Genomic DNA, 144,179 nt, shown 5'->3' with positions numbered 1-144,179 from the left:
GTCACTGCACTCTCAGATATTGAAGTTTGGGATTTAAAGAGTCCTAAGCATATAACACCAACCTCCTCAGGTCGCAATTGTAGCAAATGATGCATGAGAAGCTGCTCCAGAGGACGGATCAAGTCTTTTGGACACTGCCTACCCTCTCCCAATATATACAACAGTTGGACCAGCTCGGGCACGCCCAATTGTCCCAGATGCAGACGAACAGAGTCATAGAGGTGCAGTAGGAACTGAGGTGCCTGCTTCCCTATACAGCGCCACAAATCAGCAGCTAAAATCAACTGATGCAAAGTCATCTGACTGGACCGGCGACTCAGCTCAGTCTCGTACAGTTCGAGTACAGTGTGGGCAGAGGGCATGCCCAGCCACACAAACGACTGCAGCACCTCCAGCAGCTGAAGTTGAGTAAAGTAGCGAAGGTGTTCCACGGAATATCGGAGGAGCATGATGAAGCGCTGGTCACTCCTCACTAACGGCATCTTGTCTGGGTGCAATCGACTGAGCTCCATAAGAAACTGAGACACATCAGATGCTTTCATGCTGCCCTTTAAAACAGCCACTTTTTGGAGCAGCTGCATTGCCTCCTCCCATTTGAGTGGGTGAGGTCTTTGGTTAAGGTCTAGGCTCATTGAGGCATACTCTGGTCTGCATTTGTGGAAGGCACGCGTCTCTACTTTAACATCTGGTAGTACAGGCTTTCTCTGGTAAGAGGACGCTGAGGGGATCTCCGGTTCAGAGCTTTTATTGAAAGCCAAGTCCAGAAGAGTGTTCTTTGAGCTGGAGAGGTGTCGTGAGCAACTCACACTGTAGCGATTGCTCCGTTGCCAGAAAGAAGGTGCGAGAGTGGGTAGACACTGCTCATCTTCATCGTTGTCTGTTTGGCTATGGGAGGCTGCAGAGTTCAATGCAGAGTGATGATATGAAGAAGGGCTGTAACGGAGCCTGTAACCTTCTAAACATACTTCATTGTGCTGCGACAAGATTCTCTTTTCCTCCTGATCATCAGCTTCATCCTCTGGTTTGATATACGCATGCTGAGCCCTGGCAAAGCCTTTTCTCAGGCCTGGGAGGTGGCGTAGCCTGGGCATCCAGCGACACACCACACAGGTAGCCATGGGTGTACCACACTAGAAAACATAGCAAAATACAGCAAAACAAAAGTCATGTGCCAAGTCAAGTAATGTGCCAAGCAAAAACATATCTTACAAATGAATAAATTATACATTGTTTGTATTAAAACCACAATTAAAAAGATACAGATTCATACAGATGAGCTTCCTTGTTAGTTTTTAAAGGTTGAAACTTTAGACACAAACATAAAGCTGCTTGTCAATAGTGACATACACTATTTTTTTGTTATGGTGGCTATAATAATGCACTTTGTAGCTCTTTCCGAGACTGACTACAATACATGATATTTCTCTCTTAAAATTACAGTTTAAACTAAACGATAAACCTAAATTATTTAGAGATTTACATGTTAAAGTAGTCTGTCCATCTGTAAACCAACAGAGGTCGGACACGTTTTAGAATGAGACAGCAGGAAACACGATGCTAATTTAAACTACACTAAACTAAAAGTGCACAAATCTGTATGTATTTTAACCAGATCGTTGAACTGACCTTTTACGATCCAAAAGCAACACGTGCAACGGTGAGAAACCTCAAGAAATCATGGCAGGAACACACAGCATTAGTCTGTTAGAACGACTCTTCTGACAGACCTACGGCAACCCCACCGGAACTCGTGAATTTGATTTTCAAAATAAAATAAACTTTACATTATCAGCTACATTGTTATACGCATACATATTCTAAAACAAATTAATACATCAATTTGAAATATAGAGCACTGTATTAGCACGCCGCATTTTAATTTAATCCTTAGATTTAATAATAATTGCCTGTAAAAGTACCGTGTCTGACTGTATGATATTATTATGGCAGGTTGATCTAACTTCCGTGGAGAGCAGCGTGTGACCTATGGCAGCTGGGTAGGTTCAAAACTACTCATTCAACGAGCCGCAATGAGAACACATCAGCAATAACACAAGTTGTGTTAACTGAAACTAATTAATAATAATTATTACATTTGATTAAAACAAAAAAAACACCCTACCTGACCTAAGATGTTCGCATACCATAAAAACCATTCATGTTTAAATCTTATTTTACATCAGTACCCAGTAGTACATAAATAAATGTGATTCTGGAACTAAGAAACAATATAGATATACAACAATTTTTGTGATAATTACTTTTATATTTTATGTTGATTCAATGGTTACAGTACTGTGCAAAGGTCTTGAGCTACCTTGTTTTTTAATTCGTTGCTAGGAAATGGGAAAGAGCTTGAAAGTCAGTATTTGGTAAGACTAACTTTATGCGTCAACATAACTTGGACTATTTTTTTTTTTCTTATTTGTTAATTACATAACTTTCATGTACTGTTCATCTGCTCTAACATTTTTAAGGCCTGCCACTTCTTCTTTTGTGTTCCAAGCTCTTTGGGAGTCAACTTGTTAGTGCAAAAATACTATTTTATATTTTATGTTTTTATATGGCAGATATTATTTATAGATTTTTTTCATATTTATAATTCAACAAAAAAAATGGGAACACATTCTGTGTTTTTTGACAGGCTTCTAGTAAAGAAGATGCAGAAAAACAATTTAAAAGTTCTTTGCTAAGTTGTCTGTTTTTTGTAGATACAAAACTGCTTCAGCCTTAGAGTTTGGTAACTTTTTTTTTTATGTTGGAACGATTCAGGACGGAACTGAAAATGAATAAAAACATCCAATGTTCAAAGAAAAATTTTAGCATATCTTCAGAAAACCTGGCATTTAATTCATTGGAAGCAAAATATTAAGAAAAAAGGGGTAACTCTTTTTCGTATTTGTTGTGTGAGAAGCTGAGCTATCAAACTAGGTTATACTGTAAAACATGTTTTATTTTTAAAATCTATCAATTTTTTTCTTTTCTTTTTCCCTTTCTGTTCATTTAGGTATGACCCACGTTAATTATTATTGCCCTGTTTAGATGTTCCATATTTTATTCAAGTGTGTTTATTCTAATATTTCTACACATAATAATTTCTTAATTCCAAAATGTACTGCCCAAGTCTAAAACAAGTTGTATATCAGAAGATATGTAAGGGCCCAGACACTTGCTGCCATTTGAAGTCTTTAAGTTTTTTCACTCTATAGATCCTGTCTTGCTCCTCCTTACTGTTGTTTCAAATTTTTATTCTTTTATTAATAAATTTGTTAATTTATTTTAAAACAGCAAACAATTCATGTTCAGTTAACTTGAATTGTTTGCGTTTTACAGATAATGAAAATGACCAATCTAATCAATTTGATTTAAAAAAAACAAAAACATAAAAGTTGGTTGAATAGAAAAATATCTGGTTTTGATGTTTTTCTTTCTCTTAAATGCAACACAACTTGTTTCTGTGAAAGATTCATTCCTAACACTAAAACTGTCTAAGATTCAGTTTAATTATAAAATTGTGGTGAGTAAATTCTAAGTGTTTTAGTTTAGTTTTATCACACTTAGGCAAGCTCACTGTCACATTTTTACCACATGAGATTCTACATATTCTCTTCAAACACCTCGACTTTAAACAACAGTTGTTGCTGTTGTTAGTTTTTGAAGATTTCCACTATATGCTGTATCCATTCTATGCCTGCAAAAAAACACTGTTAGCAAAATAAAAGATTGATTTGTAATGTTGCCACCCCCATGTTTTTGTTTGCTTGTTTGTTTTTTGAATCCTCAAAGTGAATTTTAGGAAATGTTAAATATGTCACAGAAATAACAGTTGAAGTGAGACTTCTTTGAAATAGTTATTGTATCTATTTTATTTGTTGTTGTTTTTTTCATTAAAGTGCAACATCATAATCGTTCATATGTTTTCAATGCAATGCTTTCTGTCACTGAAATTAACATTTGCATTTCTCTTCTGTTTGAGCAGAAAAGGCAACTTCAAAATCTGTGCCTCCATTGTGTGACTTCACACATGAATGAATCCAGGGGTTAGAGGTGAACTACACTGACCTATGTGCAAGACAATTCTCTCATTTCTGCTGGGAACACTTCTTATGTCCTTTGAGAAGGTATAGCCCCAGCAAAAGACACTGAGCCATGTAGGTGGCCTTTGGATTCCCTTTGTAAAACTTGTTGCTGACATTAGTGAATATTTTTATGTTACTAAATGTTACAGTTCAATTGTATACAGAAGCATGGTGGTATAGTCTTTCATTAAACTAAAGATAAAAATCTATTATAATATTTTTTTAATTTATCTAATATTGTAAATAATGGCAAATAAAAAACAAAACAAAAAAAAACTAAAACATAGAAAGTCGAAAAATTGTATCATCATTATTATTCGTTTAATTTCTAAGGTTCTGTTTTGGTTACACTGCGTCAAATTCTGGTCAGCTACAAATCTGAAAAGCCATCCCAGAAAATTCCCCAAATAATACGTTTTATGTAGTAAACAGATTTAGCACACAGACGTATACTATCATCCAGTTTAAACAAATAGAAAACATTTATTTTTCGTTAGATCGAATTATTTTAAGAATGTATTAAATTTCATAAAACATTTTTATTCCACGTGTAAACATCACCAAAATCAACTTAGAGAGCCTTAAGGCGTCCCGTCCAGTGATTATAATGGGAGGCAATTTGATATATTTTCCCCTATTGAAACGGCTTATCTATGTGACCACCTTTGTATGTATAGCTACAATATATGAATTAAGTGAGGAAACTTCAGAGTCCCACTTGGAGAGGAAGTAGAGGATTTATGCTAATGAAGGAGTTGAGGCTCCGCTACGCTGGCTGGGAACCGCCCTTCATTCACCACATGGTTAAAAGGAGAGTCTACTCGCGCCACTTTCGCAATCTTACTACGATTCCCAAAATCCTAGCAAATCATAATAGTAGCACATGGTTGTGCACTTTTTGGAGGGGGTTACACGTCTTAGCCGATGTTTAATCTGTGAAGTCTGTGTTCTTTTTTTTAAATTTTGCAGATGTCCAAGAAACTGGGTAAACGGTAAGTCTGAACAAGTGAGTGAAGATGGTGGATTTTTTTAGTGTCTTATAAGGCGCGTGTTGTTGGCAAGAAACCTGTTGTTAGCCTTTTTTTGGGAGATGCGGTAAACGTCGGGAAAGTGAAATTCGCTGGGTTGACTTCGGTACGTGTGTGCGCTCTAACGTATATGCGAGGAGGGGAGAAGAAAGCGTTTTAATGGTCAAGTTTCCGCATTTTTAAAAACAAATGTTGTAGGAGCGCATGGCAACCTCTCCTCCATGGCAGGAGAATGAGGGAGATTTGAAAAGCATGTGTTGCCGCTGCTGTTGCACCTCTTGTCGGTACCTCGGAAGTGGTCCACACTCGTAAAACGATAAAATTAAATAACCGCTACAAATTTTGGCAAAAGCCCCAAGTTGTAGACTCACGTGCCCGCGCTGTCAGCCGTCTGTTTGTAGAATTTTTAAGTTTTCAGTCATTTCGGGTTGCAGTGGTGTACATTTAAAAGTGCCTCCAGAACAAAGCAGCAGCAGCACATGGGGTTCTAGCAGGCCGCGCGCCTTTGCTATCCCGCGAGCTGCCGAGTTAGCGGCTAACGCTAATATGCCAACAAAAACATTGTGATTTTATAATAATAACATAATTGTCACTAGCTGCGCGGGCTCTCTTATGTTTATTCAAATGCCGCTGTCGGCGTTTACAAGCACCTGGGAGCACGTGTACTGATCTCTAATTAGCATGTGTGAGTTAGCCATACTGAAACAACTAAGTTGGCTAAGACAAGGGGCAATACAATGCTTAGAAGTGGATGGGGAGTGGAAGCTAATATCCAAACATTACCAGCATACTTCATGAGATTACTAGGGTATTGGATTAAGTGTTGTCTTTAAGGAATACTGATAGGTGAACAAACTTTAATTGGATAATTATCTAAACAACTAAACACACTGTAGCAAGCTGCACGCGTTAGCCTGTTTGGCTAGCGCATGCTTACAGCAGACTGTTTTGATGGAGCCCTCGCGTAACTACTAGCTTGTGTGGTGGATTCTGCGTTTTAAGTTTGGAGCAGTTGCGGTCTCACGCGTGGTCCACAGACTAGTCATTATAAGCGAACGCCTCACGTGCGGCCAGTTTTAGCTGCGTGTGTGTGCACGGACACTGTAACATCGTCGATGTAGTCCCATGTGCTGTTCTTGCAGTGGCTATTAGGGTTTTTTTTTTTTTTTTTTTTTTAAACTGTGGACTCCTGGGCGCCATGTTAGCGGGTGGGGGAGGGGTACAGAAATGTGGCTGGAGTACAAGTGTTGGTATCCATGAACAGTCCCGGTTCAGACTCCTGGTTTATCATTTAGCTTTAAGGTGTTCGAGGTTATTGGCGTCTCTGACGCTATCATCTCGATTGCCATGCGGGAAGCTTGGCTGCTTGAGATTAATTGGAACAGAGTTTTGGGTTTGGGGGGGGGTTGTAAACGGACGCATGGTGTATAGCTACTCTTGAATAACAGTTTTTGCAGAATGTCCTGAACGTTATATGAATGCAACGATTGAAAGTGAGTGGGGTGTGCATACAGAGGGGGAAAGTCTTTCATGGAACCTCAAAATATGTGCAGAGATGGCAAATAATTGTCCAGGATTTGCAAGGACAATTTAAGCACTCAATAAATGTGCATGTATTTGTGTAATTAAATTAATGATTTCTCCAGCAACTTAAAAAAACTTGATGCCTAAAAGGGTTTATAATATCTTGACCACTAAAAATCGTCATGAAGTTTAGCCTTACAAGGACCATTCTAGTTGGGAGGGAAATGGTCTTTTCTGAGTGAGTTCATACACCACACTAATCACAGTACTCTTTGCCCGTTCAACTTTGTCAAGACTCTGCAGATGTATGAGATCGTTACTGTATACTGAGTTTGATCTTTTGAATTTTTATTAGAGAAAATTACCTACGTCAAAACTTGTCAAACTGCAGCTAACCTCTAACATTTGGTAAACCACAAACTGATAAATGTTAGGCTTGAGTTGGGTATAAACTTTCTTGTACAATGTCTTTGTGTATCTTTTTTGTTATTCCTACTGTTAATGCTACATCTTATTTATCCCTACAGAACCCCATTCACATCTGTCTCCTGGGCAGTCGTCACTGTGGCTTTAAAGGCACAGTAATGCAGTCTGTGAGGAGAACGTCACACGAGCAGTTTACAGTCACTGTAGTGCCAAAGTGCTTACAGTGCAGGTAGTTTTGTTCAATTCTACTGCAGTGAAGGCACTTTCAGCACTCTTCTGATAATATTAACTGAAGGAAGCTGACTTGTTCATAAACACAGCCTTTATGTTGCAAGTCCTAAGTAGACTGAATCCACATACACTTGTAAATAGACATCTGGCAAGACCTTGTCGTCTTGCTGTGAGGCTCAGCCCCCTGATGTTCTGGAGCAAAGCAGCTGTGTAAGAAGCAAACATGCTAAATGGTTGTTAGATGTTGTATATCCTGTCACTGTGGAAAAGTGCACAGAATTGGAGCAGCTGCTGATTTGTTTTTGTATTTTTATTTGACTTTATGTATGAGGAGAGGAGTCTTAAAAAATTGTTACCTGGCAAAATGTGACTACTACTAGTACTTATGCTAAGGTGCATCTAGTGCAGATAGTGAAGTAGACTAGCACCTACTGCCCTAAGTGCTCCTTCTGGCATAAGGGGCTGGGACTCTCATCTGCCATGTATCTCTGTATGCATACATGTGAGAGTGAGAGTTTGGGTTTTTTGAAGTATATTTGCATGGACACTCTTAATCTTAATTGTGGCTGTCCTCCGTTAGTTTTGCGTAGTTGCGCTGCAAGAAGAAATAAGTTGTGCAAATCTATGCAAAACTGACGGTGGCCTGCGTTTCCATCCAAATCCTCTTTGCGCATCGTCTATGAAAGAACAGTCACAGTCTGGTTTCCAGTGCACCTCTGTCAATAATGTAAAGACAAGGTTTCAGTAGTATTAAAGTGCTTATAGTGCAGGTAGTCTTCTTACTGTTTAAATTCTACTGCAATGTGAGCACTTCAAGTACTCCTAGACTACGTCGTCTTGGGAAAACTGCAGGGGTAGCTTATGCACGTGGGTCTCTGGTTAGTTTTGCTGGTTTGCTTTCAGCTTTTAAATGTACTGCTGTGCAAATCCATGCAAAACTGATCATAGAACTGAAAATAATCTATCAGAAGTGATCCCTTTCTGTGCAGGTTGGGAGAGGTGGCAATGCTCTGTGCTTGTGTGGTATTGCACTTGTCCCGGCCTGTTGAGGACACTGGGAATTGTTCTGCAAGTTCTCCCAGGATACTTTCTTAAAATCTGAATTTGATTATAATCTGTTTTTTTTGTTTTGTTTTTTATGCGCACCTATTCCTAACAAGCTTTTAAATGTAGGTCACTTGAGAGTTGAGGAAATTTCTTGCTTAGAGCACCTTGTCATATATCTAAGGAAATATTTACTGTATGCAATGTAAATACAATACTTTATGAATAAATACTTAAATGACTCCTTTGTTCAAGTTTTTCTTCAAATATGTAATTCATTGTTAGTTTGAAAACTTGCCTTCAAAATGAGTTTTTGCTTCATGGCACGTCTTAACTGCAGGGTGTACCAATTTCAAAGTGATTTAATCCCACAAGGGTCCTCCGGTGATGATCGCTACACACACTGTCAGGAAAAAGGGGTTTCATGTGTTTCACGCAGTTGCCAGTAGGTTGTATAACAGGAGCAGCTGCATTAACTCCAGACATGCTTGCAAAAGCATGGAGCAAGTTTGTCTATATGTACACTTACCATGCATACAGAGGGGTACACACAAAGTAGTTTTAGATGCCTACTTGTTTGGACAAATATGTAAATAGATGTAAAATTGCATTGCCTTACAAACTTCCCAAAACTTGAACTTAATATTTGTCCTTTGCCCACTGATTTGTGGTCGTTATGCAATCTGTTTTATATGAAGTAAAACAATCAAGTCAGCCCTGTAATGACATGCTTATCACGCTTGCGTTCTTGAGATTCTTAAGTTAAAAAAAAATTAAAAAAAAAAATTATATATATATATATATATAATTTTTATTTATTTTTTTTTAAACAGTCTTGAGTAATTGCGCGAACATGCCATGCAGCAAAAGTATGTATACTTATAATTGCCAGAAGCTTCCACAAATCCTAAAGTTTCTCAATAAAAAGAAAAAATGCAATTCTGGCAATTACTTCATGGTTCAGGCGTTTAAGGGTTCATGCAAATCCAGAGTACGTAGTTGTATCTACCTTATTAAATGGAAAACTAGGTGAAACCAGTAACCTCTTTAATAAAAATTGGACACTTAAGAGACAAACTTTACAACTTTTAAATAATCTTCCTCGTTTTGCTGAGTCTTAACATGGAAGTGGTGTCTGCTGTCATAGTGTTTTGATATTTGTTGGATTTTTATTATTTGGGGAGTTAAAGTAGAGTTTGCAGTTTTACCATCCTCCAGCAGAGGGAGGTAGCTGTGCATTTAAGTGTTTGCTGGTCAGTGTAAGTGGCCCTGTACTGTACAAATGTAACACATTTAAACTGGAGACATGCAAATTAATGACTCCAAATCTGAAGAAGCATGCACCCCTTAATGTTCTTAGTTTTCACAAAATTAAGACAATATTGGGTTTTATTTATTTTTTTTGGTGTCTTGTTCTGCAACGTTTTCTTTTACCTAAACCCCATTGCTATAAATAAGTACTGTGTTAACTGATATCAACTGAGTGAGCGCTCCACTTGTCCTAGGGTTCCAAGATCTAGCAGACTTCTGGTCATTGAGCAGAGTTTCCATTATTTGGCATTGTATGGTAGGCTGGCAGAGGGAGCCATTCACTGGAGTGTTCATCTTTCATTATCATGTCCTCTCTACTTGACAGACAAGATAAATGGGAAGCATCCAGAGAGGACATGAACTCAAAGATGCATTTCTGCTTGTCAGTCCGTGCAGATTGCTCTAGCAACCTCTATTTAAGTTGATGTCGAGAAAGTCCTATACCTTTATTAGACACAGAATGCTGTGTGACTGTGGACTGTTGGGTAAAAAGCAACCAGTGCATTTAAGTTTTTGTCCAGACTTTGAGATCCAACTATAGCTATGGAAATTAAAATAAAACACCAGAAAGAGTACTCACAATAAAGTCGTATAACTATTTTTTTTTTCTTTTTGTCATACAAGCATGTTGGCTTGTTCCTCGTATAGACTGAAATATCTAGCCTAAAAATTACTAGATGTTAATACATTTTGACAGTAGCCATTTCCAGAGGATGAATCCCATGACCTTGGTGGGTTTTGACTCTTCTTTTGAATGCTATCACTCGTTTTATAACTTTGACATTTGCACAACTTGTCAGAAACTATCTTGGATGAAAAATGGCTCTGTGGTTTTCTTTGGTAAGCATTAATAACAGTGTTTTTAACTTCATTGTAAAACTATGATTCCAAAGGACTTTTGCTAATTTGCATTGTGCCTGGAAAGGAAGTTTCCTTATTTCTACAAATGCAAATGTGATTTTAATATAGTATGACATAGTTATAGTATGGCAATAGCATGATTTGATTATTCGAGGATGGCATTCAAGTTATCAAATGTTGTTACTATTAGAATGGGAAATGAGTGAATACCTGCTGTTTGTGAAATAAAGCAATTGGAAATTAACATATCGCTTTGCAGTTTGCACCTAATCCCCGCAGTACAAAAGCTCTCTCTCCTGGATATACCAGGCTTTTTGTCTTCTTGCTTGATTGCGTTGTTCATCTTGTAGACCTTCTTAATCTGTATTCAGAGTTCAGCCCCTCTTTTTTTCCCTATCGCCTCATTTATGGAAAGAAATGATAGAATTTTTTACTAGCCCCTTAACCCATTAAAGAGGTATTTTTCAGTCCAGGTTTATTGCATTTTATTGTGAACGGTCTTGCCCTCACTGTCCGCTGCATGAGTAGAGATGACACAGAACCCAATACTCAGGAAGACATTCATTCACTCTTCCATTGTGCCCTCCTTGTGCTTGAATGCCAAATTAAATTGAAGACAAGACAAAAAATAATAATGATAATAATTAAAAATTCCAAATGCCATGTTTCCTTGAGGGTCAAAATGGGATGGGAGCCTTTTTGTACCCACTTAAATTATTTTAGTTCCCTGGTGAAATTTTTGTAGTAAATTTGTCAAGGATTACAGACAAAGAGAATGTGAGCACTTGAGTATGAGTCATTTTTCATGGAGGTGGGTTTTTCCCTTCTTTTTTATTTTTATTTTTTATCAGTGTTTAATACCCCCCAGCTCACTATCCTGAGCACAAACTCTTGTCCTGATAGCAGTTCCTAACCCGGAGCCATGTGTGGCTCTCATGAAGGCCACAATTTAGCAGATACCAATGTGATTTATGTCTAAATCCTAACCTGAACAGGTCTGTAGAGGTACTGCTTTCATGGTTATCAGTCTGAATTATTTTAGAGAAACCTAGCTGGCTCCTCTTAGTACCTATAGGGCTAATTGAATATTCAGAAGGGACCCTGTGTGTGTGTGTGTGTTGATGTTATGTCTCCGGGGATTGTTTAATTCTGCTAACAGACACAAAAAAGCCAGTGTGAGCCATGCTGCTGAGGCTGCAGTTCACTGCTGACATTCACTCCAGTCGGGGTCTGTTCCTTCAGCTGACCTCTGCCTGTTAACTATGGCTCTATCTCAAGGATCATGCCCGACCGGAGTATGAACTCCAATTTTACGCATGCATATTGCACACCACAGCTGTCAATTTATGCTAATGCACTTTTGAATCAGCCATGAAAAACAATTAATTTTCTGAGCAGGTTGAGGAGGAGTTTTCTCAATCAGCTTGATCACAATCTTTAGTGCTGGAACACTTGCTGACTATGTGGCTTGTGAAGTGAGACATCGACTGAATTCAGTGTCTTTTTAAGATTGCAAAACAATATCTAGTTTGCTTGATATACTGTACTGTTTATTTTTAGACCTGAAACGATCTTAGCTTATTTACGGCCATATTATAGATATGTTATTTTAGCGCTGAAAACAAACAGATGTGGGTCCAACAGTATTGTGTTTTACAGACACTGCTTGGTCTATTGCTTTGTGTTTAAAAGTAAAGACATAATCATAAAAACCTTTAACATAAAGTTGATATTATGTTTTACTTTAATTGTCCTTTTATGACCAATCATGAATATTTGGAGCAATGAAAATGATTTGAAACATGGATTTTATTTAATTAAAGAACACATACAGGGCGGTTTAAGGATGAATATGGGAAGCTGTGTGTAAAGTAGAGGGCACAGAATGCAGTGTGTGCAAGAGAGAGCATAACTGTGGCTATTCGGTGAATTGCTAAAGCACACAAAATGTCTTTAACCAAACTGCTTTCATGCTACCAATCTCTGACCTATTTTCACTCACTCTTGCTGTCACCTGTCTCTCATTTCCTGTCCTTAGGGAGTCAAAGTTCCCTTTGGCTTGAAAGCCTCTCCAATCTTTTTTCATCTGCCCAACTAATTTCCAGTAGGTCAGCCAGTAAGATGAACTGGCAGAGGTTTCAGTGCTGCAGATGTTAAAGCATCAACTGCTCCACAGTTTTCTGGCCCCGAAGTGTGAGAGGCAATTTCAGGGTTATTAGTGAAGTGACAGCGGTTTTACTGTATTTCATATGTACATCTCCGTGGACACACAAAATCTGAAGTTGCATCAAATGATGTAATGTTTTTATGTGTTTATGAATACAAATGAAAATCAAAAAATTTAAAGATGCTTTTTATGGTGCCAACGCAGTGTGGGAGCTTTATCTTGTCAGGATTATTTTATTATTATGTATTTAAAGAGGCTAAACTAAACTAAAGAACAAATAAAGTGAACGCTTCGGTTTTGGTCATAAAGGGAGAAATGGTCTGATGTTCAGTGTTATTTATTAGTAGAAAACTTAAATTTTTGTGTTTGCAAAGCCTATTAGCAGTTTTGTTTTTTGCAGGCTGGAGCTTTTTTGATTCTAAACAACTGCTTGCTGCGTTTGGAAAGAGATTGATGAAAGCAGTGAGACTTAACAGTAACACTGTGGGTTGTAAACCTAAGACACTGAGCTAAGCAACACTAAAAGACCACTGAATTAAGGAGAACCACAGAGTTTGGTGGGAAATATCCACATACAAATACTGTTTGACTTCACTAAGAACATTATGCATTCCTATAGCAAATATGTGTTTGGTATTTTCTAATTCTTATGTATTTATTTAGCTAAAGGTTGCACATTAGTATTAGCAGGATGAATGAGAGTGATATACTTCCATGATGGTTGAAGCTGCGTACAGTGCATCCAAAAAGTATTTACGGAGCTTTACTTGTTCGACATTTTGTCAGGTTACAGACTTATTCCAAATTGATTAACTTTTTTTTAATTCTCCACATAATCCCCCATAATGACAAAGTGAAAATGTTTGCTTGATATTTTTGCAAATTTATTAAAAGTAAAAAAAATATATATATATAAAAAAAAAACCAAAACATTTACATAAGCATTCACAGCCTTTGCCATGACACTCAAAATTTTGCTCCCACTAACCATCTGTCAGATGTTTCTATAACTAAGTCCACTTGTGGTAACTTCGTTTGATTGGACATGATTTTTAAAGGCACACACCTGTCTATATAAGGTCCCATAGTTGACAGTGCATATCAGCAAAGTCCAGGAAATAGTCTGTAGATATCTGAGACTGTATTTTATCAAGGCACAGATCTGGGGGTGTATATAAAAATTTCCGTAGTAGAATGAAGATTCCAATGAGCACAGTGGCCTCCACCATCCGTAAACGTATCATCCATAAATGCATACATGTACATATATAAATTTGCAAGGAAACCTTTTTCACTTTTTCATTATGGAGTATATAGTGTGTAGAATTTTGGGTTGAAAAATGAATTCAGTCCATTTTGGAATAAGGCTATAACATGACAAAATATGGAACAAGTGAAGTGCTGTGAATACTTTCCTACACTGTAGGTAGTTATTATAAGTAGTCCTGAAATTTCATTTTCCACAAGAGAGCAAGAAAAGGAAGACCGGTACTGGTTTAGCAGTTACAGATCGGAGCCCTTACAGTGACATTTAGACAGTATGGTTCAATATTTTTATAGTATTTTGTAAAAACTCTGGGTTTTATGTGGTGAATGATTGTATGACACAAAACAGGAAGCAGACTGTTTTCCCAAAAAAATACAGCAATTGTTTTTGGAAGGTTTCTCAATGGCATATGGTGCATCAAGTGAAAGCTAACAGATAAATCCATTCAGAGTTTTTCTTCTATGAACTCTGAAGTAAAAATTCTAATTAAAACAAAATTGTTTAATGGCAAATGCAGTTTTACATTTATTACACCATTCCACTGATGAGATTGAAGCAACCTAAAACACTGTCACATGTTTATTTGTGATTGAAACATTAGATTTATTAGCACAGGATTACACAGGAGTAAATCACATTTTCTGTTCTGTTTTCTGTTTACTGCATGAGCCAAAAGCATATCCATCTTTTAGAGACAAATAACACTAGGCTTGCACATCCTTGTGCAGGGTGTCTCATGGATTTATAATATTTTAGCATACTATTTGTTCTAATCTACACCATTACTTTTGGCCAACAGCACTGATATAAAAGGCAGAACACCTGGTGGCTCAGACAACTGTGCCTAGAGACATACGTTTTTATTTATTTATTAAAATCTATTTTCAGTCAAAGAATATTAAAAGGACGCAGTTAAGTCATTTCAGCCCATTGCTATCTTGTATAACAAAAACATGAAACACAGCATCTCGATTAAGGTACACAACCATTTGTTCTTTAAAGCTCTTTGACACATATGCCCCAGTCTTGTGTGTTCTGCATGTTGATTTGCCACGATGTCTTATCTACTGACATTTGTCATCCTTTGTGTTTATGCATGCTATATAAAATCTTTGATACAGAGATATCTAGGAAATACAACCTTTTGGTCTAAGAAGTGTCTTGTTTTTTGGTTGTTGTTAGGGTTTTTGTTTTTTTTGTTTTTTTGGCGGCTCAGAAGACATATTGCTTTTTTTCTTCCTCTGTCTTCTTAGCAGCGTCTCATTAATTAACAAGTGATGTCAAGGAGGATGAGAAGTGGTCGATAGCAGGAGGAGAAATGGCAACACTTCATCTTGTACTCTTGCCAGGACCATGGATAAAGAACAAAGTGTTTGGCATTAGTTCTATTAGCATTAGTTTTAGTATAATGATAATGGGTTTTTAGTTTATTTCCACTCTTTTATAGAAGTGATCAAAAAAGTGAATTTCTATATTTGGTATTATGCAGTATACTTCTAACTGTACACTGGTTCATCTCATCGTGTAAACAACAGTAACTTACTTACAGACATTTAAATGTAACCTAAAACTGTCACTGATGTGATTTCTACATGTAAATGCATATTGCTGAAGACAGGTTTGATCATTTCCAGTAATCCTCCCACTTCACTTGCACTGAAAAGATACATTTACAGTTCCTCTGTGGCCAATGAATCATATAATTTGTCATCACTGAGTGATTCCCCTCTGAGCTAGTATTAGATTACTACGTCTCCTAATTACTCAGTCTGAATTTGCATAATATTTCACTTCTATCGTCTGAAAGTTTACAAAGTAAAGCTGCAAGCAATTATCTGTCACCATCTTCAGTCAGGAGAATTGACTGTTTGACCCTGCTTGTACAAAAATCACACTTGACACTCGTACTCCTGCAGGCAATGTCAAATGAGACAGCTGGGGCTAACTCAGGATGACACACATCACTGACTACTGCTAAAGATGTTCCATTTGTCAGAAATAAACTAATATTTCCTTTCAGCAAAAGCTCCCTGCTCCACTACATTTCATATTTGCTGCAAGGCAGTGCTGAATCTATACTAGGTATGAAAGACCTCCTGTGGTGCGCAGGAGGACAACCAGGGTATTGGCATGCCCTTTGTCCTAGATGTAAGAACCAGTCTTCTCGCTAATGTTCTACAAAGAGTGTGAAAGAGATTTAGAGCTTCTTGACAGTTTTAATAAGAAACTGGCAATGTTGCCAGACTGAATTCTGACAGGATTTATCACTACTGAGATAACCATCAAAATTCATTTACACAGAAATTGCGATTTTAGAAAAGTTGATCGCGTCTCGCCTTAGCGGCACAGTGCTCTTTGCACAACATATGAAAATGCAGTACATTGCTATACAAAGACCTCTACCCTGTAATGATGCATCACTGTAAATAATTGAATTTGTCTCATGCATTTCATTGTAATGAAAGAACAGAGGAAATCAAAAAGGAGTGTGTGGGATTACACAAAAACAGAGGTATGGAGGTACTATTGGTGAATTAGTGGGTGGATTGCAGGCATATCTAAACCAGCCGTGCATCAACAATAATCTGTTTTGGGTGGCTGAGTTCAAATTAAAAACAAAACATGTTGTTACTATTAAGGAGGATTTTCGTCCCTAATAATACCTGCCCATTCAACAGATGAGCATCACATTAGTGTACAATCACAAATACTAATATCAATATTTTTTTTCACATTTGAAAAAAAATTCTTTTTTTTCTGAAGTTCTGCAAATAAAGAGTCCGTATCTTAGCCTCCAGCATCCCAGCATAGGTTAAACTGGCTTTGAATTAATGAGCTGGAACAACTACAGCAGCGTCATTTTGGTAATGGAGTGTGGACAGAGAGCTTTCACATTGTCTCAGTGTAACAAAGCAAAAAACCAAAGAAACCAAATCAGTTTGCAATACATTGGCACATAAAGGTACAAGAAGCCACTGCATTGCATGATTGAATACTTCTGCTTTATTTTAAAGGGTTGTTTTTTACCGTGGTAACAAAATCAATTATTAATGGAATAAAAAATATACTATTAGTGAGCCCTAAAATTACAAATATTGATAACTTAGTTCATATTACAGTGCTGCTTTTAAATTCACAGTCATTTGTTTGTTTGTCTAAGTGAGGATTTAAGTTACCTGATATTTTTATTTCTATGCCATGCTTTTTTAGAACCCTTTATTTTATACAACAGCTTCATTTGCAGTCTCAAAGTAATAGTAAAGTTAAGATTATTTCTGCCTCCTAACCTAAAATGATCTTAATAGGCAATAATATCCACCATTTTGCTTTAAACCCCACTTTAAAACACTACCAAGCACAATATTGTAAGAAATTTTCATTAGGATGTACATGACTTCCTCAGTAGATGTCTGCTCAGATGCATTGATTTGCTTCCTTAATTAGCTAGTTTACTAACTGGCTCATTCATTTCAATTACTGTCAACAACAAACTTCCAGAAATATTGATAATACCCAATCTTAGCTACAACTGGAAGTCAATTAATGGATGTTTTACGTCTTAATTCTATTATTTTCCTCTCACTGAGTTACATTCTTTTCTTTGACCACACAAACATGGGTTTCATCTTTTCATGATCTAGCCTTTGGTTTACATTTACTCCACAATCCACAAAGTGCAAGATACAGGAAGTAAAATTTAAAAGTAAAATGTGGGCCATTTTATTTTGGCTGATTCAAAATCCACAAACTAAAATAAAATCCCAAACAAAGTCCAAAAGGCAATCAAACATAAAATCCAACAGAGTATCAAAAATATCAGAAAGGAATAGTGGTTTAAAAATTGAATTCCACAGGGCAGAAAAGTTAGCATAAGACACTGGGTGGCTATAGGACAAAGCTAAACACAATCAAGACAATCAACAGATGCTAAGTAAAACTCAAAACATGACACAAGGGGCACCGACTAACAGAGAAAAACAAGAAATACCAAGAAAACCAACTAAATGCAGACACACGGAAACACAGTTTAACTAGAATGGTTAATTCAAAACAAAAAAGAAAACTCAAGGTAGTACATAACTGAAAGTCTTCAATAGATTGGAATCAAGTAGAAACCAAAGATTCCAAAAAATGCAGAGTGTCAAATTCACTAAGGAATATCAGGAAATGGATTGGGACTCATGTAGCACCTTTCTATTCAATTTGAGCACTCAAAGCACTTTCTGCTAAGTCTTTCTCACCCATATAGCACTTTTTCTGACATTCACTCACACACATTGATGGCTGCATGCTTCAGTATCTTGCCCAAGGACACTTTGACGTGTGGACTGAAAGAGCCAGGATCAATCTATCGACCTTCTTATTGGTAGACAATCCACCCTACCACCTGAGTCACAGTTGCCCCCAGAACTGGATAAATACTTAACAGTGACTACAAATACAAATACAAAAACTAATACTCAAGACTACTACCACTATAGATACAAGAATCACCAGAAAATACAAGTTTAAAGCTGTTTATATAAGGGTATACCCATGTTTCCTGTAGTGCAGGGATTATGACAGCATAAAGTATCCAAAGTTATTTGTCTTGTATTTAAAGTAAGAATATCTTTGTGTCTCTAGCATAAGCTATAATTTGATTAAAATTTTGGACCACACTAAAACTTATAACATTGAGCTGATAGTGCTTCAAACTTGTCAAGTGTATCAAGGATCAATTCCCCCCCACCCAAAGCCCCATCCATTCAACTTTCATTCATTGAAAGGGTTTTTCATTTTTGTTGCAAGCAGTTTGATGTTTGAAATTGAATGTTTTCTTGATGAGGGAAGCTTGGCTGGCTGTCAGATCAGCACTATTATCTGCCTTTTAGGTTTGAAGCAAATTAGACTTGGAGTCCCTAAGGTGCCTGGACCCTTGCATGCTGGCAGTGTTGAATTCTCTGAGCGTGTCACTTCCTTGATGGAAATTCACTTTAATCAGAAGAAGATTCACAGCCCCACTGGACTTGTTCACAGCTTCTAGATTTGTTTTCAGGGCATGCCAGAAAGCATTTTTTTTTAACTTGAAACTAAGAAATGTATGAATGAGAAACATATCTGACCAGTAAGTAATCTCAAGCAGGTCGAAGAAACGTTTATTAACGAAAAATCAAACAAACCTGATAGGCCCAAAAATGACGCAGACATATTTTGATGCAACATGCGCCTACTTTATAACAGAAATGCCAAACTATGATTGTAAGAAAAGGGAGAATAAAAAAAAGATATATAATTTAAAGGAAGATGTGCACAATCAGTGTCTGACATAATAATAAATGTATGATAACACAGTTAATGGAGAACCATTTTTATGGACATATTTGGCAACACCAAATACTAGCACACAGGGGACTGGAAATGTCTACCCGGTAGTTTAAATTTTGTTTGTATTTTTTTTTAAAGTTTCAGAAAAATTCAGGCCATTTCCTGGATTGGAAGCTAAATTGTCTTGTTAGTACATCTGCAGCATATGTCACCAAGTTTTCTAAGCTGGTCTTTGATGAACCATATATGTTGCTGTTTTTCCTTTTCTGACCTCATTCAATGAAAAGGGACATGGTCATACAGTGCAAACACTCCTAGGGCGAAAGATTCAAAAGAGTAATCGTATTCAACCAAGTGAATTTGCCTCTGATATTAAATCACATAATTCAACATCAAAGTTAAAAAACAAAAACACAAAAAGCACAAACATGATGATAACATGATCACAATGACAGTTTGCACTTTGGCACTAAAAGCAAAGTACAGAACAGGCTGATTGGAATGAATTATTGAATTTGACCAGAAGCAAGGCAAAAGCTTTACAGTTTATTCTGTAATACCTTTGCTGTCCTGCTCCATCCTTGTCTTCAAGGAGGGTGGTGCAGCGTTTAGAACTGTCACATCACCACAAAAAGTTTCAAGGTTTGAACCTGCTGGCCAGTTTGGGGCCCTCCTGGTCGAGGTTGTTCTCCCTGTAGGTTTTCTGTATTCTGCCTAGAGTTCAAAGACATTCAAGTTAGGCTATTAGGTGATTCCAGCTGTAGTTGTTAATATATGTGCATGGATGATTGCTCATCCCTCTTTGTTCACCCTGTGACAGACTGGCAACATCTTCAGGGTCTTCTAAGGTATGCCTAGTATCAACTGCATCAACTCTAAAGTGGATAAAGCCGAAGATAAATTGATAATAATTATTGTCAAGGTTTATTTTTGGTTGATTTTGTAGTTGTTGTTTTGTTTTGTTTTGCTTTGTCCAGAGACCACGTTGGTTACTGTCAGGTTTGGATTACAGAAACCCAATGGCACTAACCGTGCAGTAGCGTTCTTAAATTGGTTAATGTGGTCATCTGCTGATTTTTATGTGGATAAATTCTTGAGAACCTGTCTGCTAATCAAGTTTCCCAGGAGGGACAAAAATAAATTAATGAAAAAAAAAAAAAACACAGTCCAACAGCAATTTTTATATAGTCACAAAGTTCAGTTATATATTTATGCTCATTGGCACAAATTCTCCAAATGTGTTTCTTCCATTCAATGTGCACTGCTCATTCACTTCAGAGACACACTTTTGACACACTTTTCTTTGGTGTTATTTTTTGCTGTTTCCTTACTTTTTTCACACACCTCTTGGTTAGGGGCAGGCAGGATTTGGGTAAAAATACTGCTATTACTTTAAAGCTCATCTTTTTAGGTTGCCTGGGTGATGGGAAAAAGCACATCCCCAAAAACATGGTGCCGGCATGAAACATACTTCCAATTAAAATACATTAGTTTCAAAGTCCTGCTGACTGTCACAAAAAAAGAAAAAAGAAAATAAAGACATTTTATGTCCATGCACAGTAAAAATAGATCACATTTCCTCCTGTTTTCATGACTTTGTGTGAGACCAGGCTGCAATAACAGTGGTAGAGAAAAGGCTGTGTCAGGCTGACATTGATTGCTGGGCTGCTTTAGTGTAAAATACATGATTTTTAAGTGCAGCGATTCGTTTTCTTCTTTTTTGGATTTTGCTTCTTGAAACCTTGGAGGCAAAAACAATCCCACCCACTTTTTTACACATGCTGTTTTCCACTTGTTCCTGTCTCTGTCACAATTCAAAATAAAGCACACACAATCAGTGTGCTAAGTTGGACATTTTATGATCACGGTTTGGATCTTGGTCTTTCTTTGCTTTCAATCATCTTGTCTTATCTGAAAGTCTAAGCCATCAGGTGTGTTGTGCCCCACAAATTCCCACAAGTAATTGAACTCTCAGTATATCTCAGTATATTTTCAGAACATCTTCCAGGCACCCAGAATAGGCCAAATCATTATGGTTTCTGGCAGATACAGAGCTAACAAAGGATTAAACCAGAGAGGAGCCAAGGAGTGTCGGGATTTGGTTTGTTTGTCCCAGCTGTGCTGTTTACAACCCCCTGTGCTATAGTCTACTTAAAGACAGCCCAACAGACATCAGAGAGGCGTTGGTGTCCAGGAGTTTTGTCAAGCCTGTCTCCCTCATACTCATCTGCAGGCTCAATGTGTTCGCCTTTGGAGAATGATTGACCACTAGCCTTAGATTGAAATTGATTGCATAAGGGCTATAACAATGAAACGCCTTTGGTATTCTGGCAGTAGCAGTGGAAGAGTGTCAGAGGATTGGGGTACTGCTGTCACTAGAACAACAGGGTTCTTTATTAGCGTATTGTCTAGTGGTCAGATTCCTAAGATCAGAGTGAGCCTTTGATCTTAGAGATACTGTGCTGCTAATTGGGTTGTATTGATCCATCCAGCGCCTGCCCATGTTGGCACAGTCATGATGAATGTCAGTCTGCTGTGCTGAATGAAAAACTGGACTAACCAGCTTTGAGTTCAGCTGGGTTGTCTGATGTGCGGTGCCAGGTTCTAGACAGAGAAGAATCAAACATAAGTGGCAGAAAAGACATCATTACCAGTCTGCTTTAAAGTTTTTTGTAAAACTTGTTGCAAGGTTTCAAACTTCTCGGGGTCCATATCAGTCTTGTTGTTCTATAATAAATCTTAAGCTATTCTTCTATGAATGTTCTTGAGAAATAGGCCTTGCATCAGAAGAAAAAGGTTAATTATTAAAATTATGTTATTTTCAAGCAACATTTTCTAATAGTTATAACAGTAATTTAAACAAAAATGTGGGGGGAGGATGTAAATATTTGTTATATTGCCAAGTCTGACAAATATTTATTCCTAGCAGATTTTTTTCTACTTGCCTCTGAAATACAAATCTATTTGCAAAACACTGAAATGATTGATGAGAAGATTAAAGAGTTCTAAGGGAACATTAACATAACCAAGTGTATTAATTTTAACAGACAGCACTTTATATTCTGCTCTTTTGCCAAAGTTGGTTGGTTTGCTGCTGTATTATTCTGACATTGGTGCACAGCTACAGAGTTGTACAACCCCAATTTTTATTGCACATTTCTTTTAGATGCTCTGAGAAATTTTCATTAGATAATAAGTCAGCAGGGTGCATGTTTTCAAAATTTCCAAGACATTCACTCCAGGAAAACTTAAATTACATAAATGTGCTACATACTTTGGATTATTTGTTAAAATGGTAGATCTATACCATTGAGGCTGACACAGCCTTCATCGAAGAGTATCTGATACTGATTCATTATGCTGCATTAAATGCCCATGGAGCAGGAAGGGGCAAAGCTTGAAGGATTGTACAGCATATTAAATTTATCTTGGTGAACCTCAGTAGAATGAAGATATCCCACGAAGTTCAAAATGAAGATATAAAATCACAGCTGAAAACAATGGTGTTTAAGTTCCATGCAAACCTGGGAAATAAATGGTAGAATACATTTCTGGCAGTGACACAGAAGATAAAAAACAAGTTAATGCACTGTAACTTACTACATGTAGTTTTATGACACACCTGCCCTTGTCTCTCTGCAGTCCCTAATTCAGTTTGAGCATCATTAAATTTAAATATTAGCACATGTTTTAGTAATGAATCTTTTGATATTTCTCATATATACAACAACACAGCAGTGTTGTTAAGTGTGGCCATATGTGTTTTTACTTGAATCCACCCACAGTCCTCCTAACTCTACTCCCATTAAAGAGGTCAACTATGCAATGGCTAGAGCATCCAAGGTGATCATGTAAAGACAACTCATTAAAATAGCCAGCCCTAGACGGTGCATCTATATATGTGCAAAACTACCTAGCTTGATTGCTTTACTCGTGCTGTCTGCTAGTGTTTTCAGGTTCTGTATGGTGGCAGTCCAGATAAAGATTAGACTGCAATCCAATGATACAAGAATGTCAATTAATTTCCTAAGTCTGCAGCCCCAAGGACAAAGTCATTTGCTCTTTGCTTTTTACAGAACTGGACGGGATTTTGTAATTGATGATAATTTAAAAATGTTAGCATTTTTGCTTAAGAGGTTTTCAAAGTATACCATATTGGGTACATAGTTATACTGTTGTAAGTTGTAGCAGACACAAGATTTGTTTTCTTCTGAGTTTTTTTGTACTTTAACTGTTGATAATTCTTCGTTGTATAATGGATTCATTTCTCATAGTCAACAAAGCACATGGCCCAGAGACATCGTTGTTTCTATTGCAATGAACAATAGCAAGGTGAACAAGGATGAATGATGAAAATCTGCTTGTGGTTTGAGTCTTTCTGTGCCCCAGGCTTGTTAAAAAAATACACAGGGCTTCTGTGGACATAAACTTTACATTGGAATCCTTAGTTGTAGATGCAAATATTCAAATAGCACAGTCAAGGATGTCTTCATATAATGAATAATGTAAAGTATATATAATGTCATTCCAGCCATGCTATAGCATTTAGTAGTAAGTTTCTGGTTCTACAAATCCACAACAGGTGAAAATATACAGCAATTTTCTCAATTTCACAGTATTTGGCAGATTTGTAGGTATTTCTAACTTTGTTATCAGTTGTGACAGCGTGCTTACTGTTATTAGTGTGACTGTCATTATTTCCCCAGGTGATTCTGTCTGTCTGTATGAGTGTCATCATAGCAAAATGTGGTCCTGGAGATAAAACCTTCTTCAGCAAGTACTACAAGAGAGGTGCTTTACTGTAAAAACACAATACCTTTCATAAACATCAGTCTCAGTTGCAGTTGGATCAAAATGTAGATGGTGTTTGATGAGTGTGGCCTAAATGAGGACTAAATAGTTTATATCTACCATTGTCTCCCATCTGGACACATTGTTCTGCCCTTTGATTTAATTCATTTCCAGCTGAGTATTTCCTGCTTAGTAACATTTAACTGTTTATATAACTTTCATTTTAAATAAAAATCAGGAGCTTAGATTTAGTCTTTGATTTATTTGTCTGACACTTACGCTGCATTTTCATCTTAAATGTCAGTTGCACTTGAACTGCTTTTCATTCTTCTGCAGAGACTTAATGTTCTTTAAGTATCACTTACATGTATTTTTAAATTACTGCTGCTTTCATCTCTTACTTTTCAATTGACAAGAGAAATGCTTCACTTACACACTTCACCTTGATTCAGTGCTTACAGTGAAACTCCTTTCATCACATCATTTCAGCTGCTTGCTGAGCTTTATTTAGGATCTGTATTTTGACTGTACCTTAAGCTGTCATATGATTTCACATGTTTTATGTGTCCACTGTAAAATGTCAGGAGCTGTGAGTTGCACAGATGACTCTGCATTTTTCTGATTAAACTCACAAGTAGGTTGGAATCTTTTGACACACACACTTTCCCTTCATTGTACATTATACCTGAAATTGTAGCTTTATTATGGTGGATGGTTAAGTTGACTTCAATAGCCTCCACTGTTGGAGAGTAAATGTATTAACTATAACTACTTATCTTCTCATCTAACTACCTAGTTGTATGTAATAGAGTTACATAATCCAAGCAGAAGAAAAGTCAGTGTGATCTGCTAGAGTTAGTAAGAAAGACATCTAAGATCATGTATTTTGATTTTCATTAAACATTTTCCACAAATTGGAAAATGAACAAAATCATAAACTACATGTGATCTGTTTGTCAGTTAAACATAAATAATAATAATAATAATAATACATTTTATTTAAATAGCGCCTTTCAAAGCACCCAAGGACACTGTACAACAGATAAAAACTGGAAATATACACAATGATAAAAATAGAAGATAAAAGTTAAAACATACAGAAATTTAAGAATAGGCAATTTTAAACAGATGAGTTTTGAGGGTGGACTTAAAAAGAGAGAATGAACTAATATTTCTGAGGTCCGGGGGTAGGGAATTCCAAAGTCGAGGGGCAGAGCAGCTAAAGGCCCTCCCTCCCATTGTGATCAGACGAGCAGAGGGAACAGAGAGAGAAAGAGAAGATGAAGATCTGAGGCAGCGGGATGGGAGCTTCATCTGTAATAAGTCAGAGAGGTACGGTGGAGAGAGAGATAAATGTAACAAGAATTTGTTTTAAAAATAGGAAATTAATTAAATATTAGCTTGAATCTAATGAAAAAAATTAGTAGTACAAACTGCTTTTTTTTTGGGGGGGGGGGGGGGGGGGGGATGTGCAGTGTTATTGTAGAACACAACTTTTATTTTACTGCCTTGCATTTTTTCATGCTAATCTCCAGTGACACACCTGAGGAAACATATGGAAACCTGTAGAAGATTTAATTGTTCAATCAAATAGTAATACAAACAAAGAATTCAAATACATATACTAGCTTAGTAGTTTAATTAGGCAATTCAAATATTTATCTTAGTTATTAAATTTTTAACAATTTGTAAGTTATTCCTAAATCTCAGTAACCCTGAGCTTTATGTCCCAATAAGACTGCTCAGAGTTTAGTGTTCTTCAGTGAATGTCCAAGCAAAAGTAATTTACAAAGAGCTCTGTGAGTGATAAAACTGAATCAATCTCACCTGGAATTGTGCCCGATTCCAGCGGAGAATCGAGAGTCATGTGCTGAATAGGTAGACCTAGATGAACTGTCTAATTATTTCAAATGCTAATTTAGCTGTGAAGCAGCCAGCATTTGTTTATCTTTCTCTCAGCGGGTGTCCTAGCAACCCCACTTACCCAAACACGGCAGCTTGTTTCACTGGGAGTGGATTAAAAGTTTCTGTCTTCTGAGCATCTGTTCAGTGCAGCAGGAGATGCCATGTCTCCCCATAGCTCCAGACAATTCATGCAAGAGACCATATTCACATCTCTGAGAAATATGAATAGGGACACAATGTTTGAAGGCACAGAGATTTCCAAACTGCGTATCCTATAAAACATTCCACATTTTCAGTGTTTAAAAAAAACATGCAGCTGGGAGATAGACACAAGAGGAAATGCCCAAAACACTTTGCTTTCTCATATGCACTTATTTCCCTGTAGGTTGTCCCAGTAAGGAGTATGGAGTGGTTTGGAAGGTTGAGATGTTCATTGCAGAAAATACTTGAAAGAAGGTGGTTTATAACTGACTCTTCAGAGGCACTCAGTTTGAAGTAAATTGGGTTTAGCTTGTGATTTTTTTTCTGTCACTGTGAAGAAAAAAATAGATTTTGAAATTTACTGTTTATTGTCCTCCAAAAGAGCATATAAAGTTTATTGTAAGATTGTAAGAATGACAGTTTTTAACACGTCATTCCGACAGTTGCGTTGCTTTGTTGTCACTTAATAATCATCTCTCAGAGATGAAAATGTCTCATTAGCTACATTATGTCTTCATCTCAAGAAACCACATATTTGTAATAATTGCGTTTATCATATGACATAAGTCCATTTTTCAGTTCAGAATTTAGCCTGGTATGAAAAATGCCAGGAAATGGAGTAAAAGAATGTGCAAGACAGTTTTTTTTAAAGAAAAAAAGAATTCATAACCCATCCTTTTTCACACCATTGTGTGAGAGGTCAATTCACTTAATGAGTTAAAATGACATCAATGAGTACACGACCTTCAATATACAAAAAAGAGAGGGAATTAATGAATAGCAGGAATGTCAGTGTGATAAATCAATATTAAACACACTTTTAAAGTAATAGCAATTTCACAATGCCATTGTGATTCACTGATAAAATGTCATAAGGTTGAAATTCAGCACTGAAAAACACCCCTTTATTTCAGTATTACTGCAGGACATATTGTGCTACTAGTGTCTGCTAATCAGAAATGTGCCAAAAATTATACTGGTATTTTTTTTCCTTAGTTGGGTTTTTTTGTTTGTTTGCTTGTTTGTTTTTAGTTATTATAGGCTACAATTAAGCTTCATGTCTTGGCTATGCAACCAAGCTGTAAATCTTTCTCTGGAAACCATCTCTGTTTATGCTCTATTGTCTGCTGTGTATGATAAGAGCAATTTATCTCAATATTTGCACTGTATTAGCTACAAGATGATTATACTGCTATAGCAGCCACATGGCAGTATGATTATATTAAACTGAATGCTGAACAGAAACTCTGAGTTTGAAATGTGAATGAGAGTTGTCAGCCATTAACCATGCTATGCATTACAGCATAAACAGTCGTTTATGTAACCTGTACAAACATCGCGAGTTTGACTTTGCTTTGACTACTGTTTCTGATGATGTTTTTTCTCTGGCTAAATGACATGTAGAAAAGAGTATAATTAGTTGGCTATTTGGTATTAACCCATGACAGCGTTATTATTCAATTAGCAAGTTCTGGTCTTTCTTTTAAATTTTCATAAAAAAATGGCTTGTGGCAAATTGTCACCAGTGTAATGCTTACTATTTTAATTCAGTCCGTGTTCAAATCAACAGTGGTACTGAAAGAAAGAGAGAAAATATTCATTTTAGCCACTATGCATTTTTTTTAAGTTTGAAATACACTTCTTGTACACAAAATTGTGGAAAATGTGACCTAACTATAAAGGCATGTGAAAAAGTCAACGAGAGAATGATTAAAAAAGCAAAGAATTAAGGTGTCGAAGTAGCCCGGTCCAAAAGCTCAACTCAAACAAGACACTTTCCAGTGAACATTGTTTCAGAATGTCATGAACTTAAACATTTAACATGCTAACTGAGGCCTGTATAGTCTGAGATGTAGCTCTTGGCAGTTTTTGCAGTTTCTCTCAGCACTGCATGTTCTGACCTTGAGGTGAATTTGCTGGGATGCCCTCTGATCGGGAGATAACTCACACCTGAATGGTCCAAATGACCAAGTCCAGACCTCAATCCAATTGAAATGCTGTGGCAAGACCTAAGGAGTGCTGCGCATAAATGAATGTACACAAACTGAAGCAACATTGTAAAGCTGAGAGACTAATGCAGTCATACAGAAAACGACTGCTTCTTGTTAGTGAAGCTAAAAGTGCTTCTTTAACTTCAGACAACTGAATCATGGCCCTGTACATTAATATTTCTTAATCATTTTTAGACTTTCTACCACTGATGGAAATTTAAATTACATGATTTAAACAAATATTTGAGTATACTCTTTTCAGAATAAGGACAGATGAGACACATGATTGTATTTTTAAAAGCTTTGTCTGGTAGTTTTCTACTTTGTGTTTGATTCAAATCTGAGGCCATATTTTTAGGTCTTCTACAGAAACTGATTGTAAGCTTATTCACATCAAACAGAAGGATGGTAAATAGTTCTGAAATCCTTGAACATGCATTTCATATTTCCTGATTGCATTATGTTGTAAAGTGACTTCTTGCTGTTATGTAATTTGTGGATATTTGTCCCAGAATTTTAAAACATAAACACATTTATTTATGACACAAAATCCTGTACCAGAGATTTTAGGGATGTAGCAATTAACATATTTCTTTGCTGTGTTTTGAGATGATTTTGGAACAAAGTCTTTATATTGCCAGAATAAAAAAAGGTTTCTGAATTACACTACACAGCCTATCAGGAAAGCCTACACTAAACATGCATGAAAGAAGATTTATATTGGTTGAACCTTGGACACGACAGCAAATTTCAGCACAATGCAGTGTTTTTATCCAACTAGAATAATTGAGGGATCATGGCGATATTGTTGTTTTTCCTCATGTATTGAGGATTTGGAGAAGATGTACATCTAGCTTGTACATTGTGGTCGTGCCAATGAGTCATTTAGTCCGACACACTGACAGAAATCTGCATTCATCTTCCTGAGATTAAGTGAAGCGTTCGCTTTGCTTGCCACATATTTGATATCAAATCCATATAAGCTGTTCCTTACCCCCTTTCACGTTTGTGAAAATTTGTGGACACAGCCAAAAACAACAGTCAGGCTGTTTTGATTCAAGGCATCAGCTCTGAGATCCCAGCACTTCTTATTGTACCGCCTTGTTTTTTTTGTTTTTTGTTTTTTACAGAGAATAAACATGGATTTTCTCATCTGTATGAGGAATGTGAACAGAGCCTGAGTCGATATTGGGGAGAAATCCGAGTGCATTAGGATGTAGGGCAGGTAGAACAATTTAACTCATATTAAAATACATATTTTTTTGTTGTCATGACTTGCAGTTAGGTCAAATATTATGTAATGTGCATTGGATAGTTTATCTGCATTCTCCATATCAATTTCCATTCAAAAACATAAACCCCTCAGTGCTTCTCTAGGGGGAAAAAAATCACTTGTCAGTTTCTAAACTTTTATTACAGTCAGACCCTTTTTGTTCCAGTCTTACCTTAGCTTATCTTCTTTACCTAATGGTGTTGATTTATTTCAGTTTTCTTATCTTAGAAACTGTGCAGTATTGACAGAGCTAATTAAAGATTGTAGCAAGTGAAAATAAAAAGTCAATTCACAGGTCTTAGCAATACTATCCCAGCTACCATAAAGTGAACAGAAAAGTACACAAAACATAATTAAACAATACACAAACTCACAAAAACCATCATCATCCCAGCCAGTCCCCACTGGTTACAAGAGCATCTTTATTACTTACCATTTTAACTGAAAGATTGATCATCAGTTGATTCACACTGTGCAGGTTAGAATGAATGTGTACTGGTGGAACAGATGGAGACAGGTGCACAATCTCTTCATTTGTTAGTTAATTGTTTATGAACGCTGCCTTAAAATAAATAAATAAAAGTTAATGCTTTTAAATAAAAGCTTTAATTTGGAGGTGGGATAGGACACGATGAAAAGTCCTGTAATAATGTTGTGTAATCGCCATATTAAAAGGCAAACAAATGTGATGGCCAAGGTAAGAGGTGAATATGTGGTGCTCTCCAAGGTGCTGTACGTGCAGCTGTCAGTGGCAGAGAAAATGTCTAAGCCTCTCACTTTAGCTTGCACCAGGTGTTAGTGTTACTTATTAGCAGCAGCTTATGAGACAATATCTTAGCTGCAGTTCAAACACTGAACTCACCTGTGTATGTGTGATGTGTGTTTTTGTCTCTTGGTTGCGAGACTTAAGAGGTTGTTACTATGCCTTTCTTCACCTTCTAATGTTCTCATAATAAGCACTGTCGGTGTCACAGCACTCAGTGTTTCTCTTCTATTAAGTTCTGTTTGTTTTGTTCTGAACTGTTTGTGTGACAGTATGCCAAAGTTATACTTTTGTCACCTTGACGGCTGAAGTGTTTATTGTTTCGACAAGTAGGTTCTGTGATTTTGACAAGATAATAAAGTTAAATGCTACTGCACTTCATGTTCTTGAGTCTCTGACCTAGTGTTTGGAGTTTTTTAAAGTTGTATTTTAGGTTAGCTTTTGTGGGGGGGTTTTCCATGAGTATATGTCCATGAGTTTTCAGTTCATCTGACCTCTCCTGTATCCCCGTTTACTGTTATCAAGTCTTAGTCTCTGTGGTAGGCGTTTTTCTGTGTCGGTACTTCTTGTTTGTTTTGGTAGCTCTTGTCCCATGTGCCTTGTATTTACTTTTGCTTCCCTTGTCTTGATAATGTCTGATTAGATTCAGCTCTGTACCTGGGTGTTTCCCATATTCTGGATTACCTCATGTTTCTATTTAAAGCAGAACTTTGGCTAACTTTATGCTTTGTTGTTTCCCCAGACAGTGTTTCACTTTGTTTTTACGTATGAACTCTGATTAGCCAGAATAAATGGCTCACTTTTTACTTGCAGTCTGCCTCGTCCCATGTCCAAGCTTTTGGGTCCACATTTTAATGCTTCTATGACATCATGTTTACTACTCTACATCACTGGCTGGTTTGGGAATGCCTTGAAATCCCAGAATAACTGTGGTAAGTTAGAGCAGCATATTACTATGTAGTTAGGAAACTTGAAAGCCATCTTGGCTGCGATTAATTCTTTATTGTATTAAAATTATTCATCTGGATGAAATCATCCCCTGGGTTTCAAAGTTGGATACATTAAAGTGTGACATGTCCAGGTCAAAATGTCTCACTATAAAAGTAGAGCACAGAATTCATGAAAGGAACCACTAAAGGATGAAGAGACTAACGACTAATTCTATCATCCCTTTACTGAATGTCAAAACAGGGGGACTACATTTGTTTTTGGGGAATAGTGTTTGACCAGTTGCAAACATAAAAGGGAGTACAAGTATATGTTGATGCTGTGATTAGCAGTGTTTTTATTATGCAATTTCTCGGAACCTCTCAAAGGACACGATCGACATGAACAAACATTAAGAATTCTAAAAAATAATGACCGTCTTTCATGTGGGGAACTGAATGTGGCCTCATAAAGCCAGAATACAGGCACTTTAATCAGTAAAGCAGAACATGCCTCAGTGTTGCCCTTAGACCTGAACCCCTTGGATTTGGATATTTAATTGAAGATCTTCCAGTGCTACCATCTGAAACAAGCCGGTGTCACTTTTAAAGAACTTTCGAAATGTGGTAACCCATCCCACTGGAATCCTTTGCATAGTGATGGGAGCCATGTTAATCCACTGTTGATCTACCCAGGGATTAAGCTCTTCCAAAATCAATAAAACTGTGAAAGCTTGCCTTCTGGTCTTAATCAAATCCTTTACATTCGTGACTTATACAGTTTGATACTACAGAACCTGATAATTTGCTTCTGTATCAGATGAATGTAGTGAAAAAATATCAACATTTGCATCTTCTAAGCTCAGCAGAATTTCCACCTCCCCAGTGGAGCATAAACGTGCAGGCCAAGTAAAGGTTTGTTAAATTGCAGATATTAGGAAAAAAAATCCAAGTGTAACAGACTGCATTCTATAATTCACACTCACGAAAAACAATGGGATATACCCACAGGCATTTATGGCAGCGATTCAATTTTAAAGTCGGCTCCATATCTTCCCATTTTTAATCCAATAGCACCTACAGGATGTTTTATGTATTTGTTACTTTCTACCAGGTTGTATCTCATATGCAGGTGCCGACCTGCTACACTGGATGAGGCTCGATTCCACTCCACGTTTTGTGTCCCGCTTTTGCCCTGCCGGTGCATCTGAACACACAGCGCTCTCCTCCACAGAGCATTTCCACTTCAACGCAGCTACAATGGGCTTTCTTTGCTGAGCGAAGTTGAGTCAACAAGCCGGGAAACGCGCTCCTTGGATTCATGTGGCACCTTTACGCTCACAGCTTTCTTTTCTACTGCGCCGAGGGACTTTCAACTGAACTCGGTGGCGATACAAACCCGTTGTGCTTTGGGGGATGTGTTAAGAGACTATAGTTGAGTTTCAACCACTAAAAACGACCAGTCATTAAATAGTCTACCTGCGAATCTGCTGCAGGAGGGGGGAGTTTTGCCAGCAAGCGGGACACTGCAGAGTACCTAAACAGTGAGGGATCTGTACAGAAGTGAACGATGCTCAGACTGGAGACCATCATTTGCACTTTTTCTGTGCTGTCTGTTGCGGCAAGAGCCGAATTTAAAGCGAGGAATTGCAGCGAGGTGAGGGAGGCTTCCATCGCGAAAGGCTTTGGCTTCTCACATGTTCCCCATCAGGAGATCCCAGGTAAGGGTGGACTGAGTTACTGGCTCACGACCTGCCGGTTACAGCATCCGAAATGATCGGGAATATGCAGCGACTTTTACAAAATAAAATAATAATAGTAAACGCGTCTGTGTTAAGTGTTTATATCTGAGAGGAAAAGTTAAAAATACTCAGCAGTCCTATTGCAACTCATTTAAGACGCTAAATCGTTTTAATGCTGCAGGGGTACGCTACTGCGACTGCACCACGTCCAACTAATCGGTTCCAGCTTTTCAACCACCTGTCACTCACAAAGTACCTGCTGTGATTTTCACTCACTGAAGTTAACTTTATACAAATGTGAGCTACTTGATTTCCAAAACGCTCCTGACTGACTACCTGGGGGTAGTGAGCTTCCCACAGCTGCTTGGAGAGATCTGCTCTAATCGGGAACCCACGCATGTAAACTGCCTGAACGCATAACTACAGGCTTATTTAGTTATATATATATATATATATATATATATATATATATATATATATATATATATATATATATATATATATATATATGTGTGTGTGTGTGTGTGTGTGTGTGTGTGTGTGTGTGTGTGTGTGTGTCATACCGGCTATCCTGCCCTATCAATGCCGAGTGTGAAATGTGTCTGCATGTCTCCAGTAGAGGTTTCTGACGGTGAAAACCAAGTAAGGGAGCCCAGTGAGTGGACAGCTGTACAGATTAACTCCTGTCCTGTGAAAATTGGGTGATTAGATAAAATGAGGCTCATGCAATGCTCAAGCAGTAGACCACAACCGCTGCTCACTTCATTTGGCATTGCATGGTTTCTGCCACAAGCCTAATAAGTAATTATCTTAAATATACCTTGTGTGAAATAAGGCAGGCCCGATGCATCCCTACTGGCATGTAAAACCAGATTTTATGATGTTTTGTTGAAATCTTTCTTGGTGTTCTCTGGCCTTGATTACACATTACACACATGATTTGAAAAATGACTTAAGGTTACAGCGTCAGTGTTTCGCTGCAGCGATACTTAAATTAAATTGGTCTGTTTTTCAGGCATAGTTTGGATATAAATATCATTATGTCATCAGAACAGGAGTATGGATGAGAGGCAGTCTCCCCTTTCCGCCTCTTTCATTGAATTGTCTCTCCAGGTCGTCATTGTTATGCTTCAAGGCCAATCAATTATTCTTTCTATAAATCAGGGAATCTGGCACAAGTAAAAGGCTGCATATTTGATAACAGGCACACCTGTTCAGAGACGGGTTGAATAACTAACTGATTAAATCCGTTGGATCTGTGTCTCTGACATCACAACTAATCTCTGGAATGAGTGGAAAAAATCCAATCTGTCTCTTTCCTGAATTATGTCACCCTGAATAAAAGTCTTTTGATCTTCTCTTTGAATGAGTCACAACCTTACATGTCTTCGGGAGAAACGCTTTATCAACAACTCAGCAAATTCGCACAGTGATAGACATGTCCTCTGGGCTCAAAGCTCATTGCCTCTTACTCATGCAAACAACTTTCAAGCCAAGCCAGATCTTGCCTAAAATAAATTTGCAAATTCCTTTTGATTAAAAGTTGATTAAAATCGTAACATTGTCCTATCAATAAATAAATAAATGAAAAAACATTCAAGTTGCTTCTTAGCAGAAATGTAGTAAATGCAGAGAGCTTTCTTTTTCGCTATGTAAGTTTATATTAGTCTGAACTGATTTAAAATTTAATCTCGTGGCTGGCACACAACTTGTTTGCACTATTTTACTTAATCTCCTGAAAATAGAGCCTTTGGTTTAATAGCTGATTTGGGGATAAATGACATCATTTGGACTATAATTGAGTAATATAGCTTATTAAAATATGTGTATTTTTTTTTAACATTATAGACAGTGGTGGTGCTGTGCACTGTTGCCTCACATCTAGGGTGTACTGGGTTTGAATCCACAAGCTTACTTTACTTTACTTTACTAAGCTACTTTGGGAAGGTTGCATGTTCTCCCTGCCTATGTATGGGCTGTCTCCGGGAACTCCGGCTTCCTCTCGCACTCCATGAATATGAGCGTTAATGGTTTTCTGTCTCCCTGCGTGTCAGCCTCACGACAGACTACCGATCTGTCCAGGGTGTACCCTTCCTTTAGCTCTAATGACAGCTGGGATAGATCCCAGCTTCCCTGGGGTTAAGAAAATGGATGGATGGATATATTTTTATGAAATTCACTTGGCAGATGTTGTTAATAATGCAGCATTATCTGCTTTTAGCTTCGGCCCCTTTTTAGTTATTTAGTTTTTTCACTGAAATGTCATTCATTTATATTACACACATGATGTAGAGGTAGTGGTGTAGTCAATGAGTGTGTCATGGGCACGTTACTGTTCACATTTTATGATTTGTGGAGTTTACAGACAGATTGCAAATGACATTAACACCAATTCACAGATTAATGCGAACTTAAATACTGTTTTTGTGCAGTTCGTGATGACTTGAAGAGCTGTTTAGGACGGACGACTTGATCATTAAAGTTACAAAAAATTTTAAGTTACTTTAGAGCTTCAAAAGCTTCCTGTTTTGCTGTTTGTGCCAGTCTCACAACTGCCATCACACTCTATTAAAATCACTGACGATTTAGGGGAAATCTCAAACTTATTACTGGTCCACCTCCACAAATGGTGCTTTCACTGCTGCTGCATGCTGTGCATTTTTTGTTGAATGGTCTCACTTGGCGGTTTGATTTCTTGAAGTCTGTGACAGACGGATGTGTGTGTGGTTTTGCTGCTTTTGATGTGATGCCGTTAGAGACTGGAAAACATATTTGGGAAACTCTGTATTTGTAAAGTTGTGTTTTTATTAAATTAGATTGTACTTATATTTAAATGAATCAAATTAGAATACTATTGAAATATATATCTATTACTTTTTTATATTACCCAAACTTTTTCTATAAGATTGGCCAATATGAGTAATTCACTGCAACCACTGCAATTTTAATAGAGTGAAAATAATAACCGTGAAACATCAGGGTGCTATTGTGAGAGTATTTCTGTACTACTTAAAATGTTGAAATAACTACCACGTCTTCTCCTGGAGTTGAAATGAAAAGCTTAGTACCCCAGATTTTCTGTGTGTGTGTTTTCGTATGTGTGTGTTTGTGTTTGGGCTCAATAGAGGAACCAGGTCAGGGGGAATGACAGCACTGGAGATGGTGTTATTGACAAAAATGTTGTTATGATCCAAAGCCTGAAGGCTCAGCGAGTACAGTAATTCCACAAGACTTAACTGATGATTCTTTCTGCTGACCAGACCGGGCTGGAAGCTCGTATACTGTGAAGATATTTAAAATAGGAATGAACTTATGAATTGCAAAGTCTTTGGAGTGTTTGCACATCTTAAAATATGAACCACCCTCTCAGAAGACTTTAATTATATCTGTTTAATTTAATTGTAAGAAAATTAATTATATTTTGCCTCTAAAATCCACTTTTTTATTGCTTGTTAAAGTTAAGACCTGCACTCAGTCTTATCTGCTGTCTCCGTTTCCACTCAGTCGATTACCCGATGTCTGAGACGTGGAGAGTGAGTCATATGGCAGACTGCGGGATTCAATGGAACTTCTTAGGATGTCATATACCAGAGGTGTGGACTCGAGTCACATGACTTGGACTCGAGTCAGACTCGAGTCATTAATTTTATGACTTTAGACTTGACTTGAAAAAATGTTCTAAGACTTGTGACTTGACTTGGACTTTTACACCAATGACTTGGGACTTGAATTGGACTTGAACCGGTTTATTTGAAAAGACTTGATATTTTACCCCAAATATAAAATTTAACATGCATATTATATAGAGATTGAAAATGTGACGTCATTCACGGGTAGAACCGCAAAGGATTCTGGGAACTCGTGGCAAGCGGTACTAGCGCACGCAGGCTTTCAATTAAAATCAGTCACACAGCGATAAAAAGAAACACAAAAATGTCAAGAAGCTGTTGTATTATTAACTGCAATAGCCGGTCGCATGACAGCCACGGGAAGCCGACGGGTAAAGAGATCGGTTGTTATCGGATTACGTCGTTGAAGAGAAATTCAAGCCATGTTTCCGAAGTAACAAAGAGGTGACGGATGGACTGGATAGCAGCCATTCAAAGATCAAATATAACGTCCCAGAACACTCCAGCTCACAGGTTAGTCTGCTCCAAGCATTTACACGAAGGTCAGTGTTTTTTAGTAGTTAATACGTCATTTTCATACGTCATTAGTGATATAGGTTACAAGCAAGTCTGGCGCTGAACAGAAATTGTCGCGCTATGCTCCTTTATTTATTGTGCATAAATAGTGAATTGTCCTGACACAATATTGCGTTTCGCTTCTGTTATTATGGTACATTGACAAAAACATATACTTTTATTCACAGGATAAAACAGGTTTTTTGTATCACTAATTGCCCAGTACGATTACAGCATACAATATTGTTGTCACTGCTACATTTCTGTGATGGGTACCAGAAATTATTTCCACTACTAATTAATTACCGTTGAGCTCAAAGGTCCTATTAATAAACGGTTAACGAATGTGTATTTATGACGACAATTTGTGAGACTGGTAAACTTATGATACGTACGATGGTCTTTCGTTCTACACGGTGCATTTCAAGGTCCTGTACCCATCCGTCGGTAAACTGTACCTGGGCTTGTTGCAGTGACCTGAAGTTACTAAACTTCATGAGTGTATGCACTCACTCCAAGAACCGTATGATTATAAATATGCATATAAATATGCTAAGATGAGATAGCTGACTTCATCTAACTAGCAAATGTTGTCCAGGCTACGTTGGTGATGCAGTTTTTTTTTTTAATGTGTATGATATTTTTGTCATGCGATTTTAAAGCTGGTCCTACAACCGCATCCAAGAATAACATGCAGCTTATCTCAGAACTGTCGGTGAAAATTATTCTTGGAGCTAGGTTTAATTGAGCTGCATTTTAAAGAGGTGCAATTTCACAATTTGTGTATATTTTCTAAGTTCACTATTTTGTCATGTGTTGAGAAAAACACAGATTTTAAAATTACATGGTCTAATATTTACATTTAGCATAACTGCAACATTATTTTTTCGTTTTTTTTTTTTTAAAGACTCGAAAGGACTTGAAATTCAAAGTTTCAGACTTGTGACTTGACTCGGACTTTTACACCAGTGACTTGAGACTCGACTCTGACTTGCCTGACATTACTTGAGACTTGACTTGAGACTTGAGGATAAAGACTTGAGACTTACTTGAGACTTGCAAAACAATGACTTGGTCCCACCTCTGTCATATACTATGCTATCATTTGACGTCCAGCTCTGTTTACTGCCAGTCAGGAGATGGAGGTGGGACAGAAATAACGGGTGGTAATATTTTATGTGATCTTTGGCTGCCTGCGCGAGGCAAATGATCTCTACTGAAGCATGTAATGTGCACAGGTCTTCTACTGTCATGTAATGGGATGGAGGGGATTAAAAAGGGCTAAATGGCAGTGCCTGCAAAGGGAATGGCCAGGTGACTTTGTTAGCCCCTGCAGCACACTCCACTGTTGCTGTGATGTATTGTGAAATTATTGCGACCTTCCTGCCAGTCACACATGTTGAAATAGATTTGGGGGTGAGGTCCTGAAAGGGATAATGGCTTCCGATGGCATGTTTTACCTTTTTTACATTTTACTCTACAAACATCGAAGTATTTGTGATAAAAATTGTGGATAAATGGACTTTTGAGATCCACGGGAGTTGTTTTGTTTGTATTTGGTAGCCCCAGGCTTTGAGTGTATATGTTGCTAACGTAATGTAAATGTGTCCCACTGAGAAGCAGAGGGGGGCACTAACAGGGAAATAAAAAAAAAAAAAAAATCCAAACAATCATCATTTTTCTCATGGCAGAGGGGAATTCTCGCTGTCTGCATCCCTATGTCATCAATCATACTTATGGATGCCAAAATGGCCTCATGATGGGCTCTCTCTGCGGGTGTTTCCTGTGAGAGCTGCAAGAAACTGTGTCCTGCAAGTCTTTTAGGGTTGCAGCGCTAAAAGCATAACACCACCAGAATCAAAGTACATCAAAATAAATTTAAGAAATGGAAATTTCTAAAAGTTTTTTATGCAGAATGCACAAAAGTACAAACTCCTGGCCCTGAAGTGGATTAACACACAGTTGTTGTTTTTAAGTGTTAGCCTTATACATAAGTTTTAATACTTTATAAGCTTAACACTTAAAACAGACAAAACATACTCCAAGTGCAACTTAATCGGTTACACAAATGTGCTGTAAATGTAAATGTGGAGACAAAAAAAAGTGATGAGCAATGTTGCAGTAGACTAAAAATGTTTCTGCTTATTTTCCACAGCAACTTCAAAATTCATAAAGCACTGAACAACAGCAAGTAGCGCAAAAAATTACTTCAACATTTTCTGCCGGAAAACATTTCTAGGAGAAATACTCAGAAATGTCAGATGACCGTACCAGTTATGAGGCTGAGGTTGCTGTGGATGCACGGGTCAAAAAAAGGACTTTTATTTAAAAGGGTTTGTGTCCCCATCCATCCATCCATCCATCCATCCATCCATCCATCCATCCATCCATCCATCCATCCATCCATTTCTGTTGCTTAGTTGGGTCCAGACTGTGAGAGCAGTAGCCTAAACAGAGTCACCTAGAACTTTCAGCCACTTCCTTCAGCTCTTCCAGAGACACATTAAGTTGTTTCCAAGCTAACTGACAGGTGGAGTCTCTCCATGATGAGGCCCCAACCTAACCTGGAATGATCACTCATAAATCAGCACCGACCTATCGATTTTGGCGATCGTGGCTCAAGAGCTGGGAGTTCGCCTTGTAATCGGAAGGTTGCCGGTTCGAGCCCCGGCTTGGACAGTCTTGGTCATTGTGTCCTTGGGCAAGACACTTCACCCGTTGCCTACTGGTGGTGGTCAGAGGGCCCGGTGGCGCCAGTGTCCGGCAGCCTCGCCTCTGTCAGTGCGCCCCAGGGTGGCTGTGGCTACAATGTAGCTTGCCATCACCAGTGTGTGAATGTGTGGATGACTGGATGTGTAAAGCGGTTTGGCGTCCTTAGGGACTAGTAAAGCACTATACAAATACAGACCATTTACCATTTAAACTTGGTTGTTTTAGTTTACTGTCATGGACTAGACTTGTGTGCTGTCCAGGTTGCATACTGTCGCTTGTCCCATGACAGCTGGGATAAGTTTCAGCCCCTCCACAACATTAATTTGGATAAGCCATTAAGAAGCTACTTTCAGCTGCTCCCTTATTCACAAGGGGTTGCCACACTGGGCAGCTCTGCATATTTGATTTCGTAGATTTTTACACTGGATGTCCTTCCTGATGCATCCCCCAATGCATTTATACTAAGAAACTTGATGGACTGATTTTTGTTCTCCAAGAGCTAACTTAGTTGAATTTAGGGCAATAATATTTTATTAGTTAAATAGATCCTTTCACAGGTTTGCCTACATTTCATAAATCATTTCAGTCGGATACGAGAAAGAACTTCTGGCAGAAAGACTTGTTTCTTGCATGTGCACAAGCAAGTCCCAACCAGGTGTCCCATTGAAAAAAAAAAAAATCTTTGGTGTCTGTGCTTCTTGTCACATGTTTCTCTGTTTGCTTGCCTTGTGAGTATTTATAGCACATTTCTGTATATGCTTTTGATGAGTATTCTTGTAGCTTATGTCTTGTAAAATTGATAAGGATTATTTGTTTGTGCTTGCGTGGTTTATCTATTTGTGTATTGCTTATTTAAATGGAACTATTTGGATTTAAATTGGTACTGCATGTTTTATTGAACAGTTTTGTTTTCATGCATATAGTCTTTGTTTTAGCACCATCATCGTTTGATATACACAATATTTATTTAGTTGTGTGCAAGCCATTTTTTTTCTTCATATGCACTATTCAAGAGGGCTGCTTGCACAATCACCCTCATAAAGCCATGCACTGAGTTTATTGTATCTGACCAGCAGTCCAAGACCAAGTTATTTTATTCTGCCTGTCTGGAACCTACAGTTTATGCAACAATGCACTCCTCTCAGATTTTGATGAATTTTGATGTGTTTGTGTTTCTTCAGGAAGGAGGGGAACTGATGTCTTCAGGGTTACTGATATTTTTTTTAACAGCAAAAGTACTCTTTGGATAATATTTCTAAACCCTAATCCTGTTTGTGACCCAAACTTTCTGTTTATTTTGTTTGTGGCCTCCAGCAGGGTTTATGTCCAACTTTCTGCTGCTCATAACTCCAGTTGTTGAAATTTTAATACATCCTATACATTTAAAAACCAAACGGGGTTCAGGTGGCAGATATTAACAATGCTGTTTGTTTGACTAATTCACAGTCCATATTATGTGAATAAGTAAATTATTGAGATATTTCCAGGTACAAGTCACTTTTTATTACTATGTAGCAGAAACCTGTTCATTTTTTTTCCATTTGTTTTTGTTTTTTTTCCATCCATCCATCCATTCGCTACCGCTTATCCTTTTCAGGGTCACGGGGGGCGCTGGAGCCAATCCCAGCTGTCATAGGGCGAGCTTCTAGGCGGGGTACACCCTGGACAGGTCGCCAGTCTGTCGCAGGGCTAACACACAAGGACAGACAACCATTCATACTCACATTCACTCGCACATTCATACCTAGTGGCAATTTGGATTATCCAATTAACCTATCCCTATTTTTTTTTTGTTGCAAAAATTTAGTTTTAGTAAAATGTACTGGGTTATTGAAGCTTGTCCAAATGCTGTAAGGCTGGCATGCCTGGTTTATATTGCTGACACACAGCTATACATTACTAAAGGAATATGCTGCTGCCTCGGGGAATTAACATTTTCTAAACTTATTTACAATAAATATGTGAAAAACAATACACAGATTCTCGTGAAATGGCATTGCAATCATCGTTTAATGGTTTCAGAATCATTTGAAATGTGGACAAATGAGTTCTCCTGCAAGAAATGAATGGATGTTATTTTGATCTATTAGTTCCTGTCAACAACTGTCCAATTAAATTCTAACCTGGAGCCACAATGCAAGAGCCTTTTCATTTCTGTTTTAAGAAACTGACATAAACACATTTTCGCTTGTCACTCATGCTGTTTTGTTCTTTTTGACCATTATAGGCTACCATTTTGGAGATCTGTTTACACTGTTTCCTGTAGTTGACAATATTTCATTGTCTCTTTTTTAAGACATTCACAAAAACAATCCTCTGGATCAGTGTGTTTTTCACTGACATTAGTATCAAAATTCTGGCGTTGGACTGCGGCGTATACCCAGTACTTTTTCCCAACATCACATCTAACAGTCAAAACTTAGCCATCATGAAACAAAGCTAACTCGAATGCCTTGTTGCTGCTGTTGGATCTATCTTTAGCAACTTCTGTCTTGTTGACAGCGTCTGACTAGACATGATGCGTAACTGGAGTCTATACTTGCCTTTACACTGCTCTTGAGGATAGTTCAGTGTGGTGTGTAGCAAGCCACCAATGGAAGCTATGTACTTGTGCAGCAGAGCTGTATCCTTTCCCTCTCAGGCAACAAGGCCACTGGCTTGAGGACACTTACACTGTAGCAAGGTATAATGACCGGTGCCTGTATTCTAAACTGTAAACTGAGTGAAAGGTAACGATCAGTGCAGGTCTCAGGGCCTTGAGGGTCTCTAAACAGCCACCAGCTGCTACCTGTAGTGTGTTTATGTGCCATGCTCCACTTAGCAAACTGATGCAGATGAGAGAGGCTTGCCTCCTCACTTCTCATTCTCAGGGGCTTCTAGGCATGCATAGATCGAATATCCACACTGGATTCCTCCACTAGGCTTTTTATTATGCACTCCTCAATAAATGTCAAAGCTAGACATAGTGCTACATATGCTGATTATTTCTGCACTTGTCATTCCTAAATGTGCCGTACACGGTATTAGGGAAATCCATACATTAATTTTAACTGTAATGATATTGGTGTACTTTGCTGAAGGGTATATGGTACATAAATATCCCCCAGCTATTACCCTCAAGGTCAAACATATTTTTTTATTGCATATGTATATATGTATTCTTGTCAAAGATTTTTGTAAAGATGAGTCTAGTCCTTGTCATGATTTACTTGTATCGAATTTCCTTATTAATGCTTGTGTTTTTTTTGTTTTTTAAAATTATTATTATTTTGTAAAATTTCATAAAGTGGTTAAAAAATGCACACTACATTCCCCACTGAAAAGTCGGTACAGTTTTGAATTATATTTGAGAAATTCTCATGTCTAAAAAGCTGGAGGCACTTTTGCTTCATTCACTAAAATTTACTGAAAAAACCTTTAGTAGGCAACAGTTCAATTGTTAATCTGAAACTGTAGTCATCTCCAATCTTCCCAGAAACCTGATGAGCAGGAGTTTTATGTTAAGATGCAAACAATCTGTTAGAAAAAAATATTTATATAAATGTGGAAAACTCATCTCTTCACAAGTTTTCCAAAGCCTTTAAAGAAACAGGTTGTTTTTTCTCCACTCCTATATTTCTTTCCTGAAAAATATTTTTTATAGTACATTTAAAAACATTTCAATATGAAAAGCTATACCTTTGAGTCAACGTTTGACTGTTTTATCACGCACGCAGCCTTGCACATGGCATGTTGCAGAGGAATAGTTTGACATATTCAAAAAAAATATATATATATATACTGACACATTTGCTAGGAGTATGAAACCGCTCCAACATCTTTATTCCTGTCCTTTTTCCCTTCACGCTGACTCTCCTGAGGATGAAGAATACCATCATACCATTGTACTGTGCTGCTTTTATTGTAGACTGTTTTATGTCAGTGAGAATTCATTTCCTCTTGAACCTGTCCTCATTCACCCAAGGACATATACCCCTCTGTATCAGCATCCCCCAGTTATTTAAAACATGAACATGCCTTTCATAATAACTTCTGACATGACCCAAAATGTGATAGGAATAATTTCATTCAATTTTTGATTGATGCAAGTTCCAACTTGAGCAAGAAACTTGGCTATTGTGTACACAAAACCCTCTAGAGACGTTATTAAAAGTGTGAAGGTGTGTGGAATACAGCGATTTAAAGATCCATGATGATGTTCATATTCAATGAATATCTCTTGTTGTATAGTTCCTGACGATATGATCTTGTCTTGTCAAAGTCTGATTACCCATTGGTTAAGGGGCCTGTTTCGGTGTGCTGTAGAGAAAGTGGGATGAAGCAGAATGCATATTACATTGAAATTACCAGTATGCATGCCTTGGGTGTCTAGAAGCATAGGCCATCAGCTAACATTTGCTGACATTTAGCTAATGTCCTATTCTTTCAGACATCCAAGGCACTTAACATACATAGTTTGAGTGTAAGAGGCATTTGGTTTCTGCTTCATTGTTAGAATGGTGATTTACAGCAACCTTTAAGTCTAACCTATTGATTTACTTTTAATAAGAAGGTGAAACAAGTGAGCTAACTAGATTTGGTTGGGATCACATCTAATGAGCCCCTTACAACATATCTCTTCCATATATGATGCTCATGAGACAAGAAGATAACATATCACATTCATGTATTCATATGTTATCCACCCACTCACTTACTTTTTTCTTTTTATTCTTTTTTTTTTTTAACTCATTGTTGATTCATACCTCCTGAGACATCACAGTAATCAGGGTTATTAATTTGCAGCATCTTGTGCATTGAGTTTGTACTTTGCACTTAACATGATTGTAATAAAAAATGACCACATGGGCAGTCAAAATCTTTGGTCTAAATTTGCAAAAAGATACCTCAGATAAAACAGAATTGCTTAGGCTCGGAGGTGTGAAGAAGCAGTTTATTTAGATTAGGAGGGATGTTGGATTTTAAATGTCTTCAATATTTTAGTGCAGAATTGAATAGTTGACAGCTTTTCCAGTCTTGGATAGATTTTTGCTTGGATTAAACCACCTAAGGAAATGTCAGATCACAGTAAGTGGAGCAGAAATTTATGAAATTGAAAAGAATTTGCTTTATTCCATTTGTCTTATGCCCTGGTGAGTTGTATTTGCCTGAATTTAAACAAACTTACACACAATGATCACCTAATGGGTTTTTACCCAAATGGTGATCGAGGTCATATTTGTTGTTTTACTGATGCTTTTTTCTGTTTTCATAAAAATTGTTACTCTCAGAGCATTGGTCAGATTTCAGCAAATCTTGCAAGCAATGTTCACCAGAAGCTTCTTCACCATAACTGTTTTGTTTTTTTAACATAAACTCATGGCCACAATTGGCAGTTTTACAAAATTTAATTTCTGGTGTATTAAACAATATTTAATTTTAATTGTTTGGCAAAGTTGTTAACATAGGATTCTCAGTGTTGATAAATTTTGCACAAAATGATGAAAAACTTTGTTAAATACCAAATGACGGAATCAATGTGATTTAGCTCTGCCACATATGCTGCATATCACTTGCATTCGGTTAGATGGAAATGATCATTATCTTATTGGTTATGATCGTCACCACTGTTGGTCCCACATCTGAAATATGGACTTCGTTTCACTATTATGCTATCATCTGGTCAATGGTGTGACATACAGAATTTCATTTGTCTAATGGCTGGCTGCTACTGATCATATACTCGTGAACTCAAGCAGTTTCATTGATGAACAAGATTAATTTGCTGTGGATATATAAGCCTCCTTAACTTCTCAGTGGATTTTAATTCACACTTTGCAAAACATCCAACAAATGACAAGAATATCTATTGCTTCTCTCTGTATTTCAGTCATTAAACTAACCTGTGAATTATGATGGACTGTGAGCCAGATTAGCTACTGTGTCCTGTATCTGCAATAACGAAGTATATTAACTCCTTTTTTTTTTTTTAATGAAAACTTGCTTAACATGGGGGAATAGCAAATATCAGATAGGATTTTATATTAGCAACAATTGTTTTAAAAGAACTAAACATTTAAAGATAACTTGCCAGAAATTCAAACTTGTTTTAACTCTTAATTCCTGCTGGATGTTTTGATTTGACAAAGAAGAAGAAGTTGCAGTGACACAAGCATTCCTGATCTCATTAGGGCTGAGCGTGTCTTTGAGTGTGAATCCATTAAAAGTTTGTCAGGGGGAACCATGGGACACAGCAGATGGCAGAGCACATATGCTCTGGGTCTCTTTGGCCAGGTACACTGAGGAATACTTCAGAGAGTTGGCCTACCTTTGCTTGTGTAACAGGAACTTAGACACTTTAAAACAACATGAGTCATGCGTTGAATTGCGGCATTTCAGTTTGTGATGTCTAACTTTTCTAAAAGCACGTTCTCTTTTTGCTTAAAGCCATGTCAAACTGTAATTGTGTGATAATTGCATCTTCTTTATATCTTCTCTTGCCTGTGCCCTTCTTAGATAAATGATAAAGGAAGTAAACAATGTCATTGTATATGTTTGTACAAGGAAAAAAAAAACTAAATATTTGCAGGCAAAGTTTAATTGTGTGAGATGCTAGTGAGCTATATTTGGTACAAGGTTGAAGTGAGTTGAAACAGATCTTCAGTATGAAGAGTAATGTGTTAAAATGATAATTTGCTGCATCACTAGTCATTGTAAGGGGAACCATTTTGGACTTTTGATCTGAACACTACATAAAATTGGTCTTTATCAGAGACATAGAGCTTACGTAGGTGTGACTTGAGCAGCAATGATGGTTTTTGACAGGCACCTGTGGAGGTGTTCTGAACAGTAAACAAGGACAACAGGTGCCTTAAGGTATCGCTTTGCTTACCAGCAGAAAGTAAGTAAGCATACAACGTGTAAATATGTAAAACAGATTTAGATAAACAACTGCACTTCTGTCATGTAGGATTATCACACATTAAACCTGCTAAAGACTGCAAAATATATCATAAACATGTTGTACGTGCCTGGCAGAGAAGTTTTGTAAAATGGGAACCCATCTCAGCAGGACGAATGTAGAATTTGAATATCTTCATAGAGCTTCATTAGCACTGATAATAAGGTAGCTAAATTGACTGACACCCCATTTGGTTACAGACACTGAGTGACATGATATAATTATGACTTATGATGACAGCTTGAGTAGGTGTTAATAAATCTGTGTGCATGAATAAACCTATCTCATTATAACTCAGCTGTATATTTTTACCAGGTTTGATGTGTGGCGCAGCACAACTGACAGCCATGTACAGTGCTGTGAAAAAGGATTTGCCCCCTTTCTGATAACTTACGTTTTCAGTATTTGTTCATCTTAAATGTTTCAGATCATCAAGTGGATTTTAATATTAGACAAAGATAACCTGAATAAATACAAAATGCCATTTTTGATGATTACATTTATTAAGGATAAAAAAACAATTCAAACTTACCTATATAAATTCAGTACTCCTCCCCTAAACCGAATAACTGGTTGGGTCACCCTTGGCAGTAAGAACTGCAATCAAGCATTTGCAATAGCTGACAGTGAGTCTTTCACATCAGTGTGGAGGAATTTTGGTGCACTATCTTTGCCATATTGGAGGGTTTTTGAGAATAAACAGCCTTTTTAAGGTTATACCAAAGCAACACAATCTTGTTTGATACTGGACTTTGACTAATCCACTCCAAAAACTTAAATTATTATTTTATTTTATGTATTTAGCCATTCAGAGGTGGACTTACTGCCATGTTCAATCATTGTCCTGCCACATAGCTAGAGTGTGCTTGAGCTTCAGGTTAGAAATTGATGGTGGGACATTCTCCTACGGGATTTTCTGGTAGAAAGCAGAATTCATGGATTCATCAATTAGGTCCGGTCTTCCAGGTCTCGAAACACCAAAGCAGCCCCAGACCATCACACTACCACCAACATGTTCGATTGGTGTGATGTTCTTTTAATGAAATACTGTGTTAGTTTTATGCCCTTTTATATGGTGTAACGACACTCAAACCTTCCAAAAAGTTCAACCTTCGTCATTGTCTCACTTGTCTCATTAGTCTCAGAATATTTCTCCAAAAGTCTTGGAGATGTTTTTTGGGAAATGTGAGATGAGCCGTTTGGGGGAGGGGTTGGGGGGATGCTGACCTTAAGTAAGATAAGTGAGGCCTGCATTCCTTTGGGTGGTGTTTGAGGGTTTTTTTGTTATCTCCTGGATGGGTTGCCATTGCACTCTTGTATTAATTGGAGTGATTTCTGTAAGCGAGCCACAACTGTTCCAAATATTCTCCATTTGTGTATAATGGCTCTCAGCGTGGTTCACTGGAGTCTTAAACTCAAATAAATATGCATAGAAGTGAGAAATCAGGAATGGGGAAATACTTTTTCATGGCACTGTATGTATGTCTTGTATTTTCTGCTGTTCTTATGTTCGTGTGATTAGGATCTGCTTCTTGTTAATTAGCAAGAATTGTTCTTCTTGTCTGCACGCTAAATACAGTCTGGTCCCATGGCTAGATACAAAGTGAAGTACTGCATCCTCCCGTTAGCCCCAGAAAAACAGAGGTTAGGTGTTGAGCTTGTACAGCGAGGTTAGTCAGGGACAAGCCTCTTTGGTTCACCCACCCTGTCCACTTAATATTAACTGACTTGCCAAAGACCAGCTTTGGCTATTAGAGGGCAATAATTCTCCTTCAGCTGCTGAAGGATGGCTTCTTCAAAATTGTACACAGCTTTATTTGGAATTCATACTTGTTACCTTACCAGCCAAAAGTAAACAAAACCCCCCATCTGCATAAGATTTGGCTCAGTGCAGAGGCTGTCCCGAAGCTGTGCTAACATGTTTACTGGAAGAACATTTTCATTTTCACAGCTGTTTCCAAAAACAGCCCTCATGGGTCACAATAATATTCTATTTTTCTCTGTGAAATAAGGGACAAGGATTGATAGAAAAGCGGACAAAGAATGTGAAACTCCATTACAGCACACATCTAAATCTGAAGGACAGCGATGTTACAAAAATGAATTTAATGGCAAGTTTCTGCATGTTTCTGTATATGTGTGTGAGGGACTCGGAGAACCATAGATTTAACACAAAATATAACAATACGAAGTCAGTGAGTGGCTTCCACCTCACCGCCTCATACTAGTAACACCATATAATATTAGTAAACGTTTACATTAGTAAAGTGTTAATTCATCACTTATAAAGGATAAATCCTATATTAATAGACATTAGCATGTAATTCATAAACACAGATAAGAATGTTTCAGTCTTGATCTATAAGTTCACATAGAACATGTTTAATGACACTATTTTACATTTATAAATATGTATTGGTTAAAGTATGCTTAATTGTGTAAATGTGTTAATAGAGGTTTTATAAATACTTAATTTTTTATAATCCATAGTTAATGCAAGCAGTTTTAAGTAGGTTATTTTGTGTCACCTAAAGTGAAATAAGGGAAGTATGCCTTAAAATGCATTTACAAGTGAAACTGAAAGGACAGCAAGTAGTACCTTAAGATTCAAAAGTCTGTTATGTTAGCAGCAGAAAGTAAATGACACAGTTGTACACAGCGCAACAGAAACACGGGGCAAAGGTTGGCACAGAAAACTCAAAAGAGAACAAAACCTAAAAGTTTTATTTCAAATTTCAAGTCCTGTAATGCAGTAAATATAACATCAAGTTCTGTTATCATAATGTGAATAGAAAGGCTAATATAAAATGCAATGCAATGTAATTTACCCATTTACATTTTAACTGGATAAAATTTGCTTCATTTAGTCAATTAATGTCTCGCAGCAGACTGCAGACCAGCACCCGCCTCATCTGTAACACGACATGAGAGTCACTGGCATGCATGATGTAAGTTTCTGACTGATCTGATTTTGATGGGTGACAAAGAAAGAAAAAGATTTTCCCAATAACAGTTACTTCGTAACATTTGTTCATTTGTAGTATCTCTTGGGCAAATGGCTGTGACTGCAAGAGGAGCTCCGCTATTTGAAAAAAGCTGAGTGATTTTTCACACATTAATGCAAATTACCATTCAAAGTAATCTTGCAGTAAGTTTACTGTACATGCCACTGTCTGAAAGACAGAACTGTCAACTCACATCTACTGTAATGATTTCAGCTGAGGACAGGATTCTATTTTTCTAACCAGAGACCAACACATCTGCTAGAATCTAACAAGATATTAAGTTAACATCTTTTTTTCTTTAAACACAGATTTTAAAAGTGCAGCAGAGCATAGTGAAATCCAATTACAATGTCAAAGGGGACATCTTTCTTTTGTAAAGATCTTGTGATGCTGAAATTTTTATTTTATCCTGGTTTGTTCACTGCAGATGGAATGAAGTTTATTTTTTTAAAACACAGTATTTTGTATATCATTTTGGAAAGCATCCTAATTTTAGCTGCAGTGCCTAAAACTTTTTGAGTTTGCAGATATAAAATGGATAATGGGCTCAAATGAAAATCTAACCACTAGGCTCCGGAACTGAATTCTTACAATAATCTCTGGTATTTGTGTTCACAGTGATAGCTGTGTTCTGCTAACTGGCCCTTTTATTTGATTTAGGGAAGGAATGGAGAAAAAAAACTGCTGTATTGGTAAATTTAATGTGGAAATCGAGCTGATGTTTTAAGTACTTTGATGCTGTTGACAACGTATCTTAAAAAATAATAACGCATGTTTACATCACACAAGAGTGGGGTTTTTTCTGTTGTAAAAGAACTTTCTGGCCCATACTCCATCCTTTGTGTGGCTAATGTGTGTGTGGTCTGTGCTCCTGTAGATAGATTATCTGTGAAGCTACAGGGCTGTTTTAACCTTGACTAGGAAGGTCATGGCACTTTGCTGAGTGGTGAAGTCCCTTGAAAGCTCCTTCCCATATGTTGATGTACGACAGGTTTATTTTTAAGTGATGTTTCACTCTGTTGAGACTGCTGGAGCACACAGTAGGGTTGTTGTGTCAAGATGTATTTTTTCCCTCTTCTTGACATATCTGATAAGAAGGCTGCACTGGAAACACAGGACTCGGTTGTATGATGCTATTACCATCTATCTTCCAGGGTCTTTTTAACAATGGTGTGTAGTAATGAAGACTTTTGATCCATCTTTTGGTTATTTGTTGATATCACCTGCTATTTAGTCAATACAGGCCTGACAACTGAATGAAACAAGTAAAGTGAGTGAGGCATGCAAAGCTAAGAATGAATTTCACAAGTAAGGTTTGCATAAGTCTCTTTCCTTGCAGCTCTTAGACTGTTGTTTGATTACACCGTGTTCAAATATTTACATTCTGGCATTTATCGGTGCTGTTCTGTTATTTTCACAACATGTTCACAACGTGTTCTTTTTTTTATCAGTACCATAAAATAAAATGATCTTAAAATGGAGCAATTCAGTTGCTGATGTAATAATTACATGGAAGTTAAATATTCACCGTGGTGGTTATATTTTACGTGGGAGCTGAGTTCTGGGAGGTTACAAAGCTACTCCTTGCTTTAGCAAATACATGCCCACAAAAAAACACACACCCATGGTGAAACTGATGAAACACTTAAAAGTGAATTCTCATACCCTGTAGATAGTTTCTCTTTACACTATGTTTCTTGTGTGGCTATTTCATACAAACTAAGTAAAGTAATGTTGGTTTCTTGAGCATGGATGTTTATTCTTAACCTTGAGGTCATATGTGTAGCAATGTATACAGCTTGTAACTACATCTCCATGTGTATGCTTTAAAAAGAAACTGCCTCTGTTGTGATAGCAGCTACAGTGAATTACATTGTAATAATACTGTATCTACTTTCAAAAATAGTGGCTGTGAAACGCTGTGAAAGCGCCAGAAAAATGCAGCTTTTGTTGATTCTTACTTTGTCACACTCTGTTCTCACTAGATGCGGGAGTGGGCCTTAAAATGATATCACAATCTTTCAAGAAAATTTGGGATAACCTGTGGTTGTGATGTTTCATTATTGAATCATGACCGGTTTACATTGTTATAGCATTTAATGTGAATGGTTACGACATTGTTGGACAAACACCAGAAGCCACCAATTCTTTTTCTTTTCTTTTTTGTCTTTTTGATGAAAGTAGGTTCTGTCGTAATTTTACTGATGTGACTGAGCTACACAAGTAAAAGTTCCGAATTAGGAGGTAGCTTTGTCAAGCTAAGCTAATGTTGTCCTCTTGTTTGTAGTGTTCCCCAAGTATTTCAGTTTATTTGATAAAATAGGTGCAATACTTGTTTTCCCCTGTATCGATACAAGTGCAAACAAAATGAATACCCTTTTCAATCCTTCTTTTCCAATGAGCTAATGTCAAATGAGCTAATGAAAATCGTGGTTGGAGGCTGAGACGAAGCTCTTGCTGTCAGACATCTGGTCTTAAAGTATGCTTAAAATCCTAGTTATGAATGTTTCTATGAAACACGTTCTGTTCTAGACTGAATCTTTCATTATCTGTGTCTGTCTTAATATGGCTGCTTGGGGAAATGAAGTGATGTAGGTCATTAACGTGATATTCCACTCAGAATTTTTACAATTATGTAATGTGCAAAGGAATATTTTAAAACTATGGAGTATCTGATTTAACTTTAATTAGCCCTTGTCAATTAAAGCACTTAGTGTCTCTCAGACAAATGAGAAACCCCATAACCAACCAGTCAGACCTCGCCAGCAATGACAAAACATAGTAACAATAGTACTGGTTTATCCTTTAAATAGGTTAAAAAACAACTAATGTTTAAGCAGGGGAAATTTCGCATTAGAGCATGTGAAGTCTAAAGTTTTCTCATTGTTGGTCCTTTTAATTAGATGGGACTTGTTACTCTGGTAACCAAAAAAGCTTATTTTTACTTAATAGTTTTTGATGCAAAGGTGTGGCTTTGCTTCAAAAGTTGAACCACTTTAGCCTTACTGCTTTCTTGGCTAGTTTGTGGAGACAGAAGATTGTCCAGGTAGCCCTTCAGAGAATTTGACACCCTGTAGCTCCTCATCTGATTTTTAGGGGTAAGATGTAACATGTTAGAGAGGAACATTGTTCCAACCACCATGATTTTTTATTCATGTGCTTCAGTTGTCCTGTTTTTAACATTTAACTAAGCCAATGATGTTTTGGTCATTGAGTTTTTAAAAATATGGCTTCAGAAGATACATAAAAAAATGCTCCAACATTATTTAACCTAGTAACGCCGAGTTTATCATATGTGATACATGAGTTTTCTTGAATTTCTCAGACTTCTACAGCATCAATGTAATTTTTTTGTAACTAACTAAATTGCACAATACATTTTTAAGCAATAAATTACAAAAAAAAAAACCCAAACAAAATAACAATATTTACAAAATACAAATAATAATAATAATGATAGTAATAATAATAATTTGCAGGCAATTATTTCATGGTTCAGGCTTTAAAGGTTTAAGCTTTGGTCATTACATTGGTTTACAGTGCCTATATGTAGCCTACGTTTTGGTTTGGAGAGAAAAATATAGCTTTTTGTGTGTCATTTTTTGCAGGGACACATCTTCGTGTATGTCTTCAGGGAAACACATGTTGCACCGAGGAAATGGAGGACAGATTTGGCCAACAGAGTAAACAAGACTTTGAGAATCTGGTTGATGAAATGAGTCACACACTGAGAAGCACCTTTGTTTCGAGACATAAAAGATTTGATGGTAAGTCCTCTTTGCTTAATGCTTTAATTTAATTATTTTTTTCTTATTTTCTTTTCTTTTAAAATTTGTTTTAATGGTCAGTCACTAGAGAACAAGTGCTGCGAAAAGGCTTGGGACTGTACGTGTTAATTTGAAAGGGTTTACTCCAGTTCTTTAGCTCTCCTCCCTGAAGAGGAGACGAGATGTGAAAATCTCATTAATATGCCTTGGAGTGGAGAAACCTCTTGCTGGATTAGACAAACATGGCTACTTGCGCTGAAGATTGACAACTTCAACAGCAGCACAAAGCCAGCTTCTGCATTATTAAGGTTGTTTGGTGGTCTTGTGCTGTATGTGATCTTGTCCTAGTCCCATTGTGACTTTCTTGACCACTACACGTTTAATAAGTTTTTGTATGGGACGAGATGTGCTCATTACTGAACCAAGCCTCACTCTGCCTCTCTACATGTCCCTGTTGGTGTTCTTCTCTATGGGGTCAGCTCCTTCTAGTTACAATTTAATGAGAAATAATAATCCTTTCAACTCTCACAAGACCATGTGGTTAGCAACAGCTTATCACTGTGGACAATGGTGACAGGTAGAAGAGGTGGAGAAGTGTAGCCACCTGTCAACACTGTCATTAAAATAATAATAATTATTATTATTATTATTATCAAAATGCTAATATTAGTAAAATAGTTGTTATTATTTAGAAATCCAACAAAATGCCTTTCATTACATAGATATCTTTAAAGATTAAAGACTTCTTTTTATCTCCAATGTCATGGTCCTGGGCCGTGTTGGCCCAGTATTCTTAGTTCTCTTGTATTTTTGTGGGTGGCTGTAGCTCAGGTGGCAGAGCAGGTCAGCCACTAATCAGAAGGTCGGTGGTTCGATCCCAGGCTGCCTCCTGGCTGCATGCCAAATATCCTTGGGCAAGATACTAACCCTGTGTTTGCCTACTGGTGGTGGTCAGAGGGCCCGGTGGCGCCTGTGTCCGGCAGCCTCGCCTCTGTCAGTGCGCCCCAGGGCAGCTGTGGCTACAATGTAGCTTGCTATCGCCAGTGTGTGAATGTGTGTGTGAATGACTGAATGTAGTGTAAAGCGCTTTGGGGTCCTATGGACTAGAAAAGCGCTATACAAATGCAGGCCATTTGTATTCAGTTCCCTGTTTAGGTTCTGTTTCCTGAGTTGCCCTGTTATGTGGTTCCCTGTGTGCTTTCCCTTTGTGACTCTCACCCCCTGTGTGCCCCTCTATGTATTCATGAGCCCTTGTCCCCTTTCGTGTTTTATTCCATGTTTTCCCCAGCCTGTTATGTCTGTGTTCTCCCCGTGCTCTCTCCTCCTGTCTGAACCTCTGTACTTCCTGTTTTACTTTGACAGTCTCTCGTCAGTATGCGTCATGTTGTGTTCACTCCTGCCCTGTCTCGTTATGATTATCTGTGTCAGCTGTGTTCCCCGTGTGCTCCCACTTCCCTCGTTAACCCTCTGTGTATTTATGTCTGCGTCTCCCTCAGTTCTGTGTCGTAGTCTCCCTCATAGCTGCGTGGATTTCCCTGTGTCTCTCTGCAAGTATTAGTTATTGTTCCCGGTTTAAGTTTTGTATTTCTTGTGATCTGCCTTCCAGCATTAAAGCTGTGATTTTGAGTTTATCCCCTGAGTCCGTGAGTTTGCATTTTGGGTCCTCATCCTGCCTGCCACACAGCTATCATGACATCCAAAGAATTGATGGGCCAAAAATTTCCATGTATTAAAGTTGATTAAAGAATATCTAAGAATATTAGATTGTAATGGTTATTGGTGGTACTTAAACCTTAGCAAATACAGTATATGCTCACACTATACAAAAACATGTTATTAGGTACACTTTGTCAGTACTGGGCTTGACCTCAGTTTATCTTCAGAACTGCCTACAAGGTGCTGGAAACGATCCTCAGAGTTTTTGGTTCATATTGACATAATAACATCACTCAGTCGCTGCAGATTTGTTGGCTGTGCTTCCAGCATGGGAATCTGTGGTTTAAAGGATGCTAAGTTGGTAATTAATGGCCCAAAGTGTACCAAAATGGCATTCAACACACCATTACACCACTGCCATTAGCCTGATCCATTGATACAGGGCAGGATGGATCCAGATTTTCATGTTATTGGCTTCATGTTCTGATCTAGACTCATTAGACAAGGCAGCATTTTCTTTTATTGACCAATTTTAATGAGCTAATGGGTATTAGCTTCATTGTCCTTAGTTGACAATAGTGTCACCCGGTGTGGTCTTCTGCTGCTATTTGCTTTAAGGTGCTATCTCTGACCCCAGCTGGTGGTGGCAGATGGTGCCCTTCCTTGGGAATGGTTTTGGGTTTAGGGAGTTTCTCCTTCCCACTGTCACTCATCAGTGCTCAAAGGGGGTCATTGATTGTTGGAGTTTTCTCTGTTTTCTTTGTATTATTGTAGGGTCTTTATCTTAAGATATAACTTGATTTGGCACTATTCATAAATAGCACTGTTGAGAAATTGAATTGAATTGATTCACCTTTCCACCTCATTCTGATGCTTATTTGAAATTCAGCAGTCTTGATCATGTCTACATCCCCAAATAGGAGTGTGCAACATAGCCTTAAAATGATTTCAAGATATTTAAAGAAATAATGATATTTATGATGATATGCAGACAATAAATACTAAAAATATGTGACTGATGCCTGCAGGCATTACCTTTTTATCCTTCTTTTCCAGCGAGTACAGAAGCGTGCAGAACATTGTAACATAATACAACAAAAAAATCTAACCACCACAGTATTTTCCATCCACAGTTAACTCTTCTCATCATGTGGAGTGTAACCACTTAGTGCTCCAGTGATATTCCATTGAATCATTTGTTTCACACCACTGTATCTAAAACAGCAGATGATTCTTGTTGCAGTTAAGGATGTTAATATATTGTGTCTGTTACTGTGATGAATAATTAAAGCTGCTTGCAGCCACGTCTGGCAACCTTGACTAAAATAAAGGAAGTGTCTTTGGTAGTAGTACAAGCAAACTTCCCCATAGGGGTAAAAACTGCATAAAAAGAGACTTAAAATAAATGCAGAAACTAAAAGGTGCAAAATAATAATATAAAAATAACAAAAAATAAATATATACAAATTTTTTTTGCCATTAAAGGCATAACAAATTAAGGCTTAACCCTTGTGTGGTGTTCGTATTTTTGTTACTCAGCCAGTGTTCATGGGTCTGGTGGACCCGCTAGAGTTTTGGCTTTCCAAATTAACACTATCAAACAATTTTATGTTAAATTACTCAACAGATGTTTACTTCATCCCAATTACAAGACATATGAACAGCGAACATGGTTAATTTTTTCCCTTTACCTTTGTTAGATCACATTTATGAATTAATGTGCTTCTCGTTTTTCTTTTATATAAAATGTTATAAATAAATCAGTTATAATCAAGTGGAGTGAGTGGAAAGACACAACACATTTACACGTGAAAAAATAATTGTTTAATTTTTCTTTTGAAAAAAACTGAACACGGGTCTCACAGACCCGAACACCATACAAGGGTTAAGCAATCTTTAGTAAAAGCCCATTCAGTATGCCTCTTAAATAACTTTGACATAAATGATCTGCTACCGTGCATGTAGGACTACATGCACAGGGCCTGGGTCTTCAACGTAAATGGCAAAACTCAAAGTTAATTTTGAGTTTTATGTTCAGGTCGAGCATTTTTTTAGGTGCGTTCCTCTGTTCTTGACAGAACTACTTGACTATTTGTCTTAATATATGAATTTAACTGTAAAGCAGCAGTCTCTTTGAAATTTGAATGTCCAGGGATCACAAAGTCAGAATTAGTCTCAGAATTAAAATTTGTTGTTGAGTATTTATTTTACTACCATGAGTGCAGCCATCGAACTGATGCTACACAACTTGTGTTTGTTGTCATGCCTGCCATAGATGCACAGGAAACAGCTAGAAAACAGACTAAGCACAACATTGATAATAAGGACAATTTTAACAACTATGCATCCTAATGGACTTAAAATATATGCTAAACTAAAGTCACCGACATCACTATTAATTACTTGCTGTATAATATGTTAATGTCCACTAAATGCATGTAAATTACAACATGGGTAAAGCCTAATTTCTCAAAAGAGAGAGAGTAATTATCTAAAAAAGTTTATTCAAGTAAAGATTGAAAGCATGCATTGTAATATTTTGCGACTGGAATGTATTCAAAGTCAACAATGGATATTGGTTGAGTGATTTAAGTGTGCAATTTAATATTCAGCAGTCAATGTCATGTCGTTCTGTCTTCATTCTATTCAAAATATTCAACATATTATATGAAACTAATGCTATTGGGTTACAGCATGCTACTCTCAGATGATTCCACTGGTGCCCAGAAACTCAATGTCACAATGATGTCTGTTTATTTTTTTATTTTTTTTCCAGGAATACACTTCTTGAGCCCACATGTGATTCCTGGAAGCATGCATAAATAAATAAGTGTTATTTTGATCATCCCCTGTCAAGATGGTGAATATCATGAGGAAGGGAAATGGGGTTTGTCCAGCAGCACTTAGATGCATGACTCCGGGCACCCCTTGTTCTCGTGGGGTTTGCGGCCACTCTCCATAATTTCATTAGAGTCAAAGCAAATGCTGTTTGCAGGTTTTTGAAGGAGACTGTGTGTCGGATGAGGGTCTTTACTGATAAACTGTTTAGGAAATCTGAGATATTGTTTGCTAAATTAAAAAATTTCCCTTACTGTTTGTTTATGTAATCAATTTAACTAGATGATTTAACTAGCAGATCAGCTGCTCAGGCACATAAAAAGTTGTTTTATAACGATTGTATAATTCCTCCGTGTTCCCAGAGGTGCGCTTATTCATTATGAAGCAGTATTACCTAAATAACAAGATACTGAACCAAAGAATATAGTTAAAGATCCAAACAATAAAGAGCTTTTAGTTCACTTGAATGCCCTTTTTCTATCTTTTCAGAGCTTTGCTTTAGGTTTCCGCCTACAGAGAGTCGGTGTATTTGAATATTTTTTTCATTTTATGCAGACTGTGATGATGGTTACTGTAGCAGATAGTAGTTGGGCAGCCCACACATTCCTGACACCACAGCCTATGTGTTACAATAAGAGGGTACGGTCTCAACTATGCCAAGACTCATCCACTCTGAAATGTCTGCAAGAGCTCAGGGGCACGGTACACTTGTATCTAAAAGAGAAACAATATCATCGGTACCAAACGTGCAGCAGAATTCCTGTAATTTAGTAATAAATGCTATTATTATAATATTATAATATTCACTATAATCCATAAAATAAGACCAGAGAAAATAACTGGTCTAAGAAACCAGACAAAGCAAATGCTAGCACAGAGAGTTCTTTTTTATCTCACTCATTAAAGTCCAACGTCAGGGTTTGTAATTGTTAATCAATTCTTGGCCCTGCTGACCACAAACACCATGGTGCTGAGCATCCTAGCAGAATATTAATGTGGTCCATCCTCTGCAATTTATCCAATATGAACGGCCTCGCACACTGTGTGTGGTACCCATTGATATCAGTTGCATTGTCACAGCGTTGTTAAATTTTTACCGTTATATATAAAAATGTAAACTGTATTTTTATGCAGTCAATGTTGAGGTGCCCTTGACCAAAGCACTTAACCCAAAAAGACTCCTGAGAAAGTGCCAGCCATATAAAACAGTACTGTGTGGGCAGCAAACAGGTGTGGTTATGTGACTAGATGACTAGATCTTCTCTGTACCTGAGATTCTGCCAGAGGCCCCTTTCTGTTTATTTCTAATAGGGAATTTTTGATCTCATTTCTGTAATATTGTAGGGTCCTACTACAGTACAAAGAGTATAGATGACATGACATGAGTGTACAGATGAATTGTGAACTGACACTATATAAATTAAATTAAATAACATGAAAATACTGCAGTATGTCTGCTTCTTAAGTTATGACGTATCCATCTTCTGAAAGTACTATGAAAGTTTCTGGTGTCTAAGTGATGAGTATTTGTTATTTTAGGTTATAAAAATAAATAAATAAAAATTGTTATTCTAACCCCATACAGCTTTTTAGTAGCCCTTTTTTAATAGCACACCTTTAACTAAGCTTTAAAAACTCAATACACACCACAACCCCAGGACTCCTATAGTTCTCCAGACACTGATATTTTAAAGCATCAATAGTCCATTCTCTGCCTGGCAAACTTTTTTGGTATTGACATTTAACTTAGGATACTTCTTTGTAGGAAATTGCTCAATAACGTCTTCATTACTTATATTCTGTTGTGGATGCTTCTATGACATCATCCATTTTTGCCAGCTAGACAACTCCCCACCCCCCATGTGATGTCCCTCCCAATCAGGCATTAAGTATACTCCTTATGTTTACTATTAATAAAGACAATTTAACCTTCAACCTAATTCTTTTTGGGTGAAGGTTAAATTGAAAGACAATACTGCTCCTAGGCTGGTAAGTATATTTGAGAAAACTATGCTGATCCTCTGTTAGATTTATAAGTCTTTGGACCCTTTGACTTTGTCATAATTTAAAGTCATCCCTTGGTGTTTGCTTTTGGCATCTGAATTCAGATGTCTCTGTTTTGTCAGGCAAGAAAATATGTCTTTTACATGGAAATGTCTTCAAGTGCAGTTTTGATCAGCAAAGTTTCTAGTCAATTTAGAAATACAAAAAAAGAAAAAAAAGAAATTGCTCTTTAATGCATTTAAATCATGCACCTTATGTTAGAGTCCATATGTCAAATCCCTGTTAACGTCTATGAGCTAGCACACTAACTAAAGGGTTTGATACAGTAACTTAAAAAATGAAGAATAATCCCCTGACATTTAATAACATTAGACCTTAGATGATATATTTGTCTTCAATCGGGTTATCATTTACCTTTTTCTTATTTTATTAATAAGAGCACAGGGTGACCATAAAAGACTGGCCATAAAAATTAACGTAGAGAAATGGAGACATAAACGATCAACCTGTCATGTTCTCTACAGCAGCATAGCACTCAGAGCAGCACTCTATAGACTGGCACTTCCTGTCAGGCCGATCAATGACCCAGCTTTTGACAGACATGGAGAATCTGAAATGCAGCAAAATTGCTAGTTTCATGTACAATCATTGGAGCTCGAGGAGGCTGAATATCATACTGCTTGTGTTATATTATGCTGTTTCAACAATCACAAAGTGAGAACCGGGCTCCTTCTCTGACTAACTATATTGCCGTGAAAGATGCTAGGTGAACTGTGGGAGATAACAGCTATTTGCCCTGCTGTGTGAGGGTCAAGAAATCGTGTATATTTGTGTAGTTTATAGTGTGTATCTTTGCTAAAAAATGACATAGAGTTGTGGCAAAGTGTTGCTTGCAGTAATGTGACAATAAGAAAATATTCCCAGTTCTAAAGTGATGTAGCTAATTTCTTTCTTGCTTTCTTTTTTATTGGTATGTGACTTTGAAAGCCAATGCCCCACTGTATTGTTTAGTGTTTATTCAATTCCTGCCTTGCCAGAGTGAATGCATTTATGAAATCTTGTAATTTCCATATAATTTTAAGCAGCTCCACATGTTCTCTGCAGAAACTGTTTTTTGTGAGTGGTTGTGGTTTTTTTGTTGAAATTACAAAATTCTGAGTGGGGGAAAAACAAAAACAAAAAAAAACATCCATCTTAAATTGCACTCTACTCTGAGACCTTGTTTATGCCTTTATCTAGTTATGTCTAAATATCTCTAATTTCTTTTTGACAGATGACAGATGAGTCCACATTTTGAGATATACTTCCCAGATTCTCAAAAAGCACCAAACCAATTAGAATCACTGTGGTAAAAAAGTATTAAAGTTGTCTGCCATAACACTGCAGGTACACCCTGCCGGTAAAACTTAGGCCCCTGAAGGTTCTTATCTATATCAGATGTTACCATGTCGTCATGCTTCCTAGCAACTACTACCAATGGGCTTAAAAGACTTTTTTCAGCATTTATGCACCTGTAACACCTATAAGCATCACATTGTTTTATTTCACACCGATAATAATAATAATAATAATAATAATAATAATAATAATAATATGACAGCATCAGATTGCCTGGCAACCACTTAGCAACAGACTAAAATGACCTTTCTTTGGCTTTATGCACCTGTAACACATTATAAAAGGACCACATCAGTTTAGTTACAACAATAACATCTCATTTATAGCCACAAAAATTTAATTAACCATGCATTGTAACCACCTAGCAATGTATGGAACGCCAGGACTGCCATAATGAATTAATTAAATACACCATTAAATAATTAATTAAATGTGGCAATAATTAATTAATTACATGTGTCATAACTATTTATTTAATTAATTAATTCCAATTTTAATTAATTATTGCCACATTTAATTAATTATTTAATGGTGTATTTAATTAATTCATTATGGCAGTCCTGGCGTTCCATAGCAATGCGCCAAAATAAGTCTTTTTTCGTTCCTTTTTGTACCTATGAGACCTTATAAAAGCATAATGTTTTTATTTCATGATAGTAACAACTAATTTAATTTTCCACAAAATTTGAATTATACATGCCTAGCAACCACTTAGCAACAGGTTAAAATGACCCATTTTTAGCCAGTAAGCAAAATCTACCAACCCTGTTTTTTTTTTTTATCATTGATATTTATTTATTTATTCATTTGTTTATTTCACTTTTGCCAACAGCGCAAACAGGCCAAACAGTATTGTAGCATGGATGTGTACTGGTTTATATTATTTAACATATCAGTTAAATCCCAATTACTTTTGGTTAAAGTTATTGTGCTCAAATAAACATGACGCTGAATGTGGCCCAGTTAAAAAATAAAAAGTTGGTTTATGTATGTAGACTCCAATACAATATATTGCATGTACCCAATTGAAGAAGGCTGAAATGTTTTGGAAAGCCAACCCCTTTTTCCTCCTCAGCTGGCTGGTCACAGTTCAGAAGACTGTAGTAATTAATTCTGCAGGCCACTTCCCCTGAGGGTTCTCACAGTAGATGTCATCCGATCCACAGCAAACTCCTTTGGTTATGTGTAAAGACCAAATGAAGTCGACTTCAGAGTCTGTTGTCTCCAAAAAGCTGTGGTCTGCTTAGAAATAAAATTCACAAAACTTGCCTTTTCCACCATCTAGTTCAGAAATCTGAAACAGGGATGCTGTGTTTCAAGATTGCTGAAATAGACTGCTGACATCTAGGAGGCCATCCATCAGTAGGTTTCTGCAGAAGCACAGAAACAGATGCTTTCTTTTTATCACAAAGAGAATGGCTGTGTGTAACCTCTGCACAGCTCTGTGCATATACTGAGGAGCTGGAGCCAAACGGAGCTTTATCAGCGAAATGTAATGAACTCTGTGTAAGCTGGGAGTATTTGAATCACTGCTGTCCAGCATTTCAGCATCATTATTCTCTGTTTGCAGCTAATGCAAATGATTATTTGGACAAACGTCTTAGTAATATATGTTTAGGATTTATGTAAATTCTCCAGGTAATTTTTACTCTTTGACATTTCACTATGGTTTTCATTTTCTGTCATGAAATATGGATCCCCTCAAGAGTTTTCACTAATTACATTATGATGTCTTTTTTAGCCTAATATTTCTGCTGGTGATTTATACCAAGGCCATTCATAATGAAATTATTCATCGTAATCACTCCATTGCAGAGCTTAGAATTATATCAAATATAATGTCATATTGATTATAAACACTGTTTTAATTAAATTGGTTATGTTTAATTAGTCTCTCAGCAGAACATGGCTGTATAAAGGTTTGTTTTTCTCATTTTCATGATTTTAAGTAGAATTTGTTTTGGCACTGTCATTAATCTATGTGCACATCGCTCAGCATCACTGACTGTTCTCATTACCACAAACACATTACTGAAGCAAAAATCATGCTTAAAGATTACCATATTTAAATGACTGCTAACTGTGGACATTTATTACATATTCTCAAGTATACTGAAAAATAACCAGACTTTGGCTAACGTCATGAGTCCTGCCTACTGTAAGTTCTAATATAAGATGTGTTAAGTAAATTTAAAAAAGAAATGATATCTCCTTAGGCACCAAACGTGTGTGAAAGTAAGCTAATGTTGTCAGATTCCAGGGGGAGTATGACAGTTAATACTCACTGGTGCCTCATAAGATGTGCTAATGAACAATAATTAAATCTGATGAGAATAAAGAAAGCAAGTATTTTGTGAGCATGCACTAAATGAAAGACAGTTTTTTTTGTGAATACATTAATGTAAGATAAAAAAAAAACCCTCTGCTCTTCAAGTTCAAATGATACACACCAAAACCCTGCCTTTTTAAGCCACCATACATTAGTCTTTAAACGATGAAATAATATCATAAAATAACATTTTATTTTCTAAAAACCTTGCAAATGACGCGTGTTTTCCATATTTTACTTTCTGTCAGTGTGCATCTCGGGTACCTCTTGATGTAACTAATCAGATGTGACTTGGTGTGGCATTATGGAGAGTCGGGTCATTTGGTTTCTCTGCTGCTGTAATCTGTAATTTTACCTGCATTGCTGGAAGCTAATGACCACTTCAAATCCATTACGCTTTTGTCTGGGCCATTGTGATAAGTGACTCTAATGTGCATGGCTTGGGGGGAGAGGTGTAACCTAGCTTTTATGATAGCTCGAGAACATACAGATTTACAGTGGGGCAAAAAAGTATTTAGTCAGCCACCGATTGTGCAAGTTCCCCCACTTAAAATGATGACAGAGGTCAGTAATTTGCACCAGAGGTACACTTCAACTGTGAGAGACAGAATGTGAAAAAAAAATCCATGAATCCACATGGTAGGATTTGTAAAGAATTTATTCGTAAATCAGGGTGGAAAATAAGTATTTGGTCAATAACAAAAATACAACTCAATACTTTGTAACATAACCTTTGTTGGCAATAACAGAGGTCAAACGTTTACTATAGGTCTTTACCAGGTTTGCACACACAGTAGCTGGTATTTTGGCCCATTCCTCCATGCAGATCTTCTCGAGAGCAGTGATGTTTTGGGGCTGTCGCCGAGCAACACGGACTTTCAACTCCCGCCACAGATTTTCTATGGGGTTGAGGTCTGGAGACTGGCTAGGCCACTCCAGGACTTTCAAATGCTTCTTACGGAGCCACTCCTTTGTTGCCCGGGCGGTGTGTTTTGGATCATTGTCATGTTGGAAGACCCAGCCTCGTTTCATCTTCAAAGTTCTGACTGATGGAAGGAGGTTTTGGCTCAAAATCCCACCATACATGGCCCCATTCATTCTGTCCTTAACACGGATCAGTCGTCCTGTCCCCTTGGCAGAAAAACAGCCCCATAGCATGATGTTTCCACCCCCATGCTTCACAGTAGGTATGGTGTTCTTGGGATGCAACTCAGTATTCTTCTTCCTCCAAACACGACGAGTTGAGTTTATACCAAAAAGTTCTACTTTGGTTTCATCTGACCACATGACATTCTCCCAATCCTCTGCTGTATCATCCATGTGCTCTCTGGCAAACTTCAGACGGGCCTGGACATGCACTGGCTTCAGCAGCGGGACACGTCTGGCACTGCGGGATTTGATTCCCTGCCGTTGTAGTGTGTTACTGATGGTGACCTTTGTTACTTTGGTCCCAGCTCTCTGCAGGTCATTCACCAGGTCCCCCCCGTGTGGTTCTGGGATCTTTGCTCACCGTTCTCATGATCATTTTGACCCCACGGGATGAGATCTTGCGTGGAGCCCCAGATCGAGGGAGATTATCAGTGGTCTTGTATGTCTTCCATTTTCTGATGATTGCTCCCACAGTTGATTTTTTCACACCAAGCTGCTTGCCTATTGTAGATTCACTCTTCCCAGTCTGGTGCAGGTCTACAATACTTTTCCTGGTGTCATTCGAAAGCTCTTTGGTCTTGGCCATGGCGGAGTGGCGGAGTTTGGAGTCTGACTGTTTGAGGCTGTGGACAGGTGTCTTTTATACAGATGATGAGTTCAAACAGGTGCCATTCATACAGGTAATGAGTGGGGGACAGAAAAGCGTCTTACAGAAGACGTTACAGGTCTGTGAGAGCCAGAGATTTTCCATGTTTGAGGTGACCAAATACTTATTTTCCACCCTGATTTAGGAATAAATTCTTTACAAATCCTACCATGTGGATTCATGGATTTTTTTTTCACATTCTGTCTCTCACAGTTGAAGTGTACCTCTGGTGCAAATTACTGACCTCTGTCATCATTTTAAGTGGGGGAACTTGCACAATCGGTGGCTGACTAAATACTTTTTTGCCCCACTGTAGTAGTCTACATGTTCATAATAGTCCACAATACTGTTTAAAATAAAACACAAATAGTAAAATTTCCTGGAATCAGTAGCTGGTGTGACGATATTAGGACAACATTATTTTCTTTCTTTATCCTGAAGTATCCCAAACGTGTAGTTTTGCTGCTGGCTTTGTCCACACCTCGCTTCCTACCATCTAAAATCTAAGATCTAAAAGTACTTTTAATCAGTATTTTTATATGAACAATAAATTAACTGATAAATGTGTAAAATGAAAGGTGTGTGTGTGTGTGTGTGTGTGGGGGGGGGATTTTTTTGTCTCTTTTTATTTTACATTTTGATTCAGTCTGTGTCCTCCCATCAACCCTACTCCAGATGCAGGATGCAGCTGCTACTTTCACTGACAAATCACAAAAGTACCACATAAGACAGTATACAGCCCACCAGAAGAGTTATGCATTTTGTCTGGCACATGGCTCCAAAGAAATCCAAGTGCAAGACTCGTTGCTCACATTTTGCCATGTTATAACTTGGTGATAATATGGTAATATTCTTCATACAGCTCTTTCTGCTGCCTCCAAGGAGCAAAATATATCAGCTGATACACTTAAGAGTTCACGCTTCTTTAAAGCTTTGGGTTGTAACCATAAAGCCCACTTAGGAATATAAAAAGCTTTCAGTTTTATTGAATTGTACTGAATCCTCTTTTGACTCTCTTTGCAGTTAAATGTACAGGTTATTTAAATTTTCATTCTGGCCCTTCTATGCCAATTTTATTGTTATTTGTAGCAGATGGTCAGAAATATCATCTAATCCCACTTTCTGGCATGTCACAGAGGTCATGAGACAAACAACAAGTGAAGTCTAAAAAGGAGAGTGCAGACTCATGCAAATGCTGCAGTTGAACTGCATTGTGCTGTCATAATCATGATGATGGAAAGTTGATTGCATTTCACAGTGGTATGCTTTTCACCATATAGAGAAATATTCATATATGCAAAGTGTTTTATCTGAACTGTAGATTCTTTCTGTCAATGAACAGTACAGGAAGGTGTTTTGGGTTTACATGAGTGATATGGACAATAAAGCGAATACAGAGTTTATTATTTTCCAGAAATATATAGGGGAACTTCCCTTTGTCATCAAAAAACGAGTTTACTGCAAATAAAAGTCAACAGAGCTGTGATCTCAGTTCAAAATGAAAACGGCATCAAACGCTATAATTGATTTCTTTGTTTGTTTTATTTTAGTGTTTTCTGGCTGTTGTCATATTTGCATTGCAATCAAGCAGGCTTCCTTTTTAAGCAGCGTTCTAGATTGCAATCAGACACATTTAATGTCATTTTGCTGTGTTTCTGTTTAATTGTAAATGCAGTGAAGGTTCCCAGTGCATCTTGTCAAACCATGTCTATGTATGACATGTACAGAATAAACTGACACCACCGTACAGAATAAACTGAGACCACCGTCACACATGAAATAAAATTGGACAGTAATAAAGGCTTTTTCTGTTTTCTTCTAATCCAGAATTTTTCCTGGAGCTGCTGGAGAACACGGAGAGGTCCCTGAATGACATGTTTATGAGGACTTACGGCAAGCCTTACATGCAGAATGCAGAGGTCTTTGAGAACCTGTTTGCTGAACTGAAGCGCTATTACACTGGAGGGAATGTTAACCTAGAGGAAATGCTTAATGACTTTTGGTCACGGCTGCTGGAGCGTATGTTCACACTGCTCAACTCCCAGTATGTCATCACTGAGGACTATCTGGAGTGTATCAGTAAGTACACCGACCAGCTGAAGCCCTTTGGAGACGTGCCCAGGAAGCTCAAGGCTCAGGTTACCCGCGCATTCATCGCTGCACGCACATTTGTCCAGGGGCTCTCCGTTGGCCGGGAGGTAGCCCAGAGAGTGTCTAAGGTAAATGTTCTTAACCCTTTAAATTCTTTAAAAAGCACACATTTGCCCTAGTTTTCACATGATCAAGTTTATCCCAGATATACTTTCAGAGTAATTCGGATTCTCTCAGGGTATGTCTTCAGAAAATTTAGTCCTCAAGGTGGCTCGTTCATGGAGCTGTCTAGAAAACATTGTTGAAGGGTGTGTGGATTGCTCAGGAGAAATTCCCAGACAACAAAAAAGGCGAGAAAAGAAATGTCTGCTATCGCTGTTTATTGCTCTCTTGCCTTATATTTGTTCATCCAGTATATAGAAGTCATTAATCACACTGTTGCCTGTGTATTCAGTTTGATGCAAAGCAATCTGTATGCAGTTCCTGCAATACCATACTGCCCTGGGAGTGTATGTAGGGCTGATCATGTACAAAGTGAGATTAAAGGGAAAGCAAAAGGCTAAGCCTTGGATTTAGTCACGCTTAACAACAATGTTGTTTCTACACTGTCATTTGGGTTCAGAGAAGCACTGATTCACAACATTGCGAATCCACAGCCATCCTCTTTGGCTTCTTTGCTTTTTGTTTTTTCAATACAGTCTATCAGCTAGATTTGATTATCATGTCTATTATGAATATTTATAGAGCCACTTCCCAGTAGGCTATATAACTAAAAGCTAATGAAAATATAGAAGCCTTGAATAATGAGAAACAGAGGGCAAATGGAGAAGACACTGCTGTACTCTTATAAATCCACCATTCATTTGGTCTGTTAAATCCCACCATACTTGAGCATTAACCACGTTCCCTTCCTTTCCCCTGAGGTCCCACCCTCCCTAACAGTAGTGGCAGTGAGGAGCATTTAGCCACAGAAGATGTGTTGTTAGTATTCATTTAGAGTTGTACCCTGCAGTCCTTAGAGCCCAGCGTGTCCTAGCTTCACCTCTTGACATTTCAGTGGGACCTGAGATCCAGGTCATCTGTCTGGGACTGCAGCCCTTTGATCCTCAGGGTATAAAGTCATCACGAGAGATTGGGTGTAAGCATAATAAAAACAGACACCATGCCAGAGGTGTCTGTTTCTCAGCGCTGCTAAGATGTGACATCCATGCTTATTGCTCCTGGGATATACAATATATTGAATTAAAGTAGGTGATGTAGCATTTTATTGCTTTTCACAGCTTTGAGGAAGCGCAAACCTGTGTCTAGATCTCATCAGCACAGCTCAGACTTGTGCTATTTGTAGTGAATACAATTTAATAATCATTTTCCTAGTTGACAGTTTTTAGAATATCTGAAATGTCATGCAGGTAACTAAAAAGAATACTTCCATTATCTGAAAACAGTCTCTGTAGTAATAAACTCTACAGAAACAATTTGCTCTTTTGTTCTGGAAAAAAACAAAAAAGAAAAAGAAAATGATCTCTGTTTTTTTATTTTAAGTCACAATATTATAGTTATTGTTAAAGGAAGTCACGTTGGAACTCTTATACGCAGCAAAGTGTAAGGATGGGTGCATTCTGAATATGTATTATTTGATTAACAACAATATTTTGATTGTCATTCAAAGCAATATTGATGTGTTTTCTGCATGAATTGTTTAATGGTTATAGAGAAAGAGAAAATGCACCTTTCTCTTAATTGCTCCAAATCTAAATTTGTGGAATGATGAGGCACCACTGTATTTTTCTGAAATTGTGAAAAATTTAACTTTTAAAATGTTTTTTTCAATGAAATTGATAAGTGAGCACCCATAAATACTGCTAATTCAAACATTACTAACAGTGATTATTTCTCCTCACGGCCTTGTGATCTACAAGAAACCTTTGTTGACTGCCCTGAGCTGCTGCCTTACACCTGTGTCAGGTGATACAGATGCTGGCAGAAGCATTTTTAGAATATTCAGTGTCAAGTTTTGTATTTGACGCCAGTTGTCTGCGAGTTGATGTGTGGGGGTTGTCTGCTAGTGAGGGCAAGTATGTCTATGTATAACGTGTTTTTCTTACGTGCCTTCCTCTCTTGGTGATTCTTAGCACTGCACTGTGAAAGAAGGGGGTATGAAAGAAGCAGGGCTTTGAAGCACATCAGCTGTTAAGACATATCACTGAGAGCTTCTCTAATTTGTAGACTTTGAAAAGGTCAGCCATGTTTTTTGTCTAGTCCAGGCTTGACTTGTACTTACTTGGCTTGAGTGAATGTTCAAAGGCAAAATGGCAAAATTGCAAGAGAGCTGACCACAAATACCATTTTTTGATTCACTGCACTTAGCTGTCTTCACAAAAAAAAAAGTAAATAATAAAAAATATATATGAAAAAGAAAATGAATGGGTAAACCTTAATTTTTAAGATATTTTTTGTCAGGGTCCTGCTTACACCTCTGATCTGCCAGTTCCTCAGAAGCCTTACTTTTTGCTTGAAATCATTTGCCGTGGACTTTGTAGTACAGTAGTTCTAAATTTTCAGTTTGTCGCTGGCATGTTGCTTATGTTGTCAAATCTTGTTACATAAAACATAAGGTACTATTGTGGTATGAACACCTTCGCTTCCCAGTCCTTTCATGTTCTTAGCACAGGCTTTTGTCCAAATCAATTTACAATAAGTGCACTCATTTTACACAAAACAACAGCTAATTTTGGTGAAGACGTCGCTGTGCATCGCTTCTTTAAAACAAAAAGAGCTGTGATGCTGCATTATAGCTGCTTTTCTTGTATTTTTAATGCAGTGAGACAATAATAAGTGTTAGTGTAGTGTAAAAAGGCACTTTTTCCAGACTAAAAGGTGTTTAAGATTTAAGAGTCTTGTTAGTTCATGAAAATAGCTCATTTAATTTTAAACATCTTAACAGGTCTTCAGAGTGCAAGTAACTGCATACTGAGAGTAGGAATAATGAATGCTCCATATTATAAATAATGTCATCAAATGTTTTTTAGCAGATCGCATAGTGGAGTTTGTATTTGCTATGAGATCGATTTCCTCACTATGATTTCAAAAAACACACACTAATGACATTTTGCACTTTGGTATTCCCACAGTCTGATAAATGACTTGAATAGAATATAGCAGCTGATGATCCAGCTGATGGTCAGCTGTCTTCTGTAGTTTTTTTATTGTGAGTATTACTTCAGGATCCTGTGAATGAGAGCATTTTTCATTGCAGCTAACTTCCCGCTGTTTGTCAAAGTAGCCTAAAGGTTAATTATCAACCAGGGGTTCTTGTACCCTAGAGGGTACTTCTGCAGCTTCCAATGGGCATCTGGAAGGATTAGTAATTTACAATCAAATCAAATTAACATTTGGAACATGAGAGGTTGTGGTAATGAAGGGTTGAATTCACTTCATCTGGCAGGGATGTGTGGTTTTGTCTGGGGGAAAAAAAAAACACATGATGCCATTCCATGGTATCGTGAGTTATCCTGCTGGCGGCAGCTATCAGAAGATACACTGGTGCACTGTGGTACACTGTGGTCATGAAGGGTTAAACATGATCAAGAACAGAACTCAGAGAGTCTATGATATTTAAACCATTCTCAGCTTGTACTAAGGAACCCTCCATACCATTACACTGCCAACAATAACCAAAAAGTTGCTGCCACGTGATTGGCTGATTAGATATTTGCATTAAGAAGCGACTGAATAGACGTACCTAACAAAGTGGTCACTAGTTGTATGTCATAATTTGTCCTATTAACTTATTAAAATAACCCTGTTTTTGAGTCGCATCGGTTATCTGTTAAACAAACTGTAGTGAAAAGCTGAAACAAACAAAGGTGCATCTTATCTCTTGCTTCACTGTTTATCATCTTCAATATCTATACATGCAGTCACTGTAACATAATGCATTTCAGAGGTGTTTAATTGTCTGTTTCCTGCAGCTGTTAGCCTATTACTATCAATGCTTGTATGTGTTTTCATACATGGAGACAGTTTATCAGGTTATCTATGAAAGCAGATTTTTCTACTTTGCCACTTTTGTCTTCTTTATTAGCTTGGATTTTTACTTTTTCATTAGTGACATAACCCTACATTTTAAAATAGAAATTATATTCCATAGAGTGGGGAAATAGATATTTGACTTTATTTAAAGACTTGTGGTTTAATTGCAAGCCAAATTATCCTATGTGAAGTGTTCATCGGCAGTGACTGATTGCATAAGAACGTTCTTTAAGTCTTCAGTCAGCAAAAACGGTCTCTCTCTAGGGCCTTTGCTGATTAATAACTGAAACTTTTTTTGACAATAGGACAATAGCATTATGGTAAAACTTTGCAAAAGTTTTCTACTGGACAGTTTTCTTGTTATAAATTACTCAAAATTCTTTAACTGGCACAGTTACTTTAATAAAATAGATTTATAATTACCATATATTTCGTAGGTGCTACTAGATACTAATGACCGCTGTCACATTCTGTGTCCTTGCAGGTTAGCAGCACTCCAGCATGTATTCGAGCAGTGACAAAGATGCTGTATTGCCCCTTTTGTCAGAGTATGCCAGGAGTAAAGCCTTGTAAGAATTACTGCCTGAATGTCATGAAGGGCTGCCTGGCCAATCAAGCTGATTTGGACCCAGAGTGGAACCAGTACATCGGTGAGTCTTTTCAACCACTTCCCCAGCCATTTTTATTTTAACCTCGACTCTGCTGTTCTATTATTTCTAAAGTAACATACCAATTAAATGTGTTGCTATAAATTCATGTCTGGGCATATGGTTTTATAATATGACTGAATTGAACTAATGGATGTGGGAGAAAAGCAGAGAAAGCATGTTACATCACATGAGCACTCACAGTAAAGCAGATTGAAATTTTCACTTACATCATCACTTTTAGCTTTTCCTTTTTGCTGCTATACACAGGGTTATATTTTAATTGCATACCAAAAAGTGACACGATTTGCTTTAAAGCTGGACAGATAATAGTATGAGTTGAATAATCTTTTAAGCTCCCTGGTGTAGACCAGAGAACTGTAACTGTGCTTTGAAAGCAGTTAAAAAAGTAAGCTGAAAGCTGCACACTGGGGTGTTGTTTTGGGTGACGTAGGCAAAAGCTGTAAACCTTTTAAATTACAGAGAGTAACTGGATTAAATGTTAATATTACAAATATTGCTTTGTTTTGCTCAAACCTTAATCATAAAGCAAAGATGCTTTAGGCACGGTGAGACCTATGTGTTCAGGAAGCAAGAGGAAAAGGGCGGAATAATTGGAATTATGTGAAGTGGCCTGGTAGTGGATGCTTATATTAAACATGGCCAAAGTTTCACATAATGAGGTCAGCATATATGTAAGTAATATATAGTGTATAGTATAGGCCAATATGTAGTGTAAAACAAGACTGTTTGCACATAGGTTTTTTGGCTCTTTTGGCTACTGGATCTCACTAATGGCAGGGTTACTCTGCAGAGTACCACCTGCTGTTCAAACCTTCTGATTCCAGTGAGCAGCCAATTAGAAGAAAGTTAGCTTTAAGGAAGTGTGGGCATAGGGAGGGGTGCTCAAAACATTTTTTTTCCACAAGAGTCTACGGATTACTATGGCAATAAGCATAATAGACCCATTGTAAGGAGCACTTCCAATACTGAATATTTAAATATAACAAAATTCATAGCACTAAAATGTTTGAATCCACAGTACTGCACAAGTCTTGAATCAGTCATCATTTCTTTTCATTACTAGGAAAATGGAAAATAGGTGCAGCTGCATATTGAAACATGCAAACATCCAGAAAAATACAGTATATGAAGCATAAGTTTAAGTTTGTACAGTTTTAATGAGCTTGAAAGTCAACGCTTTGTATCACCACCTTCATTCTTCAACACAGTCTGAACTCTCTGAGGCAACCTGTATTGTAATTTCTTTAAGTAGTCTACAGAAATAGTTCTTGAGGCTTCTTGGAGGACATTCAAAGCTCTTCTTTGGATGTTGGCTGCCTTTTCTTTCCATTATCTGTCAAGATGATCCCAAACTCCTTCAGCAATGTTCAGGTCAATGCTCTGGGGAGGTCAGTCTATGGCTGAATGTCATAGACTGACCTTGTGTGTTTTTTCTATCCAGGTGTGATTTTAGTCAATTGGCAATGCGTTTATCATTGTCATGCTAAAAAATAAAGCTAAACAGACACTTTCCAGATGGTATTACATCCCAGGTTAATCTGAAAGTGCATTTCTTGCATTAATAATTCCATCAGTTTAGATGGAATTAAACACAGCTGGATACAATGCAGCTCCAAACCATCATAGAGCCTCCACCATGTTTTACAGATAGCTGTGGACATGCTGGACTGAAAATTCCAGCATCTTTAGATAAAGTCTGAAAGATGTTTAGAGGGCCTGTAGAACTACTTGAAAATGACAACAAAGTCTGGCTCAATACAGAGAAATGAGGTATGACTCAAAATTTTTTGCACAGTACTGTGTGTGAATTAGAGTTCCACACAGTTAAAGTCATTGAAATGAAATTAGACATTACATGTTTCTGTCTTGGTGTTTTTTCTGTGCTTTCACAGCATTGAACTCTTGAGTAGCACCATAATTTCATTGAAATATTATTAATTAATAAATAAAATATTGAAAGGCAGCTTAGGTCAAAATGCTGACTGCATCAGTATGCGGGGATATACAAATCCTTGTGTTGCATTGCAGAATTGGACTTTCTATTTTTAGAGAGGCTGCAGCTGGTGCCGTGTCATTATCATATTTTGACAACATCACTTTCATTGACACTCGCTGGGCCTTTGGATAAGAAAGTGCTCTATTTGTCATTCTTCTATCATGATTCCTGTGTGAAAAGATTTTATTCATGGGATTCTGCTCTCCTGCTGGGCTAAATGGTGACTTGTAATGGGGCAGACATGCTCCGCAGGAAGTGCCAAGTTTTGTGAAGTTATGTTCCATAGAAAATTGTTCAACTCAGAGTCAACGAATACAAATAGAAATATAATATTTATATATTTATTTTGGTATTTGATAGAATGCCCAGCATGATGGTTCCTGCTGTCAGCTAGATAGGCTCAGCCCATTGGCCTGAACAAAAGCTACAGTATGATGGCGAAAATGTGACTGTTGTGAGCAGGAGATGGATTAAGAAGTTTGTATTGCCTTTTTTTTAGTACAAGCTATTAAGTTTTCTGTTTTCATCTTGGTGCATACTATACATGACTCCTATCTATTTCTGGAGATTAATATTTAAAAATAATCATATTCTTTCTGTTTTTACTGAAAAATATCTCTGTATTTTAGGTTTGGGTAATTGTCTTGCTTTAAAAAAATGAAAATAATCAAATCCTCTTATGATAGGGCTGGTTGATGAATTGATATATGAACAATATATTTAGTAAAAAACATGAGCATATTTTTTTTCATCTGCACTAATAAATAAATCCATTACAGATTTTGAGCCCTAACACTTAGGTCATTCTTGTAAAAGTTTTTCTTTTTTTCCAGTTCACTTCAGTTCTTGTGAGCAGCTCCTCATATCTTGACACTTAGAAGTATTGTACTGACATTGTAGTGCACAACCATCTGGTCTAAGTTGTGACCTTGATTTATCTACACAAAGTTTGCCAGTCTTTGTGAGATCTACTGGGACTGTATGGAGCAGCAAATCAAAGCAATGAGCAGCTCAAACAGACTGAAAGCTGCACGAGTAAAAGCTTCAGTGCTGATTCACAGTAAGTCCTTCAGTGCTACGTTACAGAAAGTCGTTTTATTCAAGAAAGTATATTAAGCAGTAGATATTGAAGATGATAGTTTAATTTAGCAGTAATTTAAATGTTGCTGAAAAATTGCTTAATCTACAAAAGGATTCCACAATGATTATTAGGATTATTTTGTAAATCTTTGTTAATCACCACAGTAGATTCAAAATCAAGCATTTAAGAGATGATTGAAGTGCAGACTTTAATCTTTAAATCAATGGATTTTTACAAAAGTATCGCATGAACTGTTTAAGAATAGCTGTAATTCAAGGAAGCACTCTTATAACACTCCGATTGAGAGGTCCCTGATATGATGCTTTTGCATCATATCAGGGACCTCTCAGTGCACATGAAAAAATGTTCTGTGGCATCAGTCATTCATGTGCAAAAAATAAATAAATTTGGATTTATTGACGTTTTTTGCACCTTGCAGTGTCCAGCAATATGGGTTTTGCAAATACCAAACAATCCAAACACTTTCAAATCCACATCAAATCACATTCACACTTGCACCTATGGGTATGTAATGGGATTTTTTTTAACATCATTATTTTTGCCAACCTTTTTAGATCAACTTTGACTTAATTATTAGTTTATTTTTAAATCTTTTAAAGCTTACGCTATCTGTCAGCAGAAGATTCTAGACTGAGCATCGTCCACACTTTTGATTTGTTGCAAAAACAAGCCTGTGACCTTTCACAGGGGGTGGTGGAGATGCTGGAACTTGTTATCGACTTTGGTAAAAAGGCAAATGCCTCAGAGAAAATGCCTCAGCCTTCCTACTTTAACAGACCGGGCTTTACCCCCAGAATCGACAAAATTGACAGTGTGCCTTATAATCCGATGCACCTTATAGTCCAAAAAACACGGTAATTTTATTTATGTTATTGAAAGCACTGCTGTTTATCAACTAATAGAAAAATTATTTATAATTTCAAACTCGTTGCTTTTACTTAATCAAAATAACGAAACTGATTATTTTGAGGTTCAAACCAAAATATTGTTTAGGAATCATGACTTGCATCTTAAATATACTTTACTGAGGATTGTTCGCAATTTTCAAGCAACAAAAATAACTTTTGCCTACAGCTTGTGGGATTTTTGACTGAGGATCCAGTATTGAATGATCAAAAATTAAACACTGCAGGTTGCCTATTGGTACCTTTGCTCCTGCTGTTGCTGCAGCCATTGAAGCTTAGTAACGTGTGAAATTGTTTGGTAAGAAACATCTGTCACATTTTATAGTCGACAGAACAGGGCACCATCACAAGCTGTAACAGCATCACAATTTCAGAATGCCACATATATTATTTATCCTAGCTGTCAATCTCTTGTTAATCTCAATCAGTGTATTTTTAAAACCATGCATCCTGTTCAGGGTCACAGGAAGTTGCCAAAATGAAGCCTTGGAGTGTAACAGAGAGATTTCACAAATAAATATACCCACCCCCACTGATAATATAGACACTATTTCACTTTACCTGAATTTCTTATCAGCCAAAAACAGGGAGAATTGTAAAAATAATATATACATTTTTTTTAAAAAAATGATGTTTGTGTTGCATTTGCACTGTCTGGTTTATCGAATTTTACTAATAAATTACAACATGAATGTTATCTATTGTTAGTTGCCAGTAAGACTGCTTTCTTAAAACAAACAAGTCTGTTGGACTCCTAAATCCAATAGAATGTCTACATTTACTTCACTAAAAAAATTTATTTCTAACATGGCGCCACAGTTTTACATTTCTGCCATTAATTTTGTAGCAATGTTCATTTTGTCTTTATTAGAGCACTTGTCAATTGGGTTATTGTTCCCTGGTGCAGATTAAATGCCAGTTCTATATCTTTTGGCTCTGACATTTCATGCTCATTATGGGATGAAAGATTTTCAATTAGCTTGAAGTCTAACCACAAAAAATGGTATTGACTCGTCTCTCGGTGTTAAATTGTCAGGAAGGTTATTTCATGTTCTACACATGCAGACAAATTACTGTAATATGTAATCCCATGTAGATCACAACTATGCTATTACTTAGAAATAAGAAGCTTTGGTTTGAATGAACTCAGATCACCTTCTGCTATCACATACTGTTGCGGACTTCAAGCTGCAATATTCATCTTGATTCTTGTGGCATCTATTCAGACCAGCTTTATGTTCAAGATACTGGGGAGGTGAGAACTAATCCAACCAAAGAGGGAGAAATCCTTTACACCTGGAGGCTGTGCCCTTGATAGTGACAATTTTCCTCACAACACTGCAGGAAATAACACCCTCTGATTAAATAAATTCAAACTCGTGACAGAAGTTGAGAGAGAGAGAGAGAGAGAGAGAGAGGGAAAAAAAGGCCAGTTCACAGCCTTACCTCCATTTATCTACAATATGAGTGTGAGGCTGAGAGTGACTGTTATGGCATCGCCAGAAGCAAACTAAAACAGATGTGTGTACGAAGAGCAGCCGCACTGCTCCTCGGAAATGTGAAATGTTTAGAAAGCGCTACTTTTGTACCGCACTTTCACAGGAGGAGAGAGAAAAAATAACTGGTTCAACTTCCTCGCTTTTGGATGTTTTCTTTGATGTTATGTTCGAAAACAATTATTTGCTGTTAAGGCTAGAGTAATAAAAAAGTGACAGGAAAAATTGCCCTCCACAATCATATTTTTCCTTTATATTTCTGTTCATGAGACAGAGGAATGCAGATGCATCCCAGTGAGGAGATCTTGAAAGTTTTCTCTCCTTTACACAAATAGCATTGAACGTGTGCTTGCTGTGTTTGCCTCTAAGCAAGAGATTAATTAGACAAGTAACTAAAATCTGACCAAGAGACTTAATTTAGAGGTTAGAGCTTCTCACAAGCTCCGCTAATATCCGATTTAAATATGTTGATATCATGTTGTCATTTCACATTAATTTGGAAAGATGCTGTTCTTAGAACTTCACTTGACAGAACATGAACAATAGCATTCATATGAATCAATCAGCCATGCTTCTACTGTGAATACAACATAATATTTTTCATGTAGGAACTAAATGGATAGTTATGGTTTTAATAAATATCGTTTTTAATGCCATGCTGCGATATCTATTTCTTCTTTAATGTTACGCTGAATAAATCAAATCAAAATAAATCATTCAGTAGATTAAATGGACTCTGCTGCTGAGTAGCCAGTCTCTAATCCGTTTGTTCCCACTGGAGAACAAATCCTTGCTGATTTCTCACAATTCCACTCCTACAGACAAGACTTGCTCACTGCATCCAATATGGGAAAAAAGATGCCAGCTACTGTATCCACACAAAACCTTATTGTTATGATAAATGTAATGAAAAAACAGTTTATTTTGTCAAATAATTTGTAGTTGCTTTCTATACACCATTTATCATAATAAACACGCCTTTTTCAAAAGCAGTCTGCGAGCAATTTGATGAGATTAAAGGTAGGATTAGATTTTAATTACACGAATTAGCTGAAGCATGGAGCGACTGAGGAACAGCTGTCAGGCTGTTCACCACAATCAAAGGCTGCACTGAATACAGTCAGGATGCACGTAGGATGCATAGATCATGCTGCTTTTTAGATAGATTGCCTATTTAGCATTGCTTTGACAGCGTTTATTTGTCTTTGTGCATTTTTTAACTCTTCAGATATTCTTTCTGTTGAATAATGCTTTGATGTTTTTAACTATTTTTTAATCAGGCTGTCTGCACAAATTGATGTCTCCTACTTCTCAGATGTTTTAAATATCAGTCACACAATCGCATGCCCTGGAGATAAATATTGTGCTCTGTGATTTACATCATGCAATATGTGCCATTATCACATTGTATTATACCTGTGATGGAACCTAGTCTCCCGCATATTGAGATACTTACAGCGACTTGCCACTGGACTAAAGTCAGTCCAACGTGAACTGCTTATCAGTGCCAGGTTTTTGTTTTTCGTTCTGTATTTTTTTCTTTCCCTAATCTAGTTGCCTCGATGTTTACTGGCTTCTGTTGCTCGCTCACTTTCCCTCTTGAGAGAGAAATGTCTCCACATTGGAAGTGATCTCTATCGATTCTATCTGCTCATTTCTTTTTAATTAGGTGATTTGTTTCACTTGGTAACTGTATCCAGCTACAAATTGTTTATTGAAATTCAAGACAGCAACAAACCCTTTCTTTTTGTTTTAAAAAAAAAATCCTCATGAATAAAATATTGACAGAAAAGGGAAAATAAAATCTGTACTCACTGAGAGTGGACAGCCCATGGCTGAAACTCAGACCACACAAAAAGTTTCTACACACAAGGACACTGAAAAGATTAGAATTTTATGGTCTAACCAGCAGAAATTCGAAACACTGATAGAAATCACACGCTTCCATTTCACTAAAATTAAGCTATTCTATTTTAGGCCAACTGGGTGATGCAAGTTGGCAGCCAAACCGAATGGGTCAAACACAAATCCGACCCGGTTTGGTGACCATTGAAAGCATTTTAGACATGGTCACCTTTAGTGATTCGATATTTCTGTTACTCATTGGAATTTAATTTAATGGTATTACTTTTTTAAAAATAGATTGAAGCAACTCTTCATCTCATGTGACAAAGGAAAAGAAAACTGAGCGTTTGAGTGGGCGAGCTGCACTGAAAAAGCTAAAACTCATCTCGAGTAATGAAAATTGTCTATGTGTGGATGTACTATTGCAAATGGAACTCTGTGAATGGTCGTGACAGCCAAGAAATAACCTGTGACTGCAATCTCCCAAGAAATAATATCTTAATATTAGGAGTCTTTACTTGAGGAAAAGTATTTCCACTTATGCCACACTTGAACGGTTCCATCCATGCAAAAGTGTATGTAAAGAAAAATGAATGTTTTAATATATTGTTAAATCATAACTGCTTATCAACTCAAAGACTGGAAACAAAGCAAACAGCTACGCTTTTCCTGGAACTTTACAGAACATGTGATTAAAAGCATTTAAATAAATGGTCAGGTTATTTTTGCGTGATAATAATCGTTGCAGACTTAGAGTATTCTGCATTTTTCAAATGGAAAAAAAAAATTCATATAGCTCTGGGCTTTTATTAACCTTTTGCCAAATGGTTCTAAGACAAGCCACAATGATTAGACAGAGCAGACAGCCATTATACATCCATTTAACTCCACAGGTGTAGGTAAATGGCTTTCAGGCACAGCAGTTCTATATCACTGCTGTTCAGGGATGGAAATTAAGACCACACAGGACGAAGGAAAAACAGCACCAGAGCATGCCACTCATCTGACACACTGATAATAATTTTATTTTTTTACAAATTGGGCCTTGTGAAAAGTGAAGACATTGATAGCCTGTTATATATGAGATCTCTACATATTCAATTAAACTTCAGCTCTCCGGGATCTGAAATGTCAGCTAAATATAAATACCCGTGGCTGAGTTTCACATTCTGATTTTCAATCACCAGTAGCACTGATTGCACAGTCAGATGTGTTATTAGGCACACACAGTTTTCTGTCTCCTTTTTTCTTGGAGGTCATCGAATAAGTTCTTGGGGTTAGCGCAGAGATTTACAAAAAAAGCAAACTTATTGATTTCTGCTTTTTACTATTAAAAACGAATAGTGTTAAAGGTTTTCATTTCAGGAATAACAATGTAACCGAGCGTTAAAGTACATAAAAATGGCTTATTTGAGTACCACTGCCAACTTATCACTGTAAAAGGTGATTAAAAAATTAAACATAATTAATTATAGAACAGTTGCCTTGAAAGAGTTTAACAAATAAACCTTTATGACCGTTTCCTCTAAAATTGCATGTTTCCAGATTAAATCTAAATAATTATTTATATTTGCCAGCTAAACAGAAATAGCTTTGTTTTCCTATTTAAAGTTGCTAAAGATAGATTTTTATTTTAGCTTACCAGAAATTGCAGTTATCTTTAATATTAATCTAAAATGACATTTGTGAATTTTAGTGTCTGTGTGTATAAAATGTAGAAACCTAGCTGTGAGAAAACCTTTAAAACTAAGAGCTGAAGACACTATATTACATAATAACTTCCTTACACAGGACTTTCTTCTGACCGAGTATTGACAGCCTGTACCACCCTTGTGTGTCATTTGCCTGCAGAAGTCAAATAATGTAGAACATACTGTGCTTTTCTCAAGGCAGCACCGGGTGAACATTTGGAGGTTTGTGTGCACTGGCATCTGTAGGGACATTAATTTACATTCTGTTTTATAGTTATTTGCTTGTCTAATCACTCACAGTTACATGAAGATGTGGTTGAGTGGATCTAATTACATATTCTCTTCCCACCTGTGTAATTAGAAACCTGCAGAAAGACAGGAATTTTGTTAAGAGAGAGAAATTATACTCTCCAGTGTGTTTATAACCAGCAAGGTCTATTATTGTCTGAGCTGCATGGCCTGTCCAGATCACATCTGAGCATTGTGATGCACCCTGCAACATGAGGCTACAAAGTGAGAACAGGAAAGGCTGGCTTCAACATAATTGTGGGCAAAATACTAGAAACAGTCCAGTCAGCAAACCATACACAAAATTTCATGATATCTCCAGCCCCATTAGTAACACGATCTGATTGTGAATAGCTCGTTATCGGATTGTGTCTCTTAGTTTGATTAGCCATGCAGTACATTGTCAATGTTGCTCTTGGGTTTTGCATCTTATGTCTTGCCTACTGTTTTAGATTGCTGCCATCATCACTGAACATGAATTATGCTAAATGATTCAGGCTTTGTTTTTGTACAAGACTGAGCTATTTGACTGACTCTCTGTTAGCGTTTAGATCAAAAGACCACTGGGGCTAACACTGAAATGCTAACATATGTCACAATGACATGGCAAAAATGCTGCGGATTAGAAGGCAGTTCTCTGTGTTGCCTGCTAACTGCTTTTCTATAGCGGTTAAAAGGCAATTTTTTGTAATCACCAAATAAACAAACAAGGTTCAGATAAAGAATTTCACTTTTTTTTTAGTTATAGTGCATAAAAAACACCAATAAATCATTAAACTAAATCCTTAGAGGAGTGAAAAAACTGTACAAAATCAATTAAAAGGGTACAAAACCATTTGCTTTTTGTTCCTCGTGTATCAATCTCAATATGTGAAGTTCATGCATGTATCTGTTTCCCGCTGTAGTTACTGTTTCTCGCTTACATCTCCCCACTTGTGTCATCATCTTGATTGTCTTCAGCTGTGTCTCGTTAGCATCCTGCTTCCGATTCTTGATTACCCTGTTGGGCATAAAAAGTACTGCGTTACCTTTGGTCTCTGTCTCAGTGACTGTAATTCTGTCCTGTCTTTCATCATGTGACTTGTGGTTTTAATTTTGTGTCGCCTTTTTTTGGATATTGTTTTGTTTTGTGTGTACTTTTTGCACTCAGCCTCATAAAAAGGCTTCCTTCCCGTGAATCCTGCCTGTCTCCTGCATCGAAATTTTACATCCTCTACATTTTACTCCAAATTGTGTGCATAGATTTGTCAATCTCCTAAGGACGCTAAGGAAAAAGTCAGGATATTGTTAATCTTGACTGTCTTATCTAATCTTGCACTAGATGTGTACAAGATTGTTTTTGGGGGGGTTTTTGCCTCATGTTAGCAGCAGAGGAAATGATCTCTAGTAAAAGATTTTTTTATTTAGGGTTAAGATTTAGGCCCCAGCTTTTCTAAATATTGCCTTGTGTGCCTTTATAAGTCTAAAAGTTGGTAAAGTAGACTACTCTTTTGGGAAAAGAGGGGTCAGTTTTTGTTTTTTTTAAGTAGCCCGTTAAAGACATTTTTAACATTTGATATAAAAAGCAAACAAACAAACAAAATAAAATAAATCATAATACTTGATACATTTTTTTTCTTTATGGCTATTAAACCCTGGGCTGTGCACATATGTCTATGTTCAAGGACTCCTTTTCTTGATCATGACTATGTGTCCAAGGGACAATATGCCTCTTTTTTTTTTCTTCCTTTCCATTTTTATACTGTTTCATAGCACTATTAGTTGGTTGACTGAACCACAGATGAGGTATGCTTTACAGAATCCAAATCACACTAGAGCCATTTTTCATCCTGTGGAACTCTTCACAGGCAAAGAGCCATAGATGGGCTTGTTCACTTTCCTTATTTGTCCTTGTCTGCTGGAGGTTGCTGCTGGCTGACATAGCCTGAATTTAAGTGGACATCAATCTCGATAAAGAGGCAGAGGCAAGAGTAAGGCGGGGCAAATAAGCATGTTTCATATCACAAACTGAAATATTAACCTCCAATTTGAAGTAAAAATAATTGGCTCGTGCTGTGGTTTCGAGGCATGGTGTCTTTTAGATTTCTGTGTCTCTATCCAGTAAGTCACAGCTGTAAAAACCCCTGCTCAGAATAGGACAAGATATGTCTATTTGCATGGCTGTGTCGTGTTGATAACAAGATTTCCTCTGGCTGGCCAGTAGCCTATCTCAGTGGCGCAAAAGTGATGCAGGGAAAATTTGGCTCAGAGTGGCAGCTGTGCCACAGTGGACTGGACTTCCTGCACTCCTCATAAATGAGAGTCATTAATTCTCCATGTAGGCAGAGTTTTTCACATGTAGCGCAGGAGCCCATCTCTCTATAGGACACAGCTATAGTCCTAGCCTCACTCAACCCAGAACCACATCTTATTCTCCGGCTTTCTTCTTTCCCTGCCTCCCCCTGTGACACTCTCTGCTTTCCCTCAGCTGTGTATAAAGACAAAGTTCCCGGGCTAGCTCTCTGTTTGTTGAGCCCATCTGATAAGTTGCAGATAAGTCACCACTGCTGGGAAAGATTGCCATCGTTTTTGATCCTGGAGGCACTCTTCTTTTCTCCTGTGATGAAATACAAGTTGCTCCCAGTTGGCGCTGCTGACCTAAATTTTCAGTATTTGCAACTGAGAGCTTTTAAGCTTGAATTTAGATATACTTTTACCTGTGTTTGTTTTTGTGAGCAGACATACCTGGGGCAGTTGAATGAATTTGCATTATAATCACATTAAATAACAAACAATATGGAAATGCTACGTTCAGATTTTTTTTTTTAAGGAATATAAGGACACAAAAAGAAAGCAGTCAAACTAAACTGCAGTACGCTGTTAAAAAATACTTTTCTAAAAATGATTGCCATGGCTGCTAATAGACAAACAGCAAAAATATTTTTTCTTTGGCCATTGCAGGTGTTTTTTTTTACACTTAGACCATATGGTTACACAGTTGTGCACTTGAAGTGCTGCTGTAGAAAACCATTTGGCACTGATGTAATCTGTATATTAAGATCTCAGCAAGAATCACAGGCCATTTGCAATTCACAGTGTAAACAAACAGAGGGGCTCTTCAAAGGCTCTGACTTTGACATAATTGGAAAGGAAATGGAAGCAGAGCTGAGCTAATGTTTCTCAGCTTTTTTCCCCTGCCATTAGTGATCTAAGGTCCCAGAAGAATGAAAAGCTGGACAGGTCTGCTATCAAAGCACTAAAGTGTAATTTAGATATTCTTTTTTTCATTTGTTTGTTTTGTGTGTGTCCGGGGGGGGTATGTACAATATTTGCACTACTTTTTTTTTCTCATGTCTGCAGCTGGCTTTTTGTGTAAGGTCAATTATTTTTTTTAATGTTTTCTTTTCAGTCGCCATTTTTGGTCTGTTCCCCATGGAATGTTATCTATTCCTTCACAGTTTGGGAATACATTATTTTATTTTCCTATGATGGGTGGGGCGTTGGAGTAGCAAGCCAAAAGAAATACATAATTTATTCTTCAAAAACCAACAAGCTACTTTTGGAATTTTGATACAGATAAAATAAACTGTTAAGGGAGTCATGGAGCATGTACAGTGAGACATCATTGTTTCTGAAGTCTCCAAATGACAGGATTATTATATTTAGGTACAAAGTAATTGTGGAGTACTTATCCACAAACCAGCCTTCTGGTTTGTGGATGGAGATGCATGTTCTGTACTGTCTGCAGAAATGGGCCTTTAGCTATGAATGAGTGGTTTGGTGATGTCCAGTTACCTGTGGCACGGCAGTCAAACTCAGAGCTGCCACCGTACAGACTCTAGCACATCGATATAAATCAACATTAGCAGTGTTTCAGTTTACTCAGTGAGCCTTTAAAGGGCAACAGCAGTTTGCCTAATTAGTCTGAGGTACTGTGCAATGTGAACCATACAGAGTTGTACATATTAGATCATGTGAATGCAACATCCTTTTGAAAAGCTTGCAAATATGTTCATTAAAAACGATGAAAACAAGTGCAGATGATATGTTAAGTGTATCATGTTCAACAAGGCCCTCTGGCTTGTGTCCACACAATATTAATGAGCCATTGACCTTTTTCACAGCATATGTAAATAAGTGCTTGGCTTTCAAAAGTTCTATTAAATCAATTACTCATCAGCACTATTCACTACATGGAGCCTAACAGCATTTTGTAGACTTGATTGAGTTGATCTACATAAAAATTGAATTTGCCTCAAGAAGCATTCATGCTCCGTAAGTGTGCTTGCAGTCTGAGATGGGAAGGTGGTAAATGACAATACTGTGCAGCAATCAGAAAAGAAGATGTAGTAGTTTGCAAATTGTAAACCGTTTGTGTCCTTTTTGTAAAAAGCTCCATGACAATATAGCAAATATTGTCATGTTTGTTTATGTGCTCATCTGCAGAGATGTAAGCCAAAGAGAGGAAACATATCTGCACTTTTAAACCTGAACGGAAGTGTGTGTGTGTGTGTGTGTGTGTGTGTGTGTGTGTGTGTGTGTGTGTGTGTGTGTGTGTGTGTGTGTGTGTGTGTGTGTGTGTGTGTGTGTGTGTGTGTGTGTGTGTGTTTTCATAAATAATGAATTAAAAATTCCTAGGGAGGTTGACATATTTTTTCCAGTCAATTAATTGCTTCAATATTAATCAGAGGTAGGCATAGCATTGCACCATTAGTACAATTAGTAGGGGAGACCGGGGATAGTTGTAACGTGGGTCAGTTGTAACACTTCCAATTTCTCCAATCAGGGCTAAGTTTCAAATGATGTGACTCATCCTGTGCATGCCCAATTCAGTTCTGCTATCACATGTGAAAAATCAGCACATTTTGTCAAACACAGACAATTTAACACGAAAAAAAGTAATTTGTATGCCAAAAAGTAAGTTTTTCTACTTCATTTCAATTTCTAATAGCATTATCTGCTTTTCAGTTAAACTCATCAAACTTAAATTATGTTATTTGTATGTCTATGGGGATATATTCTGTGTAGGTCTTTAGTGCTAATGTTTTAGCCGTTGGCTGTAATGTTAGCTAGTTCATGGCTATAGGAGTCTGGGTTAGTTGTAACAGCAACAGTCTGGGTTAGTTGTAACAATAATGCAGATGTTACAACTTACCACACTATTACTTTAACTTATATTAAACAAGTTGGGGCAACGACATCAGCAGAGAGAGGTTCACTGGTCGCATTTGTATATGCGGTTAATGCCATTGGCAACACAATTCCTCCACTGTTTGTGTTCCCACACATACACATTCCCACACTGTGTCAGAGATGGACCAGTAGGAAGTACTGGTAGTGGAAATAAATCAGGATGGGTGCAAGAAACAGATTTCCTCATCTTTCTGAAGCACTTTGCAAACCACACCAAGGTAAGCCATGATAAAAAGTAATGGAATTGCGATGCTGGTGAACAACTACATTTTTTCAGCTTCATTGTTATGTTCAAAATTGGTGCAAGAGTTGTAGGTTATAATGCCCACTGAGCCAATGAGGCCAAACTCAAGGAAGACCAACCAAAATGAATGAAATATTCAGTTGCAGAAAATTCTATAATTTGTCTTTTTTGGGGGGTTGGAATATGTTCAAAAGCTAGATTTCTGCATTCTGTCACACACACACACACACAGCTACATAAATGGCTCTAAGTGCATTCATGTGTTGAATAAACAAAGATTACATGTTAATATTTTGTCAGTACCCTTATTTCATTGTGTTACATTTCACCCCGGGATATGTTACAACTAACCCAGACTATGGGGTTAATTGTAACATTTCACTCTTTGTGTTTGAGGCCATACCATGCAATGGGTAATTGTGCTGCAGAGAAAATAGCTGCACTATTTAATAGCCGAGACATGTAAATACTTTGCATTACATTTTGAATCCACTACCTTAAAAGAGCTTCAATTTACAGACAGAAATGTGAAAAATGTTACAACTATCCCCGGTCTCCCCTACCATTTTATTACTTTTTCTGTTGTTTTTCACCTTCTGTGAAAACCAAAAGAGCCCAAAACACAATCAACTGAAAGCAGCTTCAAAATAAAGAGAAAAATATTCAAAAGCATTTTTTAATTTACCAGTTAGATAAAACTATGCACTGCGTTTGGAAACACAAACCCACATAAACAAAATGTGAGCAGTTATAGCTGGCACCTAAATAAAGACCCATTGCAATTGCACACCACTGAATTGAGCAGCACCGCAATGTAAATGAATTCAGGGACATGAGTGGAGACTTTTCTTTGTACTTGATGATTGTGGTTTCTGTTTTCACAATGAATTTCTGGCATTGTGTCAATCATACAGTATTTTTCTTGCAGTGTGTTCTTTACTATTATTGGACTGCTACGTTTACCAAGCATGTAAACAGGCCTTTGTAATTTGAGATGGACCTTGCAGTGCAGTCATTTTTTTTTAATAGTTGCTGTACTGACAGTTATTTTTGTCTGTGAGCACTTTACCAACTGTGTGTTTGCACCTTTGCTCTTCTTCCTTCAACACCACACCTTTTTTTTTATATATATAACAGATGCCATGCTGCTGGTGGCGCAGAGGCTAGAGGGACCTTTCAACATTGAATCTGTCATGGAGCCTATTGATGTCAAGATTTCAGAGGCCATCATGATTATGCAAGATAACAGTGCCCAGGTCTCCTACAGGGTATGTCAATTAGGTACATTTCTCTAAGAACCAAAGTAACACTTCAGACAGGCTGACGAAGTCCAACTTCGTCACAAAATGAGGAATAAGCTTTGCTGGAAGTCATACTGGGCTGTGACTAAGGTGTGGATTACAACACATTCTAATTAAGTCCAAATTTAGGTCTTGTATTTGAATTATATGTTTCAAGTTGGTCAGATAATCTTAGTTCAACTAACAGTAGTTAATGTGTTTCCTGTGTTTTACTGCATTTTTCTTTGCCCACAAAATTGTAGACAGAAAGGAGGAAGAATATTTTTCTGCCTACACTGAATTAGATGCCTGTTCCAATTCAAAACTAAATGCTCAGTTGCCTTTCCCATGCACCAGATGCCGTTTTGTTTATGGCTTAAGTATATGTGGTGTTTTACCAGAAGCCCGTAAAAATTTAACTCAACAAACTTAAATAGCACTGGTCACAGCTCCTAGTCGGATCACCTATCAACATGGTTGCCTCAACTTGACGTAAAGCACTGTCACACCGGTAGTCAGGGGTGAATCATTCACAAGACCTTATCCAAACAGTGTATTTTACCTATTTTCTGCATCCCAAGTAATTTAAACTGTTGACAGTTGGGTACCCATGTTCTTGTAATTGTAGGTTTTTCAAGGCTGTGGTCAGCCAAAACCCGCAGGAATCACTAGGTCTGCTCGTGGTGTTTCGGATGTGTTCAACGCCCGCTTCAGGCCCTACAGCCCAGAGGAGAGGCCTACCACTGCAACTGGCACAAGCCTAGATAGACTGGTAAGAAGACAAAAGCCAATGCTTTCTGTTTTCAGACAAGACACTGCTTCAGTGTAAACATCATTTATCTTTTTGACTTGACACTGTTGATTAAAGCTGGTGATTTGCCATGGTAAGCCCCCGGAGCCGGAAATTAATTCTTTGTACTTGTCCTCCATTCAGACCTTTCTATCGATTTGTGTTTGTTAACGAATCAACAGCTTTACCCAAAGACGGCATGGGAAGGTGTGATGTACTGCATTCACTGCCCTTCTCATCCCCGTGCACTTGGCAAACAGAGAAGGGGAAGAAGGGAGATGGATAGATTTTTGTGAGGCTGACCATATCAATTCCTTCTTGAAGGCGCACCTTTATTTTCTGTCAGATAATCTGTATGTTTGTTCAATAGGATCTTGATACATGAATTTCCATCTCAAAGAACCTTGAGACCTAAAATGCTGCATCGGGGTAAAGGTTAACATGGGGGTGGCAGTCCAATTTGGCTGAGAGACAGCTCTGATTGTGTATTACTCCTGCAGCATTACTTCCTTTTACCCTTCCTCTCTTATACCTGGCCTTTCGCATTGAATCTTTTCAAAATGTTTCCGCTATGCTTGTAATATTTAACCTTGAAAAGGAGAAAATTATTCAGTCTGTTTTGGTGAATGGCAGCCTCATTTCTCATAGTTTTTAAAACCTGCCAAATCGAATGTCTTAGTTCTCTGTGTGAGGTTAATAATAGGTTATTTAGTTAATGGGTACATAATTTGAAAAGCAGCCTTTTTTTGCCATCTGGCTCTTGAAATCCCACAACAACAAATGAGCTATTTGTTTTATTCAGTCCTAATTATGTTTTTGCACTTTATCTAATTCATTCTCGATGCATTTTTGATGTCTTATATACAGCAGTTGGCTTTTAAGCGTTATATGTCCGTCAGTGATTTCTCCCACCTACGCTGAATTAATTAAGACTTTCTGTTTCCCTGCCTTTATGCTGCAAACCAGAGGATTGTTTGGAATGCGATGCAACACAGTGTAAGGTTCAACATTTTATACTTATGTTTTTGCTGGGACCGTTATCTTGCACTGTTTTATGCATTAACTGCAAGGAGAAATTGTGTTTTTTTTTTTTTATTGTGTGGATGGGGATGCACACACACTCCTCTAATGCTGTATTCAAAGCATTAGAGATTTCTAGCAAGCAAGCATTGGGACTTGTAAATCCCAGTGGTATGCAGCACTTGGTGTGCTAAGTGTCATACTCTCATTTTCATCTCCCAAGGGATTCAATGTCAAATACTCTCATTAAAATGTTTCCTGTGATTTATAAGGTGCTCTAATGCAAAACTCTTCGAAGCTTGATAATGTGGTATATCGTGGCATCAGAAGTGTCAGCTGTTAAGCACAGCGTTTTACAGTTGAGTGGCTAACACCGCAGGGATTGTTGAACACATGCCACGGTGTTCTCAGCTAGTCAAGATGCCTCTCCGAGATCCAACACAAACGTTCATCAACCGCCGCATCTATTCGAGACACATCCTAGTCCAAAACTCTCATTTCTGTAGCTAATAGAGTCAACTCCACAAGGATCCCAACCAGTCAGCAAATGACCTGCTCCGTCACAGCTGACAGAAGGGAGAGCTGTGAAGTCTTGGTGGGGGAGTGTTACGAGCAGCAGCAGCTATAATGGTACAGTGATACGGGGGCACCAGACTGCTCCCGAATAACTAGGCAATAAGCCTCCTTAGAGCTTCTCGCAAAATGGAGCTCAGTGGCAAGGGCTTATTTTTTGACATACTATTACTAAACCAGTTTACATGAGCAGAAAATTCTATTATCAACATGCCTGAGGAATCCATGCTGATCTGGCCACAGAATGCTGCAAATTGTGGGTTTTCTATAATAGGCTGTACCATGTGATGTTTGGCTTATGAAAAATAAAGAAAGATTCTTGACTTATCTTTTAGTTTTGTCCAACTCATGTCCACTGTTCCAGTTCAAAATCAAAACTATACTTGCCACAGATATGTGTGGCTGGGTGAGGTGGGGGCGCTACCTCACGAGTTAGAGTAGCTCATCGGGAACTTGGTGGTTCGATCTCTCGTTGCTCCAGTCTGCCAACTGAACTCGCAATGCACTCACTGGAGTATGAATGTGTATGACTGTTAGATAGAAAGAACATAAGTCTAGAAAATAGTGCTTGTGGGTGAATAAGATATGTTGTATAAAGCGTTGTATTAAGTTTTATATATATATATATATATATATATATATATATATATATATATATATATATATATATATAAATAAATAAAGGAACCAGTCAATTTACCATATGTTTGCTGTTGGTATCCTCCGATTCAAATGTGCATAATATGAAATATGCCTACTGAGCTATATTGACTCATACTGTGCAATAAAATGCTGGTCAGATTTTCGTGGCAACTTGAGGGAACCAAAACAAGCCCTCAAATTAACTCTGACATTTTCAATATTATTGTGAATTTGTTAACAAACACTTCGAGCAGATATCGAGCAACATTTGCATAATTCAACCAATTTGATGGGCATATCCTGTCCTTTTAGCTTTATTTTAGATCTCCACTAATTCCCAGTTGGGAATAGCTGTCTCTTTACCACATAGCTGCTTCAGTCAGTTGTTTAAGGAGACTTTGTCTGCCTCGTGCTTGATGCTGACCAGACAGACAATGTTTTCACTAAAAACACTAAAAATTCATCTATAAAGGCGTGGGCTATAACCCAAGTAATTCAAGATCATTCTTTTTAACTTGTGTTGGTCTGCTTTCCATTTTAAAATAGATGAGGAATTTCGAGTTATGTCTGGAATGCGATGCTTCTTGAGACTGAGAATTATGTCTTCATTTGGTATATACTCAAGAACATCATATCAGTATACTCCTTTTTCCATGTTTTGTCATCACTGTAGTACTCCTAATCTGGTTTTAGACATCCAGGTTCCAAAATGATCCAAAGAAATGTATTTTAATCTGCCTAACCTAGAATGTGATGCCATTATTCATCAGGCTTATTTCATCTTGCAGTTTTTTGTTCTTCCTGGGGTATTGTTTGTTCTTGGACACCAGACATATATATTGAGCGGTCAGCTGTGCAGTCTGATCTCATAAAATATGAGATTCCTAAAATGTCATTTTAGGAATTATCACTGCAATTTTTTTTCCTTTTGTGTCTTTTCACAGCAGAAGTGACATCTAAACTTTCAGTTTTTTCATGTGTCATTTCATCTCACAAAATAAAATGCAAAAACCTTAAAATGCACAGACATGAAGTCAGGAGCTATTTATACATAATCCCATTTTAAACTAAAACATTCTCTGGAAAGATCCTTGTGTGAAGTTTTGCTTCAGTTTTTCAATGCTGTGTTGCACAAAAAGCAAGCAAAAGACAGCCACTGCACCTACTGCTGTTAGTAGAATGGCTCTCTTTTGTACCCATATACCCTTATGTTCAGAAGCCTATTGATGCTGTTGTGATCTTTCCCATCTTTAGTCTTGTGAATCTGTTTGGTTTTGGCAAAACATTGATAGACAATTTGGAAAACATGAAGCAAGAGAAATGCTGGACAAATAACAAGTGGAAGCAAATTCACATACAGAATCAAAGTGTGTTGATGCAGTTCACTTATTTACAGTACAATGGGGGAAAAAATCTATAATAATACCTGGCTGTATATTAAATATCAGGATCTGATTGAAGTCTAGAACTTTCAGAAACAGAAGGTAAAAGCAGTAAAGTCCTTGCATCTCAAGGAAGGAAAAAATGAGTTGTGATGTCCATGAGCTCTAGACCTTCATTCAAGTATTACTAACAGTCCTTATCTTTAAAATTGTCTTTGTTCAATTACTTTTGAGCATTTAAAAATTTCAGAAGATTTATAAAAAATGTTGCAATAAGGATTAAAGTCTGCTCTTAAATGACATCTTGATTGGTGGATTTGAAATCTACTGAGGAGGTGTGCATAAGCAAAGCTACAAATATTGTGTCATTGTCCAAAGGTATTTGGACAATGACACAATATTGACACAATATACTTTTGATACCTGATTTAGTGTGCAGTGGTGTACCTTGGACGAGTGAATGTGTTTTAGATGTCTCATTCATCTGCTGTGAAGTCCTGCATTTTACCTCCAGCTGTCAAACCTCTAACTGTGTAAAACTGGTTGTTAGCATCCAGCCAGTAATCTAATGTTGGCAAGCGAGACCATGTGAAAAAAAATTGTCCTAAAATGCACGAGTGGATCTGTGACAAAGTGTTTGTTTATTTGTACATTTCTACCTCCTGAGAAGTCTGATGATTCTGTCAAAGTTCTGCAGTTGAGGTAACAGCCTATAACCGTAACCGCCTGCAGGTATATGTTACAGTACTCCTGGTTTGTTAGATATGTGTCACTGCTGAGGTTAGGTATAATACATTTATAAATATATGTAAATAGTTAATTCTGAAAACTTGACTGAACACATAGTACAAAAGTTAAACAAAGTCCATTGAACTTAAGTTACCAGGACTTCTTTATAGCCTCTTTTCCACTAATATCTGCTCGATTTGACTCAGCTCGACTCGACTCTACTTGGTATTATTATTTTCCATTACAGTTGAGAATCATGGGTCATTATAGCAACACAGCAAAAAGTCCTGTGACGTCGTTTTTATGTGACACAAATACAACACAGGCGATGGTAAACTAGCTGTTCAGTCTGTGGCTTTTTGTCACTCTCGGGGACCGCAGTGTTGGTTTTTGTGCAGCCATTTTCCTCATCGTCAGGTTTCAGAAAAGGAAAAGGTCTGATTTTTGTGAATGAGTCGCTCTCATGACTCATCGAGTGATGACTGGCCAGTCAGATACGAAAAAAGTACCTTGTACCAGGCACTGCTACCTAATGGAAAACACTAAAAATCACATCGAGTTGAGTAGGTTCTAGTGCAAATGGATTTATGAAAATCAACTGTCCAGTAGTGTTTATGAAATAATCTCTTACCCTACACTGTATGCTGTAATGCTGCAGTGCTGTACCAAAATACGTTTGTATCACAGTACAACTTTTCCTCACTGAAAGTTTGGTCACAATTCTCTTCACATCAAAGCAAGAAAAGAAAAAGAATACACAAGCACAAACGTCAAACGATAGTAGCCTTCTGTAGCTTGGTAGAGTTGTAAAGCACTTTGGTCTTACTCCAAGATTTTTACAGTATGTGCTGTATATATAAACTGAAACTGCTGCCTTGTTACCTTAGTGCTTAGTGGTGTAAAGGTACAGCTAGCAGCTGTCTCCTGCCATCATTACTGTGGCTGCGTTTATGTGTTCATCTCGCAGCAGGGACATGACTGGGTACCCTGCGAGAACACATCTTTGTTGTCCCACACACTGTTCTCGTTTACATTCTGGCACGAGATAATTACCCACGACAGTGACACTGCTCAGCCCAGTGAAAGTTGACAGCAGTTTAAAGTGTCCTTTGATAACAACTTCTTGTTTAGATTCACTGCTAAGTTTGCAAGTCAAAGAATGAGGAAGGGATGGCAGGGAGTGCTTGTGTTCATTTCTTCTGTTGCCTATAGAGGAGCCTGGAGGAGCAGGCCCACCTCCAGCTCAATGAGCCATGACTGTTTAATTGCCTGACATTCTGTCAGAGCACACACCCTCAAAGCTCAGAGAGAAATGGAGATTTTAAAGTCAAAAGAGGGGATAAAGGCACAACACACTGTCAGGCTCAGAGGTGCATTAAAGATAAGAAGTGGAGCTTTTAATTTGACATTTGTAACAAGTTTTTGTGCAGTTCAATTTAGTGTAGTTTTATAGGTCCTTTTTTGTCCCCTTGTGTAATGCATGGTTTGCAATTTATATGTATGGCAATATAGCACAACAGTGAGTGCAGGGCACAAACAAGGCTAGACTGTGGAAAGAGCCAGTAGGGAACACTAAAAAATAAAATAAAGCCTTTGATCCATGAGTTTGTGCACATAGTACTGGACCCTCTTTTTGCATAGGTTTCAGAAGATGTTTTGGAAATATTAGAGATTATATTTTTATATTAAAAAAATTAATCCATGCACATAATGACTGATTATTAATAAATGAAATAATTTGGCAAAAGAAGTCCTCCCCCTCCTTCCCATCCTGGAATTTGTTGAATTTTAAAAACACAAACATCATTTACTTGGTTTATTTACCACAACTCTGAGATTTGTTTGAGCTGGTTCATTTCACATTAGACAAGGGTATTTTGCCACAAGAATCTTACAAACGGAAAGTAAATCGCAGAGTAACAACAGACAGAAAAAAGGGGGGAACAAAATACCCTGTTCTGAACTTGAGCGCTCCCTATTTTGCATTACAAATGGCACTTGTAAAATCATGCCTCCACCAATATGTTTGTTTCTTCAACATTCCTTAATATTCAAAATCAGCAATTACTTTTTTGTTTTTTCCCCTGCACACAAACAAAATCGCTTGATGAGTGCACACGTCAAATGGAAAAGCTATAATTGTAAATAAATTATAGCTCCTCTTTTTCTTTCCTCTTTTTCCACCGCTGCATAGAGCAAATGTTTTTGAAAGCCAAAGTCAACAATCAACTGCGGCAGGTGACCCGATGACCGAGTGGTTAGGGAACATAGCACTTGGGCAGCAACACCGCAAGCTATGAGCCTGTGGTTCTGCGAAAATATACTTGTCAGAACTCCTGCATAAGTTGTATAATGGTTTCACTGTGATTAGCTGAAATCTCCAAACTAAATTCCCCAAAAGCTTGGTTAAATGTAAAAAGTGTAAAAACAGATTGCAATGATTTGGAAATCTCACAAGCCCATATTATAGAAAACATGTCACATTTAAAAAGGCATTTTGCTTTTTCATGAAAACGGCTAACTCGTGTGTTATCGTTTGAAGTGATGGCTGCAACATATCTAACATAATTGGGATGGAGGTAGCAAAAGGTAGGAAAGCTAAACAGCTGGAGGAGGTCAGTAACATGATTGGTTATAAAAAAGAGCATCTCAGAGAAGCAGTTTACCAATCTGCAAAAAAAAAAAAGAAAACAGGCTCCACAAAGTGTCAAACAAATTCAGAATAATGTTCGATAAAATAAAATTGTTGAGACTGACTCCCGGGTAATTATAATGTGCTTTGAGAGGATCATCCTAAACTACTGTTCTGGACAGTCATCGGTCCACCTATGCGGGGAGCTCTGTCTCACCTGCAGCATATTAACGGATGTTGATGATGCTATTCGTTGACTTCAGCTCTGCGTTTAATACAGTAATCACAGATGAACTAGCACTGAAGCTTCACAGCCTGGTTACTATTCACTGTGCTGTTGGATCAAGGACTTTCTCTCCAACAAGCCTCAGGTAGTGAGAATAGAGGACAGTACATCATCCACACTGGCCCTGATTACAGGTGCACAGCAGAGTTGTGCACTCAGCCCAGACCTCTTGGCACTATTGACTACACTGCCACCCACTCTACAAATAACTTTGTGAGTTTTGCAGACAACACCATTGTACTGGGTCTCATATCAGATGATGATGAGGCTCATTACGGAGAGGATGTCCAAACAACCTGGTCCTGAACACCAGCATGACCAGAAGACTCATTGTGGGGTGACTGCAAGGGGTCGACAACACATAACATGCTCCCCTCCTTGTACACGGGGAGGAGGTAGAATAGATAAACAACCTTATGTTCGTGGGCATTCACATCACAGCTTGAATACATGTCACCTGGTAAAGAAGGTCCAGCAAAGGCTGCTTTTCCTCAGGAGCCATAAATGGGATGGGCTCCCCTTGAGCCTGCTGCAAACTTCTGCAGAACCACAGCAGAAAGCATCCTCTGTCTCAGTATGTCAGTATAGTATGGCAGCTGCACGAAACAAGACAGAAAGCACTTGGCTTGGGCAGTGAGAACAGCACAGGGGATTGTGGGAAATCCTCTCACAGACATGGACTCAGTGTATGCTGACCGTGTCCAAAAGAAGGCCAGCTGCATTGCTGCAGACCCCACCCACCCAAGTAATAAACTGTTTGCCTTTTGGAAGAAGGTATAGGACCATAAAAACAAGAACCAACAGACTGAGGAACAGCTTCTTTCCCGGAGCTCTGAACTCTATCACCCCACCCTACCACGCATACAGACACACATACACACCTCACGCTTTAAAGGGCCGATACATGTGCTAGACACTTTGTAACGCCAACGCTACATTATAATTGTTTCCCTATTGTGTATATTTGTTCATTGTCATTCTCTGTCTTTTTAATCGTGTCTGGTTATAAGCTAATTACCACACAGAATTTTGTTATGTGACTGCATAATGACAGTAAACAATCTGAAAATTCTGTCCTCTAGAGTATGTAATTTCATCAAAAGATTCAGGGAATTGGGAGAAATCTCTGTGTTCAAAAGGGAAGGCTGAAAATCAATATCATGGCCATGACCTTTGGGCCCTCAGGCATCACTGCATTAAAACCGGGAGTGATTCTATTGTGGAAATCTCAGCATGGGCTTAGGAACACTTCCAGTAATCACTGTCTGTGAACTCAGTTAACTGTGCCATCCACATTCGCAGTGCTGAAAGATTTAAAGAGGTTTTTCAGCAGCATATACTCTTATATAGTTTTCTAGGGAAGACCCTGCATATTTCAGCAAGACAAACTAAGACTAAACTACGTAGTATTTACTGCATCTATTACAAAAGTCTGAGCAATGAACTGGTCTGTCTGCAGTCCAGATCTTTGACCAGTTTAAAAACATTTGGTGGACCATGAAATGGAAAAATATGGCAAACACAACCCAGAACTGTTGAGCAGCTAGAATCCTATATTAGACAAGAGTGGGACAACATTCCTATCCCAGAAGTCCAAACACTTGTCTCCTCACTTCCCAGATGTTTACAGACTGTTGTTAAAACAAGAGGGGATGATACACAGTGGTCCACATTGGCCCTGTACCAACTTCTTTTAGACATTTACCATCAAATTCAAAATTGCAGTTTTTTAATGGTGAATTGTCTTAATGCAGTCCTTTATGTTTATGACATGTTTTTCTATGGCCTATAGTGAAATAAATATGTATTTATGAGACATGCAAATCTTTGCATTGTATTTACGTTTTACACAGCATCCCAACTTAGCATTTATACACTAGGATTTCTTGTTATTTCTGGATTAATGCAACCACTGAAACCAATCTATCTGATCAGTGTTAAGTGATAGGACAACAAGGGCTACTTGGATGTGAAAAAAATGACTCTTTTCTGTGAAAGGCTTTAAATTTTTTACATCTATGAAAGTTGTATAATGCTGATTGCCTTTCAGACTAACTATGTTTTTAAAATCATATGCGGTTCATGCATACATGTCTTAATAAACTTAAGTTTCACACCTTAAATTTAAGGTGAGCACCCATAAACATTGAAATGGCATGATTCACTAAGAGGTCTAGGTCCGGGTCCCCCCCTGTCCTCCATGAACCTGAAAGATAGGAGGGAACTATGACAAATAATCATTCTGCACAGTGAAGGTCAAACATTCCAGTGAAATGACAGTAAGCAACACACTGCCCTCACTCCAGCGTTAGTTTGTTTCTTTTTTGTCCCCTGTGCTTTACAGTAGGTGGGAGGACATCAAGTTAAAAATTCTTCTAAATTCTTGGTTAGGTCTCCCAAAAAGAAAAGATGGTAGCACGGTGGATCGATGGCTGTCTAGAAGGTTTTGCACTTGTGATTTTGTTTACTTTAGATGTTTAAGTTTCCTCCCGCTAAAGCATGCAGGTCAATAAATAGCTATTAGGTGTGACAGTGTGATTGTCTCTGTTTGTTGACTGTGTGACAAGTGATCTGTCTGGGCTCTTCTTTGTGCATTTAGCAAAATGCACGGGCTGTATCCCTGCATGATTTGAATTAGGAGCATATGAGGAATGTGAATGACTGAATAAAAAATTCAAAAGGCAGCTGTTCAGCTAGATTCTGATGATTTGTCTGAACTGCCAACTTGCATACTAAATCTCTTTTATGTGAAGTGGAAATGGTGATTTAGCTTTTTTTTTTTTGCTTTCATATGTAGACAAATGATCAGTTAGTACATGAATAACTTGGAAAGCAAAACTGTGTATTCATGTGCATGATCTTTGTTCTTTGCATTCCTTACCATGTTCAGCGGCAAACACTGAGTAACATACATGTGTGGTTTGTGAAGTCACTTGACAGGGAAATAAAAAAACATAACCACTCCTTTTAAAAAAATCTTGACCCTAGCATTATATTTCTGCCATCCAGGGATATGACAAGCCACTGAAACATTCTTGTTTTGGATACAGCCTAATGGAAGTAAAGTGGGCCTATCCACAGCTCCTTTCTCTGAGTTGTTTTATTTACTGACTCTTACCAAAACCATGCAATTATGTAGATTCCACAGATTCTAGCATAACTGATACTTTCTCTGAGACCACACAAAAATAAATAGTCTGGCAGTGCATATGTGGCATGATACTTCAGGACACTGTTTGACCATAAACGCAACGATTTTCTAGGCAAGGGGTGGCACTCATGCATGAATGTTTGAGTGCTTAAATTAAAGCCCACCAAAAACTATAGCTTGTAAATCCAAGTCACCACATCGGCACCGCCTGACACAGATTTGGTCTAACAAACTGTGACGCTCATTATGTGAAAATGTGCTTCATTAGTGACTCCTTGATGGCTGTTTTGGAAGACCACCTTAACAAGTTCACAAGTTCCTTTTTCCAACTAATTACCTGTACAGTTGACAGTTGCTGTGCGGTGGTGGCTGTTTGTTTAGAAAACAAAGGAGCAAACCAAAAAGAACCAAAGCAGACAACATGTCAAGTCGACTCTTTCTTCATAAAACAGCTGTGTTTACAGTTGGTAAGCTAAAAGAGGATGTAACTTTCATTTAGAAGCATGGGACTCTGGTTAGCTTACAAAGTGTAAACATGTGGAGTTGCACGGCGTGGACATATTCTAAAATTTACGATGGGCAGAAACCTTTAGAGCCACTGGTAGATGTGCATTGCACTGTATGCTGTGCATGTGCTTTAAGAAACTTTTTTTTTTTACTTATATGGTAAAACCACAGTCCTAAAAAGTACATTTTTAAGCTTGGTATTAGTTGTCAAAGGAGAAAAAAAGCATAGCAGATCCAACCAAACCTGACTAACTTAGGTGGATCTGCTATGAGATCCTGTGATTTTTTTTTTTTTTATTCAGTGAAATCTCCTCCCTTTTCCCAGAAAAAACATTTCTGTAGAAGAAAGAGAGAACAATATGTTATTTGCACTTACTGGTCACTTTATTACGTACATATGTTTAACTGCTTCTTAAACCAAATGTCTAATCAGGCAATCACATGTCATCACCTCAGCACATTAAGGTTATAGACATGGACAAGATGACTTGTTGAAGTTTAAACTGAGCATGAGTGGTACTGAGTTGTTGAGAAACTGCTGATCTACTGGGATTTTCCCACCTCTAGAGTTTACAGAGAGATTTGTCCAAAAAGGAGAAAACATCCAGTGCGCAGCAGTTTGGTGGAAATGGTTTGTTGATGCTAGAAGTTAGGAGGAAATGACCAAACTGCTTTGAGATGATGGGAAGGCAACAGCCACTCAAATAACCACTCGTTACAACCAAAGTATGCGTACGAGCATCTCTGAATGCACAATACATCAAAGCGTGAAGCAGATGGATTACAGCAGACCACGCCATGTGGTCTTCTGCTGTTGCTCAAAGGATTGCTGACAAACTAAGGCTGCGTGGACTCGCCAAAATTGTAGAGTAGAAGATTAAGAAAATGTTTCGTGGTCTGATGAGTCTCAACTTCTCTTGCAGCATTTACATGGTAGGGTCAGAATTTGGCATAAAACACATAAAAGCATGGATCCATCCTGCCTTTAATGGTTCTGGCTGGTGGTGCTGTAATGATTTGGGGTATTTTTTCTTAGTGCCTCTTACTAACAGCTGAACATAGTTTCAACGCCAAAGCCTACCTGAGTATTGTTACTAACCATTGTTACTAATATCACAAAGAATGAAGGCAGTTCTGAAAGAAAAAGAGGGCTACAAAAGTAAACAGATTTCAACTCAGAGACTCGGCTGCATTATCTTAATGCTAATGTCGGGGGGGGGGGGGAGCAGTGACATTTAGTAGAGCTGTGGGATGACTTTACATTATTTATATTCTTTGTCAATTATGTGAATTTGTTTGTCAGGAGTTGTGAATGTTGAAAAAAAATAATGAAGAAGCTTGTGGCGCCTTCATTGATTTAAAGATGAAGCACTTAGTTTGCCCTCAGTCACTCGGTTGATTCTCAGGCTGACAATATAAATTTGCGTGGGAAGGCAGAGGAATGACACATTGCTGATATCTGGCTTGTGGCACCACTGTGGACATATTTATTCCTTGAAAAGAGCATTTAGTGCTTTTGGATCTATATGAAGGTTTTTTTTTTAACCCAGTCTGTGTGGGTTGTGTTACGTTGTAAATGAGTTTTTCCTCATCCATGGTTTACTCTCGATGCCACATTTTAGGTCAAGATGACACATTTCAGATGACCAGTAACCACAAATCCCAAGTTTAACGACAAGCAACAAGTTTGTTGCTCATAATAGCAAGAATCTGACACTGTTGTGAGTGGGAGTGTGGTTCTGATTGCATGGGGCAAACAATACAGCTTTTGAGGAAAAAAAAGGAAGTTGTTTATGTAAATGTGTAGGAAGTAGAGGCTGCTTTGAGCACATCACCATCACTTCCTATGACTAAATTATATGTAAGATGAGCATACAGAGACATTTCCCATAGTGACACATCTCAATCAGGTTATCAGGCAACTGCAGCTGACAGTAATCCAATGCTTTATGACCTTGATCCTATAGTGATAAAAGAGACATTGCACATGCTGTATCAGGGCAAAAGGTGCAACAACCATAGAATACTTATCATCCATTTGTTACTGTTGTCATTCACAAGGCAACACTAGTAAGGTTGTCAACAGGGTGGAAAGAATAACAATCCTGTGTCTCACTGTCAGCTGGGTTGAACAAAACTTTTAAGCTAAAAATATAAGATGAAGAAGCCGTTTCAGCAGAGGGATTTATTCTTCAAGACAATTTCATAACAATCTTATTGCATACGTAAGTGCCTGTGGGTGTAGGACAAGAGGTATAGATATTTTATTTTGTTTTACTTTCTCCAAAGCCTGAGGTGGTTCAAATTAAATTCCCAAAACGACAAAACTGTGATGTGTATCACAATGTGAGTACGGGGCTTATCAAAGTTCAGAAAAGTACAATTTAGATGGTTTTTCAGGAGCCGGCTTAAGAGAAAACATAAATAATAAATAATTTGATAAACAAACTCAAAAAATACAAACTCAATTCAGAAAAGATAGATATATAGATATAGATATAGATATAGATATATAGATAGATAGATATAGATATGTGTGTAAATGAGAATACAAAATTAGAAGAGCAAAGAAAATCTATACAGAAACTATGCAAACATGATCAGTGCTAGTCCAGTTTGTCCTCTTTTTACCATGCAATACTTAAAAAAATATCAAAAGGACATTTAGAGAAAACGGCTTACAAAAAGCAGCAATTACAGCTAGCAAGATAAAAATACTCTGTCCTGGATTATAGGTATTACGGTATTAAGATACTGCGTTGGCTAAAGCCACAGAGTGCCGCGGTGTTGTATGAGAACATTTTATGTGACAAGAAAATCTCCAGTCAAAATTGTATTTTTTTTATTTGCTTTTTGAGCGTCTTAAAACAGCATGCTGTCCTCTTGTGCAGTCATTCATTTTGATAAATGTGGGACCTGACTCTGTTTGGCTTGCTGGTCATGCCACGATGGCCCAGATGCATCCATCTTTTAAGAGTAAAGGCAAAATATAAATATCAATAAAAAGACATTCAGACCACTTAATAATTTATCATTTTACTAAGCTTTAAATGATATACCGTGATCCTATTTTGTCATATTAGTCTTCATTTTTGAACGTAGATACAGAGAGGAAATGAATACTGGCACAATAAGTTCTCCAAACCTTGTTTTTCACCACCTCTGAGATTTTTGCCGTCCGAAATGCCAAACAAATCCAAATCCCCTGATAATTTGCAGGTCTCAGCAATCCATTATTAACGGCTTGACTTTCTATGAAGTCAATTTTGTGACCATTATATCTCACTATGCTTTTAATATCCCACATATCCTTATTATGGTTTTCTGAGAAAATACACAAAACCAGCATATAAAGGATCCATGTAATGCCTTACATCTGCAATCCAGTTGGATAATTGTTTCAGGGATCTTGGCCAGACGCAAAAGCACAGCTTGTCCACAAGTATATGCTGTATACAAGTAAAAGGTCACATTATGCTCCATTTTCCTGCAGTCTCAAATCGGCCTATATATGGCAAAGATCCAAACATGACCCACCCTCTGGCGTGGAGATGTACAAATTCCATTACATTTGTGGTTTAGCTTACAAAGATCACATACTTTATACTACCAGATGGGTATAAGATAGTTGCAATGATAGATATGTCATGAGTTTCTGCTGTTACAGACAGCTGAATGTTACAGTGGCTGAATCTGCTGTGGAATTTTTTTTGTAGCTGCAAATGAAATTTACGAAACCATAAACGTGGTTTATTAAACGAAGAGAGGCACAGGAAGGGAAGTCAGTAAAAACCGCAGATATTGGAAAATGCATAGTATAATAAAAATGGGCGCATAATAACTGAGCTAAAATCATGTGGGGGGGTTTATATACTTTTTTGGATGTTATCATGCTGATAATCAAATTGCCCCAATAACTCTGTTTTACAGTTCGTCACTTTTTTAAGTTAAAATCAAAGGTCAGCCAGCCGCTATAATGCCAAAACAGTATTTTTTCCACAAACACTGATTTTATTTTATTCCTTCCATACATTGTCCATTTTCCCCCTCATCGACTAATGCTGGTGCCATAAAGGCTCTGCTACATTTTATATGTGTCAATTCATTAATGAGGCGCACTGGCCCCATTACACTGTACGCTGCTTGCATCTCTGGGGAACAGGGGTAGCAGGGGAAAGCAGGCTTGCCAATGATTGCTCTGTTTTCCATAGTGCATAGCTTCCCTTTAATCATCTCCCTTTTTCAAAGTTCGCCTGTCGTAGCCTTGGGCGAGTCACATGCACAAACTCAACGCCGCTTCATCAATATTCTGTCATTTTTTCCTCACCACGGGATCTTTGTGTGATACATTTTGCTCACTATGATAAAACATATTGCCTAACTGTGTAGTTACCATGGGACTGAGCAAATGGTTTGAGGCAAAAAGACTTAAAATGGGCCATGACAGTCCCGTTCAGTGACAGGATGTAAGTACAACATGAGCTACATCAATAAAGTCATTTATAAGGGAAATACTTGATCTTCATGTGTGTGTGTGTGTGTGTGTGCTTTATGTGCAGAATCCAGTATACACAAACCTAGATAAGGTTGGGCTTTAACAACACCTGTGTATTGACTTATGACTAATGAAGTCTTCAAATGCCCCTATGATCACAACGGATACCAGCATCATTTTGTAAGACATCCTTTTTTCTGTTGCTATTCACAATTTAATATAATCCACTTTACAAAGTGATCAAATCTGATAAATATAGCCTTAAAAGTCTAAAGATGTTGGTTTGTAATTATGCATCTTACACTTTTATTTTTGGAGACAGGTTTTTTTTCCCACAAGTTTTTCAAGGTACACAGAGATTCACTGTCACATTGAATTAAAGGCATGATGAATTGTTTCCTCTACAACACTTATGAAGTCTGTATAATGTTGAAAATAAAGTTATGCCTCCAGGGTGCTGCAGAAGCGAGCGCACAAATTCAGTTCAACTTTCAAAACTTAATTTTACAACATAGTAAGGCAGCGTGATAGCAAATCTGGTTTGACGCACTTATGCGATTGCATCAATGCAATGTACAGTATTAAATTAAGGCAGACGTTTTAAAATCGGTGTTTCGGCCGCAGTAATAAGTGATAAATATTCATTAGCTTTGTTTATTGCCCCCATATCTTCCCCACAATTTCTGTCAGGTATATAATTAAAATGGATCACACAGCATTTACACTATTGTGTGAATGCCAGGTTGCAAATCGAAACAAATGCAAAATAATAGCCAGATTTGTGTAACAATACAGTTTTACTTTACTTCGTGCATTCGCTCTAAGGAAGCAGCATAGTAACGGCGTGACAGCGCTGTCACCAGGAGACGCGCTGCTCTGGTTGAGGCTTTCTTGGGCTGTTCATGTCAAATCATGTTTTGGAATCCTGCTGTGGCAGATTTCTACCAGGACATAATCAGTTGTAATCAAGTTAAACGAGGAGGAAGTTAAAGAAAGTGCTGCAGCCTGCAGACTGATCCTTAAAAAATGGATTTATCATGAGCACGTGGCATGTAGCCCAGCAGTCTGTGGGGTGGGGTGATGATATGACATCACTCCAATGTCATATCAAGCCACATAGCTTGTAAGTGGTTGTGATGTTTTCTAACCATGATTTGCTTTTGGTGTACCATTTTCATTTGTGTTAGCACTGCAAGATTAACAGCGGAGTGATGTCTTTCTGATCTCATCTATTGTGAAGTCACAAAGGGGAAACATTGTTTGCTTTTGCCCTCTGTTGATGGATATTGATTGGATGAAAACAGCCCACATCTATATGCAGTCTGGTAGTTACCTGCTCCAAGCAACACTGCCAGTCACCTTTGAGGCAAATGTTTCCAGACAAGGACAAAGCAGACACAACGATGTGGAGACAACTGCTACTCGAAACATCATCGCAGAGGTCATTTGCTTGATGTGCTTTAGGCTAACCAATGTTATTTCTACTGAATCATTTTAATAATATGCTAAAAGTACTTTAAAGCCAGATGGCAAGCCTTGGTTGAAAGAATCTGCTGTTTATGAGTTGACTTGAACTGATGAGGAGGATTTTATGACATGTTGGACACCAGACTTAATAGTCATGTCTAGGGACTTATACCCACAGGGATTCAGTCCCCTGTGACTTGACACCATGACGGCTGATTTGTCAACAGCCTTACCACAAGAGACTGCATTAGTTCCTCAGTGTGACTGGGTAAAAAATCTAACTTGATCACAGTTGTGATGAACATGCAAAGTTATTCTTACTGTGGCCTTCCTCCTTGTGAGAAACTATTTGGTCTGTCCTCAAATTGGTCACTGGTCAGGGAAAGAGACTTGTGGCATGGCCAAGGACTTGGTATGAGCAGAACCGACTCCCTGACCCCTGTAATTGAGATGCAGGAAGAATACTGCATTCGTATCAAATGAAAAACTATTTTAACGCAGACAGGAGGAGCAGTTGCCAGGGAAAATAAGTTGATCGAGGAGTTGTCTGCCCCTTGTGGTTTAGTGGGAAGACCTGCTGTCGAGTCTATGATTAGATTTAACGTGCACTAATTTAGTACAGACTTGCAGCAGATGGATGTGTGCCGTGTCAAACAGTGACGACAACCCCAGATATATGCTTATGAAAAGGACTGGTTGTTAATTAAGCAAGATAGGTGCTTATTACAGAGAGAGGGAGGAAAGGAGATGTACCAGCTGACTGAAAAGCCAGGGGACACACTCTGCACAGGTCAGCTTGGGGAGCACTGCAAATGCAGTGTGTGTGCTGAGAGCAAAAGTTATGTAGTCTGGCCGCATATTTCTTTTTTACCGAAAGGCACATAGCACGTACAGACATCATTCTACGGCCAGATAAGAGCTTAGGGCACTTTGTGCCGTCACTGGGAGTGTGACTGCAACTTCAAAGCCAGCGACACGTCAGCTTTTGATCTGAGAATAGGCAAGGGCGTCTGAAAACCACTGGTCAAAGTATAGTTCACTCACATTTCTGTTCTGAGCTGAAAGATGGCACACAGCTGCCACACTGTTAGAGAGCCACGAGAACTTATGATCTGTCTGCCTGCACACTCAGCTGTGTGCACAGAAAAACAGCATGGGTGATAAATATTGTAAGAAACACTTTAAGTGTGTGCAAACACAAAGATTTTAAGCCCGTTAACACCGGAATCTTATATGCTCATATGGCTGATTTTTGGAAATAATTACTCTCTGTAAGCATTTCCTCATGTTTGTCCACGTGAGCTTGCCAACAGCTTTTTACAGCGAGTAAACACTGTATCGCATATCCGGGCTGTTTGGGCAGATTTCATTTGAGGTGAAAAAAGCAAGTTTAAAGGTGAGGTTATGTTTGGATCATAGCACGCTAAGCTGTGTGAGCTGTAATACATTACAGGCTACTTTCCATTGCTGTTGCTGAATTTATTTTCTGTGGTTTGGCGCTGTTAAAAAAAAAATCTCTGCTTATCTTTTCTTGTGGAAATAAGAGCTATAAAGAGACAAAAAAGAACTGGACAATTAAATAAATGCATGATTAACTGCATTGCACACACACACACACACACACAGTGCTCGTTAAAATTCAAAATAATTAAAATGAAAGCTTGGATAAAATGATTCAATACAGAAAGGATAGAGAAGACTGAGCTTATTCTGTGTATCAAAGTCGGAAGACACCAGAGGCTTTACCCACAAATCTCCTTTGAATGGGAGCTCTGTTGTAAGATCACAGGTCAGCTAGGCATGAAAGTTTCACTTACATTTAGAACTAAAGCAAGACAGAAAAAGACCAAAAAGAGTGGGGACCTTGCAGAGTCACAGCGAGTAGGCAGAGAGAGAGAACAACGCAGTGAAGAAATATATGGTTCATGACAGGAAACAGGGCAATGGGGTAAAAGAAGAAAAAAAATATGTCTGAGGAGGGAAGTGGAGAGTTGACAGTGGTGCTGCAGTGGTGCTGCATACATGATTAAGCTTCAAGGTAAATATAATTATATTTTTTTTTTGTTTAAGCTAAGGAGAAGATGTTTAAAAGATAAACCTGGTCATGCTCTTTACTTTATTATTGTCATCAAATTCATAAAAAAATCATAACCTACAAAAAGGTTATGAATATTGATCTTGAAGCCAAATCCTGATTTAGCTTATTCACTTGTGCAACGTAGCTCCATTGTATTTTTCGTTTGTTTGTTTCTATTTTAATTAAGACATATTACCTCCCCATACAATTGCACTGGGCAACATGTATCTTAAGAGCAATAAACAGGGCCCATTTGTTGTGGCTGTATATATACTGCATCCTGCGGGCGCAAGTACCCGTTCGTGCACCAAACGTGGATTAATCAGCCAATTTAAATTGTGCTCAGCAAATAAACTCCTGCTTGGGAAACATTTGTAACTTCCCGGTGCCCAGTTGCTGTAAGAAATTCATAAGCCTCTTTTAAAAGTTAAACTACATGCATTTACGTCTCCTGAGTAACCAGCAGGGGAGAGGATAAATGCCACATGCACAGCTGGGAAGTTGGGAAGTACTCAGAGAGTGAGGGACTAAGTAGCACCTGTTTGGTTTTGCGCCGTTCATGGAATTCATCAACAAGAAGCAATATGCATTAAATGTATTATGCATTTATTATGCACAACGTATTTATATATTCCAAATATATAAGCTGTCATGTCAGCTGTTACCGGTATATAATAATAAGCTTTACTACATTAATAATAACACTGCTGTATAGTTCACATTTGTGTATTTTTTTTGCCAAAGTTAAAGGATTTATCTTAATTCAATATTGGAATTAATAAACTGTTACAGTTGTTAAAGAAACATTTAAAGACATGCATTTGCACACTGTATCACTGGTAGATCAGTGAATAAAGATACAGCACTGTTCCTGTAAGTAATATATAATATAGATGATATGATGCATAAAACAGGACAAGAGCAAGGCTACGTACATCCCTGCAGGATTGGCCTCAAAGACCTTTATAGTGCCTATAAAGAATAGGAAATATATGCCTATATATCTATATATACCACTTTTTTTTTCAGTGCAGACAGTATATACACTGTATATTTAAAATTATAGAATACATAGCAAATATATATCATTGCAGGAGAAGATGGTTTAATGGGTTTTCAAATGGCTCATTTAGCTCTGTTTATTTAAATAATTATTTAAAATATTTTTAATGAAAATCAAGAGCTACGTTTCTGCGCTGATCTGTCATATTTAAACCATTTAGAAATTATTCAGAAGACATCATTCAGTGGAAAACATCTGTACAGTTAGCAGCGTTTGAAGATAAGTCTTTTTAGCAGCACTTCTAATATCTTAAGGTCCTTGTGTTGTCGGTGTTTTATATGGTCCTTAAATTTAGAAGTTATTGAAGTCCTGGGACTGAATAATAATCTAAAAGTGAATACAGCTTGCACTTCTATTGAGTAAATGCTTCTATCAACTCCCTCATCAGCCCTTATTATAGATTGTAGATATCTCACACTAATGCCACCTTTAGTGTCATTAGGAATTGGAGCAGCTATCACATAGCATGATAATAGTCATTTGTTAGGATGTCACTGAAAACAAATGCTATGTAATATCCTGATGTGAGGCGCCGGGGAGGTGCTGTGTCTGTGATCGTCATTGTGATTTTAATGAGAATGTCAGTGCTGTCAGTAATAGGTAGCAGATTATAAAAAGAATCGCATATCTCCGCTCTGCTTCCTCACATACCATGGGGACATGCGTTTCTTCTACACCGTCTTTTGTGTGTATGTGTCTGCGTGTGTGCGTTTTTTGTGTGTGTGTAATTTTGTCTTCCATTAGGCTTTCTGCTGACATCTGTTTGGATGTCATGTCTTCCATCTATGTTTGGCCACATGGAGCTGAACTTTGATGTTAAAGAAGCTTCATTAGCAAACATAATTAGTTTCAATTTGCAAGGTTATTTTGTCACTTTCATTTCCTCCCTGGATTTTTCGTCTACTCACTTTCATCTCACCAGATCTCAAAGACATACTGCCATCTAGTGGCCTTTGCAGTTGGTTGCATTTGAGGGTTATTTGTTGGAGTGGTAGTATTTGTTCATAGGCAACGTCCAGTTAGACGAGAGGCAGACTTTTCTCAGAGGCTTGTTTATAATTGTGTTAAGTTTGCAAAACCTTTCTCTTTTGCAAACTTAACACAGACTTTTTAGGGGGGTTTTTTTTTCAGTTCATGAATCTTTCAGATTTTTTAAATTCTGTTTCAAATAGGATAATAAATTAGCTGCTGCTTAAAATACCTTTTCACTTGCATCCACGTGAAATAATGGCCACACAATACTTGATAGAGGTATTAATCGAATGTTTTCATATGTGTCATTCCTAGTTCAGTTCCCACTTTCACAGGTTCTGTTTTTTGCCAGCAGATCCTGAGGAAAACTGTGAATCTCACTTGTTAGACTTAACTTAATGTATGAGGTTTAGTCAAACATTGCCAGTCAATCTCTTGTATTGAGTGTAGCCTCGACCCTCTGGGCAGTATCAGAGCTGCTCAAGTGCTTTGGCATCAGTGTGACAGGATTAACACATCAAAAGCAGTGTCAAGGCCTACAGCAGCGTCACACAGTCAGTACAGCACCTTTCATGTTCTGCTCAGGTTCTCTACAATTTCACGTAAGCCAACAGCAAGTCAGACGGAAAAAGATAATGGGGCCAACCTGCTGCTATCAGGCTTTCCCTCAGCTTCAGTGAAATATGTCAAATTCTGTGTGTTTGATGAAAGATTGGAGTTCAACAGGCTCAAGTCAGGAAACGATATCTGACTTTGTCACATGGCTGGGATGCAAAGGAGCATTTATGTCTGGCATTCAGTTTGAAATGATTGCTGCAAGCCTGCATAGTCTTCCTTTCCATGATGCAAACATTTGATAGTCAACAGAGAAGGAAAAATTAAACCCAAATCGTTTGGTACGAGTTCAAGTGCGAAGATGTCTTCCTGAGGTTTATAATCAGCTTGTTAAGGTGTGTTAGTGAGCAAAAGTGAAATGCTTCTCTACCTTTTTCACACGAGATGCATCCAGAGTAACAGTAAGCTTTATTCATCTCACTCAAATGCAAGTTTTCAACCTGCCATTTCTCATCCACTGTGTGTCAGAAATGTCTTAGTTTAATTTAGTGTTTGTATTTTCTCTCAAATGATTTTACAGCCACATACTGTTGTTAGTAACACTGTGGGATTTGGTTTTTTAATGACTAATCATGACTGTCAGTAATAGTAATGTTATAGGAGCTTTACCTTACAATATAAACCACCTTGAGGCAATTGTTGTTATGATTTGATGCTATAGAAATAAGAAATAGGAGCATTTGACATGTACTTTTTAGAAAAACAGCACATTGTCTTTTTCATATGTCATACATATATTAGGAGACATAATGCCTTATTGACTTCAATTTGTGTAATTACTTCAATCAGTTTGACTTTGTAGACATTTTCTCTTTAGCTGCTATTTTTTTATTACATTAACTCTGCAGAGTTTTTAGATACAAAAAGACTGTTTTGAAACATAATGAATAGCTTATAGCTGTTAATAAACGCCATATTAATGTGCAATAAAAATGTAATTCAGTAAATATTTCTGACCATCTATTCTTGTAGGTACTGCTGGACTCGTATTTTGTTTAATATTTGGGGCTGTGATGTGAGGAACTGAAGTGAAACTGATTTTTCTGTATTAATGTTACATTGTAAGCATATAAAAACATCAATAACATCCCTGAAACTGTATTTATGATATGTATCATCCTTGATTGGAAATCAGACTTCATGTACTTATACAGGAGGCTTTTTTCCTATCTCACAATGACCCCTGTCCTTGTGTAGGTGGTTGACATAAAAGAGAAACTAAAGGACTTCAAGAAATTTTGGTCCAACCTACCTGAGGCGATGTGTGTAGAAGACAGAGTGACCGCTGGAAATGCCAGCGAAGAGGAGTGCTGGAACGGACACACCAAGGGCAGGTAAGGGCAACAGAGCCTGAAGCTAATGCCAGCTAACACAAAAGGGTAGAAGTCCAAAGTCTGTTCAACCTGCTTCATATTAAGAAGTCTAAGCCTAGAATTAAGAGTCAGATTTTGTGCTTTCACCTGCTCTGCAAGAGCTTAGCATGCGTTTTGATTTGAACTAAAAGTAAGCTGTTGTCTTAAACATTATAAAAAAAACTTTTCTATGTGGTTTCAATTCATCTCGTGTAAAATATCATTTGCTTCCATGCGTTTTGAATTTGGTGGCATATTTGTGAAATTGTGTTTTTCTTCTTCTTCTTCTTTTGTTTTTAAATGTTCAACCAGCATCTAGATCCATCTGTTATTTTGGTTTCATTTTAAAAAGCTAACATTTGCATTAGGGCTCCAGATTCCCTGGCCGTTACTGATCTAACTGAGAAATCGATTTTTGCTTTTAATCGTTATATCAGCTATATGATTTTGAATATTTTAAACTTCTTTAATTGTTTTAATTGATATTCAATGCTATTTTCAGTGGTAGAAAAAAACAACATCAATTAAAGAAGTGAAATTTTGCCTCTTTCACCTCAGCAACATTTCAGACGTGTGTATTTTCCAGAGTGATCTGGACTTATGGAGAACAATTGCTGCTGTGTCAGATGATCTGTGGAATTCCATCACATGACGACCTGCCGCTTATTTATCGAGCAGGAGTGCATTCAGCTGACACGTTTTCCCGAGAGAAATATGTCAAAAGAATGTCAGAACATTACCCTACACGACTGGGTCAAATGTTCATTTTGCCAACATTGTTGTTACCTCAAAGAGCAATTCCCAAGTGCTGTACTGGACCCATGACTCAAAACATTTATGGAATTCGACCGTGTTTAGCCTGTCTCTGTTTTTGTTGAGTGAATGCTTCTGATGAGATTTCAGAGAAAGCAGTCTATAACAACTAAACAAAGTAAAGGTTTTCTTTGTTTAGCAACTAAACAGTATCAATGAAAACTGTTTTTTTTTTCTTTTCTTTTTCCATCAAGGTACTTTCCTGAGGTCCAAAAGGATGGCCTTACCAACCAGGTGAATAACCCTGAAGTGGGTGTTGACATCACACGCCCAGACACACTCATCCGTCAGCAGATCATGGCTCTGAGGGTGATGACTAACAAGCTGAAAAATGCCTACAATGGCAATGATATCTACTTTCAAGACTCAAGTAAGCCATTTGCCACTTCTGTCATACACACAAATAGAACAACTCACTACTAATAAGCTGTCTGCCTAACCCTAAGGCAAAGGTGATCAGCGTCAGTAAAACTGCAAGCAGAACTAAAGGTGCAAATAACAAAAATTGTATAATAATAATAATGATAATAATAATAATAATAATAATAATAATAATAATAATAATAATAATAATAATGATAATAAACAAAAACAACAACAAAAAAAACGTATCTTCTGCCAGGTTTATGAAATTTTGAGACGTCACACTGAGTGTGCAAAATCACGTTCTGTTTAACTGTACAAATGACACCATTGTCAAAGGAGCTTACAAAGAAAAGCATCTGGACTTCTTTAAGTTGCTTGAAGACGTTTCACCTCTCATCCGAGAAGCTTCTTCAGTTCTAAGGTCAAATGGTGGGGAGTCCCAGATTTAAACCTAGTGGGAGTATCCCCCCAAAGAGGGACAAAAGGACCCCCTGGTGATCCTCTAATCGCCTGAGCCAAGGTGTGAAAATGGGTGTGGGTCCCAATCAGCCAGAGTTTTGGGTGTGTTCATTGTGAAACCTGGCCCCACCTTATCATGCAAATTCCTGAGGTCAGATGACCCAGGATGTGAGGGGGTCCTTTTGTCCCTCTTTGGGGGGTTACTCCCACTAGGTTTAAATCTGGGACTCTCCACCATTTGACCTCAGAACTGAAGAAGCTTCTCGGATGAGAGGTGAAACGTCTTCAAGTAACTTAAAGAAGTCCAGACGCTTTTCTTTGTAAGCTCCTTTGACTACGATGACCTGGATGACTGAGAACCTTCACAGACAAATGACACAATTACACTAATAAACAAAAAGTAAAGAATCACAAGTAAATACTCACTGCTAAGTTCATTTTAGCCACTTGGGGGCAGTAGAAATAGGGAGACACATTTTTTAAACATCTTTGCAGATTTTTACTTAATGTCTACTTGATGAATAAAAGTTTAGCATTGAGTCTAATTTAAGAATTGTTTTAAGTCTCCCATAAGTTGATGAGAAATATATTTGAAGCTGAATGCTTGACTGTGTTAACCAGGCAGTGTCTGTTTATTATTTACTGTTTAGCATGCGTGTAGTGTGTATATATTAGCATATCTGAACAACACTGAGTTTGTGATACAATGTGCTGACCGTAAAATTAAGACAATTTAAGAGACTAAAGGAAAACAGAGAATGACACATTTCCCACCAGGTGGGTGATAATCATGTGATATTTAAACCCTTTAATTTATACATGAGAAAGTTCCACAGTGTCTGCTGGAGATTTTGAGCAATGTTACACTGCTATTGCAGTGCTGTGCTCATTCTGGCTTGTGTTACGGTATTGCAGGCGATGAAGGCAGTGGCTCAGGCAGTGGCAGCGGCTGCACAGAGGTCTGCCCCACATACATGGACGGTACGGCTGCGACTGAAATCCCCGTGGTGAGAGCCGACCGGAGCGGGCCTGTGGATAACTCTGCCCCGCTCTGTGCACCGTCTGTAGCACTGCCAACCATGCTGGCCCTTTCAGCCTTGGCACTTCAGCGACAGTGGAGATAATGCTAGAGGAACAGGCTAAACATGGACAGCAGGGGTTTGTTTTTTTTCCTTTTTTCCCCTTTTTTTTGCAGTTTTTTGTATTCAGGCAGATTGGAGCAGACAGCATTCAGACTGCCAGCTTCAAGGCAAGAAGAGTCTGCTCTGAAAAAGAGAGCAGTCAAGCATCATGAGTTCCCACTTTCCTAAAGATTGTGCAGTGCCATCCTTAGACTTGATATGTTTTGGCATCACTTCACCATCTAACAGCGATGCCACCCCTACTAACTCTGCTTCTGAGATTTTAGTAAAGGTATTATTGTAGGTCTTAATGTGGAAAAATATAACACGCACTTTGATTGTTTTGATTTTTTTTTATTGCAAAAAAAATAGTTTATTGTGTGTTGGAAAAAATGTTGAGAATGTGGTCATTTTATACACGTGTTATTTTTTTAAAGCAAAGGATCCTTTGATTTGATCTGAATGGAACATGTGGTTTTAACTGACACCTTATTCCATTGTCATGAACTTATGTGCCAACTATTCATTTCTGATGAGAAGCGTAATGCTGTCATGTTTATTTTTAGATCAAATGCAGCTTCTAAATTGTGTTTCACAATCATTTTAACTGTGTCATATGGAAAGATTGTAGTTAAACTATGTCATGGGTTGGTTATGCATCTGCACAGCTTTTAGCTATTCTCTTAAAAACCTTTCAGCAGCTGCATTGTGCTTAAAGTCACTGTTAGGGTTAAGATTGACATTTTATATACTAATTTGCCTTGCAGCAAATTCATTATGTGCAAAAATATTCTCATATCAAACTGGATCCTTAGGCTTCAAGAGTAGATAGCCTGGACAGATTTATTATGGAGCAGTTACTCACATTTAGAGAAGGTGCCGCTAATATATGGGTTATGCTGTCAAGGTAGATGCTGCCTCTGCAGCGTTGTGGTGTGCATGTCCTGGTATAAAATATATTTATACCATGTCAAATATTGTGATTGATAATATAATTAGTAAGTTAAGGGTTGCACAATGGGTCTCATGCAACCACTAAAATGCAAACTTGTCAGTAAAACTAATCAAATACAAAGAGGTGTTTAAGTGCTGCATACAAGTGTTCTTCTCACAGCACAGAGGAGGTCATGTGAAGTCACTGAAAAGCAGGATTATCTTCTTTAACTGTGTAAATGGACGTTTACCATTTTGCACTCGAAGACGATTACTATCAGTTCTTGGGCTGCTGTAACCTCGATGTTAATTTACAGTAACTGGGGCTTTTAGCATTTTCAAAAAATACTCTAGAAATATTTACAGGATTTTGAGATGATTCATTAATACTGTAAATGTTGTTTTCCCTCTTATTTTTAAGGTTCAGTAACCAAAGCATATTCTGTGTGTAAATGAACACTGTAGGACCAAAACTAAAATACTTTGTGACAGTATTAACAAGTTGAAATTACAAATTTAAAAAAAGAAAGAAAATTATATATACATAGACAGATAGATATATAGATCTATATCTATATACATCTATATATAATAGTTGCAAAAGGTTATGGAAATATTAGGAGAAGAAGCAGCAACAGCACATAGTGGTTACTGGAAATGTAAAGAAAGGGTCTCTAAATTTATCTGGAAAGCTTGAATGGTTGCGTCTGCAGCACAGACAGGCTTGAAGCCGGCCACAGTCACCTGTGAAATGAGAATCTGTGGAGACTGGACAGAGCTGAATGCTTCAGTGAAGTTCCTCACTAGAGCGTACTTACGGAGAATGTGAGAGGCCTGGCCGTGCTGAGGGGGGCGGACAAAACCAGCCTGTATGTACGTCCACTGTTCTCTGAGAGCCCGACAGGTTCATAACCAACAGGCCTGCTAAGCTTACATTTCCAAGGAATTAGCCTGTATTAAGTCCTTTGCGGCATATCACTGAATATTTGTTGAGCTTTTTCTTTATTTCATACGAGTCACTTTTTTAACCCACATTTATTTCAAGAATATAGAGGAAATATGTCAAAGTTTCATTTAAAAGGACCCATTATTCTACATTTTGATCTCATAAGATGCCCTTTTTATTGTTTTGTATCACTGAACCTTTAATATTTTTGCAATAAAATATTGAAAATGGATGTATGGTCAGACAAATTATGACTCACAAAAATGCTCAGTTTGGGTTTTTTGTTATCTCTTTGTTTGTTTTTCAGAATTAATGCATTGCTGTTTGATTTCAAAACTAATGAGGAAAGGTTTCTATGGGGTTTTAAAATAATTTCAAACTGAGGTTTGAAGAACTAGTTGAGCAAATATGCCTTACTGTTTTTGGTGCAATTAAGATGATTGCATTTTTGTTTTATTGCTGTTCTTGAGAATAAATTCTTATTTTAAAAAAACCCAAAAACAATTTGTAATCATATATGTTTTATATATATTGATGATTGAGATGGTAAATCAGGTTAAAACTGGTTAAAGTAGAAATGCATTTAATTGAAGACTGATTTAAGAGTGCGAGGTACTTGGTAGAACAATCGTGTGATTCATTTGCTAACATGAAATTAGATGCAACAGCTAAAAAACAACATGCTATTCAAAGAGAAGATTATTATTCTGCTCTTCTTCACAGTCGTGACAGCAGACAGGGTGCTCCATTACTATGAGGTATGTTTGAGCACTCAAGCGAATTTCAGAACAACAGGTGAAATCTAGGCTTCTTCTGTGTACTTTCTATTTGTGAAATCTGCTTTTATCAGAGGTTCAAAGCCTCTGTTTCTCCGCTGACGCAGGTAGAGCACAAAGATAAGGAGAAGTACCAGGAGACCGATGAAGATTCCTCCCAGAGTGGAGCCCAGCACAAAAACAGCCGGTCCTCCATCTGCATCTGTATAGATGAAACAGGAGATGGATTGCTGAAACCTTTGCAGTTGCAGGTTCATTGAATGTGAATGAAATCTGTAAATAAGAAGATATTTATTCCAACATAACAAAAAGAGGGGGTTTTTTTATGTTGATGAGCCAGCGCCATGGATTTGAAAGTGGTCGGCAGTGAGTTGATATTTGTTTTGAAACATGCAATGTTGCCCTGTTTTATTAGTGTTCACTGAAAGGCCACACGTGTCAGTGGCGTATATATAATTGAGAAATTTTGCCAAAAAACTATCCATTAAAACCATAATCTGTCATTTTCAGACTTTGGTCTTGAACCGATCATGTTGGCAGTCTAATTTAGAAAATTCTGTTTGTTTTTTTTCTTTAATAATTGTATGGGTTAGGTATGTCTACTCTTCATGCAAACCCAGGCCAACTCTTTGCTCCACGCACACTGTACACACTTGAGTGAAATCAATCTTTACTCTCACCAGTAAGAAATTACATCAATTTTCCAAAAATGTCCACCTATCCCACCGATCAAAGTTTTTCTTTCACTATTTGCTCACCATCCAGGGAAATGGCATAAGAATATCCCAGCTGCTCAGATGGAACATAGACTTCCTCATTAGTAATGGAAGGGAAGAAGGGAACCATGTTGTAGTCTCTGTTGTGTCCAATGGGGGCCATCTCATCTGGGAAAGTGGCGTTGGATGGAACAAACCTTCTCATCCATTCATCAAAAATAGCATCAGTGAAAGCATGGAGCACCTGCAAGGTACAAATGACAAATATCATTTTTATAAAAATGAAAACAAAGTGTGTCAGAGATTTTTTTTATCAGAGGAAACCATTGAATTAGGTTTTCACCAGAAAGATGGGGTCATTGGCTGCAGAGTGAGCCAACGAGCTGGTTCCATTGAGCATTGAGTGGACAAGATTGTGAAGGTTGTCAATGGTTTCGTCCAGTTCTCCATCAGGTTTGTCGTACCCTTCGAGAGCATTTCTGTGAGGTACAAACAACAGCATTAATTCATTTGTTCTGTGAAAGAGGTGGCATAAATGTAACATCATTAACAATGGTGAACACTCCACTTTTACCTAAAGCTAAAGGAGGAGTTGGTGAAATAGGGAGGGCTGTCAAAGTCCCGAATTCCAAGACAGCTTCTGACGTCAGTCATTGTAGGCAGAGTCCTGTTGCCTTGCCGGATCATCCCCCTCTGTATGAAACCTTCACTGGTTCCATTACAAAGGGTCACGAGACGATTGTAGTCGTCGAGACTGGAAATAAATTAGATACACGTAAAGAATTTAAATGTTTCACCAACATGTACCATGAACATTCGTTAATTGGTTACACATTTTTAATACAATTACTGACAATTGTTTCCCTCCAATCAGTATTTTCTTCTGACCTGTTACACACCACCCCCCATCTGGAGAACCTGGACTGGTTACTGATGAGGAAGGGGTTGTCTGGGTTTCTGCCTCCCAGCAGAGTGTCAGTACACACATCACACTCACTCTGCCCTGTGGCAAAGTTCCAATATGGGATTGCAAAATTCTCATTGCCAGTAAGTCTCTGCAGAAGAAAAGGAAACACTCGTGTTTCTATGAAAAAGTATTGCTAAATCAGCAACATGGCTCTATAGGGATGTTTTATAGGGCCAACTCTCTCTCGTTTATATTTTATATATATAATTTTTAGGTATACCATTTTTTTATTGTCTTTTTTTTAATGCAAGTTTAAAATGTCTTTGTGAAATATTGTAAGAATGATTTGTCTGTCAATTTTTCACCAAAATGTTAGTCATCAGTAAGCTTATTGAATATAACATGCAATAATCTGAGCTTTAAACAGATGTCCCTTTGACAGGTCATTTATGTTTCATCAGTGAATTTAAACAAGAATTGTGCACGCAATTTAAAAATCTGATGAGCCCAAATTTTAAAAAAAAATGCAAATTGTTGTGCAAAGGATACACTCCTCTACTCTCCACCACAAAAAATATAATATTTTAAGAGATGTTTAAAAAAATACAAAAATAATACAAAATTCCAAATACCTGGAGTTCTCTTTCCAAACTCAGGAGGTGATACCTGTGCCAAGTAATGAATGCTGGCCCTTTGTGTGAGAAATCAATGGCTTTGAAGGGACGACCTGGACCTGGAGGAAAATGAATTGTTTCATTAGCTCCTCTTTAGTCTCACAACAGTTCTGAGCTTAATAAACACTATATCTAATGCCTAAAAATATGAATTTTATAACAAACATATGAGAACGTAAAACAAAAAGTTAAGTAAAAGCATTCCTCTTATCAGTTTATATGTTACAGAATTTTTGTAGTTACAGTAAAAAAGGTCTATACTTGGAATTTGTCAGGCTTCATAAAATTTCATTAAAAAAGGGGGGGGATCTGCTTTGTAGGTATAGTATTTGTCTTATTTGATATTTTTTATTATTGTTATATTCCTGAAAAAAAACCCACACATTTAATGGTTGTAGTGGTTTTGTGTAAATATGACCTTGATGGTTTACCAAGCAGAGTGTCTCTAACAGAGTAGTAATGCTGCCAGACAAAGAAGTCATAAACGGAGATGTTGGCAATCTGTGGCTCGCTTCCATTTGGTCCGAGGAGTCCGAGCCAGTGCTGAGTGGCGATGACGTAGTCTGGGTGGATGCTGCTCTTGGCCAGTTCCAGAGCGTCCAGGAACTCTTGGAGCTCTTCAGGGGTCAAGGAGTGGATATTCTTCCGCACAACGGGAGCTTTCCTCTGGTCACAGTTTGGTCCGATCCAGCCAAACTTGCACTGGCCGCAATCATAACCTGCAAAGTTACCTGCAACATAAAGAGCAAATTAATTGTCAAATTGTGCACAAACATGTAGTCACAAAACACTGTACAACAAAATAATAAAACCTAAAAATGCAGTTTAAATGCAAAAGATAAAAACAGTTACTACTGCTAAGAATCTCAGAAGGCCTCATTAAATAAAAAGCAGACAACAGACAAGGTTTAACACAACCCTTTACCTAGTTAAATCTAAGTCTACTTTAACCATTTACGGATTTAACTTTTCTTATTTATCTAAATAAGCTGGTCAGCACCCACCAGTACATCTGCAAGTCTGATTGAAGAATTTGGTCGGCCACCTCTCTCTGTCATCAACATTCCTTAGTCTGTACGGTCCTCCCCAGGGTTTGGTGTCGACTCGAACAGCAGTGCAGCTTCCTCTTCCCGACAGTGAGCCACACACATTGGCAGGGTCTGAGCCCACAGCAGGGCAGCACTGCTTGGACAAAATCCCCTCCACTGTGCAGCACACTCGAGGAAACTGAGCCTCTGACAGGTCAGGGCCAAAGAGTAAACAAAGAAGACCAAGACCCAGAGCAATCATGATATATCACCTGTTTCTTTCAGTCAGCAGTGACAAATCAGTTTGTAGATCAAATCTCAGCTGTAATACGCTCAATTAGTTACCCCAGAAGAGTGTGGAATCTCACTCTGCTATGGTTCCTTGCTGTGTATCTTTGAATTAGATTCAGTGATAGGTTTAATATCTACAGAAACAACTCCTGCAGCTAAATCATGTTGTGTTCCAGTTGCCTCCATGCACATTAAGAAAGCCTCTGATTTCTGTTCTTGCTTTTGTAGAGGAGGATTAAGCCACTGGTCTTGTGATGATCACCTGACAGCAGAGCTGTGAGCCACACTAAGATCCTGATGAATTAACCAAGCAACTGCCTGAAGGAACTATTAAGGATATGTATAGAGACTTTATGCCAAAGGACTCCATTGTGATTTTTATTTGTTAGCTGTGGTTGAGTCATATTCAGCTATCCAAATAGAACAAAAATAGTTTTCAAATCAGTTCCCCAACTGCATGCCTAGTAAATCTAAATAAGAGACTAATCACTTTAATCCTGCCAGACGTTTTCTGAAAGTTTTGGAGCTTGTTAGTACAGGTTGGTTTTGAGCTTTTTGCCCTCCACATTTTCACCGCAGGTCTCAGCTGACGTCTTTGGTTATCCATGTGATCTGCGGGAAGAACAGCAGTAGAGGTATTACGACGTTGTTTCAAAGAACTCTTTTATCTTTCACACACTATACATACAGTGTCACTGTCTGTGTGATTCCTAACAAATAAAGAGCAAAATGGCACGTGACAGTATGAAACTACTGGAAAAGGTTTGATATCCATCCATTCACTTCCACTTATCCTTTTGCAGAGTTGATAATTTGTGCATATTTGATATCAGTCACATAACCAGTGGCAGAAGAACTATGATATTTTAAATACACACAGCAGAAAACCCTACAATCAAAATGCATCGACATTAATTGTTGCCTAAACTTAATACCTGGTTGTGCCACCTTTAGTAGTAACAACTGCAATCAAGCATTTGTGATAACTGGCAAAGCATATTTCACATCGCTGTGGAGGACTTTTGTCCCTCTCTTTTTTTTTCTTTTTTTTTTTGCCTGTCCCGTTTGGCTCTTTTGCCATCAGAATTATTGTCTAAAGGAAAAGAAAGATGCCCAACGGATTTACTTTACCAAATTGACCATCCCAGCCTTGCCGTAATGGTCCATTTGATTCACCTTTTATTGTTTATTTTATTTTCACTTACTGAATACGGGACAGACTTGACTGGGGGAAAGAAAGAGGGAAAGAGAAACAGCTGAGAAGAGGGACGGGGGAGAAGGGCAAAAGACAAAAACCAACAGAACGGGCAGAAAAAAAAAGAAAAAGAAAAAAAAATACATATATCAATCACCTGGATCACCTGCTGAGAAAGAAAAAAGAAAACAAGCAGAAGAGAACCCCCTCTTTTTCGCCGAATTTTTTTAAATTCAGGCACACCGGAGGCTTTTTGGGTATGAGCGGTCTGTTTAAGGCCATGCCAAAACATCACATTCTGATTCAAGTCCAGACTTTGACTAGGCCACTCCAAAGCATTCATTTTGGGGTTGTTGTTTTTTTAGCCATTCAGAGGTGGACTTGCTGGTGTCTTTTGGATCATTGTTCTGCTGGCCAACCCAAGCTTTGGGGCATGGTCAAGCATTCTCCTTCATTATATTCTGATATAGAGCAAACTTCAAGATCAAGATCCAGCGGTCAAAGTTTCCTTTCAAGAGTTCCTTGAAAGTCCTATCTGAAGACAGAACAACTTGTTCTGATAATAGCTGAATAACTATCCAAAAGACTTTTAAAGAGTGGTGTTAATGATGCTGTTTAGATTTCACTGGATTCCATGTGACAAATTGTATTATTAGCAATCAGTGCTGAATGAAATGGAACAGAATAGCCCTTTATTGTCATTGTGCAATGAAATTCCTGGAGTTTTAAGAATGGGTCGCACTGTCTTCTGGGATACAAATGAAAAACAAATAATAGTAAACTAATAAACTTAGTTTATTTTCAACACTTAAAGAAGATTGAATTAGTCACTAACCACGCACGCGGTTGTACTTGTGACTGAAAAGTATGAGTTCTTTCTCTTTGTGGGTTTGAGTTTTGATACAGTTTGTTTCTCACTGCCCTTAAGAAATAAATCTGTTTTACCCAGCCTGTTTTCAGAGGCAGAACAACTAGAAGTACTTTCTGAGTGAAACCACTAATCCTTACATTTAACAGACCCATACTATTACGGTACTTCCAGCAGTGGCCTTCCATATGGCTGATGAGAGCCTATGTACATGTACTAATTAATGTCATGAATAGGCAGTTTTCCCCTACTGGGGAAGACTTCCTTTACTGATATCATTAATAGTAAATGTAAATTAAATTGATAAAAACTATGTGCTATAACACAGGGCTTTTTAATGTTAGGCCCACGGTCTGTACCAGTGGTAGCCCATGGTTGTGTTACATGTAACAAGAATAACATGTGGAACTATGCTTTTATTTCATTAGCATTTTTCATCATAACATAATAGACTGTGCTCAAAACCCATTAACCAACACAAAATTTTAAATAGCCATAATTTGAACACGAAGAAAACCTGTTTTAAGTGCAGCTCAGTCATACAATTCCCCCCTTTTCATAATGGGATGGCATTCATAAAGAAAAGTCAGTAAGTATTCAAGTCAAAGTATATTTAACTTAACAACTTTAGCTGTTGTTATGATTCAGTGCTAAAATGAACTGAAAACTGAATTGAAAATAGCTTAACAGAGGTAAAGTAAAAATAAACACAAGATTTCTAAAGCAAATGTAATCGCAGCTCCATGAGAAAAGTCATGTGTGACCACTGCTTTCTTTATGCAGCAGGCCATGTGAGGTTCACTGCACTCAAAAGGATTAAGAAGCAGAACTCCCTGGAATTTCTCTGTTTAAATTATTTCACATCAGTTTCAGTAAATAAGTGTACCTACTTGTGAAGATGCAGACTCACAGGCCGTTTGATTGTGGTTCATCACAGTCATGGCTTGCCATGTGTACTAAATGAGATCTGTTGCCACTGAATGGCGGGATAGCTCACGCAAACCAATAAAGAAGTGTAAATCGCATCACAGACAAGATACAATCAATCAAACACTAACAAGAAAAACATGTTTTAATGGTTAAGCAAACAAAATTAGAGACGTGGGGGAAAAACAGAAGTGAACACAAACAAATCAGTTTGAGTTAGAAAAGACTAAAATAAAACATCCTTAAAAAGTAAGTAAATTAAATGTATTTAATTAATTTGTTAAACATAGTGTGCAAATTAGGAAAACTTATGGGAGGAGTCTTTTGCAAGTAAATCCTAACATGGCATCATCCATATAATGGAGTATAAAGATAAATGTTATAAGGAGTGGAGCTCTAGAAGGACTTTACATCCCTCGGTGGTGGTAGTGGGGGTCTTGGTAAAGAATGCAGAGCGATAGCTGCAGATGGATTTGATGTGGTGCAGAACTTCTCATGAGTCATAGTTGAAGCATCCTGCTTCTGATAACAATTCAGGGAAAGAGGTGGAGACGTGGATTTGGTTTGCAGCGATCAGAGAGCAACAGAGAAAGAAACGGTTTTGAAGTTTGACACCAATGAAATGAATGGCTCGAAGAGGCTGTAGCAAAATGTGTTTGGTTTATCTGTAAGCATGAACAACCTGGGTCAGCTGATTGAGTTGGAAGCACAGAAAGTCAAATAAAGGAAAAGAGAAGTTTGCTAAAGAGAGTCACAATAAAGACAATGTTTTAGAATAATTACTTCATTGGGCAACAAACAGCACGAATAAGGGAGACGCTGAGTGAGTAGGTCTGTGCAGGTCATATTTTGAATCTAAAAGAAGGTCATTCATCTACGGAGCCCCGCAAGGGACGTGGGAGAAAAAAAAATAAGATGAACTTTTGCGAGATCTCGCAAAACTTTTGCGAGACGTATCACGAGTACACGAGAACGCAAGTACGTACGATTTCTCCTCCATATTCATATCGGTCTTTTAAATGAGCCCACACTCTGTACAAATGCACACAAACATGAAAACTCAAAGAGAGCAGAAAAGAAACGATCATGTAACCCTTGCTGTGACTCAGACGTGAAACCTAACAAATATGAAATTTCTATAAATCAATTAAAATTATACTCACTGTTTTACAGATGAAAAACTGTCTGGGGTTCATTTTAAGTTCAGTTTAATTCAATTTTATTTATATAGTGGGAAATCATGACAACAGCTGCCTTGAGGAACTTTACATTATAAGGTAAAGACCCTACAATAATACAAAGAAAACAGAAAACTCCAACAGTCATGCGACCCCCTATGAGCAAGCCCTTTGGCGACAGTTGGAAGGAAAGCTCGCTTTTAAAAGGTAGAAACCTCCTCCAGGAGCAGGCTCATGATTATCAGATTTAACAGATTTCTTGAATAATCAAGATTGTAGGCCAGGATTTCAAATTGGATTAAATAGTATATATGGTTAATTATAAATTATTGCTACATTTTTGACAGATTATGCACTTCTGTCTACCCTTCTCTGAAATTAAAGTGCCAGGGAACACAGGAGGTCCATACACAGATGTTGTCATTATGCTTTTGTCATTTGCAATTTTTTAGTTGTCTGTACTACATAGTCAAAAAAAAAAATAGAAATTGATTAGATTTCAGTTTATTTGTCCGGTAGTTCAACAACACATATCATCCTTTCAGAAGTGGCGAGTTTTGCCAAAATAGCATTCAAATGAAATTGCTGTTCATCAACAGGACAGGTGGGTGCAAAGAATTTATTATTCAGCTGATAAAATAAGCTTCAGATAAATTCAGTGACCAAAAAAGAATGTTTATGTCTATTTGAAATTCTAAGAGTTCAAAAGGTCTTTATTTAGTTCTTTATTTTTTCAGTTTTGTTTAACCAACATTAAAAAAGGAAAGCTCGTCTGGAATCAGAATAAATATTTAAAAAACAATAGCAAAAATGACATGAAATAATTATATTTTTAGACTGAGAAACTTGAGTTTAGAAAAATGCAAGGTGCCCCCCCTCAGATTATGATGCCCCTTAGTACCATTTCGTGTACCCTGCCAGTGTGACAGTTGGCGTTATAGTATATATGAAGCAACAAGGCATAATAGAATATCTCTTCGATTTTAAACTATTCTAGCCAACATCAACAACTAAATATTCCCGTCATTAACAAATACAGATGGTGTAAATAAACTCACCATTTAAAAATTATTACAAAATACTCAACATAAACCACCATTATCTGAGTAAACACTGTACATTAAAACTCCTAACACATTAAATTAAGACTTGTGTCTTATGTTTTGATCCATGTATCAAGCCAAATAGACAGTTAAAGTAATTCGAAGTAATACACATAGACATAGAACTTGATAACATTTGACAGAACATTACAGTGTTTTTGTGCTAAAGAACACTCAGAATATCATTAACAGGCAGAGGCTCCCCTTTATACTTTAGTTCACTGACCCTCCTGGAACACAACAATAAATATTTCTATATAAGATATTCTCATAAATGACTGTGTACTAGAAAGCTTACAGTTTAAAGTCTGTTTAATATCCAGATATCCAGATAATATCGCAAAACTTTTGTGAGATCTCGGAAGAATTTTTTTTTCTCCCATGTCCCTTGCGGGGCTCCGTATTCATCAGCTTGTGCAGTTAGTTTTAAAAGCATGACCCTGCTTAATTTCTGGTAACAAGATCAGCTACAAATATTTGTACTTGGTAGATTGTTTTTAGGTTCTTTGTCTTTTTAAAAAATGGAAAAGCAGAGTGACCTAAACCAAATCCCCCTTTCTGTCAAAGCTGGTGAGCATCCACTTAACTTGGTCTCGGTGGAGGCTTTAAAAGCCTGAAGTCACAGTATATTTTTTTCCTTTAATTTCAACATTTCAGAGTCAATATATAGTTATATAAATGATTGTATATACAATTTTATAAACTATAAAATTATATAATATGTAATTTGAGTTATTCATTTATGCATACTGATATGTTATAGAAAATAGCTTTAGGCCTAAGTTAAAAGCAGATAATGGTGGCTTATTAACATTACAATGTCTGCCAACTGAATTTTATGAATTACATTCATCCATCAATCCTTTTTTAAACCATTTAATCAGGGTGGCAGTGAGGCTGGAGCCTATTCTGTCTGTCATTGGGTGACAGGCAGTGTACTCCCACAATAGGTTAAATAAAACACAGAGATAAAGACAGTTATTCATAGTCTATTCCCAAATTTACAGTTACCTGTTAACCTGAAAAGACATGAGTGAATTTTCTAGTACTAAGACATTTTATTTCATTTTTTTTATTCTGATTTAAACTTAAGACAAACAAAGATCTGTATGGTGCAGAGTTTATAGAAAACATTATTGATTTAAACCAGCCATCAAACTGACCCTTATTTAAAATGAACTCTGATACCCAATTATCAACAAAGTGTTGAGTTCTTATAGTAAACTTATTAAGATTAAGATTAAGATACCTTTATTAGTCCCACGAGTGGGAAATTTCATGTTAAGGCTGCCGTCCATTGCCTGGCCAGCGCCATCTTACCCTCTGATCATACATACATTACACAAAACATCACATGGGGAAGACGGGTCAGAGAGGTATAACAATGGAAAATGCACAACATGAGGAAAGACAAGGAGAAAATAATAACTCCCCCCAGACTGAGCTCCAACAGGGAGATCAGTTTGAGAACAGAAAAAAAACACCTCTGCACATAGCACATGAAAAAACTCTTAATACACCATAGAAACACATGACAAGCAACAGGGATGGGTACAGGGTAAGAGACAGCCAGTGTAGACAGTGCATCCAGGCCTGCAGCATATGCGCTGGTCTCCTTGATCCGCCGTCTGCATCAGAAGGAAATAAGCGTCGAAGGCGTTTGGAGGGGGAGGGGGATGAGTGTATATCTGCATGTGTATATATATGTCTGTGTGTGTGTGTGTGTGTGTGTGTGTGTGTGTGTGTGTGTGTGTGTGTGTGTGTGTGTGTGTGTGTGTGTGTGTGTCCAGAGTTCAGCTGAGACAGTGTCCTTCGCCCTGCCAGGCTAAGTAAACAGTCTTCCAGCCAACCCAGGTGGCTCCAGCTCCAGCCTTGAGACCAGAGTTGGCGCCAAAGTGGTAGCCGCATGAAGTGATGGTGGTTTTTACTTTAGTGCGAACAACTCATAGGAATTTCAAAGCTGTTCTAATAGTCCGACACTGGTCTCTCAATCTCCCGTTGGAGAGCCGTGAGCTTCTCCATGATGTTATCAACCTTTCGCTCCGTGATGTTGTCGTTATTGTGCTCAAAGAGCAGATTCTGAGAACTCACGACCGCAGTGAGCTTCTCCAAGATGTCATCCAATTTGCACTCAGTGGTGTTATTCTGAGTGTTCACGACAGACGCAAGCTTCTCCAAGATCTTAGCTGTGCTGCACTTAATGAGCACATTTTGAGAACTCACGACTCGTCCCATCGTTTCAATCCCAGCGGGCAGCCTTGTGGGGGGTTGAAGAGCCAATATCGCTTTCTTAATTCTTCGATAAAACAGGGCCAAGCCAGCTCCGATCAGCAAGAACCCTGTTATCATGGTTCCGAATAGGTAGATATCTTCAGCGTCTTCGATCGACAGTCCCGCCAGGCTCAAAACCATACAGTTATGCCACACGTTCATCGTGTATCCGGCAGGCTCACCCGAGCCCAGACTTCTCATTGAGAGAAGGGTGTCAATAGCATTCAGGGACCAGTTGATCAAATCCATAATTCTTCTTTTAGGTTTTAGAGAACAGACTGTGAGAGAGTGTTCCAGGGAAAAGTAATAAAAACACGAGACTAGACAAGGACACAAGAGGCTAAGCAGGGAAGATATGGGAGAGGAGAAAAGTGCGACCACCTTCATCAAGAGCCAAAGAGTAATACACAGCAAAAACAGGATGAATATATTGCACTCTAGCACTAATTTTGAGAATGAATGGACATTTTATTTCAAATGAGAGTGGAGCTTAATAATTGATATTTACAAAAGAAAACCCAACCTTTGATCAGTGTTTTCAGATACTTCAACAGCAGGTAGCAGCTCTCCACCAAGATATATTCATGACAAGAAAGAAACAGTGATTTGCATCTAATGACCCTCAATTGTCTTTTCCTACGCAGGTTTCAACTCTTCTCTCAGGCTCAACGTCTGCTTAATACTCCATGATGCATCTTCAAAACACACCAGGACGAATGTATCCATTCTGGCAAGTACCAAGATAATTACACATGGAGCTGAATTGTTAGCATGTGGATGCAGAAATCCAGCACCATTTTCTTATCACCGTGCCACTTTGGACGTGCGTCACAGGAATATGTGCTGACTACACAATAGAAGGCCTATTAGATGTTAAACTGAGGCCTCTTCAGTTAGATTTACAGAAACTAGTGAAAAACAACTCATTCAAAAGTTTTTCATTGTTTAATGTTTTACGCAACGTGAGGCGCCTCTCTACAACCCTTTCTACAGTCTTTTTGGATTTCTCCTCCATATTCATATCGGTCTTTTAAATGAGCCCACACTCTGTACAAATGCACACAAACATGAAAACTCAAAGAGAGCAGAAAAGAAACAATCATGTAACCCTTGCTGTGGCTCAGACATGAAACCTAACAAATATGAAATTTCTATAAATCAATTAAAATTATACTCACTGTTTTACAGATGAAAAACTGTCTGGGGTTCGCTTTAAGTTAATACAGGTCATTGTACCATCTATATCATCGTCATATCTTCTTTCAGCCAGCCAATCAAATCACATTCTTCATTTTTTCAAATTCTGAAATAAAGCTTTAAGTGTATGATAATAATATCTAATTCAAGTTTGTTGGGAGTTCTGGAGCCTGTCGCAGCTGCCATAGGGTGAGGGGTAGCGTACACCACGGACTGGTTGCCAGCCGTTACACAGCAAACATGGAAAGACTAACAATCATTTGCACTCACATTCACACTCATGAGCAATTTACAATCATCATTTGACCCAACTCTACAACCATATGTCTTTGGACTGTGGGAGGAAACCCGAGTATCTGGAGTACAAGTAATCCACAAACAACCCAGTCTGCTTCAGCTAAAAAGTGGATTTGAATGCAGCAACCTTTTGCTGTGGGGCAACAGTGATAACCACCATGCCACCATGCTCCCACAATACAGAATATTATCGCACATCATATTAATGTGTTCTACCCCCAAACTTCTTCAAAGTACCTTTATCTAGAGGCAGAGATCTGCTGCTGTATATTGAGTGAAACCAACATATAAAATAAATCTGACCCACACTCCTAATGCACTATAGCTGTGGCCTTTCATGTGACAGCTGGCAGTTAAAGTCCATGTAATAATTAAGGTTAAGAAGAGTCTGTTCTCCCCTCTTAATTGAGAGAGGGGTCGCTGCTCGTGTGGCTGACCGGCCAGCTACCTAGCCTGACCTGTCTCCCCAATGTGATGTTGTGTATTGTATGTATGGTTGGCAAGGTCAGTCTCTCAATTGCCCCTTGGGGATGAATAAAGTCTTCTGAATCTGAATCTGAATTCACATGATGGGAAAAGCTTCATATGAAAGCTAACAATGAGGCACATTATTATTATAAAATGAACAGTGGAATGAAGATCACAAAGTAATAGAAAAAATACTTAAAGAAATACTTAGTAATACCCAGCTGTCATAGGAACAAGACGTGGGGGTACACACTGACCATGTCGCAAGTCAAACACGAAGCTAACACAGACAGACAGTCAGTCATACTAACATACAGAAAATGTAGGATAACCAGTCAACCTAATATACATGTCTTTGAATAGTGTGAAAAAGCTGGAGTGCCCAGAGAGCGCTCATACAAGCTTATAGACAAGATGCAGACTCTGCATAGAAAGCAGCAGCCAGCAAATTCAAAAATAGGCTATGCAGCCAAGATAAAATTATACGAAGATATAAATTACATAAGTAAATTATTTTTGAAAAACAAAATATGATTTATTTGTTTCATTTTTAGCACATTTATTATATTTATATATACTAGCAAACCCCCCTGCACAGAGATGCCAACGTGATAGGGAACATAGATACTTACATGCGCTATGATAATCATAGTAAAATTTCATTTCAGTCACATATTTAAAATAACACAATGAGAAAAATTCCAGTAATACTGATCTGAACTAACCATCAGACTAACCCTGATTTAAAATGAACTCTGATACCCAAGTATGTATAAAGTGATGAGTTCTTATAGTAAACTTAATATTATATTCCTGTTTTTTGATCAAGTTATTACTTTGAAATCATTTACCTTCTTAAAAATGTGTACATCAACAGGAATACATTATTCCTGCTGAAACACAGGATGGTGCCAGAGAGCCATGGAAAAACAAGGCAGTGCATATAATCACATTCAGCTCAAAATCTTTTAAAGATTTTTTTTTTAAATTATTTTATATCAAATTACAGTAGAGCTTAATAATTTACAAAATAAAACTCAACCTATGATCAGTGTTTTCAGATACTTCAACAGCAGGTAGCAGCTCTCCACCAAGATATATTCATCCTGTGAGAAGAAGATTTTAAGGAGAACGTGACAAGAAAGAAACAGTGATTTGCATCTAATGACCCTCAATTGTCTTTTCCTACGCAGGTTTCAACTCTTCTCTCAGGCTCAACGTCTGCTTAATACTCCATGATGCATCTTCAAAACACACCAGGACAAATGTATCCATTCTGGCAAGTACCAAGATAATTACACATGGAGCTGAATTGTTAGCATGTGGATGCAGAAATCCAGCACCATTTTCTTATCACCGTGCCACTTTGGACGTGCGTCACAGGAATATGTGCTGACTACACAATAGAAGGCCTATTAGATGTTAAACTGAGGCCTCTTCAGTTAGATTTACAGAGAGGACGGCTCAGGATCATAGAAACTGGTGAAAAACAACTCAAACTTCAAAAGTTTTTTATTGTTTTATGCTTTACGTAACGTGAGGCGTCTCTCTACAACCCTTTCTACAGTCTTTTTGGATTTCTCCTCCATATTCATATCGGTCTTTTAAATGAGCCCACACTCTGTACAAATGCACACAAACATGAAAACTCAAAGAGAGCAGAAAAGAAACAATCATGTAACCCTTGCTGTGGTTCAGACATCTCTTTCACAAATGCAAATTTAATTCTTATGAAAACAAAAATTGAACTAAATTAAAATTATGGTCACTTAAGAAATGAAATGCTCTCTGAGGTTCATTTCAAGTTAAATCTTTACTCTCTTTTTTTCTTATATTGAGATAAAACTCCTATCTTTTATGATAACATTTTAGTACTGTTATGTTTAGTTTAGTTCTTAAGAATTTGGCAAAAATGCACCCTCTGACTGAATCACATATGTTTGCTTTAAATAAAATCTTGTTTTTACATTTCTATGAGCTTCATCTTCACATTCTTAAAGAATATCATCAACACATAATATTTCTTTTCTACTATCTCAAGTACAATTTTTTTGTTTTTTGTCCACGATTGATCACAAATGCCTAAAAATTGCAAAGATGCAGTGCAAATATCAGCCCTTGTGGTATCTGGCATTTGGTGGTATTTCATCTTTATGTTCATACGGACAGTGCATATAAGAATGAGGAAAAAAAAGATGAGGTGGATGCAGTGTCTGTAGACAATAGCATGGGGGCAGTGTTGCTGTATGTGGTGGCCTTGGATCACTGGAACAACTGGTCCTAACAGTTTGCATTTCTTCGGGATGCTCCACCAAATATGCCATGAAATAGTCTAGGATTGGACATCTTTGTACTTTAACTGTCACCATTTCAAATCTCAACCATGCCAAGCAGTGACTGACAGTATATACAGTGGATTGGGAGGTATGCAGTCATGTGAAATGAGTAGCCTGTATAGAGTTTTAATCCTCTTTAAGACTGCTATCCATCTCCAAATTAATATCTAGGGGCCACATACCCCTCTGCACTAGTTTGTACTTGTATAACCCACTTCTCTAGAAAACTGATCAAATGATTCACTGGAAAATAAGATTAATAGTTAGGCTGCAAAGCATGCTTCAGGTCCATTATTTGGGAGATTCCAGTGATATACTCATTACATTATAAAGCCAATTCAAGGGCAAGCAGCATGAAGAGCTGTGTCGTAGATTAATTGCCTTTAAAGGTCAACATGCGTTCAAATTGATGAAGATACTATCCAGTTTTCATCAGTAGCAAGTGCATAGTATATGGGAAATATATAATGCTCATTACATGCATTTAAATGGGTCTGTCCTAATTACTAATCAGCCTCTTGTACCATTAGAGATGGAAATTAGAAATACAAAACAGACCCCTGGGCATCATTCACTCAGAATATATTAGAGTTTTCTTTTATCCAGGAGTTGGCATTGTGCAGAAGAAAGCCTACAACTCTCCAAACTTTGCTCAATGTGGTGTCAAAGACACGACTCTCACGTTTTATTACTTAAGCTAAAATCTGGTGGTGTGTAACACTGAGGAGCAATTGTTTGTGAACATAAGAGAGTAGTGTGATATATTTTTGTTCAAATAGCTTCTAAAAAAACAAAACTATACTGTTTATTTTGCTATGCCCCAATCAGAATATTGGCTAGACCCTTCAGTGATTCTTTCTTCAGTGATTCCCGCCCACCTCTCTGGCAGCTTACCGATTTACATTTGAGCATAATGCAAGCATTAGAGGAGGCACAAGGCAGCCCTGATAAGTTACAAAGTGCTCCAGGGGTAAACCTCGTAAGAGAGGGTTTGGAGTTATTTACAGCGTTCAAATCCTTCAAAAATTCATGTCTGGAGGATGAGATTGGTTTTGCAGTTGATGCTTTGCACACAAAGCAAACACAATGCACACGGAGGGTGTTTAGCTGTAAATGACCAGATGACATTAATTCTAATTGACTGATCTCATCCCATGCTTAGGACCACTATGTATGATACTGCACAGGACACAAGGGTCCTGTCAAGGCACAATGTTACACACAAAGCAGCAAAACAGAAACACTAAGATTGGCTTAAGAACTGAGGAACACAGAAGACTGAAAATGATTTTTAAATGCAATTTAATTTTCAATGAAGCAATACTTCCTACTTGTGTGGCGTTTTCTATTCAAAGATATGTTTTTGATTGTGCAATTCTCATAATAAGAGTACTAAAAAATTGCAAAGCCATTACAAAGGAGGTTAAAGGCAATGGAATTCCTTTTTTATCAGAAATGCTTTCTGTACAGTTGTTCCATTTGAAATGCATTTAATTGCAAATAGAAAGACGAGAGAGAAAGCCAACAATGCAAGAGGCTGAAGCATTTTTCTCATCTTCTTTGAGTGAGCGTATTCAAATCTAAGCGGGCAGACAATGAGGGAGAGGAATCGTGCTCTGAATAGCCTCTCTCTCTCTCCTTTTCATTCCCAGGCCAATCCACAGCCTTCGTCTTCTCTGCTGTCAGTGGTGGGCTTTCTACTCACAGCTCAAACTTCCTAGCCCTAGTGGTAGAACAACACATCCACTTGATAGCACAACAGTGGCACACATGTAGGTGCTATTCATTGTGTCATTATGTGAGACCTGTGTGGGAGTCTGCAACTGTGCGGAAATATCATCTATGACAATCTACATGACATACTGGGAGTTGATGTTGTGCTTTAACCAAGCTGTTCAGCCACTTGTTTGACAAGGATGCAGCTCCTCACATCATCCGGCTCTGCCAGGCCCGAGCTCTAAAGCCATGGCCAAGTCCTGACCCTGGAACCTCGCTCTCCCCACTCATTTCACCGAGGGGAGGAGTATCTGGGGATCATGGGGCACAAAGTGCTTGAAGCCTGCGCCTTTGTTGGGGCAAGCCGGTAGAGAACACCCCCAGCAGATATGCTGACAGTCTCATGGGAGCAAGAGAAGAAGTTAAAGCAAAAAAGTGCACCCTTCAAACTTTCCAGTGCAGTTCTAGGAATTCTATTTTTTCTCAACAAAGATTTATACATATTTATACATGCCCAAATACTGATAGGAAGGTGGTAGAAAAAAAAATCTTGGAATTGCAGAGGTAAACTATATGTAAATGCCATAAAGTAATAGACTTGTAGTGCAAATCACACCATTTTATCTTTAATTTTGCTTTCGTACCCTCCCCACTCACCCCCCCATCCTCTTTCCTCTGGCTTAAAGGTGCATCAGAGATATGCATTTAAGCATATTCAGAACACGGGGCGTGAAATTAAATGTGTGGCAGAGTGAGAAAAATATACAGACGCTGGAGATGCCTTAAAAATAGTCATTTATGCAGATGGAGAGGAGTGAAATCATTTGCAATGGGATGACCCTCTCTCCAAGCATTTCTCCCCTCACTGTTCTTCCCTAATCTTGCTCTGTATCTTCATTTTTCATTGAACTCGCCAGTTTGCTGCTAAGCAGCCTTGTAGATAAGGCAAAGTGCTAAAAGGAGACGACAGAAGGAGCTCAGTGGGCCCGTTTCTATTGCACTTTCACCCAAGGCAATGGGCAGAATTTAACGGATTCCTTCCAACATATGTTTTTGCCAGATAAGTAAACAGTGTGTGTCGGAAATGAAAAAAAAAAGCATTTGCAATTTAATGACATTACAGCTCCCAGCTTAGCCCGCCGTGCTGCGAGGCGAGGAGCAGAGAAAGGGGAGAGCGGAAGAATGGAACCGGGTGTCATCAATGTTTTTTTTTCTTTTCCCTTGCAAGCAGCAGCACTGAATTCTTCTTATTCTTTTCAAGCCCCTTCCCTTCTCCATCCCTTCCTGCTATTTTGTTCTTTTGCCCATAGTTTCCTCGCCTTTGTCAGGCTGAAATTATCTATTATTTTATTCAGAAAACTTGCCTTTCCCTACCATTCCACCCTCTTCAGCATCTGATTCTGTCAGAATTTGGGCTAAAACACATCTGCCCTGGCCACGGGTGCTCTCTCTCTTTCACTTACTCCCTCTTTATTTCTCTCAACCCCCTCCCTTGCCCTCCTTTGTTTGGCTTCATCAAAGTGTAATAGATGCTTGGCACAATAAAGAAGAGCAAACCTCTATGTTTCCATAATGTTTAGACTCGGTGTGAGGACCACTGATGACTTAGAAAGAGAATCACCTCAGAGTCTATATTTCAGTGGCTGTAAATGATCCATCCGTCCTATGTAAAACTCAGTGATTTCCCTCTTTTCTCCCTACTGGCTGTCAGACAGCCGCCTTATTATAGAAGGCTAATTGTGCAGGAAAGCAGATTATGAGAGTGGTAGGATGTACTCCTTGACCATGTGCTAATGTGATGACAAGTTTGGGGACCCTCTAAGCAAAAGGCGTCGCACGCCAGGGCACTTTTGGCACTGGCTATAATCTGCCTTTGGTATTAACTCAGCAAACCGGCTTGTTTGAGTATGGATCAATCGCTCGCTCATTATTTTTACAAGAAAGCTTTATATTCAAGGCGCTTTCCTGGTGTTGATCTCTCATTAACCATGCTATGTAAATGCACTGGCAATCCCTGTATAAGGGAAACGTCACCCCAGGGCCCAGGCTTGCAGAAGCATGTTAAGGAAAAGAAGGGCCAGGAAATTTGGGTCAGTTGCCTTCGCCAAAACTTGAATTTCAGGTTTTCCTCAAAGCCCCCTGCTCAGCTTTTCTCTTTTAATGTGTTTTTGTTTGGTGATGTTATGTTTTAAATGTCAGCCCTGGAGCTGTCCAGCAATTTAGTACACGTAGAAAGCCTTGTCTTAGTGTTGCTTCCAAGTCTTCGTGTTACCTCTGTAATCGCTGCTGGCTGCAACATTACACACACTCCATTCACCCATGGTCTTTTATCACCTCTCGGTGTATTGACTGTATAGGTAAAAGGTTAGATAGGGTCAGAAGGAACTGATAATATTACAGGCTAAACAGCAATGCCTGCCTCATTTTGTTATTTTGCATTAGTAGCTACTTGCTACAAGCTCACATATTTATCTGAGCAGAAAGGACCTGACATATGACACTGGGTCTTGAATCTGCATGAAATGAATTAGCTGTCAGGAAGCATTGTGCATCAAATTAAGGGGGAAATATTTCAACTTGTTTACTCATTTCTTACATGCGCACACAAACATCCAACAATTCATATTGCTCAGACATCTGTTTGCCTGACAAGAGATCCTGAGGCACGTGGTACGAGGAGTGTAGGATTCTGCCATATTTGGCTTCACTGTGCACTGGCATGGTGAATGACGCAACAGGAAAATGAACCTGACAGCACCAGGCATCGGCTCGGCATTTCTTTTGCGCCCTACATACATAAATCTCTTATTATTGCTCTGTGTTCGCTATGTATATTTTTACACCTGTCTGCATCAATATCAAAGTAGAGGTTTGGTTTTAGACATTCAAGTTCATTCGGTCTCCTGTGACAGTTTATATGTGGAAGGGAATAATTCCAAGGTTTCTTTCTATGTTGAAAAGGACTGTCAAAGGGCACTGTTCCACTTGACCCATTTTATTTTTCATACAAATAACTTTAGTGTGCTCGAATTAGCATGCTGGAAGTTGCAGAGTTGCATGGATGTTGTGGGACTGGCTGTGTATTTACTCCACGATTTTAATGGCTATTAGCGGCTATTTACTTTGAATAAAACTATACATCTTACATATTAAAAAAAACTGAGAAACCTTTAGAGAGGAGCACCTCTCAGTGGCTCAAAGGAGAGAGAGAGATGTCCCTCTATATGCAGGTACTTCAGCAGCTCCTACCCTTGTATCATCTTTGTTAGCAGCACAGCGAAAGTGAAGGCCAGACTTTTGATTGCTTTCCCCATTCACATCCTTTTATAGATCCCTTTTCTTCCCACACACAAGCAAACAAAGCCGGTATAAATACTATGTTCAAAAGCCATTACCTTCAATGTAACCCCTTTGCTGTAACAAAGAACATGGAAAATTTCCACAACACAATTTGACTAGGCACAGCGTGATGGTGTGGCTAAAGAGTATGGGATGTCTGAAGGACCCCTGCATGTGATGTCTGGTAGGACCATACATAATAGATTTGTTCTGAGGACCTTCACATTACTTCACAATTAAGGTATGAAGTCATGCTCCTTCATCAGCATAACTAATAGCACATTTCATGAACCGGCCATGTTTTCGAGATTAAAGACGCGTTTTGCATGTGTTGGATTTTCTGCCGAATATGATAAGGTGCCCAAACAAATTATTGCTTTACTGTCATCAAGGTGCGTACACTAGCGTTCTTTATATCGTCATTACTAAGGCATCCATAAAGTTGTTCCAGCGCATTACACCATGGCTCGCTGTGAAACTGAGTGCGGAAAAAACAATCTGACAGCCACAGTCATGAGATCAGTGTCAAGTCTATGAAATAAAGCGCTGCACCTGACACTATAAAATTCAATAAAAAAATAAACAGCTATGAGAGTAATGGAGTTTAGGACAATGTCTTTCAGAGAGAAAAGTAAGGGGAAAGTAGCACAAGCCAAAAGACAAAATCCCAGTTCTCATCCAGCGCATGCATTCTTCAGGTTCCCGACATTTCAGTACACAAAGATTAGTTCATGGAGCGACATATCATTTGGCAATGATCTATTTTGCCACTGTTAATTACAACAAGTCTGCACAATTTGACTGCTAAACCATGATATCACAATGCAGGGTATGAATCCCAAATCAAGCTTTGCACACCATAATCCTGTTAAAATGTAATAAATAATCCCTGTGCATTAATGTTGGCAATATTTCATTTTAATAAGTTCTTGTAAAATCGAGGGTGGGGGGGTGGGGGGGGGGGGGGGGGTGATGGCATTACAGCTCACTCACTTCAAGTGTGGTTGTGAGTGTGCAGGAGGAAATCATTCCTTCTCATTAAAGGTGCAATCTTCGAGCCCCCCAGATCTTTGTTGTAATAACTGGGAAAAATAATCTCTTTTATTGATAGGCACATGTAGAAGAGAGTATGCCAACTGACAGGTACTTATCTTTTGCCTGTGTCCTGTGTTATAGAAAGATATAATTCTTTGTGACTGCTCCTCGGGGCATCAGCTCTTCAACTTCATTATTTCTACTTAAGATAGATATATTTTTCCTTGAAAACCTGAGAATTAATACGAGACCCAGCAATCTCAGCCAGCGGTCATTTGGAAATGGAACAAAAAATGTCATGTCAGTTTAAAGAACATTTGTTAAGGCTGCTCGCTGACATTATTCTAATTTATTGATGGATTCATAGAATAATCCTATGCCTCATGTTTTGGGCTATTAACTTAATGATTTCAGTGACTACCTTGAAGCTATACGATCTTTATATAAAGTTAAATCTTCTCGAAATTGCGACTTTATCGACGAAAACATATGCAATTCTTTTTTTCTCTCTCTCAATGTTATACCTGTGTACAGTATTCTCAGATTTTATGTTTGCATACCACCCTATGTAACGCCTGAACATGATTTCTGAAATAATGTTCCTCCTCATGCTCAGCATGGTTAAAAAGTCATTAGTGCAATGAGTTCCTTTAGTCAGCAGTGGGAGCTTTAGAGTCAGACAAAATGCTAAGAGGAGGGTCTGTTTCGCTTTGAATGTTTCTCTCTGTTTTGGAATTACCCCGGATAAACTGAACACTCTTGTTTGCCTTTACAAGCTCGTGCACAACACAGTTCTCTGTCTACAGACTATTTGAAAATGAAGGTTTCACCTAATAATTATTAAGGGATTTGGGTAGCTGGGTGGGAGTAGAGGGGATGAGGGAAATATCTATTCATTGTGCATTTATTTTATTCTTATATTTACAGTCTGAAAAGAAACGGTATTCTTTGTGTTTAGCTGATGTTGTTTTGGTTTTTTTTATGCTGTATCCTTTATATTTTATTTTATATTTCAAAAAAATGACAAAATCTAATTTTCCCTTATATATGTTTCCTTTCCTTGTACCACAAACTGCATATTTCATGAAGGCAGCAGAATAAGAATTGGTGTTAAAGCATATGTTTTGCACAAAAAAATGTAAAATAATTCACATGTTGTTTGGGCCATGAAGAAATAAATGTCAATGCAACATTTTTACCTTTGTGTGATATAATACATCTAAAATATTTCTTTAATTTTGTACAGTTTTGAGAATTTATTGTTAAAGGTGTGCTCCTCTATAGTCATCTACTTACTAATCTAATTCATATATTATATTCTCATGCTTGCCTCAGTGGCAGACTCCTTATACAATCAAGATTAAAATATAACACGGACTATTTTTACGTTTACACCCATTTAAGGTTTGAGAAGAGTAGTGGTGCAAAAGGAGAGCCGATACGGAACATATGGAAACCCTTTACAATAAACAATACTATTTGAGTTATTTGAGGACCCTGAATACAACTAACTTTTTATTTCCTGAAATAAATTCTTCAAATATAAAATTTGTGCATTAAGCAAATGAATTTGTTTGAGCTGTTACAAAGCCTCGAAATATTACAGTTAAATAATCTGCAGGATCACATTTTTTTATTTTTTCCTGTCAATATGAGGCGGAAATGTTTTCATACAGAAAAGCGTTCAAGTTTTATTTTCAAGATTCTCCAATTATAAAAATTTACCGATGTAAAAGATGCACTAAAATGTATGCCAACAAACCGAAATAAATAAAGTGGGGTTACGATTTTGCTGCTAAAGACTGTACAGACTCTAAGTGCAGGTTACTCATCTCACCTGCAAAACTCACAATCACCTCAACCAGCACCCCTCCTGCATGCACCCATTTGCCCCCAACCTTATTCAAGCATCCCCTCTCTGAACTCCAGCACGGGTCCATCTACTTATTGCATTATGTACTATTAAACAAACTTGGACTTCTTAAAGGCAGAGTCAGACTTCAGAGGCTGTGTGCCATGTTTATAGGGATGGACTGTACAGTACACAGAGATTTCTCATTTCTCTTGGTGACCTTGGGCACAGTGACATGTATGGTTTTGAGGCTTTGATTTGCCATGTTGAAGTGTTGCGGAAAAGGTGCAATGCAAGATAATTTTGGCATGTTTTCCCCCTCCTGGGAGCATAGAGAAGTAAGAAATACAGCAGTTCATACTCTGGAGATTACAGGTAATATGGCACACAGCCTCCATAAACATTCTTGACCCAGCCTGATGATGGAGATATTGCTTCAGGAGAGACTTTTCACACTTTGATTTGCCTAAAATGAGATGGAGAACTCAGTGATCAGACTCTTTGAGGTTCCTCGCGGAGAAGCCAGCACTGGCTGTATATCTCCCAGCATTACACACATGCTATGACAACCAGGTGAGCAAGAAGCACACTCCTGCAAACAAATTGAGAAAATATCCTCAAACAGATGATATTGATGTATTATTCATGTCAGAAGAAATACTAAAATGATCCATCTCAGGCCATTGAAGCCAGGTGATAATCCACTTGCTTGTGGGGCAGCCCTTGGCGAATTAGAGATGAGGAAACCATTGTAGATCCCTCTAAGGTCAACATGGCTGAACTGGTGATACATATGTATGTTAATTTGCCTAATCTCACTTCTACAAATGTCTTACAGGCACATAAAGGGTTTAACACTAAGACATAATGATATCAGGGCATCAGGCGGGGGCTTATGAAAACACAAGGCAGCCATGGCTTTAAATCTTATGTAGAAACCTTTGTATTGACTGTCAATATCTAGAGTAAAATACCAAGGCATGTATTGTCTGGATATTCTTTTTCAATGAAAACATTAATTTCAGTTTTTGCCATTTTTTTCCTATTAAAAAATATTCTTTAACTAGTTACAGTTTAAATAAAAAAAGAAGTCTATTTAATTTGGTTGAATTTAAAATATTTTATTAATTTTTTGAGTGTTCTCTGAATATTAGACTATTAATTTCTATGAATAACACTTTAGCTAAAAGCACTTGTCATGTCAGATCCCCGCTGCCAGTTTTGCTCAGAGTTTAACAGACATCAATAAAGTCAAAAATTCATTTACAACCTGCTCTTTAGAAAGAGAAGTCCTTATCTCATGTACACACTTCAGATATATCAAATAGACATAAATGCTTTCTATGCCTCCCTCCCTTGATGCCAACAAAAGGCACTGTACCTGACGGAGGGCTGCTACTTGCACTACTTTCGGTTTAGATAAAAGAGTTATTTAATCTTTATTTAATCTGAACAACCCTTTGAATTCCCCCAGTGTTTTTTAACAGTTGCTCACAATGATTAGCACCTTCAAATTTTTTTATTTTTTTACATTTTGATTACATCATATGCTTATCATGCAGCTCTTTCTGTGGCCAGATTTAACTTTTTTCAGACAGAGAAAAAGTGTAATGAGAAAAGTTCACCTACTGAAAAAAAGGATCTCTCTTAATTGCAATTGCAAAACTAAGGATAAGGATCAAAAGTCAGGAGAACCTGGAAGAATTACCCCTAATAAGTCTGTCAGTTTAGCTTGGTTATATATCCAAGTATTTAGACTTTTAATCATCCCCAAATTATTCCAACTATATATTATGTCGCCAGAATCTGATTTTATTTCTCCTGGTTTTCCTGCAAGAAAATCAACATTTTATAGGGGGAGAAAAAAAAGTTTTCTCCCACTTTTGTTCCATAGTTATATCTCCACCTTTCCCATTGAGTTCCCCTCTTAGTCAGAAAAAACATAGGCTATCTATTCAAAAGGCATTTAGTCCATTTCTTTCTTGGCCGGTAAACCTATTCATCAATTGTTCTGGCTTGTAGATTGCATTCTAATGCTAATCTAGCGTGTTAAATATCTTTTTGTTCCCCTTTCACCGTTTTGTCATTCAGTTTATCCAGTTTTGGCCACCCATTTTATTTATTTATGCGCCTGCTTCTATTCATGCGCTCATGTATTTTTTATTATGTTGTTTCACTGTCATGCAGTGTCAACTCACTCTATTCAATGTGGGCTACTTGAAGGGCTTGGAGGGACAAAGCGTGTACACATTGCACTGCTATTCACTCCGGCCAGCTGGATCGACTGAAAAAAAACCTTGTGAAAAGAAATCCTCCACAATGGACACAGAAGAAGTGCACAATGCTAACAGTTTTCCAAATACCACTGATTGCTTTCATCACAATGAGGGAAAGCAGCCGCTTTTGCTGAGCTCCACTTCAACAAACAACACTCTCACAAAACCTCCCAACCCACGTTTTGTTCCCAGACAAAACCTCCTCGACCGTCTAAACGCTCCCAGAGTTGGAAAAAAGTTCTTTCAGCTTTCTTCCTCTTTTGCTCAAGAAAAAAAAAATATAATAAAAAAGGGTCAAAGAAAGAGAAAGAAATGGTCGCTGAACTCGCAATGCGGATTCTTTCACAGCCTCCGGGACGATCTCTGTTTTGATCCGACAGTTTTGCCCTTTTATGACACCTCCAAAAAATACGCTTTGTCGTTCGTGACACGTCATTCAGAAATATCTCATTACAAAATGAAAAAGAACGAGGAGTTCTTTTTTTTTTTCTTTAAAAAAAAGAGGCCTAACCTGGAGGAAAGCTTCAAATTCCGGTGTCAAAAAGTACACATTTTTTTTCCGCTCTGCGCTTTTCTACTGTGAACTAAACACAACGCGCTGTTTTCGAGGCCAAGAAGGAAGTTCCTTAAAAAGGAGAGATCGAGGTGTTACAATGGAGAACATAGCGGTGAAAGGGTTTAATTAACCGTGACGGAGATAATTATCCCTGGACTGTCCAAATTAGTTTTGCATAATCGCTCTGATCCTTATGAATTAATCTCTTAGTGTAGTCTGGTAGAAGCGCTTTGCTTAAATTACGCATTTTACTTTAAAAAAAAAAAAAAAAAACTACGTGCGCGGTAACGCACATACACACCTGTTTTACGCACGCAGGTGTACGCGCACACGTGACTGCACACTCCTTAAATCGGGTGATAAGCATTTATTTGTCTTTAAAATTTAAGTTATTGTTCTTTTAATTTGTATTAATTGCTATTGCTGTTTGGAGTTTTTTTTTTTTTTTTTTACCTTAGAGCGCGCAGCTCAGGCTGATTTAGAGCATAAAAGACGTGTTTGTTC

General features: G+C 37.8%; 3 protein-coding genes across 4 annotated transcripts in view; 1 reads left to right on the top strand and 2 right to left on the bottom strand.

The window, feature by feature from the left end:
- fastkd5 (FAST kinase domains 5) overlaps positions 1–1,742 on the bottom strand; it is a 4,833-nt gene extending 3,091 nt beyond the window's left edge. The window contains exons 1-2 of the mRNA XM_080903917.1: positions 1,627–1,742; positions 1–1,130 (exon numbers count right to left, since the gene is read on the bottom strand). The exon at positions 1–1,130 is cut by the window's left edge and continues 3,091 nt beyond it. Coding sequence (XP_080760043.1) covers positions 1–1,118 — 1,118 coding nt within the window. The 5' untranslated portion in view covers positions 1,119–1,130; positions 1,627–1,742. The remainder of the gene's footprint in view (positions 1,131–1,626) is intronic.
- A 30,603-nt stretch (positions 1,743–32,345) lies between these two features.
- On the top strand, positions 32,346–117,101 carry gpc6b (glypican 6b). 2 transcript variants are annotated; one of them, XM_080903051.1, is made up of 10 exons: positions 32,346–32,816; positions 53,287–53,445; positions 67,293–67,684; positions 72,073–72,238; positions 88,136–88,266; positions 88,907–89,050; positions 90,035–90,064; positions 111,877–112,013; positions 113,039–113,214; positions 114,585–117,101. In XM_080903051.1, exons 1-10 carry the CDS (start codon positions 32,666–32,668, stop codon positions 114,791–114,793), a joined length of 1,695 nt encoding a protein of 564 aa, XP_080759177.1. In that variant the 5' UTR covers positions 32,346–32,665; the 3' UTR covers positions 114,794–117,101. The 2 variants fall into 2 exon arrangements, with proteins under 2 accessions (XP_080759177.1, XP_080759178.1); XM_080903052.1 differs by lacking the exon at positions 90,035–90,064.
- Positions 117,102–117,235: 134 nt separating this feature from the next.
- Positions 117,236–121,244, bottom strand: dct (dopachrome tautomerase). The gene is made up of 8 exons (XM_080903053.1): positions 120,747–121,244; positions 120,174–120,473; positions 119,701–119,801; positions 119,050–119,216; positions 118,736–118,915; positions 118,505–118,640; positions 118,204–118,405; positions 117,236–117,647 (listed from the first exon to the last, which is right to left on the bottom strand). Exons 1-8 carry the CDS (start codon positions 121,030–121,032, stop codon positions 117,472–117,474), a joined length of 1,548 nt encoding a protein of 515 aa, XP_080759179.1. The 5' UTR covers positions 121,033–121,244; the 3' UTR covers positions 117,236–117,471.
- Between the last annotated feature and the right edge of the window lie 22,935 nt (positions 121,245–144,179).

Source organism: Rhamphochromis sp. 'chilingali' (genome assembly GCF_963969265.1).
Source record: "Rhamphochromis sp. 'chilingali' genome assembly, chromosome: 14".
Lineage (NCBI taxonomy): Eukaryota > Metazoa > Chordata > Actinopteri > Cichliformes > Cichlidae > Rhamphochromis > Rhamphochromis sp. 'chilingali'.
This window is presented reverse-complemented; position numbering and strand designations above follow the sequence as displayed.

Coding starts and splice junctions, on each gene's coding strand:
- gpc6b (XM_080903051.1), top strand. CDS start 32,666: ATGCTCAGACTGGAGACCATCATTTGCACTTTTTCTGTGCTGTCTGTT. Junction 90,065..111,876: donor GGAATGCGATGCAACACAGT/GTAAGGTTCAAC, acceptor GTCCTTGTGTAG/GTGGTTGACATAAAAGAGAA. Junction 112,014..113,038: donor AACGGACACACCAAGGGCAG/GTAAGGGCAACA, acceptor TTTTCCATCAAG/GTACTTTCCTGAGGTCCAAA.
- dct (XM_080903053.1), bottom strand. CDS start 121,032: ATGATTGCTCTGGGTCTTGGTCTTCTTTGTTTACTCTTTGGCCCTGAC. Junction 118,916..119,049: donor TGGGGGGTGGTGTGTAACAG/GTCAGAAGAAAA, acceptor ATTTATTTCCAG/TCTCGACGACTACAATCGTC. Junction 118,641..118,735: donor AACTCCTCCTTTAGCTTTAG/GTAAAAGTGGAG, acceptor TGTACCTCACAG/AAATGCTCTCGAAGGGTACG.